This window comes from Pezoporus flaviventris, unplaced genomic scaffold, assembly GCF_033815535.1.
Source record: "Pezoporus flaviventris isolate CSIRO_AGI_PZ_B2104156 unplaced genomic scaffold, CSIRO_AGI_Pfla_v1 ptg000031l, whole genome shotgun sequence".
Classification (NCBI taxonomy): Eukaryota; Metazoa; Chordata; class Aves; order Psittaciformes; family Psittacidae; genus Pezoporus; species Pezoporus flaviventris.
The window spans coordinates 66422454-66566632 of record NW_026892579.1 but is presented as its reverse complement, the minus strand read 5'-3'; the positions used below and the strand labels follow the sequence as shown (position 1 = coordinate 66566632).

The 144179-nt window shown below is 40.3% G+C and overlaps 2 protein-coding genes and 1 long non-coding RNA gene across 8 annotated transcripts; 2 read left to right on the top strand and 1 right to left on the bottom strand.

Moving 5' to 3' along the window:
- Nucleotides 1-39691: 39691 nt before the first annotated feature.
- On the top strand, nt 39692-41545 carry LOC133273517 (uncharacterized). Its single transcript, XR_009744861.1, has 3 exons — nt 39692-40084; nt 40652-40757; nt 41480-41545. It is a non-coding gene; the product is annotated as an uncharacterized LOC133273517 (long non-coding RNA).
- A 2071-nt stretch (nt 41546-43616) lies between these two features.
- Nucleotides 43617-113302, top strand: VRK2 (VRK serine/threonine kinase 2). 5 transcript variants are annotated; one of them, XM_061461642.1, is made up of 15 exons: nt 43617-43733; nt 43971-44111; nt 54922-54977; nt 55483-55552; nt 56366-56453; nt 56594-56702; nt 57657-57749; nt 67172-67304; nt 77691-77811; nt 80345-80403; nt 82111-82292; nt 86217-86402; nt 86719-86883; nt 87599-87690; nt 89696-89902. In XM_061461642.1, coding segments are annotated over exons 2-15 (1491 nt in total). In that variant the 5' UTR covers nt 43617-43733; nt 43971-43975; the 3' UTR covers nt 89697-89902. The 5 variants fall into 5 exon arrangements, with proteins under 5 accessions (XP_061317626.1, XP_061317625.1, XP_061317627.1 ...); XM_061461641.1 differs by having other exon boundaries at nt 87596-87690; XM_061461643.1 differs by lacking the exons at nt 87599-87690; nt 89696-89902 and adding an exon at nt 112770-113302.
- On the bottom strand, nt 89900-119907 carry FANCL (FA complementation group L). Of its 2 annotated transcripts, none has more exons than XM_061461644.1 (14): nt 119743-119907; nt 116252-116310; nt 115318-115378; nt 114297-114353; nt 112533-112630; nt 106696-106792; nt 101823-101891; nt 94762-94912; nt 92712-92795; nt 92122-92167; nt 91950-92031; nt 91103-91219; nt 90471-90542; nt 89900-90034 (listed from the first exon to the last, which is right to left on the bottom strand). In XM_061461644.1, the coding sequence occupies exons 1-14, from the start codon at nt 119833-119835 to the stop codon at nt 89999-90001; spliced, it is 1122 nt and encodes a 373-aa protein (XP_061317628.1). In that variant the 5' UTR covers nt 119836-119907; the 3' UTR covers nt 89900-89998. The 2 variants fall into 2 exon arrangements, with proteins under 2 accessions (XP_061317628.1, XP_061317630.1); XM_061461646.1 differs by having other exon boundaries at nt 116252-116305; nt 119743-119900.
- Nucleotides 119908-144179: the final 24272 nt, after the last annotated feature.

The following is a 144179-nucleotide window of genomic DNA, read 5'->3' as shown; positions in this document are numbered from 1 at the left end:
TCACCTTCCTCACAGGGAAGAATTTCTTCCTTCTTATATATAACCGGAACCTCCCATGTTTAAGTTTGAACCCATTCCCCCTTGTTCTGTTGCTACAGCATCCTTATAGATGAATCCTTGTATTAAAAAAAAAAAACCCACATCATTTTTCCTTTCTATTTCATCAAATAGAAGAAAAGCAATTAAGAAACATTCATATAGGACTTTAGTATCTAGTAACCTGTTATTGACACAGGGTATTACCAATTGCTGCAGGAAGAGGAGCAGTCACACGTCTACCATAAGAAGCATGTGTGGTTGCTCCCCAGCTTGCATTAGGTAATATCTGGCACATGCTTTGAAGCAGGAAGATTTATTTCCCTACAAAAAAAAATTCTCCTCCTGTCTTTAAATATTTGCCATTAGAAATCTGGGTAGTCTTGTTATATTTATATAAATGTCACTCCTTGGGCTTCACTGATATCTTCTGGTAATTAATTATTTATTCTAAGAGTGTATTGCATATTCATTTTACATCCTTTCAGTTTCATTGTACCTTCCTTTTGCTTCTATTGGAAACACTGAAAAGCAGAAGGGAGTAATCCCAAGTCCTAATAGAAGTAGTGTTAACTCAGCAGCCCTGAACAAGCTTGTGGTTCCATACAGTGGGGTGTGTATTTTATCCTTATTTACTATTTGTATGGCTGCAGCATGCAGGGAAACACAGAACTGAATCAGGGCTATGTTACTCTGAGGACCCTGGAAAGAGACCGTCACCTCTCTAAAGGCCTTATGTAAAGGACAACATAACATAGAGAAGGCTTGCAGAGTGCCCAGATCTCCTGCCATGTCTACTTCCCAACTTCCAATGGCCAGTTCCTGTTGCTGTGTGAATTTATATTTTGAGCCTCACACCTCTCCCTGCAGATGCAGAACTCTTTTGATCCGGTGAGGCAACAGGGCAGCAGTAAGTCAACTCATTTTCCTGTAAACTGGTGTACAAGGAAGCCTGAAGGCAGAGCAATGAAGGATGAGCTCCCAACAAGACTCCTTTGGTCCCTTCTTTCTTTCACAAGAGCCCACTGAAAGCACAAAGGCTGCTGATAGTGCCATGCCAAAACAGCTTTATTACTATGTGCAGTATGGAGGGCTGCACCGCACCTTTTCCACAGGCAGGCTCTGCCCACTCAGGCTTGGGTGCTGAGGAGAAGAAAGAGGGTTGTGTTTGCAATACCTTGTCCTGTTTCATCCAGCAAAACACATGAATTGCTACCTCCTCCAACCAGCTCTGCATAACTTGGCAGTTTTCTGCCTTCCTGGCAGCAAGCAAAGGCTTGTGCGAGGCTACATCCTCCCTAAGCAAAACCTTAATCTGGTTTCAGTCAGTTACTTTTTTTTTCCTGGCAGCAGATACAAGGCCACACAGTCAAATAATGAACTTGTCTTTCATAGGGATATAGTTTATTAATGACAAAACCACTAATCCATTAATCAATTTAAAACAAGTTGGGAAATGAAAAAAAAAGCTTCAGTCTCCTTTAGTAAGAGGATCACATGCATCTTAAAAGGGGGCCATTATCTCCATGGGTTTCTCAGCTGAAGTTAAAAATCTAAAAATGATTTTCATTCATTCCTCATTAATATGCAAAATTATTCAAATTAGATAGTAATTAACCATCTACTCAGTAGAAAACCTTTCATGATAATTTATGATAAACTCAGTAGCAGCTTTGATTGAGATTGATTTTTGGTGTTGAGAAGCTAGCATGAATACAAAAAAGCACCTGAAAAAATGTTTTGAAACACCTAAGTTACTGCTCTGCTAATGACATGGTAACCAGGTTTCAAAGGGAGGCCTATAGGCAAGATCCTAATGCTGACTGAAACAGGCAAAACATCCTTTGGAGTTTGTCCTACATTTCATCTTAAAGCTCAGCTTTCTTCACATCTCCCAGCCTAATTCATTTAGAATGTTACATGTTTAGCACTGTTTAATTCAGCAAACGGGTATATTGGAACTGGGGCTTTGCTCGTGAGGCTTTCAAGATAAAGCTGTTTTGTAAAATCAAATACATTCAAGACAAACTGTTGTTTTACAACACAGCGTTGCTGGGAATATCACTAGGATTTGTAAACAGACTCCAGATCTATTTTTGCAGATGGTGACAAGAGCTCAGAGGGTTATGGGGTTAATATCATGGGTACATTGCACTATGGAAGATACAGTTTTGTTCTTGGCAAAGATGAGCTTTAGGACTGGGGGACACTCTAAACACTGGGGATTGCTGCTCAAGAGTGCTACTCTCTTGAGGTGGGAAAACCAGAGGGAAAGAAGCATTGACATTGTGCTGCTGAAGTAGCATCAAGGGGAGAAAACCCCCTGTTCAAATACCTATTGCTCCTGGTGGGAATTGCTGGGAGCACCCATGGCAAAGAGGCAGGACTATGGAGGAAAGGGAAAACTAATATTCTTAAAGGCTTTTCCTCTGAACTTGATCACAGAACTAATGCAAGCAGCAACCAATGGTCTCATAGTATAAGGTATATACTGCATATTCTAAGGATTTTGTGTAATTTATAAAAATACCAACAGCAACAGGAGAAACAGGAACCTTAAAGCCAAACCTCTTGAACTATGCCATCACTGGGGGGAGAAAAGGAGGAGGGGAAGACACCAAGTTTTGGTTATAAACTCTTTGACTGTCCCCAGGGTTTAGCACCAGCTCAGATCCAGGGCTGAAGGGCTGAAATCCAGGGTGAAATCAAGGCTATGCATAAGCTGCACTTCACCACAGGTACATCTTTTTCAGTTCTTAAACCAAGACTCAGAATAAACACGTATATGTCTAATAAGCATGTAACCAGCAGCAAAAGACTAGAGCATGATAGCTTTGAACAGGTCTCCATTCCTGGACAATGGCATCAGCATTCACATACATTACATCGTGGCCGAGTTTTATTTACTGCCCCACTGCAACCCACAAAATCCTTTTCCTCATCAGAGTGCTATATAAATGTCCTGGTTAGTAAATAATCCCCAACTGTACTTCTTGGCCCTGTGTTATGTCTTACACTGAAATGTATTTGCCATCTCTTGACCTAGTACCTAGACAAGGCAAAGGCTTTTGAATCTGCCTGCATTGTTCCTCATTATTTACCCTGCCTCCGATTGCTTCCAGATGGTACTTTTACAATGACTCTATTCATTCCTCCCTAGAAAGCCCAGAGGGTGGCAATGGACAACCTGCCCCAAGAGCCCTCCTTTCTGCAGGCAGAGAAGGGACCACATTCATCCACAGTCATGACATGAGAATGTTTTCAGAGAGTAATAAAAAACTCTGCCAAGAAGTTCCTGATGATGCCCAAGTTCACATTTCTTCTTCCCAGGACATGGTAGGAATCATCTCGGGATTGGTACAGTGCTCACAGGAGATTGAAACTGAAATTCCTGCTCAAGTGACATGTCACAGATGGGCCTCAAAGAAAGGCCATATTAGGGAAGAAAACATCAGCTCCCAGCTGGCACATTTAACTACTGCATCAGAGAGCAGGGAATCACACAGGGAGTGATGATGGACAAGTTCAGAGGGACTGATACAATTAACAGTGGTTTCTGGGACAGCAGAGACTAAAATGGCAAGAAATTTCTCCCAAACTTCCACATACATTGCTTTTCAATGATCTGGTTTTCCTGCTTTTTGAGATTGAAATAAATTGAAGGGAGCCATGTCTTTGAAAAAAGCAATCCTCTAAGCACTTATAAACCTTTTCTTTTATACCTTCTATTGGAATATCTCAGGGAAGTTTGTAAGTATGAACCTCAAGCGGTGAAGTGCGGTGGGGAAACAGCAGCAAAGGACAGGTTTGGTACGTGCCCGAAGGTCACGTAGGAAGTTTGTGTCACAAGTAGAAACAGTTACTTCACATTAACCTGGAGCGCTAAATCGCTAGGTTTTCTCTGTGAGAACAGATGGCAGTGAGAAGTTTGGCTGAGTGAGTGCAGGGTTGGAACCAGATGATCTTTAAGGTCCCCTGCAACCCAAACCAGTCTGATTCTATGATACAAGCTCTGATAAGCATGTGCTGTTCAGGCAGCTCACAGGTTTGCAAGAGCAAATAACATCAGGCTTTAACATAGCCCACTTTTTAACTTGACAGATACCGGCTGGCAGTGACTCCTGAAAAAGTCCAACTGGAAATCAAGTGGCATCTCTCCGACCACTTCACACCCCTTGAAGGAGAACAAAGCAGCTGGGAAGCCACCTTTTCAAGCCAGCAAGTTAAAGCTCTTTTGTTGCAGTAAGAATCCAGTTCAGAAAGGTTTTGCCTCCTCAGGAGTGCTGGAGCAACCCTTTACAACCACATGTGACACAAATCCTGGTGCCAAGTTTGCAGTTTCAAAGAGGATTCAAAACAAGATGGGATAATGTATGGCCCAGCTCTAAAATGGGACAGCAGGGAGACCGCAGTAGCTACACCAGGCAATATTCAATCTATTTACTCATCTTCAGCGGGGTGAACCTCCAGCTTTGCCCTTGTAGCATTAAGTTCAATTTCTTTTTGCTGCTTGTGGATATGTGAAACAGTTAACATCCTTGTTTCAATAACATAGAATCCTGAAGGAGGAAAAATTTAGGACCTAAGGAACCCGGCTTTTTTCCCCCTCCCTTATTATAAAGTCATTTCTCAAATCACCTTTCTGACACATTTGTCCATATTGATTAGCTGCTTTTAGAATGACATTGTCTGACCTGTCTAAATCCATCAATTGCTCTCCCGCTGATTCTTAATTCCCAGGCTACTTTAGCTTCTAATGGCATGCTATGAATATTATTCATAAAGTCTTTTTGCTGAAAAGATCAATACCCATGTACATCTTAAGTTTGCATTCTGGGTGTTGTTCAAGTAGCCCTTTAACTGCCCACAGACTCCTCTCTTTTCCTTTTATCACTGTAGACTGTAAATGTTTCATTAGTAGCATTTAGAGTGTACATACTTGATATTATATCCCCAGGAGTTTCAAGTGAGTTATTAGGAACTTGTTCAGCATTAGGATTAATGCATATTCCCAGTAGTTTTCATTGCATTTCCATTCTGTGTGCCACAAACTCTACTGTTAAATATGTTTTGTCCACTTAGAAACTGTTTGGTAGGAAAGGCATGCCTTAATTGTTCCCTAGACATTGGGTAATGCTCTTCTGATGGGCCTAAGGTTGAACTAATAGGCAAGTAAGATGCAGTTTAGCTTCAGCAGGTTTTAAAGTACTAATGAGGCACAATATAATGAAGTTATGAACTTGTCAAGATGGGCAAATCATAGAAAAAGTTGAAACAACCTTTATATTTTTTTGTCTTTAAGAATAATGCATGCAGTGGATTACCCCAGTGCTGAGAGGATATATTCAAGTTCAATATTTTCTAGATTAAATGAGCAGGTATTTGCCTTACAAAACCTGGTTCTGCCTAAGAAAATCACCTGTGTTTTACAAAAAAATTGTTATTAAAATAAGTTTCAGGAAAGAGTTTTCAAAACTAGTCCCTGAGTTGAGCAAAGAACAAAATGAATCTGCTTGAGCACTAATCGCAGTGTTCAAGACCAGGTTGGATGAGGACTTGGGTGATATGGTTTAGTGAGAGGTGTCCCTGCCCATGGCAGGGGGGTTGGAACTTGATGATCTTAAGGTCCTTTCCAACCCTAACTATTTTATGATTCTATGATTCTATAATATGGTTGTAAAATACAGAGCCTTCAGTTTGCAGAATGCATGTTGGACATCCTGGATTCCAAGCTGCTGTTTAAGCAACTGCTTGTCTATATTGCAAGCTGGGAAGTTTTAGAAGCTTGGAAGCACAAATAGTGACTAGTCACCATTTTAACTTTATGGCATTTTCCTGGAAGCCCTTCTCAGAACAAAAATGCAAATTCCTAGGTATTTTAGTAACTACAGGATTGATTGGAACTTCATTGGATTTTAACTACTGCATGCCAGGCTGTTGTGTTTAGTGACATGAAATATTTCATTTTCATTTTACAACATAAAAGTCTAAAGAGTCCTGCTGCTGAGATGTATCAATCAAATCAGAGGTTCCGATGGAAGATTATCTTGTTGCTGGGATGAGAGTGAAAATGATGCTTTAGTTCACAGTCAATCGGTACTGAATGTCTCTGCAGTCAATAACAGACTTCTGCATATACTTTTGCAGAGCCATTACTTCAGGGTTCATAAAGTGGAACACAGCACTTCTGGCAACGCTGGAGGAAGTTTTTTTAAGGACATAAAAATGTTGCTTACATTGAAAAGTAGAAGTCAAACTTGTTTTTAGAAGGATCACTGTAAGACAAGCATTTCAAACAATTAAAGCCCAAGTGTTTCATGGATAGTGATATATCACAGATGCTTGAAGAATGGTTATAATGTGTCAAATCCTTTCTTTTATGAAGACCACTAGAAAGCTGCACCAGTGGGATGGGTAGCTTGGCACTGTAGGCTAAGCAATAGGAATTTCTTGGTGTTTATGTGATCACCTCTCTGGCCACGGAACACAAGATTATTGTGGATAAGTGGAATGAAATCTCTACACTGGAAAAGCTCAAACTGTTTAAAGCTGAGAGATGAAAAAAGAAGTTTAATTCATTAGTAAGCATCTTGGCTTATATTAGGCTTACACCTTAAGCAGTCTTTCTTTTACACAGTTAACTTAGCTCACCACATACAAGGACTTTCAGTTGCATGCTTTACAAATCTAGTGCAAGACACTACACCAAATGGATAGTACATGCCTCAAGTGCTCTTACTGGTAACTCAGCAGAGCTGTGGAGCACAGGTATCATGAGAGCACTCCAGCACCATGTTAAATCTCCTCAGCTGGGGACCCTGTTACATATTCAAATGAAAACTTGCTGCTGTAATTATAGAAAAAACAGAAGTTTGGGCATGGTTGGGTTGGGTTTTTTTCTGTGTTTTTCTTATAGTAAAAAGAATAAAAAGATGACTGAACTCCTTAAATGTTCGAAGAAGAAAGTATAAGCTGCAGGTAAAAACAAAATTGGGGATGGGGAGGGAGGAATTCCAAGAGAAATGCTAAGGCTCCAGGCTTTACTGCACGTTCATTTCCCATGACTTGGCATGGGAATGAGCCCATACCAACAGGCTACAATCAGTCAACTAACCAAAATTTGGCTTTTTGCACCTCTTGGTGCCAGAATCCTTCAATTCTGTGCTCTAGCCTGACTAAAGGCTTAATTTCATAGGAGTGCAGGATCTCCTTGAGTCTGTGACTCTCCCAGTACAGGAGAAAATGGCAGGCTCAGCAGTCTGCATTCCTGAATAAAACCAATGTGCTTTATCACTGTACTGGAGCACACTGGGGATAGGCAGCTGTTTGCACCTGGAAGCCACAGAAAGCATTTCTGCACATGCTTTTGATGCTTCTCCTGGCCTGGTGCCACTCTTCTCCCTTCCTGCTTACAGCTAGGCCATGGAAGAGGTGCTCAGCTTCCACAAACCAGCCCCCTGAGACTGGTCTGCATAAAGGCATCAGGGGATAAAGCCCAGTAAGTGAAAGTTTGCAAACCTTTGGTGGTATGATTTGCTTCTCAGTTTTCCTTAACAAATTGCCCTCCTTTAAGGGATACCTGAATCAGAAACCTGGAGAGGCACAAATGAACTTCCAGGACTGGACCCTGAATGTTACTCTTCAGAAGATTTCCCTTGGTCTCTTACATGTACCACCAGCACATCAAACGTTTCCCTCCCGTGCACACACATACCTTGTTACTTTGCTTTTGCTGACCCTTCACAAGATGACCTCCTTTGCAGCTTCTCATTCTCATGAGGCAGTTTGAAAGTGCTGCTGTACTGTGCTTAACCCTGACCTGAAGGACAAAGAATCACTGTGCTGTGAGGAACACTACAGCTTTTGTGGTGGTTAACATTTACTTAGTCCTTACTGCTAACCTTGTGTTTTCTGCCCACCATATCATGGAGCTTTTCCAGGCTCAAGTAGGAAGTAGCAGGGGGGAAAACGAGAGAAATCCAAATAAAGCAATTGTTCTGAAGGCTTGCTGCAATAATTTATGGTGCTTCCTTAGCAAATGACTGTCAGGCTTTGTTTAATATTATTTCATAGTAATATCTTTTTTCTTCTAAGCAAGGTAGGAAATACTGACCATGCTGTCATATAATTACAGCAGAAAAACAAACGTATGGCATTGTGCCCCTACTATGCCTCCTCTGGCTGCCCAGCCTGCAGCTCAGCATGCAAGGCTACAAGCCACTGACAGTAGAAGAAATGGTTTTACTTATTAATTGAGAAGCTCCAGGTTACAGAAATGCCACTCAGACTTGCTGTGCTCCCATATAAATAATTGATGATTTTATAGCTCAGCATAGTTACTATGAGAGCACGTAATGCTCAGTGGATCAGGCATTTGTCAATACTTAACACTGTCTATATGTAATCCAGTGGAAGCCAGACAAGATTTGTTCAGGTAGTTCCATCCTTTACTCACTATTTGATAAGATCATAGGCTGAGTGTAGTTGTGGGAACTACTAGTTGAAACAAAAAGCACCTACAGAACATAACACCTCACATTTTGCTGGATCATCTTACTCCAGCATGGACAGTAGCTTTCTTGGAAGCCTCTGAAAGTCAGTGTGTGCCCTTTCTAACAGTAAGCACCTTGTCTCATCATCCTAAAGGTTAATCAGGCACGTTTAGAAGTCTTAGTCCTCCAGATTCTATGCAGTGTCACCTGGTCAATCCAACCCACTGATCACCACAGTCCATATTTCATCTGCACTGAGGATCTAGGAATCAGAGAACCTGGCAGAAGCACAACTAGAGAACACACTGCAATAATCCTTCCTGATAAGGATATCTTGGGTTTAGCCTGATTAATGTAGGAATAATGTGCCTCAGCATAAGACCTTCCTGGATCTCTTCTTCAAGATGTTGCAACTCAAGCAGGAAGATAGCTCTCAAATGCACCAACAGTCCTCCTTGTGAAGTATAGATGCATGCACACAGATGCAACAAAAGACAATGACCACATGCTGACCTCCACATGCTAAAGAGAACTTCAGTGTCCCCAAGCATCATCAGTGAAATAGCTGTCTCCCCTCAACACAGCAAATGTTACTGTAGCACCTCCTGCAGTGGATTTCTCTCCTAATGTCTCTTCCATGTCCTATTCTCTCATAACACATCCAGTCCAACAGGTAAGACAAGCTCCCAAAGCTGATGAAAAGGAGCTGACAAAAGCACTCAAGCCAAACTTAAATTTTCTCCCACATCGATGCCTGTGATTTAGTGACACTGAGTAACAATAAAAGCAAACTCTAGAAGTGAGTAAACAAAAGCCAGTTCCTGCATATGCTGGTGCTTAAGGGAAAGGCTTGGAAACTGCAGCTTCCACAAAGTCCTCACCAGTGCCTGAGCATGAAAGCCTTTTTTTTCTTATGCATAAGGACTGCCTCAGGATTGGTTTTGAGCTGTGAGTTTAAGTGCTCCCAGTTTTCTAAAAGAAATTACATGGTTAAAAAATGGTAAGAACTTTTTACCATATTCTGTGGTAAAAAGAGTTATGTGCCCTGTGGATCAACTTTTCTTTTCTCCTACGTGTGAGAATTGCTAACTTGATAGCGTGGAAGTCTGCATCCCCCACAAGACACACCTAGTGAGTAAATGAAACAGCAAGTTATCTCTTCCCACTGCTGTACTGTCGTGTTTCAAGCCTCTTTTGGAAGGACAACCACAAAGAATTAGAATATAAATCCTTTCTAATGCCCATTCCATCCTTGGTCTATCTGCTATCACTGCTAAGCAGAGTGCCAATTAGTGTCACTTGTAATGGTGGTTTCTGTACTAGGAACATTCTTCAACTGGGAATTGGACTAAAAGACCATCGTCTCGTTTCACACTGGCAACCAAAACAGTCAGCAAGCAGTAATAACTTTTGGTCACTGCTAACCCAGACCTCATCAAACCAGTGACCTTGAAATGAAAAGGTCTGTGTCCCACTCCCCTTCCTCCCATATCTCAAGTGGAATGGCAATGCCAAGAGTTCTTAGGATTGAAAGGAATCCAAGTGTAATGGATATGTCACTGAACCTCGAGCCCTAAACTGGAAGCCAATGAGATCTATTCTTTATCCTTCTTTTAAGGGAAGATTAAAGAAAACCCCAACCCCCCCCCAGACCCAAAGATCCCATTTCCAGCCATGGACTATGTACTGTGCATTACCCACAATGCTCATAACTGCTGACCTCTGGACACATCTCACGACCAGCTGATAACCTCCAACATTCTCTTATTGCCACCACTTCTGCAATAGTCTGATTTAGATGTAGAACACCGCGCAGTTTTGGACTCAGTCCACTGTAACTGACCACTTGAATTACTAGGTCCTTATTTGAGTTATTAGTTGAGATTAATTGAAGAGGTTTGTTACTGAGCCAATGCTGCTCTGTTACCCCTGTGCAGCTTGAGCCAAGCAGTAAAGGTTGTTTGAATAACAGAGATTAAATTTTGGTTCACTAGCCTTTATTTCTACTTTAAAAAGTTATAAAGACTGCATTAACTGGGTTATAATACACACGGCGATCTCTATTTTGCACTCTTTCTAGCTATTTTTCCTGTTGTACAACAGCTGCTGTCTTTTCACTTTCAGAAAAGCAAGACCCAGAATTTCAAGTGAGATCTGTGTCTAACTAAATATATATATACACATATATGTGCTAGAGAAATTACAGCACAAATACCTACATATCCTGTCAGTTTTAACTGCATTACTCTAAAGCTCTGAAAATAAATATGTGAGCATTCTACTTTTAGTCCATGATATTTAAGATTACTAAGGTTGGTTTTGCATCACGAGGACTTCCCCCCCCCCCCCCCCGTGTTAAAACCATAACTGTAAATGTGTTTTCTCCTGCCCAAGTCCTCCTTTATAAGGCATGTGAGGAAGGGCAATGTGGATTGTCATGAACGGAGCAATCATCATCACATTAGAAACAAAAGAATCAGACAGAACAAAGCTTTTTTTTTTTAAGATTCTAAATCACACACAAAACATTTGTTCTGCTCCAGCTCTTTGTGAACTAATTGGCTCTCCTGGAGGGACAGGTAATTGTACTTGACTACACAAGCTGTCCTGAAGCTCCCTTGGAAAGCTCCAGTAAGCTTCCAGTGTTAGCAGCCATCAAGGATTTCACAGGTCAGGCATTGGATCAATACAGCTAAAAGCAGCAGGGACTGTAATGTCGACAGCAGGTTTCAGAAAGCGCTGCAAGTGCCAGTTTGTTCCCCTTCATGCAGAAGCTCAAGACAGCTTAATTAACCCTTGGAAAATACAATTTATCCAGAGGCTCTGCAGGTCTGTACGAGGCCTTATTGGTGAACTGATAGCAGAGGTACTGTAGCTGGCAGCTCTGAATTCCCATTTCCCCCTTTAATGCTGCTTGGGTTAGGATGCAAACGACACATGATTTTAGGTGGATGTGTTTGCCTTGTCCCGAGATCATGCTACAGGAGGCCACAGAGGTGGCTGGTTTGTTAGAACTCACTGTGATTCCAGCAGGAGCCTGGCCCAGCAGGGGCATTGATCACTCACTTCTTGGGTTGTGCGTGTGTGTGTATGTGTGTGTGCATGTGTGTGTGTGTGAGAGAGAAAAAGAGAGAGGGGAAAACAGTCATCTCCCACAGGTCTAAATGCTTCTTTGCCCTCTTGTAAAGATGTTCGCTTGTTAGTTGTCTATTTTTACTGTCTTTTAACACCACATGGCCATGAAAAGTACAGACAAGGTAATTTTCCACATCCCAAAACACCTACATTTTAGGAGACAAAGAATTTGCCAGGGGTGACAGACCAGTAAGAAGTTAGCTTGTCGGATGTGAGATTCAAATTTGTGTCTCCAGTGTCAGGCCAATAGGCCAAAGGGTTTTTCCTTCCACAGCTCTTTTCAAGCTAAGGAAATCTTTTAAGATGACATGCATAGAACAACTAAGAGGGAAAAAAAATGACTCAAGTTACTGAGGCTTAGCAGTTTAACATAGAAATCTGAATTCAGTTCAATTATTTAAAATATGAACTACTTACACTGCCACCAGTTATATTTCTAATTTGTATATTTTCAATTAAATCATGTAAATGTCTCTTGTGCAGTTTATATTTACTTCCTTTAGTGAATGAAAACATGCTGTTTTCCTTCCAGAACAATGCTTTCACTGGAATAAGCAAGGTGGATACACACTACTTTCTTTGCACTGGTTTGTTACTGTTTCTGATGGTAAGACTCTGAATGAGTAGAATGAAGTAGATAAAATCAAGTTACAAAGAACTGTTATACGGGTGCATACAGATATCATCATATGAACTCACACATAGATGTGAAGACTTGAGGCATTCACTATGCAACTTTGAATCTATCCTTAATAATCATTACAGGCATAAGAGTTTGTGATGAAATAACAAAAAGTGCTGAAAAATAAGAAACCAGGATGGTAAAAGAAGGCAAATGCAGCCAGACAACACCTGTGATTCTTGTATTAACACACTCAGAAAACCAGCACACAAAGAGCACTTGATAGAATTATTTAATACATCTATGTCACAGTCACCCTTAGCCAAGCAAGTAGATATTAATTTTTCAGGATAGCTTGTAGGAAACAGTCTGCCAGGGGTAGTGAAAGATGCTGCTTGAAGGTCTGCAAGCAAAGGGTAATGATAGATACTTGACACATTTCAACCTGGTATATTGCTACCTGCTGGGAAGCCAGAAGGTTCCGGGGTAGACCCACACACTCCTTTGACAGTTGTATTAATGACAAGCAAGAAAATAAAACAGGACTTGAATGACAAATGTGGAAGGGAGAAAGGACTGGACTGTGCCCAACATCGGTGTGCAAATACAGAAGATGTGTGTGGATGAAGAAATTGGACTTGCTCCGGTAAAATCTTGTTTCACATGAGCAAAACTATCTTAAACACAAGTACACAGCATTTTCCATGAGGAGAGGCCTTTGCAGATGAATTGGCAACAAAGAAAAGACATAAGTAGCTGACAGAAAAGAAGTTTTATGGCCACTTACACCAACTGTAAGTCTGTCTGGATTTGAGAAAACAGCCTACTGTTTTAAAGTCTTTACTTACAGTTTGGACTACAACCAGAACATGATTCAAAAGACCACAGAATCCAGCTGGTTATCTAAGATTTGTGAGATCAAGAGGGATAAAAGCAGCATTGTTAAACATGTTGTCCCAGTTCTTAGCAAAGCTCAAAGCTGGACTGAAGAAAACACAAGATATTAGACAGTACTAAGGCAAAGATTTATAATTATAGCTGGAATATCAGTTAAATAAGTCAACTTTGACTCCAGAGTACAAATGCATGTCCATGGAAAGATGAGATACACAGGTATGAAATAAAGAGATAAATTCTCTTTTTACCTCTGCTACTGATCCCCTTGCTGTCTCTGTGTTTCCTGTCACTCTATCCACAACTTTAGTTTTGGTTCTAATGTTTCGGATTGGTTTTCATGCTTGCTTTGTGGGTTTTTTTCATATTTACCCTGTAAGGTAAAGGACTTGATCTCTAGTGGAACCACTTGGTGCTACCAGAGCACGCAGCAACATCTGACTTACTGGGGTGTGTGTGAGAACAACCACAAAATTTGTAGTTAATGCTAAAATATGCTCTTGTGCTTAACAAATCAAGTATTTGTAACATGCCACCTTCTTGAGAGGCATGCTTATTGTAGCCATAAGACAAGGGGTGATAGGCTGAAACGGAAACAGGGGAAGTTCAGGTTAGGTATAAGGAAGAAGTTCTTTACTGTGAGGGTGCTGAGGCGCTGGAACAGGTTGCCCAGAGAAGTGGTAAATGCTCTACCCCTGGCAGTGCTCAAGGCCAGGCTGGACAGAGCCTTGGGCCACATGGTCTAGTGTGAGGCATCCCTGCCCACGGCATTGGGTTGGAACTGAATGATCTTAAGGTCCTTCCCAGCCCTAACTGTTCTATGATTCTATGCTAGTGTCCGTGCTGGTTACACTGCTTGCTTTCATCTGACACTGCTTGCAATCAACTTTGAAAAACCAAACCAAACCAAAGCCACCACTTGGTACAAACATTTCCTTCAGGAAATACCAACAGTTTCTGAAGACACACACCAAAGTGCATTTTAGCATTTTATCCCAGAATACAGCAGGTAAAGATCCTTAAGGAGAGCTCTGCTCTGACATGTTTTAAGCAGTGTTATTCATTAGCATTGAAGAGCACAACCTAAATCTGCTGGAGCGCAAAAATTTCATTTTAATATCATCAACAAAGAGCTTTTACATACCCACAATACAGTTTAGAAGCAAAACCCTCCTGTTTAATTATGAGGCAGTGCAGGCTCTCCAAGGCTGAGTACCTATTTCTGTCTACAGATCAACACGAAGTGTTCTAAAATCCACATAATTGCTCAAGTTGCCTTGAAATTTGGTGTGCCTCATGGCACACCAAGGCAAGGTTACAGTCATCAGCTTAGGGTCACATTTGCCTGTGCTTCTCAAGATACGGTGTGAAAAAACCCTAGCTTTTCCTAAGCGATGAAATTATGGTAAACTGCTGTTATTTTCCTGCATATCCACAGTGGATCAAACCAGAGCTTTACACAATGTTCCAAGTGTTAGCATTCAACATTTGGCACCCTGAATAGGTAAGCATTTAAATGCCTGATCCTAAGAGATTATAGAACATATTAGGATTCTCAAATCAAGAATGGCTTCTACCTTACTGACCAGCCTTAAAATGAGGTGGGTGGTACAAGGGGATGTATAATAGTAACTCACTCTATACCTAGAGGCAGTTTGCTTTTAATCCTCAGAAGGAATTGTGAAAGCCAGCTGAGCAGATATTAGGAATGCAGAGACCATTGAAAAAGACGTATTTTGTTATTGGGGTCAATGCAGTTCAAACATTTCTGAAAAAGAAAGCAAGTTACATCTATGGATTCTTGCTTTGGAGGACAGGGGAACTAATGAACAGTGAGGAGACAAGGAAGAGCATTTGAAGGGCAGTGGGGAGCCAGAGAGGAAGGTCACCAGACTCTGCAAAGAACTTGAAGACACCAGGGAGGAAGGGGGTGAGCAATTCTCATGCTCATTTTCACCCATTTTATGTGTATTTCAGGAGGTTCAGAGGCTCCTTCACAATCACATCAGGTCCTGGGAAACCCTGTTCCTCTGGGAAGAAAGGATGGGTCTCCAGAAGTATGTCCTGTCCACACGCAAGGAACAGAAAACCAGGACACTAAAAATAAGCTACCTGCCACCTCACTGTAGAGTTGGGATGAGGGAATGGACCAGCCCTCACTGGTCACTTGGACAAAGGCCCAGGTAACAAGGCCACAGAGGTGGGGGAATAAGAAGTCATCAGCGTACAAAGAAAAGGAATCTTATGACCTTATTTCTGGCTTAATGAGACAGAAGAAAGAGCCTGGAAATGTTGACCAGTGAGGCTCTATGTTTTTAGGAAAATTATAGAAGACAGACTCAGCCATTAGTTTTATGCTACATATTTAAAATTCGTGTAGCCATCCCATAATTAAAAAAAAAAAAAGCCCAAATGTTGGGCAATGTGTCATATTTGTGATTTCTCTGTTAGTAAGCAGGAAATTCTGATTACATAAAGCATCTGCTTGCTGATGGTGTTGTGAGGAAAATATGGCATGAGCTGATGACCATACGCTTAGTGATTTCCCTGCAATGATTTGTTGAGGGGCTGCCTCAGCTCAGGGCATGTGGTGTCAGCCTTATAAGGAGAAACTGAAGTTGAGCTTTAATGCTGTTTAAGCTCAAAAAGTCAAACTCATGCATGTCCCTACATATATAAAGCTATATGCTTCGATCACACTTCAAATCTATTTGTTTTGACTCAGAGCTTTGATTGTGACAGTCTTAAGGAGTCCTGTATAGTCCAGTATCACTGGCTCCTCCCTTTCCACTTTAACATGCCTATACATCTTTGGCATGTTAAATTTGGGGGTTAATGTTGCCACAAAAAAGCAGAATTTGTATAATCTTATATCTGTGGAATGGGACATCTGTGTATGTGCTATGGTTGTGTATTAGTCAGTAAGGTGTTCTGAATAGAAATTCTCTCAATAAAATATGGTTTAAAATATCCCCAAACTGTTATTGTAGTCAGGCTGAATTGATTTCAAAGATCCAGGTGAAAAAGAGTACTTGAAGAGAAAATACCACAACAAGAGATTTCCAAGAGGAAATGTGGGTAGCACCAGAAATGGGTCATTTGAGGTTGTGCTGGTATAAAACTCAGTCTAAAGCTCTTGACAGTGGTATAACTTCTTGCAAGTATGACTTTTTCTGTCATTGCTTTAGAGAACAGACAGATTTTGAAAACCAGTATATAACATCCTGGATTGAATCTAATTAGAATCCCAGACTGGTTTGTGTTGGAAGAGACCTTAAAGCTCATCCAGTTCCAACCCCCTGCCACGGGCAGGGACACCTGCCACTAGAGCAGCTTGCTCCAAGCCCCTGCGTCCAACCTGGCCTTGAACACTGCCAGGGATGGGGCAACCACAGCTTCTCTGGGCACCCTGTGCCAGCGCCTCAGCACCCTCACAGGGAAGAGCTTCTGCCTAAGAGCTCATCTCGGTCTCCCCTCTGGCAGGTTAAAGCCATTCTGCTTGTCCTTAATTTTTAATATTTCATCATATATTTCCCAAATGCATCACACAAAAATAATGCAAAATACAAGCTTATAAAGCCATAACTTAATTCTTCCTCAGTTTTGTCTTTCTTAAATTCACTTCTAAACTTTCATCCACATAAGGCCAAATGATTCTGGAAAGCTAAAAGGCACCAGGTAAAGCTTGTAAAGCTTACAAAAACTGCTCTATGAAGGAAAGATAGAATCAACAAGAGGTAGGAGGAGCCTTTTGTAAGGCTGCAGTACAAGAAACTTTTTGTTAGATCTCCTGTAAGAATGCCACAGCAGAGCTGCTGGCCCATCTGCTGCTGAAACACATACGCCTCCTGGCACCATATCTAACAGTGTCAGACTCACAAAATTGCTGGATTAGGGTTTCCTGGAGGTGCTCAGCCAGGACATGAAACCTTTTCATCAGCCAAGATCTGAGCCTTGAGAAGTAAAAGAGGAAATGCAGTTATAGCATATCAAAGTTGCCTAAAAAAGCCCAACTCCAAGCTATTGTCTTCTTTCAGAATGTGCCCAGTGTACTCTGAAACACATATTGTCCCCTTCTGACCACATTACAAGGAAGCTGGTTGCTAGTTTTGTCCTTCTTGTAGTTTGACATACATATGCCTGTTACAGCATTCAGGCATTTGAGTCTGCAGGTATGTGCCATTCATTATATACAAGAAAAATGTTTACAGAAGCCAGAGAGACAGCACTGCAGAGGCCTGTCTTGTGAACACGAGCACAAATCATGCCCCTGTAGCAGCAGCCAGCTCAAACCACAGATGTCCAGAGCATATTGCTGAGAACATGCTGGAGGTCAGAGCTGCTGCTCCAGGTTGGTGTATAGGGAGTGAGAAGGGGAAGCAGCTGGCATGAAGACATTCAATACTAACCTAAGCGGCAGACAGAAGTGTACCTGACACTCCTGAGTGAGCAGCATGCTGCCCATCATAAGGAAAGTCAGCTTCTCATCATTATACACACTTAACAGGGAGTTGAATTTACTATGCAAAACAATAGCTATACTTTTCTCCATTCCCAAACAGATCATAATAGAATTAGATTGAGCAAGACGGCCCAGCAACTGGGGAAAAACATTAGGTGTCATCAGAAAAGACCAGCAAAGCAGCAGTTTCAGACTCCATGCCTAAACACTCCGGGAGAACTAATTCGCTTTTCAAATGTAGCCAAGATCTGTTCAGTCACATTCCTGAGCAGTGTAAGGGTTAATGATTTTCCTGATAGCAAAGGCTCTTCCTGTAAGTAGTAATGTAATAGCAGAGGGATGGATTCAGGGACTTGAGAAATACACACTATTCAAATGCACAGGGTCAATATGGTGAAACAGATCTTTGCCATTATCCTAGCAACGCTGTTCATAAAAGCAAGATCTAAATGGTGGGAACACAGAAGAGGCACACTACTGTGTAGCCACACAGGTGATAATCTATGCATTTATATCAGCACTGACGCAATACATAAATATTAATTAAATATTGAAAATACTGAAGACTATTACATCTCTTACTGTACATAAAGTTTTCACCAGGCACCTCTTCAGTTCAACTGGGTGGCTCATGGCAGTCTCTTTCAGAAGGGTGAAGGAAGGAAGAATAATAATGGGATAATCAATAGTCAGCCCCTAACATGATGGTTAAAGTCCCAGATACTGATCCATTACTGTACAGACACAACAGCTCACAAAGCAAGAAGTCTTCACTAACCATAGAAATCTGTTGCTCTGGGTAACTACCCAAAGGTGAAGTTACTCCCAGTTTTCTCTTTAGAGGTGTTGTGGCTCCATTCTCTGATATTTTTAAGGGCCACCCCTCTGAAAGCAATCGTGGGAAACAAGCATATAGAAGAGGGGTTTTTGCCTCACTAGAAAGAACATAAGGACCATATGGTTAGAAAGGGACAGGCTTCAGTTTCTTTGTCAGCATGAGGACTGTGCACACTACAGCACAGAATAAAAGCTTCTGAAAACTGTGGGAGAAAATGGTTAGTGTAAGCCATTAACTCTGTAATTTTCTACATGTGCTGGGCAAGTATCCTGTGAAATAGCAGGACTCTCTCTGCGGTTACAGGGACTATAAAGCAACCCTCAACAACTGTTTAGATAGGAACTTGTTTTAAATCCTGAAAGCCTGGAACCACTTTATTTAGTCAGCAGTGGGGCAAAAGATGATTTAGAAATAGCTTCCTGGTGTGTCTGGAAATACATCTGTATTTCATCATATAATGGAACAAACATGGCATAGTTCAAATACAGGAATCAGTTATATAGATGATGTGTTCATTATAGGTACAAATTAGGAAGCTCCTTTGGGAAGATCAGCCTATTCTGAAGGTCACTGTAAGGTTAGATTTATTCCAAAGCAGCTTCTTTCTACAGAGCCTGGAACTAACACACTTTTACATGCTCAGCTTTTGTTCAGCTGAGGTTTTATTTGTGTTTTCTTTTTAACTTCAGAGAAGCCCCAAACACTGGCATACTCATTGCTGTCTTTACAGCATTTCAAAACTTCATGCTGCATTGTCATACCACTTGCCACTGCTGTCACTCTCTTTCTGCTGCTGATGCAAGGCTCCTGACTGCATACACTGAGCCCTGTTTCCCCTGCAGCTCTACTCCAGTAACAGATGATGCTTTGCATTTCTGAGCAGAGGAGCAGCATAGCTGTCCCCTAGACTTCTCACCCCAGTTGGATCTCACATCTCAATGAAAGCGGCATTACAGCTGGACAGGAGTGCTGAAAGGATTTTCTGCCAAGAAGTGAAAGGAGTGTGCAGTGGTCTAGAAAAGAAGAGCTGAGGGATAAGGTTGGTCTTTTCCAAGAAGAGTGGAGTGCAATGGGAAGGGAAAAGCAAGGGAAAAGGAAAGGGATCAATAGGAAGAACAGGGTGAAAACACTAACAGAAAGACAGTCAAGGAAGCAAAAGTCTCACAATTATAAATGTCTAAAGTGTAGATGAGGCCCTCAGCGATATGCTTTAGTGGTGGTCTTAGCAGTCTTGGAGTAATGGCTGGACTCAATCTTAAAAGTCTTTTCCAACTCTGCTGATTCTATACATTTATGTATACATATACACATCTATTTTGATCTTTGATACTGATTTCCTGTGGGACCTTAAAAAAGGTGTGAGTTTTTCATTTGCATCTGTAAAGTGAAGATACAGACACTTCCACCCCACGAGAAAGTGGCAGTAGCTCCAGCTACTTGGAAGGAAATACTGCTACTTATACAGGCTATAGCTACAACAGAACTACTAATGGGTTTGTATTAAAAACAGGCAGTGAAAATAATCAGTGCAAACTCTTAAGTAGTTTATTGGGGTAAACCAGGCTGAGGAACAATACACAAAATTCTATCTTTTCTTCTCCAAGCCAAAAATTCAAGACTCTTATGAGTTTATTCCAGTTAGAAGGCAGAACTGGCAGTGGAGCTGTGTATCCCCTTCCAAGCAATTCTGTTCATCTGTAAAGAGCATACGAAGCTCTATTTCCCTGAAGGTGCCAAGGCTTAACAAGAAGCACTTTTTCTACTCAAATTCCAAGACCCCTTCTCAGCCAGTTCCTAAGTCTGTACTCATCCCCCTAGGATCTTTCTGTGACCAAAACGCTTAGCCTTGTTTTTCTTCTCTCTCCTATGCTCAGGAATGCAGATACACGCACTTAGTTAATTCCACTTAGAATCATAGAGAAGTTAGGATTGGAAAGACCCTTAAGATCATCTAGCTCAAATCCCCCTGCCATGGCAGATGTATCAGTCCCTGGAAATACATCTTAGTGCTGTTTGTCCTCACTTTTGTCTTCTTTTGACAGATTAAAATATAGAGTGGCACATTTGGATCAAAACTAAAACTAGTTTTACCCCTTCTGAAGCTTAGTTCTTAGAATCATAGAATGGTTTGAGTTGGAAATGACCTTAAGATCATCCAGTTCCAATCCCCTGCCATGGGCAGGGACACCTCACACTAGACCATTTCACCCAAGGCCCTGTGCAACCTGGCCTTGATCACTGCCAGAGATGGAGCATTTACCACTTCTCTGGGCAACCTGTTTCGGCACCTCACCACCCTCACAGTAAAGAACTTTCCTGTTGTATTTAACCTGAACTTCCCCTGTTTCAGTTTTAACCTATCACCCCTTGTCCTATCACTACAGTCCCTGATGAAGAGTCCCTCTCCAGCATCCCTGTAGGCCCCGTTCAGACACTGGAAGCTGCTCTGAAGTCTCTATGCAACTTTTCTCCAGGCTGAACAGCCCCAACTTTCTCACAGCCTTTTTCATACCAAAGGTGTTCCAGCCCCTGATCATCCTCGTGGCCTCCTCTGGACTTGCTCCAACAACAGACTGCTTTGTACTTACCAGATGGTAGGGCAATGCACCACCTGCAGCTGTTTGTGCATGGTATTAGCCTCAAAAATGAGCAAAATATGTCAAATCAGTTGTGTCACATCAAGGACCTTTTTTGTTCTTTCATTGTTGCCCTCTGATACTTGAAGTATCTCAAAGGCCTGAGTTTCTTGGGGTATTGTGAGTCAATAAAAATTCCAGCTCATTCTAAAAGACTGCAAACTTTGCAATTAAAAAGAAAAGCTGGAAAACACAAACTCCTAGAAACCCAGAAGATAAACTTGACAAATTTGTACTCAATCAATTCTAGTCAATGCTGAAATTTTGCAGAGGTGGGTGTACAAGTTTGAACACTTGAAACTGACAATTCTGCAGCTTTAAAAACTGAATTTTCAAGTTACATAGAATTCACGTGACAGATGAGACACAGCCACTTCCCAGCAAAAGCAAATCCATGTATGCAGCAGCTGCGTCAGAAAGCTTCAGTGATTTTTATCTCTTCCTTTTTGAATTGAAAATTTCACAATGTTATCACTAGTCCATAGGATAGGTAAAAAGCCTTACAACGGGGTCCTTATAGACAATCTTATTTAGACTAGAAAATATACATAATACATAAATATACCTTCAGCCTACACTTTTGTCAGGACTGGAATGACTGCCTGTCATGTGAAATATTAATAAGTGCTAAAGGGTAAGTTGCTTTCAGAAATTAACATTACTTTAAAGCAAAAAACCTCAACCAAACCAACACCACCACAACCCCCTAAAAAAAATTACAGAATCATAGAATCATAAAACGGTTTGGGTTGGAAGGAACCTTAAGCTCATCCAGTTCCAACCCCCTGCCATAGGCAGGGACACCTTCCACTAGAGCAGGTTGCTCCATGCCCCATCCAACCTAGCCTTGAACAGTCAGGGATGGGGCACAGCTTCTCTGGGTACGCTGTGCCAGTGCTTCAGCACCCTCACAGGGAAGAACTTGTGCTTTATATCTTATCTGAACTTCCCCTGTTTCAATTTGAAACCATCAGCCCTTGTCTTATCATTCTAGTCCCCAGCGAGGAGTCCTCCCCTGCAGCACCCTTGGAGCCTTCCAATACCTGAGGGGGGGCTACAAGAGGGGAATACACACAAACTTAAGATTTAAAATAAAAGGAGATGTTCCGAGTACCTGCTGGAATTTGGAAATCCAGTAGATTTCTGAATAGGAAGTTGTTTGTATTTTTATCAAATCACAAACATCTTGTGAACATTTTAAGTCAAAACTTAAATGGTTAAAAAAGCCTCGTATCACTAAGTGAAGGTTTCTGCCAGTTACTTTCTGGGAAATCAGTCAAATCAATGGCTCACTTTACAGATGCACAACTCTGCCTCATTTAAACTCAGGGTTTAAACCATTTAAACTCAGGGTTTAAAATACTGCGTTGGGATGGATAGCAAAAAACTGGCTGCAATCACCTGCTAAAGCCAGCAGAAAAATACAGAAATTTGGATGCAATCTGTAGCTGCCATTAGACACAAGAGACTGAAAACCCTGCAATCTTGTAGAGCCTCAAAGAAAATCAGACTGAGAATATCCCCATCGCAGGGAAGATAATCCTGTTGAAAGAATTGTGTCTGGGACTCAGATGAGGTTCCTTCTAAATTCATCTGAACAGCCAAATACTGTAAGGGGAAGGGATATATAGACCATATTTTGTGATGTTTATGTATCATGACAAAGGTCTTCTTGACAGAATTGTTTGGAAGGATCTCCTGAAAGACTGGGATAAATACCAAATCAGCAAAAAGGAATTTTTGGGGCCACACATATAGGAGATGACTGTAGAAGAGAACAGATACTAGTAAGAACAAAGCAGTCCGTTGAGTCTGGCAATGTAATCTATTAGGAAAACATGACTGAGCATACGGAGCAAATGTTCCCCATAATGTGCTATAACATCGCATCCTGCCAAACATACTTTAAGCAACAGGGCTTCCAAGAAGACTTCTAAAGTTCTAGTTGTTATGGGTTTTGCATAAAATCTTACAAAAACTTTTCAAACATAATGGGTTTAAACTTAAACAGCGAAAGTTCAGGTTAGATAGAAGGAAGAAGTTCTTCACTGTGAGGGTGGTAAGGCACAGGGTGCCAAAAGAAGTGGTAAATGCTCCATCCCTGGCAGTGTTCAAGGCCAGGTTGGACAGAGCCTTGGGTGACATGGTTTAGTGTGAGGTGCCCCTGCCCATAGAAGGGGGGGTTGGAACTAGAAGTTCTTAAGGTCCTTTCCAACCCAAACCATTCTATGATTCACCTTTATATCTGAAGAACTCTAAACATTTCCAGTAAGACAAAAAAAGATGAAACACAATGAATGGCTTTTCAACACCTTAACTCAAATAGGATCACAAAGTTTTCTGTCCAAATATCAGCATGCTAGAAATGGTATTTTTGGGAAAAGCACCCTATTCAGTCTATGGATGAGTGCCACATAACTAGCTTAATCTTTTCTTCCTGTGCTGACCTAATTAAACATATCATCTTTGAATCCAATTTCCATTTTCACATGAGAATTGCATGAAGATAGGCTGAGAAAGTTGGGGCTACTCAGCCTGGAGAAGGCTGCGTGGAGACCTCAAAGCTGCCTTCCAGTATCTGAAGGGGGCCTATAAGGATGCTGGGGAGGGACTCTTCATTAGGGACTGTACTGACAGGACAAGGGGTAACGGGTTAAAACTTAAACAGGGGAAGTTTAGATTGGATATAAGGAAGAATGAGTTGACAAGGAAGTTGTGAATGCTCCATCCCTGGCAGTGTTAAGGCTAGGCTGGACAGAGCCTTGGGTGACATGGTTTAGTGTGAGGTGTCTCTGCCCATGGCAGGGGGGTTGGAACTGCATTATCTTAAGGTCCTTTCCAACTCTATCTATTCTATGATTCTATTCTGTGATTCTATGATTCTATCCTAAGCCTCTTGTGTTTCCACAGAACACAAAGAGTTTTCCAATTGACTTCACAGAGCTGGGATTTTGCTTCAAGGAAGTGGAGAGAAGTAAAAGAAAATAGCGCAGTATTTAGGCTTCTAATACACATTGTGAGTACACAACATAAAAAGATTCAAAGGAACTGAAGTAATTTAGCCATTAGATAGTTAATAAGACTTTTCAGATTCTTGAAAGCCTTCTGTAAGTAAAAATTGTGCAGAAGGCAGTTACCTTCCCTTTATTTAATAAGCTAAATTTTCATGCCACAGACCAAAGAGGACTTTCTGATGTGGTAGAGGCCTTGATTAAATTCAAATTATTCTAGATATTCTGTTCTATGTTACAGTTGACTCAGTGGATTTGTTCAGAATAACAGAAAAAGAACAAACCATTAATAATTATATTCCTTAAACAATTTTAACAAGGGGTAAAAAAATAGAGGAGAAAGCAAAATAGTTGAAAAGGCTTTTCGCTTGATTGAAAAAAATAATTGAAATTACTCTGTACATATCTGTGAAAAGTTGTGTTTGTAGTGGGGTGAAAAATTATAAGGAAAAGGATTTTTACTGTGATGGTGGTGAGGAAGCTGGGAATGCTCCATCCCTGGTGGTGTTCAAGGCCAGGTTGGACAGAGCCTTGGGTGACATGGTTTAGTGGGAGGTGTCCCTGCCCATGGCAGGGGGGTTGGAACTGGGTGATCTTAAGGTCTTTTCCAACCCTAACTGTTCCATGATTCTGTGATTATATATCTGTCACACAGGATGCATTTTAATTATATGAATTAAAATATAAAAATATGGTATCCAATTAAGTTTTAAATACATTCTTTGTATTCTGGAAATCCACTATGATGTCACTGCCTTCATGGGCTACCAACAGCACTGTAGAGCAATTCACTAACACTACACAAATGCACTTTCATACAGGCTTGCTAATGTGCTGCTTTCCTCGGAAGTCAGTGGTTTAATTACACAGCACCACAACAACCACCACAAACAAATTAACAAAACCCCTACACAGATACAGATGTTTTGTGAAATAAAACCCTCCAAGTTCTGAATGTGTGTTATGCACCTTGCACTGGCATCTGCCAAAGAGATGCACATTCCACAAAAACCTTAATACTGACAGAGGTGAGTTTGATTCCCTTTAGTGCCTCAGGCTTCTGCCAAATAGCCATTAATTACATCAGACTAATTGCCCATTGTACCTCACCAAAGCAAAGACCTGAGGTTTGTTTGGATTCCATTTAAACTTCAGAGCAACTTCAATGCTGTGATCACCCCAGTAAAAGCACCTGCTTTGACTCTATTTTCAACTGCTTCACTTTTCAAAGCAGCACATGCTCTTTAACAGGCTTTTTTCCCCCTCCCTTTTATGATAGTGCATAGTCTCGAGCTTGGTGCAGAGAAGAGACTCACACTTGTAAGTTAGTAGTTTGATGCATAAACTACAAAGCTTGTGCTTTCTTTGCAAAACTGCAAAATCCTCAAATGACCTCGTATGTAAGCATCATAAATCACCTGGGACAGTCCATCATGTACAAGCTCACAGCATATCATAAGAGTGAAAAACAAAGCCAAACTTGAAAGCATGTTGCATGCCTTAACAGTAACCAGATAAACAGAAGAATAATGCATTGAACTTTAATACTTTTCCACACTTGTGTAAGTTTCTGTTTCTTCTGCTTGTGTTCCTTCACTCATTCAAATGTCAGCATGAAAATCCCACTTATGAACACAGCCCTGTAAGCATTTACTGTGCATTTCAAACAACCTTTCTGATATTCATTTTACAAGCAATTAATGAAAAACCACTCTGAGCTATAAAGAGGAAATTATGCCAGGTTCTGACAGAGGTTTTGCATGCAGATGTGCTGCAGTTATTACAATGGTTTCACTGTAAAGCTAAAAAGAGGAGCTGCAAATAACATGTTAATTTGTTGCACCTTAAAAATGCATTTTGGGGAACCGTCAAGAAAATCAATGAAGAAACTCATTCCAGACATCGAGAACAAAGTTCCTTGAAGTTCCCAACATTCCTGCCCTATAGAATGAAAATTGAAGTTCTTTTCTTATTTTCTTTTACTTCTCTTTTTACAGTCTCTTTAACCCTGGAATGTAAAACATCTACTACCCTTTTCCACTTACTACACTTGGATGTTCTTTGCCTTCTAGATTTCGCTATAGAATCAGATCCTGGAGGAGTACCACCAGAACCTTTCAGCAGAGGCTGAGCCTGAGTCTTTGTATCAGTGATTATTGCTTGCAATAGTCTCATTAAACTGTTTTGTCCCCAGCTACAGAGTTCAACAGGGAGATGGTTTATATGCCTTCTCCGTTTAGAAATTACCTCTGTCAAATCCACAAACATCCTTCTTTCCTTAAATATTGTTTTTAAAAAAGCTATATTATACCAGCAATTCTTATTTTGCCATAAAAAAAGAAAAAACAAAGCAAATAATCCCTTCTATAACAACAAAAATTTAAAACTCACGTTACCCTTGATTTTTTTCCGAATGGCCTCATACAAAACATCCCAGAGTATCTGATAAAAAGAACACACCTTTTAAAACTTAATCTTGCTTAAGTTCTACCTTTTCTAACTGAAAATTCTATTGGCTTTTTCATCAACCTGCCTCTCACAGTTGCATTACAGCGATGCTCAGCATCAGCAGCAGTGGGTCATCCAGGGCAGTGTGGGGCTGTGGAGGATAAACCTGAGCTGAAGAAGCAAATTCCTCTGAGGGCTGCAGTGACTCCCTCATGAAGCTCATCAGGAATCACAAGCAGTGCTGCATTTAGGCTCTCTGCACTAAGCAGCAGGTTGCTCATGACAGTAACTGCTCACTAAAGGAGATGAGCTAAAACATGGGAGCAGGAAGGTTTACACAGGGCAAGGTAACTTCTCTGCCATGGACTGACACCAAGATTTTGCTCAGTGTTAGGAAGACCCTCTGGAGAGGCCATTCTCCAAGCAGATCAAAGGTGATATGGGCAGTTACCAAGCATACACTTATTTAATCAGGAAGCCTGTAGAAGAACACTGATGAGATTAAAGCCTCTTATTAGACAAATACAAAAGCATCACAGAATTGAGGAGTCAAGAAACAGAGTAATGCCCAAACTGTTTGGAATTATCTTACTTTTCCTTTCACCAAAAAATAAACCCCTAATAGTACAGAACTGGGGACAAGAAATATCCTCCATGAACTAGAAATGAACCTCACTCCCTTGTGCATTTAGCTATTAGAAAAGAGTTTTAAAAGTCACAGTGAAACTCCAATACAGAGTCAAGAACAAAGCACTTGAGAGCTAGAGAATTACAACATCTCTGATAGCTTGAGGGAAACTTTGAGAACCTGGAAACAAACTATTCTGAAAATGAAGCAATTCCAATTCCTCTAATTGTAGGGAACAAGTGCCTTCTGTAGGGCAGTAAACCAGCCTGAACTGATTTCTATTGGGATTACAAACTTATGTTAAACTACTGCACAGAATTGCTATGAAACCAGAAACAATGCTTATATCCAATTAACAATATGCTAAAACATCACTGGATGATAGCATCTATTTTCAAGTTAGGAGCAACTATACAGAGGTGGGGAACAGAGCTTCCTTTTAATAACAGGAGTGGCAACCAGGGTTACAACTATGCAGTAGGCACACCTTTGCCTGACAGTGCATACAGCTGAAAGGCCTAGAGATTTCAGATGTGAAGACTGTAACAGCCACTGTGATCATCTGTTCAAATGATCACAAGCTATAAAACTTGACCTCACAATTTCTCCACCCAACCTAGGTAATGGGGCTAAACCTGTGCTCTGTCATAACTTGGTAGGATAGAAGAACTGATAGAGATTTAATCTGAAAGGATACTGTTATAGCATGTAAGCAAGAAATCTCACAAGACACCTACCCATACTTCCTCTCTTCCATACTTTATAATTTGCAGTCAGTACACAAGGCAAACCAAAAAGGTTTCTAGACATTTTAGAGTAAATCCAGTTTTGGGAAGCTGAGGTATGGATTTTCTTCCTCTGCCAACACTGTGACTTGATCATTAACTTAATCTTATAACAGTTGGCTGGGAGCTTTTGGCTTCATGCCATCAAGTCTCTTTTAAAATAATCTGGCCATTTTCCATGGAGAAAAGGAATCTATTTGTCAATATGCATTGTGTGTAACCATACATCTGAAAACATCTCTACTTGGTAACTGGCTACTTTTCCCTTCTGGAAGAAGAAGGTGGGCCTGTGGCCAAATACATATCACATGGACAATGCAATGAGAAGCTGTACTATATGCTTTAAAATCTGTGATTCCAGGAATGATAAAGAAGACTCAGCAGCAAAGCAGATGTTTTGAGGCCCGGATTGGTGTTGGATTAAAGCTGATGGCAAGGATTCTATGAAGGCCTTTTTGTTGAGGTGCTCCTCATACATGTGTTCTGACCATACTGTGCAGCACATATACCCACCCTGTAACATTAGTACACAGTGGGCTTATCTTCTGTATGGGTGACATTTACCTTGGCTGCATTATTGCTTTCTTTATACGCCTTGTGAACAAATTTACAAAGACCTTCTTTATAGATATTCTGCCACCTATTAGAATACTGAATAAAACTCCCTTTTCTCTACATGTATTGTCTGTCCTTAGGATTCAGGTGCCCTTCACTCCTTAAGAGTAGGGTCAGGTTTTTGATAAAGAAAGTGCAAGACTTCCTTAATCCAAACAGGATGTTCTCTATATGGCGATAACTGCTGCTGGTTTGCATATGGCTCTTGTAGTGTTTATAATGGCCATATAAGAATGCAAATACAATTCAAAATAACTTTATAAAGCTGTGCTGCTTACAACTGTTGTATAGCTAAAACTATACTTCCTCCTTATAGTGTTCAATTCCAATCTCTTCCAGAAATTTAGCCACATGCCTACCAAGACCTCTTGCCAAAATTGCTGGGATATCAGTTTCTAGTACTGTTTCCACAATCATTAACTCCATTAGGTGCTGAACTGAGCCACACTGATGGAATAGATACAACAGATAAGACCTGGAGTATTGTGTGCAGTTCTGGTGTCCTCAGCATAAAAAGGACATGGAACTGTTGGAACAAGTCCAGGGAAGGGCCATGAGGATGATCAGGGGACTGGAGCACCTCCCATATGAAGACAGGCTGAGGAAGCTGGGGCTGTTCAGCCTGGAGAAGAGAAGGCTGCGTGCAGACCTCATAGCAGCCTTCAGATACTGGAAGGCTGCTATAGGGATGCTGGAGAGGGACCGTTCATTAGAGACTGCAGTGATAGGACAAGGGGGAACGGGTTCAAACTTAAACAGGGGAAGTTTAGATTGGATATAAGAAGGAAATTCTTTCCTGTTAGGGTGGTGAGGCCCTGGAATAGGTTGCCCAGGGAGGTTGTGAATGCTCCATCCCTGGCAGTGCTCAAGGTCAGGTTGGACGAGGCCTTGGGTGATATGATTTAGCGTAAGGTGTCCCTGCCCATGGCAGTAGGGGGGCTGGAACTAGATGATCTTAAGGTCCTTTCCAACCCTAACGATTCTGTGATTCTATGATTCTACGATTCTATTGACTTACTGTGTATGTACACAGGCAGTGGTGTAGCAGAGGAGAATGGAAGGTGTGGGCTTTTTTCCCCCAGCTCCAGCCCCAGAGACAGGAAGAGAGCCATGTGTATGTCTTTTCCCACTTAAAAAGTGATAGGACAAAAGGAAATAGCCTCAAGATGTGCTACAGAGGCTTAGATAGGATATTAGGAAAAATTACTTCACTGAAAGGCTTGTCAAGCACTGGAACAGGCTGCCCAGGGAAGTGGATGAATCACCCGCCTAGAGTTATTCAAAAGACATGTAGATGTGGCACTTACAGAGAAGGGTTAGTGGTGGACTTAGCAGTGTTAGGTTTATGGTTGGACTTGATGATCTTAAGTGCCTTTTCCAACCTAAATGATTCTACCATTCTATTCTACATGAACAAAGAGACAGACTGGGTTAAATTATTAGATCTTTATGTCCTCTTAAGTTGTTGTTGACATTTACTCAGAGGAGGCAACAGAACAGAGAAGAGAGCTATAAGCAAAGGCAAGGAGATTGTCTGGGGTTCGGTGCCTGTGTAAGCAAAGTTAGTGTATGCTTTCAACAGTTATGCTAAACAGTTGTTCCATTATTTATGTAAAAAGTAGTAACACATTAAGATTTGGATTCTTAGAAGGAATCTTTTTTTTTTCCTTTCCTAAAGACATGCCTCTGTATTCCTGCAAGTAATGTTTATATCCTTAAGGAATTTCATCAAATGCCTCCTCATAGCAATTTACTCTCCCTAAAGCCTCAATCTGATGAGCCACTCAAGTACAGTAGGTCACTGCAATGATGTAATGACAATGTCAGGGATAGACACTAATACAAGGCAGTAAGGCAGATTTATCTTATAGAAGTAGAAAAACTGTAGTCATCTCAGCTGAATTTCTGGTTATTTCAGTTACAGTGCTTTATTTTAGAGTTGCTTTTATCCTCTTGATGTCATTTTCCAAGTGGGGCTTAACACAGTTTGCAAACAAATTCCCTGTGAAACTAAAGCATTCTAAGATGGTCTAAACAACTGCTTTCCAGACCTGCCTGCCCCAGATTTCAGGAGCAGTCTTCTTCCTGCCCAAGCCACTCCAGAACACTGGCTGGGAGGGGGATGGCACAAAGCCTTGACCCTCTGCTGGCTGCTCATGATCCTGCTAAAGGGAGAGTCTTGTAATCTACATATTAGTGATGAGCCTCTTCTGATTTATGCCTAATGCTGTAAAAACTACCATGACCCCTCCTTGGCTCCCTTCCTGCCAGCTTTTTCTCCATTCTCATCTAATCTTTTTATCTTTGGGAATGTTCCTGCCACTTGGACTCTAACAGAGCAAAATCCTCTCCAAGTACTCAACTCCCCTTGGACCCCTGTAGCTTCACCACCTCTATTTCTACCATGTTTGCTATGAGAAAGATCCTAACAAAAGCCTGTGGATGCCACTATAATATACAGCTGTTATTAGTGCAGATGAAAGCAATCAGAAAAAATGCAAATTGTAATAAAACTGCCAGACATGCAGTAACAAACTACTACAGCTTTCAAATGACAGGGAAGCTCTGGCTCTGAGCAATTTCACTTCAAAGATTGATATAACTTCGGAATTGGTCCTGCTTTGTGTATTAGCATGGGACCAGGTGACCTCAAGAGGTCCTTTTTGGTCTAAGTTACGATTTTTGTGAAATTATATTTACCAAAGTGAAATATAGTCTCAAACTTTTACACAATATTAATTTACACCTTCAAACTGTAACTTGTATATATGGTACAATTAATTCCACAAGCGACCCAAAAGCCTTCGTTAGATGTAATACATGACGAGAATTTATGTATCACCCAAGGAATCAAATTCTCAATAAAGAAATTAATATGGTACATAACACCATAATGCACAACGAGAAATTGGATATTTTGTGCAGAAGCTTTCTATTACTACAGTCCTTTAACCATCAAGTTTAACTTGCAAACTCTCCTGTCTAAATGTGGTTGTTTAGCAGTAATGCTGGAGACCTGGACCTGTACTTGCTTCACCTTTTCTTCTAAACTATGGATGCACCTCCGTTTGTTTTCATGGAATCACTGAGGTTGGAAAAGACTTAAGATCATCAAGTCCAACCATTACCCCAGGACTACCAAGACCACCACTAAAGCAGAAAGTTTTAGTTCAGATCCTGGTTGTCTCCCCTTGTCATGCATTGGTTTGCGTTACGGAACAGTTGTGCAGAATGAGACTTGACCCTTTTTAGAGTGAATAAAGCTGTGCACATTTTGGAGTGAATGAGACTATAGCTAGAAAGTTATTTACTGGTGAGTTCTAGGATACTGATGCTGTTGAGCTGAGCTGCCTTTTTCCACTGTGCACATCAAACATTACTAAAAACTAATCCTGTGATACACATAAAAGGTAAGTAAATATGATTCATATATTACCAGTGATGGTAATGGCCTACCCAGCTAATACCACAGCATTGGCAGAGTGACTATTAGAAGGCCAGCAGCACCCTGAATTCCTGCTCTCCTCCATTGTTAGGCATTGAGATGGAACTGGAATGTCAGTAAGTGAGAACTATTGCAAGCTACTGCTCAGTGGGCCAAAAGTCCTTTTAATGCCCCAGCACAGAAGGAACAGTTTACGGCTTTCGTACAACCTTTGACACCCTATTTGCAACTTTGAGGGATGACTGCTGTAAATTGTCCTAATGCCCATCCTCTGGCTTGCTCACGAATTCATAGTTTCACTGCTGTGTCTATATAATACCTTAAATATTGGTGATATAGTCTCCGTTCAGCAGTTAAAGCAAGTATGGTGTGTGCTGTAGTAAAACAAACAGCTGTACCCTACACAGAACAGTTCAAACCTCCAAATGAAATACTGAAATGAATCTCTACAGTACATCTAGCTTTATTGCACAGAGAGATGAGTCCATGAAGACTATATACACAGAAGCATTATTTTTTGATGGAAGTATAGTACTTAGGTTTTAGAAAAGCAGTGCTGACTGGTTTTCCTGTGCTCAACTTGTAAGTACCATGTACCCAGCTGTCCGTTTTACACAGCTTTGCGTATCATTCTATGTATTATTTATACTTGGAAAAGACAGAGCCTCACAGGAGTCAGAACTTTGTTATGTATCAGTTATGTAGCAAGCCATTGATATGGTTGTGTCAAAGATTTTTTGTTTATTAGTCTTATGATCCACAGACAAAAAAAGAAATTAAAAGCCCCACAAATATGAAGTTTCAATTCAGAAACACTTGTGACAGTTCCTCCCAAATATATTATAGTTCTATACTGATTTAATGGCCTGCTACTTTTAAAGTGACTGCTTTTCAGATAGCTGCACATAGTTGCTTTTATTATTACAATGTATGTCAAGTGTAGAAGTACAGAATTAGTGTACTTACATTAGAGAAAATTAAGGCAGAATGCCCATCTTTTTAACTCTATGTTCCTATAATAGACACTCATTCTTCATCTTTTTCCTTTCAAATGTAAGAAAGCTTGAAAGACTTAAACTAGGTTTAGTTTAATAAGAGAAAATAAGGAGCCTGCCACACAGAAAATGACTAGATTATGCTCAGTTTAGGGGTTCCACTTTTCTCTTGCCTCAGGCTTTTGGGACATTAAGGCCACCTTATAAATCCTGGTCAGCGCTTTTTTTCTAAAGAGCAGAAATGAGAGTTTATTAGCATCACAGTGGTTGCCTCAATAATGACAAAACAGTTGCTCATTAGATTCATATTAGATTCATTTGCAATAGCAATACATCTATTCATACTCGATTGCAGAACAACAGATATGATTTGACACCTGCTGTAGTACAGAATTCATTAGAAAGTAATAATACAAATAGGAACTCAATGGATGGACTTAGTCTTCTGTCTCTGATGGGTCTAAAATCTGTCATTTAATGTTGAATTTATATAGGATAAATACCACAGCAGGCAATCAGGGTCTTCAAATCATACGTACTCCAATAAAATATCACACACAGAAGCAGATATGCAAAGAGCAGACATACAAGTAAGCAAATAAACAGTACCAGATGCAGTATTTTTTGCACAGCGGTAACATACGTGGACCATTTCTGTTGATATCACTCATATAAATGTAGTTACTAATCTTTAAAATTGTAGAAAAATGTAAAAAGTTAAGTTTTTCATCAATATTAAGTCAACAAGTAAACAGGCCTGATTTTCCCTTGAAAACATCTGGGACAAACCAAGCCCAAGAGGTTACTTAGCTGCTGTTGTCTTAATTTACTCAAATAGTAAAACAGTATTGTATTGCTATACTTTGGAAGCACCGATCTAGTGATAGTGCTTAAATGACCTAAAATCTCTACTTTTTCCCAAAAATTCCATGGGGAAAAAGACCCCAAATTACATCAAAACTCAAAAGTTCTTGCCTTTTTTCCTGTACCAGGGATGAAAGTATACCCAATAGGCCTTCACATCATGAAGCAGAGAAAGAGAGGAATGGGCCGATTCCAAAATATAGCCTTGCATATCCTAAAATAATTCACTTTATATCATCCTCAGCCTCACTATTACCTTTCACTATATTTCTGATGCTATTTCTCAAGGTACAAACCAAATATCCCCTTGCTGTCTTCTGCCCAGCTCCTCATTATCCGTGGTGGTGTTCAAGGCCAGGTTGGACAAAGCCTTGGCTGACATGGTTTAGCATTAGGTGTCCCTGCTCATGGCAGGTGGGTTGGAACTAGATGCTTTTAAGGTCCTTTTCAACCCTAACTATTCTACGACAGCTATGATAATTCATCAATTCAGTTAAATAATTCCTACCACTTACTGTTTATGTAAAGGGATTTCTGTGTGTTCCTACTACCTCAGCACAAATAATATGAAAAACTATATCACTTTGCTTAATCTATCCCTGGAAAGAAATTTCTTCACAACTTCTTTTCAAATCCATTTCTTACAAGAGGCGCTTTCCAACAGAAGAGGTCCTCTTTCAGTTCAATCCACAGTCATAATTTAGCTCTGCTTTCCACTGCAGAACTGAATATAGTCATTGCTCTCTGCATGCACTGGATAGCATTCATGATTTCACGCTCAAGGAGCATATAGGACAGTAGAGATGAATTCTCAATGAAACACTTCCAAATAAGTCTTCTGAATCTCATAATGAAAGTACCGATACAACCTAGAATCAGGCCTGACTTTTGGACTCCTTAAGTCACATTATCAGCTCATGGCCATTCTGTGATTCTCTTTTTCTTTCAAACCAGCACTCTAAAAGAAGCATAGCCTCAAATGTTGCATTATGAAATACTGTTGTTTCTCTTGCACCGATACTCCAATGCCTCACAACTTCATGTTCGGCAGCAAATTGTGTAAGGACACTTCTGTTTTGGTTTTGCTGCTCATGAAGTAAGTAATACTCAATGTTGTGGTTTAAGCCATTAAATAGGTGCTGAAGTTGATCCTTAGGAAACCAGTAACCTCTTTGTCATTCACTGTTTCCCCATTCAGTTTATTACTTGCTCATTTCACCAGTTTCACACTTTTTACACTTACATTCTCCAGCTTAATTAATAATTTCCTATACAATTCTGCATAAAATGCCTGGAAGCCCAAATAAATTGGTTCTATCATACTTCTCTTGTCCAGTAAATCGTTACCTTAAACATAGATACAAGTTAGTTTGGCATGACACAAAGCAATACTGCATTTTATCTCAGTTTCCATTTATCATCATGGACTCTTCTTCCAAAATCAAAGTTCTAAAGGTACAAACTGTTGAAGTCAGGCCACCAGATATTTGGTTGCTCAAATCACTTTCTTTACTTAATTGGAATTATTTTCTGCATGGCAATATGCCATACTAGACATTTCTTCCCCTTGCTGTCTGTAAACTATGGAAGTTGTCATCTTTCCTCTTGACTTAAGTCACCTGACACAAAGCACTCAAAACATGCACTAAAAAGAAAGACCACATATAAAGCTGTTCATAAAAGGCATACAAATATACCTCCTGAGAAGCACAACTTTCTCAGGACCACTATGCAGCATTATTTAAAGGTTATTTCAATGTGAGCTCTCTTCTCCCTGTGTTTTACAGAGCAGACTTGATAGAAAATTCATACACAATCACTCTATGAGGAATACTTAAAGCCACCAGATCTGCCTTGGTTCAGCCACCAGTAGAACAGCAGTTCTAAGCCTGGATTTTCAAGAGTTACCATAAATGTAAAAAAAAAGGGGGAAAAAACCCATCAAATTATCCCATCAGTCTTCTTTCACAAGTGTGATTCTCCTCATGGAATTGACTATGACTATCAGGTAATGACAGCACCTTGCTTTCTTGGGCATGCTGGAAAAGCAACACATATCTATCTTATTAGATACATTACACAACCTATTTGCCACTTCACTACTGTTATTAATTTTAAAAACAAAAAAAAAAACCAAACCCTAAAACAAAGCAAAACATCACATTTAAAGGAGTCTGAACAGTCATTTGAAATAACAGCTTCCTTATTTCTCCTAGAAAAGAAGGCATTGGTACCTTGCCTCTTTCCTTCTGGATGGGATCTGAGAAATAACAATGCAAATATATTAATATTGCATGGTCAGGGCTACTTTCTATTAATATGCCATTAATAGAATGACCTTTGCACTACATTTAAAGATCATGAAAATCAATATTTATTCTGAGGTCAGGGAAAAAAGAAATCAATCTTGCAGTGAAATGTGTCATATTTAACATATCCTATCATCGTAATTAACTTTATACATAAAAAGTAGCATTGACAGGTGAATAATTAATGTTATAACAGATGAGTTTCCTTTCTCAAACAACTTTATGTGGATAATCTCAGAAATGGAAAGCCCTTCTCCCCAGATGCTTTGCCAGATTCATTCCTCTCCATTTCTCTAAACCTTTTCACAACACTGCTCTATAGGGGAGGAAAAGTCACTGTTTCCTGTAAATCAAGAACACTAGTGAGATCCTACTAATATTCCTGTAATTTCTTCATTTCCATTTCTAGATATCCTTTGAAAAGGCCTGGTGTCTAAGCGTTAACCACCATAGAAGCTTAGCAACCTTCCCCCTGCTCTTATGCCTAGGATAAAATGTACAATACCGCCAGTGGAGGCAAACTTCTTATTTTCTTTGCAAGGCTGTAATAACCAACTTCACAGAAATCTTGTGTTCTGTATGTGCTTGGTTTTGGAGGGGAAAAGCCTACATTAGAAAAGAAAGCTTGAAACAACAACAGAAACAATGACAAACACAAACATACATTGGAGCTGACTATATGGACCATTTCTAATGCATCACCTGTCCTACAAGAAGGTAGAGCTAATGTTCACCATCAGGTAATAGCCATGGCAATTGCACATACACAGTAGCTCTCACCTGAGAATACCAGCACCTTAAAACAAGCCACCCAGACTGCTTCACATAGATTAAATGCAACAAATAGGAAATAATTTGTATATGGTCAGTCTGTAGCAAAGCCAGGATTCTGATTCCAGGAATTACTCCCATAAAGAATATAATTCCTGATCCCTTTCTGTGCTCTAACCACTAGACATTCTGCTCTCCCTGTAAATTCAATCCATTCCCACAGCAACAATAAACTTACATTATATCTTTGTGCTTTTCTGAAAGTAAATAAACATGAGTAAGAAAACACTTTCTCATAAACAACTGCTTCCTTAAAGGTATGAGCAATAAAACCTCTGACATACAAGAGATAAGGAAGACACCCTCCAGCTATAGTGGAAGGAGCTGGGAGTAACATCTCATCCCAATAGCCATTAAAATGATGCAAGAGCAGGAACACATTAGGAGAGAGGAATCCTAACTGGGCAGATGGATTCTGCACCTCATTCAAAAACCAAACATAATTTCTTCCCCGTTTCAGGAGTTTTGGTGCTTTTCTCACTGGAAAGTTTAACCTCAGGGTATTAATCCCCCCTATTAATCAGTTCTGTGTGGAGAGCTGATTACAAATTTCCACAGTATTGGCAGCAAGGTGAGTGTTAAGAGACTGGATGGAAAAGTTACAGTTGTAAAACAGCCCCTCTAAGTGTGGAGTCATTCATTCATGCAGGCTGCTTGGCATTAAAGCAAATACCACCTACTGCCATTGTCATTTCCTGTACTTTAATAGAGCTCTTCAAATAATTCGTTTGCAGTATATTTAACATGAAAGCTCCAAGATCTCCAATTTATTGTATTGTCTTTCAAGAGATAACTAATTTCTTGCCTGCCTTTTAAAAGTCTCAGCTGTTTTCTTCTGCTCTGTTTAACACATAAAAGCCTTTAATACTTTAAACTTACTGTGAGATGCAAAATACGAGAACTGTCTACATGGAAAACCTTAATCAGTCAGAAAGTTGGTAAATTATGTCTTCATGCCATCCATATTGAATGTCCATTACTCCTGGACATAGCACATTAACTGACTCATTAGCTATTTCAAACCATATGGACTTAGGTTTGGGTGGGTTGCTCTGATAATATCCTGAGGTGAGCTTCCTAATTATTGTAATTATGTGATCTCAATCACGGGGCCAGTCACACAAAATAGAGTCAAGGGTCTTTAAAATGGGTGTCAATGCACCCAGACAATGACTGAGTTGAGCAACATGCCCTCTGGATGTTGGAGATCCCTTGGTACTGCAAGAAATAATTACTTCAAAAGTTCTATGAAAGTGACAGGGAGCACAGTGACTTAGCACAGCAAGCATGAGACTCCACACAGATGCACCAACACAAATAGATTCCTCAGCAGAAGCTGGGAAGCAGCTCTGAAACTTGATGCCTTGTTGTCAATGGTCTTAATACAGAGATGTTACAGCTGTTGGGTAAACTTAGACATGATATTTTAAGCAACAAGGAGTTCTAGAGGGGTGGGGGGAAATAAATGTGGAAGTGTTAAAATGACAGTGTTAAATACCACAAAAGCATCACAATGCAGCAGTGAGCAAAGAAATGAGTTGCTCACCTACTGCAGCAAATTTAAGGTTCTTTTTGTTACATGATACTGCAAGATTTCATATAATTGAGTAAAACCTTCTATCCTCAAGCTTAGGTTTGAGTAAGAAGAAGAAGAAAGGATTGAAATAAATGGAAAATGCACCAAGTATTTAATATATAGTGTTTCAAAACAAAGCCAAAACCAAATACAGCCTCAGGCCTGAAATAAAAATAGTTTGCTATGTTTTTAAACACCTAAAGAAAGCACTCACCCCCTGAGAATCCTACCACACTTTTTAAATGCAACCCATGGTAATACAACATAACTTTTTGTCACCTTCTAGACCTTATTCTAGAAAGACAATTAGAAATAGGGTGCTGCTTCTGAATCACAGGTGTGGATAGAACTTGCAAAGTTTAAACTTTACAGATTCACTTATAACTTTCAAAGTGCCTTTGGGGCACCTACAAATCCAGAAAGCCAGATATTAAATAGCACCAGGCACCTGAATACATAACAAGATAGCAGAACCTTTTATTGAAATGCTACTTAGGTATATAACTTTGAACCATTGTATGAACTAAAGTTATCTACACACAGATCTTCACTCCAAAACTAGATCCCTGTATTTGCCTTGCAGAAAGCACAGCTCAGGGCATTAACAAATACACAGATTAGCCTAAAAAGTATTGCACCACCATTATCTTTATCAGGAATACAACAGCAACCATACCTGTATCAACTCTGCAGAGAAGCTCACATTTCCTCAGCCATCATGTATTGTTGTAATATCAGTATAATAGTAAATATATACCAAGCAAAGCAAATGAATAAGCCCCTGAAGATGTCAGGAGCACTAAAACATCCAGATAGAGGTCTTTCCACCACTTCTAATATATACCTCTGACTAATAAGAAAATGCCTACCTGAGATGCATGAAGGATAGATGCTTCATGAGAAGGGCCTGTGGCCCTCAGCTGTTTGAAGCAATGAGCTCTGAGGAAGTGCAATAACAGTAATTTGTTAGCATTTCCAGTCGGATGCAGGAATGATTTGTGTATTTTTACTCTTATTATATACACACCTCTCTCCTATGATTCTTGAATTTGGCAGTAATGGTGGCTATACCACCTTAAAGGAAAATTACTTCCACCATAATTAGTCTTTTCTGAAAACAAACCAAAACCAAACAAACCCAAATACCAAATAAAAGCCCACACCCCTACCTGTCATTATTTTGGCCATTCACTCCCCCTTAAATCACAACAGCTAACTGCTAATTTGAAGCAACTGTGAAGAGGCAATAGAGGCTTTAACCTGACTAAATGAAGCTCATGTTTGTTGGGAGAGTTGCTAACCAGCTGACAGTAAGCAGGAGAAAAAGAAACCAACCCTATCTCCAGTTCAGCCCAGAAGCCCAAGAGGTTTCCTCAGTCCCACCCACAAAGCATAGGGATGTGTTATATATAGGGCCAAAGGACCTAGTACCAAGCTCTAGTCTGATTAGAGCTTTTCTCAGGTAAAGTTTTTGGTCTTTATTGATTTTTAAGTAGGTCCATGTGTTGATTCCTCGTTCAGCGTTGTCTAGAACAGAGTTGTATGAAATACATTCTAGACACTTGTATATATTTCTGTCAGCCTTATTAATAAATATCTGATTTTAAGTGACAGATGAACTCATCCTTCAGAAGGAGTCTGATATATGCAGGAAGCTTCTCTTTCTAATAAATTGGTTTTTGCTTATTAGTCTGAGTAGTATTATTAGTCCTTATCACATTCCTGTACACTTGTCTGAGGGATTTTTAACTCTTGCAATAAACAATAAAAGTTTTTAAGCCTTCAATTTTATGTAAATGCTTTTTTAAATAAAAATAAGCCAAATTCCCAAACAAATGTCAACAAACTGATAATTATTTTCTGTGACTTGCAGAATATATATTTTAAACCTTTTTATGCTACATGACATTGTTAAGTTGTACAAGCTGTGAAAGAGCCACGTGATATTAAAGGGAACTAAGACTTCAGATACCTTTGCTTTTGAGTAGAGTTCAAGCTGTAGAGTTGTTGTTTCTTTTTTTTTTTTTAGGAAAGGAAAGCTTTAGTTGAAAATTGAAGACCTTAAACCTCAGCTGCCTATGGATGTATCAGTCTTGCATGGGTAAAAAGGGTGTTGTGTAGCCTGACTTCAAAGAGTAATAGATTATGCTACTATACTCATTAACAGTTAAATAGAGCCTGGTGTATTGGTTTCTACTTTTAGTTTTGCTATTAGCTTGAAATGAGTATTTTTGAAATAGCCTTTTCTGATGACTTCATTATGCATCAGAACTTGTTTTCTTTTTGTGATCTTATCCTTGCTCAGGAATAAAAAGCAGTAAGTAAGTTTAAAACAACTTACATTTCTGAATTGTGAAGTTTTGTAATGAACACCAACCTTTCATTAAATCAATGTATTCTACTAACTTCCTGATGTTAAAAGTATTCTCAATGGTTTTGGGGGAATGAAATGTAAATGAACTGCAGGCCTTGTGTACTCAGAAAAAAAATAGGAATATCTAATCAATTTTGTTTCTTTAGGAACATGTACCTTTTTATTCATCCATACTTAATGTGTGGGGGAAAAAAAAAAACACACCACAATTTCTACACATTTTTGTCTCTTAATTTGTAGGTGTTTTCTCCTGGATCCCCAAAAAAGGAGCCTTAAACTACGTAACAATGTAGGTCTCTGCTAGCAACCTAATGCTATCACTGGTGTCTGCTGAATGTCTAGAAGACAGATGCAAACCTCACCAGATTTGTTTCACTTCCTTATCCTGATGTACTTCTACAGGCAGGGTAAGATAGCTCAGAAGCAGTAAGCTCTCTAATGCATCCTTTTCGGTTTAATCATGTGAATCCCTTTTTGCAACAGTTGAGCAGAAAAGCTTTCTCCTTCAACACAAGCAAGTTCTCTGGTTCCCAGGTAACTATTTGAAGACAATTTTCTTTGAGAAGACTTTTTGCGTGTGGCAGAAGAGTGGCTGTCATCCCAAGTGAGACACCCTGACAGCATTGCCCAAGTGCTCTCTGTGAATAAAGGTGCTAGCTCTCTCCAGAGAATGGTAATGGTTTCTTTGACGCAGCACTAGGCATCTCGGGTTGTTTGGGTGGTTTTTGCAGGGGAAACACAACAAAAAACCCCGACACACAAACAAAACTATCCCAACACTACACTCCTACAGCCTGTTTTGACAGCTGTTCCAAAGAGGAGAAAAACCCTACAAAAAGTTTTATGGCATAAAGCAAATGAATCTTGACTTTTTTATGGATGAGTTTTCTACTGGCAATTCTTTAGCTGGTCCTTTCAGTAATGCTAAAACAACAAAGCCTGCAAGACTGATGAAGCAGAAAAGGTTGTTATGTTAAGGCCTACTCTACTGATGGCATTATGTACTTTCAGTCACAATCTGTGTTAATATTAACTGTAGTGATAAAACAAGGAGTAATTCTTTTAAGCTTAAGCAGGGAAAGTTTGGGTTAGCTATAAGGAGGAAGTTCTTTACTGTGAGGGTGATGAGGAACTGAAACAGGGTGCCCAGAAAAGCTATTGCAGCCCCATCCCTGGTAGTGTTCAAGGCCAGGCTGGACAGGGCTTGGAGCAACCTCCTCTAGAAGAAGGTGGCCCTGCCCGTTGCAGGGGTTTGGAACTAGATCTTAAGATCCTTTCCAACCCAAACTATTTTGTGATTCTACGATTTTAAGTTTACTTGGAAATTGTGGTTGCTGAAGAAGTTCTGGACTTCCATTGTTTGTGAAATTTATTTATGTATAAGGACAAGAAGTCACTGCTGGGAAGATGTGGTGGTCCCCAGGGAGCTCTAACTAGGTGTAGTGTGCTGGCTGGGTGAGTGGACCCTGTTAATAAATCAGAGATCACACAAGATGGTGGCTTGTGATCAGAGGTATGCTCTATGTGCTTGGGGAGCTAAAGGGCGCTGAGGGTTTGTTGTTGGTTCTAATTTTCAGCTCATAAGCTAATGGCAGTGATATGACTGCCCCACCACCCCTGGTTCAGCTCCATCTGTACTTCTGTGCAGCAACGGCTGTCATTTGGCCTTTGCTCTTCTCACTGCACTCTGGGGCAGCACCAGCCTCTGCCATGTCACCCAGTGTGAACGCGAGAGGTGCTGCATGATGGCTTTGGGGTAAGTTTGGAAATCAAAGAACCAACAAGGTTGGAAAAGACCTTCAGAATCATGAAGTCCAATCTTTGCCCCAGCCCTGCCAAGGCCACCACTAACCCATGGCACTGAGGGCCTCGTCTACACGGTGTGTGAACATTTGCAGGGATGGTGGCTCCAGCACTGCCCTGGGAAAGTGTTTGTATGTGTAGGATTGATCCTTGAGCTATGCCAGGAAGATCCTGAGGCCAAAGTGAGGTGGCCTGACTGAGGGGTGGTACCATGATGGCTCTATGACTTCATTACAGCTCCTGAAGTCCTTGCTGTGTCATGAAACCACAGGGTTCACACTTAAAATGGGAGATTCAGGTTAGACCTTAGAAGCTCTTCCCTGTGAGGGTGCTGAGGCGCTGGCACAGGGTGCCCAGAGAAGCTGTGGCTGCCCCATCCCTGGCAGTGTTCAAGGCCAGGTTGGACACAGGGGCTTGGAGCAAGCTGCTCCAGGGGAAGGTGTCCCTGCCTGTGGCAGGGGTTGGAGCTGGAGGAGCTTTGAGTTCCTTTCCCAAGCTACAACCTGACTTTTGTACTTTATTTTAACCCCGGGCACGGAACACCCCGATCACACACACCTATATGCACCAAAACAGTTTAAAAAGGAAAAAAACAACCCAAATAGATGAGTTCCTCACTCGCCAGCGCACCTTTAGAAGCGGGACAGCCGAAGGGATGGGAAATCGCCGCTGTTCATCGACCTCCTCCATGTCCCGCCGCCGCCTCAGCGGGCAGCGCCACACGGCCGGGAGGCGGGAAACGGCGCGCGCCTCCCCCAGGGCGGGCTCCGCGCTGCTGAGGGGAGCCGGGCGGCGGAGCGAGGCCCGAGCCGGGGCTCCAGCGGGAGGACGGCCGCTCACCGCCTCCGCTGCCTCCTGCACCCGCCCCGCGGGAAGTTCCCGGCTGGGAAGTTTGCGGCCGGCGGCGGAGGGAGCCCGAGGGGCTCCTGTGGAGGTGCGGGGGGGGGGGGGGGGGAGCGGGCGGCGGGGCCCAGCGCTCACTGCCCTGTCCCGGCGGAGCGGACGCCGCAGTGGGTGAGCAGCCCCGGCTTCCGCTCCGCTGAAAGGCCCGGGACGGGGAAAAGCGGCCCTGAGGGGGAGCGAGCTGGGCCCGCTGGGCAAAGGACTTTGAGGGATGTTGTTTCTTCTGATCAAAGTCAGCTTTTGATTTCGTTTTTTCCTCTCTCTCAAGGTGCGATGCCGCCAAAGGATCGCGGCAAAGGCAAGCTGCCGGTTCCTCTCCCCAGAGACATGATCCTGAAAGACACCGAAGGGAAAGTGTGGCGGCTGGGCAGCCAGATCGGCCAGGGAGGATTTGGCTTGATCTACTTAGGTAAAATAGTGGCGGTAGTTAAGAGGGTAACTTGTAAACAGTCTTTGCAACTTCTTAACAAAAATCAGAATGGTCTTTAAAAGTTACATGCTTGTGGTCAGCTGTGTTGAAGTGTGGTTTTCTGACGTTTGCAACACCCTGTTGGGCGTCTGTCTTGGTCTAATGCTGTTGATGGTGCAGCGTGTTCTCCATGCCCAGTTTGCTGGCTCCTTGTGCGCTTTGCTGTGGAGCTCAGGTGGGGTAGGCAAGGTGCTGCTGCTGCTGTCAAAGACCACGAAGAGTGTTGCCAAGTGAGGCTCCAGCTAATGGTGATGCTTTCCTTAGCTGCTGCTTTGGACTGGTGCCAGTTCTGTGCTCTGGAGCACTCCTTGGGTTTCCGCTTACTGGAAATGTTCTCTTCTGGCCAAGACTACATTAGTTTCCATCCAGGACGCGCAGCAGTTAGCTGGGTGTTGCCTCTGAAATAAAACTTTTCACCAGAGGTGGAAAAGCTGTTCTTCATTTGCTCTGTCCTAGCTAGCTTTCTGTGTTTCCTTCAGAAGAAGCTGTTGCATTTCATTCAGGCGGTGTTTTATGAGGAATGAATGGTTCTGAAAGGCAGTTTGTAAAGCATTTTGGGTCACTGGAGAGCATATAATGTATGTTACTATTGCTGGTCTCTATGAAACAGCAAATCCTGTTTGCAAGGCAATATTAAATTTGGGATTTTTTGGGGAGGGGGGTGTGTTTTGTTTGTTTTTCCCCACGGCAAACACGTACAGGCAAAGTGGTCCGCAGTGGCTGTTAGGAACTAAACTGAACTTGTATAAGACAGCAGTAAAGAGTTATCTAGAAGTAGTTTAGTACATCGCTTCTGGAGCCAAACATGATCTGTGTAAGTTAGAGATATGTTATCTCTCTATTTAGAGTATTAACGTTTAAATCTTCATGAGCAAGTCACTCCTATACATAAATCAACTTCCCTTTATGCATAAACCAGCTAAATCTTCTTGTTTTACGATTTTTCTTTTTGTGTGGTTGCCGTGGAAAATAGTTTTGATTGTTTCCTACTCCTGTTTTTTTTTTCAGTTGGTTTCTTAATGATGTTTCCTTCATATTGAGTGATTTGTTGGAAAATGATTTGTTCAAACACTGTTACGAAGCATGAGCTTTCCACTTAGTGTGATTTCCAGATCTTTATAATGAGACAAGTATTCATTAGAACAGGCATCATGTGCCATGTGCATTATCAATTGTCTTTAGTAACTCCTTTCAAATATGCTGAGCTGTGCTGGATTTAATGTGGTTTCATGGAGGTGAAGGAGTTGTCCATCAGGAGTTGTCAGCATCAGGCACCTACAGTAGAGAGAAAAAGTGTGCTCTTTCTGTAGAAGGGTTAGCATGTTTGCTCTTTTGGTATTTGCAGACATAAATGTAGCACGTGGGTGCCACTGGTCTCTTGGTGACAGATTGATTGTGACCTTTGTTACATCTGCCTGGCTATCTCATGGTGCTCATCTGCTTTCAGCTGTTCAGGAACATTTTATATTGCACTGAAGTGTTTTTCCTTTCCTTTTTTTGTTTTTTTTTTGTTTTTTTTTTTCCCCCTCCTCATGTCCATTATGGTTAATCACAAAGAACTGAATGGCAACTGAAGACTCATATTTTATTTCATGGTGCCATAGTCCCATATGTGTTCAGATGTTGCTTCTCTAAAGTGGTTGCCCAGTTGTGCTGTTCTTCCAGCTATTTGTGTGTGACTGTAAACTACAGGAGGGTGGGTAATTTTACTTGTGCAGTTGGACTTAGTTCATCTAGACTTCAGATTTGAGTGGAGAAACTTTCTGGGAGGGGAAAAAGGCGTAAACTTGCACTTCATCCTACTGAATGCACGTGTAGATGAAGCAAAAAGATTTCAGTAACAACCTAAATGTCACTGCTTCTACTTTCCTGCCAAGTAAACACAGTCATTGAAAAACCTGGAGAAAAGGTTTGCAAATAGTTTGGTAAAACAGAAATGAATGAGTAAATGGCAACAGTTGGTGGGTATGGCCCTACACCTACACTCAAATAAAGTGGAAGGTTTGTTTTACTTTGGACTAGATTTGGTGTGGTCTGATCTGGACTAGATTCGGTGGGATTCCTCAAAAAGTGCGTGTTTGAGGCTGTCTGAGGAAACTGGTTTGCATCTTTATGTTGCTGTTAGTAGTTGGAGTGCATCTGATGAGTTCCTGTAGTGGAGTTTCTGGTTTGGCTTCCTATGGAATTCATATCATTGACACATTCCTAACTGCTCAACAGACTGAACCAGAAGCTTCAACTAATAGTTATAGAGGAGCCAAAGGTTAGGGCAGTGTTAGAATTTTTAGATTCTTTTCTTTTTGATATATCTGATAGCTTGTTGTGACCTTTCCTGAACCATCTAGTTGATTCTGTGATTCTATAATCAGTGGATTATGTTCAACAGATGCTGTGCATAGAGCATGTATGAGATGTTACCATAAGAAAATAGAGCTTAGCGTGAGCTAAGAAATGATGTTAAGGTGTCTCTGGATATTGCCATTCAAGGATAAATGACTGGAAGATGGAACTTGCAGAAGGACCCTACAGAGAGGAAGAACAGAGGGAATGCAGTGCAGCAAGCAAGGTTGTAGTGGGTGTAGCTCTCCAGTGTAAGACAAAAAATGTTGTGTTTATGAATCACTTAGAATATAGCTTTGTCATTTTCTGTTGCAGTCAAACCACACCGGCCCTTGTGGGTGTACAGCACATGGGATCTGGACAGTCTCATGCAAATCTGATTAGTTTTCTGCTGATCACACAGACTGCTGAGGTGATTTCACATTGTGGTGTTTGTTGAGCTTGGCTCCCACTGAACTGAGGTGTAAAGCAGTCAGTGATTAGTTGGGAATGAGAATACAACCTAGGAGCCTTGGTGTTACTATTCTGTGGGGTTTTTTTTTTGTAAGTGGCAGCATGGCTGAAGAAATGCAGCTGCCACTTTTGTAATGGTATTTGCATTCATTTAATCTCTTCTTTCAGAAGGGGTAGTGAATGATACATGATACATGAATGATAACTGAAGGCTCAGTTCTCTGCATAGCTCATCCTACAGTTAAAAGGAGATATGGGCTAGATTTAGCCCCAGATATTGACACTGGAGCTTTCTCACTTTGTCCACCTCTTTATCTCTGATACATTATGTATTATGTAAATATCATTCAGTAGCATTTTTTTTTTTTACACTTGATCATATGAAAGAGTTCAGCTATCTTTGAGAGTCAAGGGGAATGAAGTAGATGACAAAACTTTTGAGACTAAGATATGGATGCTTGGTGCTGAGAGGCACCTTCTTCCTCTGTGCTGTTCAGACTAGTTTTTAGTGCATATGTGCATATACAACAAGATGTGAGAGGACCACTAAACTTTTCAGTGAGATGCTAACCCAGAAAGAGCAGTAGAGAGGTGGGAAAGACAAGGGGGTGGAGACAGGTTCGACTGCCTTCCAGATATGAACAGTACAGCCCATTTATAAAAGTAAAGGTTAACTTTGCTGGCTATATCTTTTAATAAGTCTTTTTACAGTAGTGGTGTAAAGATTTTGATGTGCATTGTTATAGCTTAATTTCCCATTAAGGCTACTCCATACTCCATAAATCTCTATTATAATAATATAATCATGCTCTTGAGAAATTTTACATTATCTCTGCAAAATCTGTTTACAAGGGATGCATTCCATGGAAGGTTCTATTCACTAAATCAAAGCTGCTGAAAGGCATTTACTGGCCCTGAGTCCTCGAATGCAAGTAGTTTCTTTGGGAGCGGGGCTTCCAAATTTCTAATCACATACCTGAAAGTCACTGCTATCTGCAAGTTCAGTCCTGCCTAACTTAACATTTTCCTTGGTTTTCTGATTTATTCTTTCTCTTTTCCATCCGTGCCATCTTGTCTATTTCTTTATTGACTCATTTATTGCCTTGGATTCCCTTTTTGCATTTTGATCTTGACCAGAGCAAATCCAGCAGCTGAAGGCTTACAAATACTGATTCTTCCCAATGCTCCTGAAAAGAACAGTTTCCTCTGCTGCCAGAAGCAATAGAAGCTGCCTAATGATGTTCTCTCAAACACTGGTTTTGCCATAACAAGGGCAAGATGGATCATAAGCAGAAATTAGCTATGCCTCTTTTTGTTAGAAGGTTTATCTCTGTTACTGGTGCTCAGTTTCTGTCAGGCACCTCAGACAGAACTGTTAGCTCTTTGATAGAGCAAATTGAAGAGCAACTGGGGAAGAACATGGCATATTGGTGGTCTCATGACTGGTTTGTAGCCCTGTAGAGAACAGTGGCAGTACACTGGAAAATGAAGCAAGAGTTGAGGAGGGTGATACTGAGATCCTTACATTTCCTCATTTATCTTCCTGATCCCAGTCAGTAATTAACACCAGTCTTTATATAAATCATTCTCTAATCCTGCTGCAAGCACTCTATTAACGCACAATTTGGACTGAAAATTCAAATGCAGAAAGGTCACACAATGTTTTGTTAAAATTCCAGTGTTACAGTGAAATGTGCTGCACACAGCACTCACTACCTGCCTACAGGCTTCTTTCTCATGGAAGCTGATGGTTCTGCAAAATATTATTTTTTTACATTTATATACATATGTTTTGTTAGATGGGGTCTTTTACAATAGAACTTATTCCATGGTAAAAGTGTTTTTATTGTATTTAGCAATTTTAGTGTGTTAAGCACTAAGTGGTAGATGAACATTAACAGTTTTGAAACCATTGTTTGAGCTGCTTTGCAGCAGGTATTCAGGTGATGCTGTCTGTCTGCTATTTTTGCATGTGTTGTTAGAATATGGGAAGCTCAGGAAAGTATGTATTGATAAAGTCATAATCAAATTCAGCCCTACTTGGAGATCAGTCACCACTGCAGCCAGCACACTGGCATTTTCTTCCCCCTCCCCATGATTTTCCAGAAGAGGCAAAGAATATCCACTTGAGCAGCAACCAGTGATTAAATGGGTGAATATTGCCTTTTAATACTAGCAGCAAAGGGAGATCTGCTGTGGGCAGGGAAGAAGCCTGGCTGTGGCTTGTTCTGCTGTAAAGTTTGGACCATAGTATACCCTGCTGTGGATGTTCTGAGGCCTGGTGTTCTGGGGACCAGGCTGAGGTGTGAAATAAACTTTGTTTCTGTTACAGAAAGAGTAATTTCCATGGATAGTTTGTATAGCTGTGAGCAGGGGTGTGCATCTGTCAAGGGGGAGAAGCCTTGATGGGAGCACATTCTGTCATCGTCATGCTGATCATTCATAGGGTCATACAATAGTTAGGGGTTGGAGAGGACCTTAAGATCATCTAGTTCCACCCCCTGGTTTACATTAGGCATTGTTTTAGTAATTGGTTCTAGAGAAACTTCAGCAGTGGGTTAAATTAACTTCACTGAAAATATTTACAACAGTGCAGCAATTTACAAAAATGCAGTAAAAATGACACCAAAAGATATATGTTCAGCAGGATTTTTATAAACTCAGTGGAGACAAGAATATTAATAGCAAGCCCCTGTAATTAATAGCAATATCAGATAATTGTCTGGTTAGGGTTGGATTTTTCTTAACCTTCAGATGTTAGAATGCATTTCAGCAAAGGTTTCATTGTACCTGCAGGTGTGAAGCTTAGTGTGAAAATAAATTCATTGTTAGACAAACACCACTTCAGGAAAAAGGCTTTATATCTTGTTACTAATATAAAACTGTATAAATATAGATACAGCAAGCAGATGATCTAATTGTTCACCTTGTCTGTAGGCAACCAAATCATATACTTAGCCTGATTTTGTTACTTAGTGGTTACTTAGAGCTGACCACATGGTGCAGGATCAGCCTGCACCATTTGTTAAAGAGGAAATACTCCTTACTTCAACTAGCTCTTGCTGATGGCTGCTTCCCCTTGAATCTTCCCTTTTCTTCTTTGTTTTTGGTCCTCTGTAGGCTAGAAGTCCTAATTTGGAAAGCAGAACTCATTTTGACACAGTAGTCTATAGCCTGTTACAAAGTCTGCAGAGATCATTACCATTATATTTGAGTGTTCTGCCACATAATGTGTTGGTTTGTTTTGTTTGTTTCATATGTATGGACCTGTGATTTGGGAGCCATTGTCATGCTCTTCGTTAGTCCACCACACTAGTCCACAAGTCAGACTAGTGGATGGGCTGGAGCAGAATCTTGCCAGATTGCAGTTTGTACATCAAGTTTGAAATATTAGAGGGCTGGAAGGCCAGGTCGGATGGGGCTTGGAGCAACCTGATCTGGTGGAAGGTGTCCCTGCCCATAGCAGGGAGTTGGAACTGGATGGGCTTTAAGATCCCTTCCAACCCCAGTCATTCTAGGATTCCCGGACTCCCATTTGAGAGTGCTGTAAGAGCAGATCATGGATACCTTTTTTTTTGCCTGGGGTTAAAGGATGTGTCATACCTATTCCAGCTTAAAGTTAGTAATTCTGAAAGTCAAACAGTGGCTTCCATTGCAGTGGAATACAAAACTTTGGCTCTACTGAGTCATGATTAAGGGTTCATTGGAAGATGAGTAAGAAATGTAGTGAAATTTCCTGCCAGTACTGATTGTCCTTAACCTGGGAGGTATTTGCAGTTGTCTGCAAAACAGTTCAGCAGTTGAGCACAATTTTCTACCAAAGCCAGTTTAGTTAGGGTTGATGGCAGGTGGTTTCACAAGCGTGGTACACGGGTACATATAATTTGTGTAAATAACCCCCTATATTCATAAAACTACATAGAAGAAGAATCTATACAAAAACCATGTCATGTAAACACTGCTCAGGAAAGAGTTTGTCCAGGAAATGATAATGCACGATAAAGTAACAATATAAGCAGAGAAGTGGGTGTTCCTTGGGCTACATTAAAAACGGACTGCAAACGCCCTTCAAGCACTGAATATTTCAGTTCTTGGGAAACACTGGATATTGTGAAGGCAGAGGGGAGAAAGTGATGTCCTTCGTTCTCCTTAGTACCAGTACTTCCCAGTACTGGTATTTCCCTCCATAGGCAGGAAATATTCAAAGTCATGTGTTAAATAGTAGATACGACATGTGTACATTTTGATTTTGGTAACTATATTCCTGCAGCTTGGATTGGTTTTTATTGTTAGATGCTTTGAGCAACACTTCCCCCGCCCCTGTTTGTTAGCCATTGAATTGAACAGCTCTTGGCTTGACTTAAACAGGGTCAGAATTTTCCCAGCTTTTTAACAGGTAGCCTGTAACTTCCAAGTGTGGTATTTTTGAGGTTAGTTTTTATTCCTGCAAAAAACTCAAGTGCCCATATAACTCTTTGGGATCAGTTAACCAATGAAACAAAGCAAAAACCCAGCTAGCAACCGAAGAACTTCTGAAACCAATTTTACACGTTTTCTAAACAAATATATCTTCAAAATAGCCAGCAGTGGCAAAGACACCAGCTGCGGACAGGAGCAGGGATGTTTTTCCAAACTGCCAAATCAATGCTGCTTTCTTTTCCACTGTGTAAACTTTGTCAACAAAACTGTTTCTGGGAGAGCCATTGAAAATATTTCACCATATTCCAAGTGTGACTGCCACAAATGAACTGCTAAAAGTGCAACAAGCACGTTTGAACTGGCAAATAGAATTGGCACTGTTCTTTGTCAAACTGCATGTAATTGTGCTGTGTGGTTGTAGGAAACCAGCTCATCCAGAAACACCCTTTTGTTACCATGTCTTATTAACATTTAGAAATCTCCATTAATTAAAGTTGTGGCAACAAAACAAATGGAACTTACCATTAAAGTGGATGATGAGACTGTAACTACTGTGCCTGGGTGAAACTAGGGAATTCTGGACATTGGTTAATTTGGGGTGAGTTATTTGCTGTGTTGTGTAGGCACAACAGTTGGAAATGATAGCAAAGAATGTGAATCTCACTGCACAGCTTCATTTCGGAGTGCATGTTAAATTTGTATGCTTTTCACTGGCGTGGTAGCTGTGACTGGAATGAAGGGGAGGAAGGGAAAACAGAGCTGTCCTTTGCCCTTTGCAAGTGTTTGGTGAGACTCATCTTGGCATGAGATAGAAACAGCTACAGTCCCCTACACAGGTTCATCTTGCACCAGTGTTCCCAGTTAACAATTATGTAGACAATGGTTTTGATTGTGTGCATACATCAACAGCACCACCCACAAACCCCCACTCCCAGATATAAGGAGATTGTGCATATCTAGTTGATCAAAACAATGTGAACTGTAAACTGGGAACTCTTACACTTGTTATGCTATTTCAAGATATCCTTTGCAAACATAATGTTGCCATATAGTGCTCCTGGTACTCTATACATGTACTTATATACCATCAGAGACCTCCTGCCTATCAGCATTGCTCTCCTGCAGGGTCTCTGCTTACTGTCCTGCAGTCTAGCATTAAACTGCTTGTAATATTATAAATAGCCATGTGCTACCACACAGAACGAGGCTAGCACATGGCTAATTACGAGTATACAGTAATTAACTATGAGCTAAACTCGCAGGAGAGTATGTGGTGGTGGTCTATGAGGTATGTAATCAGACTGTTTGTTAAACCTTGGGAGCCTTTCCAGTCTGTTAAGTAACTATACATAGTAATGAGACAATTTTTTAAAAACCATTTATGTTTATTTATGGACACAAAAAAATTAGTCTGTCTTATTTCTGAGCTGCACTAAAATGTTGCTGCCTGAATGGTTAATTAAAATGATGCAACACAAGGTACACATGCAGCTCCTGCTTAGCTGTATGTATGAGACTAATTGTCTCAGCCTCATCTGTGTGAAGTTTAGAGTGTTATTCATTGTGAATGTTACACCTTGTTTCATGGATGTGCAGTAAACCCAATAATACAATTTCTCCTTTTGTGGATTTGAATGTCATGCTACTCATTTTGAGGAGCATCTGTTCCTGAATCTTGTTGGGCTTTGCCTGACTTTTCTCCCTTTTCACATTGTTAACAACTGCCAGTTAGTTTTGGTTGTATTTTTCTTCAGGATGTTCTTTCAGTGTGACTCCAAAACCCATCCACGCTGGCACAGTGGAAGAACCATGGGGGTCAGGCCCTTTTGCTGGGCTACCTCCCGTTAATTGCTCTTCTTCATTACCCTGACAGCTGTTTCTGTCTGTTCCAGATTACCATGATTGAGGCCTCTCTTTAGAAAATGTCAGGATGTCTACAGGGAAGTTAGATCAGACTCTTTCAAATACATTTAAATTTGATTCTTCTCTATACCTATCAAACCTTGTTAAGTAATTTGATATTAAAATACATTTTTCTTATACACAGGTTCTTTTCTGATCTGTGTCACGGAGCATATCTAATTGTTTGGGTAATGTGATGTTGTTGAATACCATGAAAACACATGGGATATATTCCTTTAAAGTAATGTCTTCGGTTATTAACACATAGTCTGCATGTGTCAGAGACTCAAGCACTTGTGTCTCAATTCCCAGTTCAGTACAATAATATGGTAAGAATGAAGTTTACCAAAACCTCCTTCCTGGTTGTATGATAGTTTTAAATTGTCTTTTGAGTATGACCACTTCTTGTTCCAGTCCGCGGACAGTTCACACCTTCCAGAGCTACTGTTTTAGGATATGTTCATTTTATCTTAATGCGTTACTAGTATAGAAGCATTCATGCAGGGGAGTGTCAAGCAGAAGGCAGTGGGGACCCTGTGGGTGTTTGGGGTGTATATGCTGCCAGATTCAACCCAATTGCCGAATAGAATTAAAGGAAGATGGCAGCTGAAGGGGGCTGTTCAAAATATTTTTGTGCCCTGACCACCAAAAAATATAAGCTTTGATGGTTTGGTGAGATCCAAGTTTACTTCATTTTTATTACATGGATAAAAGGAGTCTATTTTTGTGTGTGCTGATAGTTGAAGTGTTTCACACCTGGGCTGTTGTTGGTATTTGATCATTACAAGAAGTTTGAAAGGGACATTTATTTCCTAGGAACTGTATTCTTTTTTAGTTTTCTTTTCAGTGATGATTCTAAAAGATGATTTAATCTCATTAAATTTTAATCCCAGTGTAGCTCCATGTAGCTTCAGTAGTATCAGAGAGAACTGATAGTTCTCTCAGGGTCAGAAAAAAATAGGATTGCATTGTCTGTGCAGAGAGGTTCTGTCTCCTGGGCTGTAATTGGCACATGTGGTCAATTATTGTTTTGAAATCCGTACTTGCAGTTAGAGGCACAATCCCTTGTCTCCCCTTTAGGCAGGTGGTGGCTGTGCTATCCCTAACTTAGGCCAGTGTCTAAATAATGTCAGAATAGAAATCATGGTTCTAGGGCCAAACTAATTTGTAACAGAGGAAAGCAGACAATCCTCTCTAAAGGCATAATGTAGGTCACAACTTTTAAGTGGTGTCTTTGTCACGACAGTGAATTGGCAGCAACCCAATACAGAGGTTATCCAATTGACTGGAATGACTTCAACATAGTGTGTTATAATGGAATACCTCATTGTGGTGCAAAGGTGTAGTGGGCACATCCTGCTTACTCCTTAATTAGCATCTAGGAAGAGAGTTCTGAAAATGTGGGTTAAAATTGCCTCAGTACTTGTTGATTAAAGCTTCCACGTGTGTGTGGGATTTGTTTTGGTTCTCTTTGAACTTTGCAAACCTCTAGCTTTTAAAAGCAGGAATTCAGAGAAAATGTTGGGTATCTTTGTCATGTATTTTGTTGGTCACCTTATGCATTGTTAGCTTGGTTTTTATTTGTAATCGTATTTTGCTTCACACAACTTGATCCCTTCTCTTTCTCATTTTGCAGCTTCCCCTCATACTCGTGTTCCTGTAGAAGATGATGCAGTGCATGTAATTAAAGTGGTAATGTGTAGATCTCATTACTAAATTATTAACTTGTGCACACAGTTCTTTCTCTTTATTGTCTGTCCTTATTGTCAGCATTGGGTCTGTACTGAGTGCTTGTGCTTTTTGTTTTTTATATCTTGAATTACTTTCCCTGCTTGGGGATGTTTTTGGCATTTCTATGACTCACAATGTTTCCTTGAGTTGATTCCTTCCTTTCCTTGGTTACTGCCCTCAACAGTTTAGTAAGGAAAATCAGGTTATGAACTTGAACACACCTCATTTACAGGATTTTTGAAAAAAGTGTCTTAAATCATTCCTGAATCTGAGTTGTTTAAGAAAATGTGTGGCCAAACAACTTATTAAAATGACATCTCATATGGCATGAAGTATGGGAGGTGGGGGGGGGGGCTGGGGGGGAGGGGTTTCATTCTCTTGAATTTCTCTTGAATTTCTCTTTTCTTGAGAAACCATTGCCTTTCTAATGTGTTTTATGATACTGAATTTGCTTATTTCTCAATAGGAATATCTTGAAAATGGCCCCTTATTTTCTGAACTGAAATTTTACCAGAGGGCTGCAAAACAAGAGCAGAGTAAGTAATATATCAGTTCTGATTCTGATAGATTTAAGAGCAAGTTTGGGTTTAACTGCTTCTAGTAAGAACTGTTGTTGATAGTGAACTCATTTCGTATCCACTGACCTAATACTGTTGGTGCTGCAATAATTTTAGATTGCTGTTATGTTTCTTTGCTAGGATGTTATCTTTCTCCTTTCTGATCAGAAGGGAGAGTAAAAGTGTGCCAAATGCATTCTGTGCTCACTTCAGAGTTCACAATGAATGGACTCAAGAGAGAGGCCAGCCTTAGAACAGAGGTAGTACATGGACTAATTGCTGAGTGTATTTCTGCTAGTAACAATTTCCATGTGCACAGCTAAGAGTGTGCGTAATCATCGCAGGATTTAGTGGTAATCAAGGCACTTGATTCTGCACACACTTAAACATGGATTTGATTGATTCACGGGAAATGTCCTAAAGACTTTAGATGACTTCGCTTGCTGGTAGACATAAGCACTTCTGATACCTTGAATCATTCTGTATTGAACGAAGCAGATTTTCTGAAGGAATTATTTCTCCAGCTATTGATAATTGTTTATCTGCCTTCTAAGAGAACCAAGTACCACACTGATAGAACAAAAACTGCTTCTTGTTTTGCAAAATGCAGAGAACTTTAAAGTTATGGGCTGACTTGTTTGCTACACTAACTACAAAATCATTACTTGTTTCATTGTTTCATTCGATGTCTTGGCTTGATAGCTAAAACAAAACCAGCAAGAAAACCTCACTCCAAACCTGAAATTCTCCAGTTTTCTTTAACCCAATGTTTTTTCTTTATTATCATTACAGTAAGAAAATGGACGAATCTCAAAAAAATAAGATGTTTAGGAATTCCAGTGTTTTGGGGATCAGGCTTGGCTGAGTACAAGGGAAAAAGGTAATAAAAGATGAACTGTAATTAAGCCTCAAATTCATTGAAGATCCATTTTCAAGAAAATGGAGATAAGTCCTTTCAATTTGACACAAACTTGCAGTACTGCCTTGAAGGATTCCTTCCTCTTACATCTTTCCTGGTAGCTATAGGTTCATGGTTATGGAGAGACTGGGGCAAGACCTTCAGCGAATCTTTGAAGGTTGTGGAAGCAGATTTAAGAAGGAGACTGTTCTGCAACTTGGGGCACGAATGGTATGTACAGAGAGAGGCAAAATTGCTGTGTCTTGAACTTGCTGAGTTCAATTGGAAAATTATCTTTCCAATATTGTTCCTTTAGGTGGCTCTTGAGTTCAGAAAGAAATATGTAAATGCTATGTATGTTCTTGGTTTTAATCTGAGTATAAGGATAAGCTTTTACAGAAAGAGTGTCTTAGCACTGGAACATGCTTCCCAGAGGCTGTTAAATGTCCCTCCTTGGGGACTCTCAAACCTGACTATCTAAATCTCTTTTACAGCCTGATCTAACTTACATTAGACCTGCTTGAAGCAGGGGATTTAAGCTGGACACCTCCAAAGTTTCCTTTTAACCTGAATAATAATAATTATTATTAAAAAAAGTGAAAGGCTTTTGTAGCCACATGGTTGACAAACTTGTAACACTCTCTCTACCTTCCAAACACGAGGACTAGAATGTTCTTTTCATGAGTTTCCAAGTGCAAACATGATTTGAATAACAATTGGAGCTATTTTGTACCTCAGTAAAGAGGTGAAAGAGGATGGTGATGATGCAGGGGGATGGTGACATGAAATGCAGGTAACAGAATAACTGTCAGGATCAAATATATTTTAAACCTTAAGGTTTAGAGTATGTTCTTTTTGAGAGCTTTGTGTTCCCAAAATTTCCTTCAGTGTTTATAAAGTACTAGATTCATTCTTGCTTTGTGACCATAAGCTAGTGCTTGTAGTTACAGAGGGATACCTCATGGCAAAGCACAGCCTATTTTTGATTTGCCATACACCTATGTGTCTGGTGGGAACAGACCCTGTGGACAGAGTGGGTAGTCCTTGTGCTCTAACACAAAAACAGTTAGCCAGCTCAGTCTTTGTAGCCTAGATTTCCATGTGTGAGAAATATTTGGTGGTGGGGTTAGGGACAGAGTGGAGAAGATGATGATGTTTTCTTTTCTGTTCTAAATCCTTTCCTAGTTGGATACTTTAGAATATATACATGAAAATGAGTATGTTCATGGTGATATTAAAGCAGCAAATCTACTTTTGGGCTACGCCAATCCACACGAGGTAAATATGTTTACTTATCTACACTGTTCCTCTAATGTGTTCATAACAGTTTGATAGTTTTAAGTCATGTATATTCAGCATCACCAATTCACATATTAAAAGAAATTTATGCATGAACACTCACAACCTCTTACAACAAATCTGAGAGGGGTTCTGTGGTGTTTAAGGTCTGAGAAACAAGCAGAACAGACCTCTGCTTTGTGCTCTGCTGACTGGGGTGCTGGTATGTATGGGTCAGCTAAACAAGAGGGTAAGCCAAAGATCTAATTGCTGTTCTAGGTTGTGCCAGTTTGAGTATATTAGCAAAGTTTAAGGATGTGACTCTTTGTATTGTCATTCTTGGGAAGGTCTACCTGGCTAATATTGTCATATGTTTCCATGCTTGCGAACTCTTATGTCCTGCTTGTTGTAATAGATATTACAATGGATATTACAACACCTGGCCTGGTGGTGTTCAAGGCCAGGTTGGACAAAGCTTTGGGTGATATGGTTTAGTGTGAGGTGTCCCTGCCCATGGCAGGGGAGTTGGAACCGGATGATCTTAAGTCCTTTCCAAACCTAACTATTCTATGATTCTGTATAACAGGTAAATAGGATTACAGTTGCTGCTCTCTAACACTCTAAAGCCTAAAGCCAGCCTAGAAATTGAATTATTTTGGTGAAACGTTTTGAAACAAATCTTTTGATCCTGTCATATTCCACACACTCTTACCATGTCTTTTTGTTTTTTTATTCCTGTATTAATAAAATCTAAGTTTGCTTTTTTTCTTGGGAAAAATATCATTTAGGAAGAAAGGATGTCTCTAACTTCACTTAAATATAATGAGCCGTAAGCAATACTTCTGTTCTTTCAGTATTTGTGTTTTCTGCTGCAGTGATTAAGAAACAGATCTTGCAAAACAGCTCCTGCCATTGGGGGTTGAACGATTAACTATAGCTGCTTTTTTACAAGTTTCAAGTTAGATGTTGAAGTCAAAATTAACTTTCCAGCTTTCTAAACCCCATAGTTTGAAAACTATGATGGCTGTTTAAAACAACCAGGGTCTTAAAAAGTAGTAGCAGCCAGTACATAATCTCAGTTTATGGTGTTTTCCAGCCTACTGAATCCAAAGGAGGTGGCTGTTTAGAGGCAAAATGATCTGCTACCCAGACCCATTAACATACTCAAATGACTTTTTTTGTCTTAGCTATTGTATATTTTTATGACAGCAAGATATGCTGCTGTTTTTCATATTGAAGTCATTTTGGAAGTGTCCATTTACAGTAATCATAAAATTTTAAGACATGTAGCTGACTTTGATCTGCTGCTTTTGTATTAGCCACATTGTGGGGTGATATTCTGATTTGCTTCTTATCTTTTCTGCATGAAGATTGTGCTATACTAGTATTTTGTTTTCATGAATTCACTGACAGAAATACCTTAAAAATAAGGTACTTGTGAGCTGCTGGACAGAGGTTTTTGGTGGAAACTTGTTACATTAAATAAATAAATACTTATTGCATTTTAAGTACTGCCTAGCCCAACATATACAAAGTATATGTTACTGCTGAGAGGTTTTGTGTAGAATTTTGTTTCAGTACAATTTCTTTTCCATTGAAATTATTCTATGAAACATTTTAAGAAGTTCACATTCTAATTCAGAAGAGCTCGCAGGAGAGAATTTCTAATATTTGCTTGAGTTTGTAAGGTGTGAATTAAATTTTCATTTCTGTGTGCTTAAGAAAACTCAGAGCTGTTCAGCTGTTATTCAGATAAAGCTCCCAGTCATGTGCCCCAGAAATTCTGCAAGTGGCCAAAGGTCTGCTGTTTTCACTGAAGCTATGGCAACTATACAATGCCAGTCTACAGTTATGTAGAGAGTGATGATTCTAAATGCATTTTAAGGTAATGTGCACTATATTTAGCTTACACAGCAGGGCAGATGGCTTAATGGGACTGTTTCTGGTCAAATAAATTCTTTTACAGACACAGCTTTGACAATACCTTGAAACACATATGCTCTGCGGCTTGTGGGGCATGAAAAGAAGGACTAACCTCACCAACACCAGAGAAAAAACTTTCAAACTGGCAGACCTACATAAGCCACTAATTGAATATCCCTCCTCTGGAATTGCTGGCTTTCATGTCCTTCTGCCCCATACTTCAGTGAATGCTCTTTATCTGGATTAGGAGCAGTACTAGACAATATTCTCACATGGATTCAGGTATTCAGAACAGCACATGTCTACTTGCACAGATCATTTTTTCACTTGTCATGTCCTGACTATTTGCATGTGCCATTAATTTGCATGTGATTTTGCCATGGAAGTTGCTGTTTCCTATTCCAAACCTGTCCAGTTCCTATGTAAGACTTCATGATGTTGTGACAGCCTTTTCTACAAATCAAGATGTCTTTATAACTTGCGGGTGAGCTGAATGTATTATCTGTTTTTACCAGAATAGTATCAGTGGAGCATTACTACCAATTAAATATGACAACAATATGGAATACAATGTCTTGTATCTTTCAAACTGTTGTCAGAGATGCTGTATTTTAAGTTGGCAATCTTGTACTACCCTTAGACACTTCAGATAAAACCTCAGACACTGTTACTGCTACCAAATGCCTGTAAAGTGGTTTGTCCAACCTTCTCTCTCTGCTAAAATTGTGCATAGCTAGATTGCCTTGGTCTTGTTTTATTACAACAATGGAACTGGGAGGTAACATGATCAACCTAATCTCTTAAATATAGAGTGAGAGCATCCAGCCAGTGGCAAACTCAAACTCAGGAATATAATTTGAGGGACGTATAGCTCCAGCAGCAGTTGGCATAATAAAGCTGTCTGACCTAACTATTTATATGGTGAGGTCTTTTAAGTAATTTTATGTTAGTGGATTGTCTTTAGGTTCTAGGATTTTAAGAGAAAAGAAATTGGAATTGTTCTTTAATTCCAGAAATTTGCTTTTAAAAGAAACCCATAACTAATCTCTTTAAGATATATATATTCAAAATGTATTTCCATATTCTGTTTTGGTGAAGAGAGAGAAATCTGCTCCAAAAACCATGTGTACCTTTGTCATTTAGTGACTGTTCATGTGCACTGTGATGTGTGAATTTGTTTCTGACTTCCTGCAGTTCCCAAAAAGATCATTTTTCCATGTTAGACTTTCTGCTGCTACTTTCTGTCTTTCTTTAAATTAACCTGGTAAATTTACACCACAGCCAATAACTACCATAGCTCCCTTTTTGAAAGAATGTGTGAAATCCATACTGCTTTCCCCTATCTTCTGTGGCAAAGCAAAGAAACAAATAAAGGTCCTGTCACTCGCTGACCTCCGAATGATGTTTAGAAATGGTTTTAAGATCAGAATCAACTGACCTCAAAGAGCAGCTTGCTGCAGATCTATTCAGCAGAAGGGAGAGAGGCCATTCAGTGAGTTACAGGTCAAAAGATCAATTCTGTAGTCAATATGTTTCTGAACATGGACCCAGCACAATGACTGACAGAGCAGGAGTGATGTACTGAGGGAAGTGCGCAGCCCATGAATCTTGGAGATGCCTGAAAGAAAACTTGAAGCCATCAGACCTCTAAATTACAGAAGAAGCAAAGCACTGTCTCAGTATTACAGCGAGTTAAAGATAATTTGGTGTGTAGCAGCAGCTGTTTGTATGATCAGAGTAAGCAACATCGATACAGGCTCTAAAAGGGAAATTCAAATCCATTAAACTCATTTAAATTGTGGTACTATTAGAAGGGACAAACTGTCACCAGAGAAGCTCTTGAAATCAGAATTTTTAATACATCAAATTAGGCTTGGAAATATGTCCCTTCAAAACAATTGCCTTGTTGTATTTTCCTTTTCTTCCCCTATGGAATATATGGGCAGACGTACTGAAGGCTCCAGTCTGCACCAGACATTGCTTACTTGGATTTCTAAGCTGTACATTTAAATTGCATTTGCACCTCAGTTCTAGTTTTGATTTTAAACGTTTCTTCAACAAGATAGTTACAGAATAAAGCTCCCAGACTTGATTACCATAGATAGCCCTAACTGAAAAGTAAAAAAGAATACAAAAATGTTAACTTTCAAGAGCAGCTTTCAGTGGACTGGCATAGAAGATACAGAGCTCACACACTGATCATAGGGGGAAAACATGCATGAAAATAATTCCAACTTTAAGCTGTTTTTCATTGTGAGATGAATCATTGTGATTCCTGCTCTTTAGTCCAGTATGACAGATATGACAGATTTGCTAAAGGGAAGATGAATTGAGAAAAAAGAAAATCTTCTGCTCTCCTTCACATGTTTTTAGGAAGGATACAGTGTGCAGAGACACCACACAGAAACAGCTGAGGTGTAGCTCATGGCTACAACCCTGGTCGGAGATGCAGCTTCACAATCAGATGGCCTTAATGTTCTTTCATCAATCCAACCGCTACATTTGGATAGAACAGTTTACAGTCATCTAACTTCTTTTGTTAGTAATGCCCCAAATAAGTTGGAGTTCAGTTGATCCTAGCATCAGGACTTGCCATGTCACAGAAGATTTCTTTGCCACTTCCCTTTGTTTAACCTGCTCTCCTCCTTGACTGCTGTTTTGTGGAAGATGCTATTTCTGTCCCAAAGACTATAGTTCAGACTTCCTCTCCCAGGATAGACTTCAGTCTGCCTTTACCCTTTTTATAGTGCAGTGTCCAACTGAAGCTGACAGCAGTACGGCCATTAGCAACCAATCTGCCTCTTGTTAGTAGGTATCTACTTAATTATTTACAGCACATTACATAAGCTGAGTAATGGAACCACTGGAAAGCAAATGTACAAAAAAAATCACTGTATTGTTATCTTTTCAGCAATAAGTCTCCTGCTATGTGTGCTTCGAGAATGCCATGAGAATCCCAAGTGCCAGGCTTATGGCTTCCCAGATCAGTGGAGTTTATAGATATATCAAAACATATGCAATTTGCAAGAGTTTTATAAATTTAGCAGATTTTTAGCACTTCAGATGTAAAACACCATGAGGGAGTCCTGCCCAGGAAGGACAAGGGGACGCTGAATCTATGGCTGGGTGCTCATGCACATCAATAATTACTCGTGCCTGTGTGGCTGTTTGCATGGAATTAAGTGTGAAGACTTTAGAAATCTGGCTCCTGATCTGTAATAAAATCTATTAATAACAGACTGTGCTAAGCACAGCTGAGTCTAGTGCAAGCTGGGACGTGTAAAACAGAGAAACTTGAACAAAAACAGGAGTTAAAATAAGTCACTGTGTGGGAAGGAGTGTGCAGGGTAACACAGCTAAACCCAGCTGTTCCAGGCTTATGTCACTGTTGCACCTTCGTCATCCATGTTACCACTTCTTGTTTCAAGTGTCTTGTTTATCTGACTCTGCATATGTTTTGTCCCGTTTTTTTGTTCTTGTTTTGTTGTTCCTAAAAAAAGGCAAGCAGATGAAAAATATTTGTTATTGAAACACATACTAACACTGACTTAATTTTCTCTATATACTCTAATATTAATCTTCTTTTCCCCTCCCCATACCCTTAAAAAACCTGCAACAGTGAGGCCTTGGGTGATATGGTTTAGTGGGAGGTGTCCCTGCCCATGGCAGGGGGGGTGGAACTGGATGATCTTAAGGTCCTTTCCAACCCTAACTGTTCTATGATTCTATGAGCAGCCTACAATTTCATTACCACCTCGACCCCCATGTTCTGAGCAAATTTGGAAGGACATGCTATGTTACATTATCAAAAAGTGACAACTAGCTATAAAGAACTATATATCTCTTTAATGATGAAAGGGTTATAATGAGAATTGATGAAATGAAATTAATGGTAATTTAAAAGAACGTAGTTGTTCTGATAATGGTTGTGGCAAGGTTGTAACAGTGCTTTGCTGGTTTTGTACAGGCTGAGGGGGATTGATTTTTGTTGGTGGCCAAGAAGCTTTGCCTTGAGAGGTTTGTGGCACAGATCTGATGTGAAAGTTATGGAAGTGATAAATGGCTCAACTAGAAGGAAGCTGGGCAATGACTCTCATGACCAACTTCTGGAGCAAACTGCGGTGCTGTCATAGATGGTGTTACAGTCATGTATGAGTGGCTTTAAGGGGAAATTACTTCTTGGTTTTCAGATCTTGCCACCACCAGCCAAGGCAAGATAACCTAAAGCTACTTCACACTTTTAGAGGGTTTTTTCAGTATGAATTTAAAACTGCTCTGCTGATGCTACTACTGAGAGTATTTAAAGCAAATCTCTCGCTTAAAAATAGATTAAGAGTACACAGTAACTGTGATTTATCTGTAGGATAACTGGTAGCTCTTTTACATAGTTCAAGTTTGACTCACAAATGTTTGTGGCTACTTTCTAGATGCCCTGCTATTTAGTTTGAAAGACCCCAAGGCTGGGCTGCCATATGGGAGTGTCTATCACATAAACTAGCATTCCCAGGCAGACACAACCAGAGAGCTGGCAGAGATGCTTTGGTTGTATTGGTTTTTCTAACAGACACAGCCTGAATTTGTGAAAGTTGAAATCCGCTCTATTTCATCTTATTGTATCTGGTCAACTGTACCTGTTGGAAATCTGAAGTCAAGCAAAACCCAAGATGTACCACTTAGCCTGGGAGGGATGCACCTTCTAGCCTGCTCTTTCCTTCCCAGCCCACAAAGGATGCTGAAGTCTCTCAAAACTTGATATTAGGGTAGTTTAAATTAGTTCTCTGATGCTGACTGTGGGCTTGATTACAACAGGTAACAGAGCATCAGGAATATACAGGAGAAAGGATGCAGGAGAAAATCAAATCGGTCAACTCGACAAAGTTTATGCCTTGTCCCAGATTTTCTAAACATGCCTATGGTCTTTAATCTTGTATCACAGTTTGCATAGTCTGTCAGGTGAAAAACATCATCTGCAATCTTAAAAGCCATCACCCTGCAGGAAGCTAGTTCTGCATCCCAGCTTACACGCTCCAAATAAGCACAGATCCTGCAGCAGAAACAGTAAAACCAAGAGACCAGCCGTCCCAGGATTTGAAGCTGCCTCGAGCACAAACAGGAATCAGTAGTTCAACAGAATGTGCTCCAAAATAATGTGTTAAGTTTTCTTGAGGGTTTTTTTGTTCATTTGTTTGTTTCCTACCACGAGTGATATAATTCAATTACAAAGGAGTGCCATAAGAGTTTATTTGAGACTTGTAGGACAAACTGTTCTTTAGCTAAAGAGGGAACAAAACTAAGGTTCAGATAAGAAGTTTTGCTTTCTAATATAATGTGATTTAGTAGAAATGATCTCTGTGTGCCTTCTGATGATGTAGCTTTTGCCCCAGAGATCACTTCCACTGGCAAAACAATAACAATCTGTAGCATTTACTTTTTTCCCAACTGAAAGTACCATACTTGGATATTTATTAAAAAAAGCAATTACCTAATGTGAGAAGTGGTCAATGTAGGGGGCAAAAGCCAGGGGGGAGTGTGAGAATGACAGAGGGAGAAAATAACCTATGGAATATTGGGGAGTGGACAGACTGTGATTAAATTCCAGCTGCTTTCAACAAGTTACTGCTTGTCAGCGGCGCTGCAGTAATTGCCCATGTGCATGTATTAAGTCCACCCCGCTGGAGGGTATAGCATCAACGTAATGGTTAATCTCAACTTCATAGACTGGAATGATCTAAATTATGTGAGTGGCAGAACTGCCATAGCTGCAGGACTGCCTACACTATGTCTGCAGAGAAATAGAGGTGTAGGGGCCAGATGGGGTGTTTGGGATTGTCTTCACTGGCAGCAGCAGAACTGTCCTGGTTTTGTCTGGGATAAAGCAAATTTTCATCCTCGTAGCTGGTCAAATGCTGTGTTCTGGGTTTAGGATGACAGTAATGTTGATAACACACTGATGTTTTAGCTTTTGCTGAGCAGTGCTTACCCTGGGTCAAGGACTTTTCATTTTCCCATGCTCTGCCGGTGAGGAGAGGCACAGGAAGCCAGGAGGGAGCACAGCCAGGACACCTGACCCACACTAACCAAAGGGTTATTCCAGAGCTTGGAATGGCAGGCTCAGTATAGAAACGGCAGCAAGTCGGCTGGGAGCCCCTGATCACTGCTTAGGCTGGTCATCAGTCAGTGGGTGGTGGGTGATTGTATTGTGCATTACTTGATTGTCCTCAGTTTTATTGCTCCTTTTTTTTTCCCCATTGTTATTACTGATTATAGTGTTTTGCTTTACTTCCATTATTCACATCTTTCACAGTTAATTCCCAAGAACATGCAAGTGCATATCCAAGATACGTTTTTCAGAACTGAGGGGTTTCCTCCCCCAGCTTATTTAGGTAGTGAAGCATCTTGAGGAATAAAAATTACCTATGCCAGGATGGAAAGGTAAATCCTAGAATCACAGAATGGTTTGAGATAGAATGGACCTTAAAGCTCATCCAGTTCCAACCCCTGCAACGGGCGGGGACACCTTCCACTGGAGCAGCTTGCTCCAAGCCCCTGTGTCCAACCTGGCCTTGAACACTGCCAGGGATGGGGCAACCACAGCCTCTCTGGGTGGGCACCCTGTGCCACCGCCTCAGCACCCTCACAGGGAAGATTTCTTCCCTAGTATCTAACCTAAATCTCCCCCTTTTAGTTTAAAGCCATGTGGCAGAATGTATAAACATGCTGCAGTATACACAGTGGGAGCCCTAAGTTTTAACTTTACACTGATTTAGCTCCATAGATTTCCTTCAGAGTAACTTTGAGTGAAGTCTGGCTCTGTAGCTTTTTTAAAACTTATTAAAAATGATTAATTAAGATTGCTCTTTGGGGTGGAGGGTATAGTTTGTTATGCTTTATCTTATCCTTTATATTTAAATAGTTGCTGTCAGTACAAAGTTATTGACAGTGACACGCAAAAAGAGGAGGCTGCTGTCAGGCTAAAGCTCAATAGCCCTGTGGCCATGGTCCCTGTCAGTGCTGGGGCCCTGTGTGTAGCAGTGCTAGGGGAAGTTGCTGCCTCTCCGTTCCTCTGGCTTTCAAGTGTCACTGCTGTTCTGAAGTCGCACAGTCTCAGCTGATGGGAAGTGTGAACTGGGGTGTGTATGTGCCTTGAAGTAAGGAGGGGAAGGGGTCCCATAAGCAATGTGAGGGTATATAAAAGGCATATTGCACTTTATGATGTCTAGATGCCCACCTGGAGAGGAGAGAGCTTATGAACAAAATAAAAAGACTGAAATTCAGCTCGACTCTGAAATAAGATAAGAGTATAGTAGTGGAAGGATTTAAATGGGGAGGGCAGCTGTTATAGCCCCCAGATGTACATATTTTATTCTGAGGCACCATTTGGTTTAATAAAATTTAGATCTAAGGCTGTCCTTAACCTATCAGTTTCTTAAGACTTAATTATAAAGGTTATACTTTCAAAGGACAAAAGCATTATTCATTTGTCTGTTCATGTCTTCCAGGTTTATCTTGCAGATTATGGACTTTCCTACAGATATTGTCCCAATGGGAACCACAAACAGTATCAGGAAAATCCTAGGAAGGGCCATAATGGGACAATAGAGTTTACCAGCGTAGATGCCCACAAGGGAGTAGGTAGGTTTCCTTTTTTTATTCCAGAGGAGTGATTACAGAATGAGTAATCAGGCTGTGTGAGCTGATGTATACAGTACAAGCAGTCCTGGGGATTGCTCAGGGTTGATCAGACCCTTGTGTGGTGACCTCTTCCTGTACCTGGGAATGCTTCTCCAGGGCTGCTGGGGGAAGGGGAGCAGTGTAAGTACAATTGAAAGGCTGCAGGATGCATGGTACTGGGAGGTGGACAAAAATGCCCCAAGAAGAGCTTGCCATTAAACCTAATTGGTTCATATTGGGAGTACTGGTTTGGGTTTGCTATGTGCTGTAAAGACAGAGACATTCGCTAATGCTGCACTGTCAAGGAAAAATGCTCCGAGCCTGCACTGTCCTTTAGGGAGAGCTGTGTCTGAGTGTCACCATCTGTGTTATGAGAGGATATTTCACAATGACATTCCTTCTGCGAGGAGAAAAACCTGGTTTGAAGCCATAAAGTGTTAACTTTTTGAAATCTTTTTCCAGTAGCCTTTCATATATCTTACTTATTTAAACTCACTTTGATGGTATTGGAAACACATTTGCAGGTAAATTACATACATAGTCCTTTTATTGGATATTGATTGGACTGCCTTGCATTCCAAGGCAGACTTAATTCAACAATTCCCTAATTAGTTAAAGTCATAACCTATGTCTTGTATTCATTTACCATTAATTAAACCTTAGCTGTTTATTACACTGCAGTCCAAATCCAATAGCAGACCCATAGAGCCATGGAAAAGGGAATGGGAGGTCAATATCGAAAATATATATGGTGCAAAGTCCCACTGATGGCTGCATTGTTCACAATCAATATGGTCAATGCAACACAACTTTCTTAGTTGCTATGTCAGCAAGACAAAAAGTCAATTCTAATGTTATGCTAGTGAAAAAAATGGTGATTATTGAAAAACTTTGACTCTTGCTATGAAATGGTGTTTTTGTTAACTTTTCTTCTCCCTGTTCCCCACCTCCTTACCCCAAAGATCTCCTGAAACAAAAGGAATGAGTTTGTGCTGCCAGCTTGGCCAGGATCATAATGTCACAAGTGATAACTGTAGAAATTTGTGCTTGTTAATAGCTGCTGAACTGTTACCTTAAACTAATACTTTCTAACGAGTTTTAGTTGGCACAAACAACTGTGTATTATTGCTTTTTCTATTAAAAGGACCATTGACCATGTAATGTAGAGGGTCTTGATAATTTGCTGGTGCTGTTAAAACCTGCAATCGTTTAACTCTGGTCATTAGGAAAAATGAAATAAGACTGTCAAGTATTTGTTGCCGAGACAATTGCACAATTTCACCTGCTACAAAATATTTTGTGGTGGAGAGGGACCGTTTACAAGGGCATGTAGTGATAAAACAGGGGGAATGGCTTTAAACTGACAGAGGGGAGATTGAGATGGGACTTCAGGAAGAAGCTCTTCCCTGTGAGGGTGCTGAGGCACTGGCACAGGGTGCCCAGAGAAGCTGTGGCTGCCCCATCCCTGGCAGTGTTCAAGGCCAGGTTGGACAGGGCTTGGAGCAAGCTGCTCTTGTGGAAGGTGTCCCTGCCCATGGTTGGTCCCTCCCAACCCAAACAATTCCATGAAGAGGACATCTGTTTCGGACTCTTTGTGCCTCCCAAGCACGCATTTCCTGGATTTCCTGGAGGTGTGACTCTGGCTGGTTTCTGTGGTAGTGTGGGCGACATGGCTGTGTTATCAGTATTTGCTGTGGATGCTGTTTGACCAATAGGTGGAAGCTGGAATATTTGGGATTTGGCAGCTGGATACTTGTAGCTGCTAGAGGGCAGGTGTCTGTTGATGGGTATGTGATTACAGGACAGATGGTTCCTTTAATTTCAAAGAGCAGGGAGATGGGTGACAAAAGGTGTGTACATGCAAGTGTGAGTGAAGTTGTTGTCTTTTGTAATCTGTGGGTTAGAATACACCCTCAAATAGCTAAAACCATGATGGAATTGGTGGAAAGTGTAAGATTCCAGAAAATAAAATATTCAGAAAATGGCTTGAAAGGAGCTAATCCTTATCTTACACAGGAAATTTTTTTGCTTGTTAATAGCTGCAAACAGAAGATCTGCAGATTTGTGTGATGCTCCTGCTGGAAGAGCCTGCAGAACATCATGTGGTATCTGGCATGTCGCAGAGAATCCAAACTATTCACACTGAATACTTCAGCTTTGCCCTTGTAACAGCCTGAATCCATTAAGGTCAAATTACCTGTTCCCATTTACAGCAGGTCTCTCAGCATCCCAGGGCAGATTGCGCAGGTCCAGATGGCAGAACACAGGGACTGGTTTCCCTCGTCTCATCTCTTGTCGGGAAGTTTAGAGTTGCAGAGATGTTTCAGGATTCTAAACCACGTCCAGCAGCTGCGACAAGGGGTTCATGGGTCAACAACCTCCTGTACTCCTGACTTGGGATTGAGTCTCAGCACAGTCTCAGCTACCAAGTGAGGTGGGGTGCTCTTCTCAAAGTGTTTAAAGCCTGGCAAATTGAAGTGCATAGACAGCCTTCATCCTGGTGTTACCCAGTTTTTCAGAGTGGAGTATTCTTATATTTCAATGTAGTTGTAATTTTTAAATGTAATTTTCTATAAATGAGATCCTCTCTAGAGGGCATTTCCTGAATGTACGTAGTAACATAAATATCTCAAGCCTCAAAACCCCTGAAGAGCTCCAGTTGCTGTATTGAGCTAGACAAATGAGAACATTTTGACTTGCTCATGAAGTAGCTACCTGAATGCAGCAATTTGAGGTACACGCTGAAACCTAAAAGAAAATTATGAATTTGTTGCTTTCAAAAGTGCCTCTTGGCAATGCTTGAAGCTGATAACCTCCTTGCATAAAGCCAATCAAATGCAACCACTTCCCACTAATTTAAATCAGCCCTGGTGTTTCCCTAGCTGAATTGGGAGTTTAACTCAGCTGCATGTCTATTTATTCCCCAAGCTCTCCAGGGAGTTCATCAGGTGTAGAGGATATGCAGTCCTGTGAGATCCAGACAGTTTCTTGCCAGCACCCACTGCATGGTAGCACTTTTGGGTGGCAGTAGTCCACGTTTTTCTAGCAGTCTCTGGTAAGGGCTGCATTGAATGTGCCATTCCTGTGGTGACTGATGGTAAATTGCTGTCTCCAAACAAGTCACTTTAGTGTGTGTTGGTGTGTACTGATGGTGTTGGCAACCTTGACTTTGTGCTGCAGCTGAAGAGGAATTCCCCTGAGCTGGGAAAGGCTGGGAGCAGCTGCCCTGCCTCATGTCTCAGCTCTTCATGCTGGTTTTGGCTTCAGTTTTGCAGGGCTCTGCACAGTGAGTGTGGGCTCCACAGGCTGGCTCCTCTGTACCATTGTCTGGGGGCTTCAAGACTTGTGGAAGTACAAGTATTCATTGCAACCTCAGTTACATCCCTATGTCTACAGCTCACTTTGAACCAAGTCAGGCCCGAGCTGGGCTCTGCCACAGGATTTGCCCCACACCACCAGCATTCCTGTATTTGGTGGCTAGATATCATTGCAACCAACATGTGAGGATTTCAAATTGAAAACCTTTTTATTTTGCTGCGAATTCTGTATGGCCCAACTGCACTGTGAGTTTTAGTGCAGTATTTGAGTGTATTCATCATATTCATTTGAAATGACCATACTGTATAAACAATCTTACATTTTTGTTTCTTGATTGATACTTAAAGAGAATTAAATGTACACTGGGTACAGATATAAAAAATTGTTACATAGTTAGTGTTAAAAAGTAATATTTGGATCAATGCCTCCTATGGATTTTTGTAGATTTTCTACTCAGTGAGGCATGCAGTCAATACCTAATTTCTCTGGAGATATACTGCGCTTAACATATTGAGGTTTTTTTAAATACTCCAGTCCTGTGCATTGAGTGTGTAAGACCAGTTTTAATTTGCTATCATTGATGAACATAAGAGTATGAACTGTCTATGTTGAATTCCCTCCAGCATATATTTGTGTTTGCCATCGATTGCAAGATGACTCTCTTCTTTCTTTTCACGACGTCTCACAGTAACTCTTAGCACTTGTGCTACCTCTCACATTGGGTAGATGGATCTGCCCAAATCCTTGCAGAACTTATGCCTATATAAGTTACTATATCTTATATAGTAAAAGCTGCTTAAGACAGTAGTGGTGACTTGGTAAACTTAAGGGTAATTAGAATGTCTGATCACGTTTGCCTCTATTAGGACCACCGGTTGTCATTTCTTCAGACCTGGTGAATACATTTTGTGGGAGCTGATTTCATTGAGCAAAAGTGTATTTTCGTCTCCTGTGTTGGGGAAGGCAGTTGCAGCTGTATCTGATGCCATAGTTCAGCCAGTTCTTCATGCTCCTCACACTGGGTTAGTGCAGCACACACTCCTTGAGGTTCATCCAAATGCTTGTACACTGTGTTTGAACAGGGCAATGAGGCATCAGGCTGATGGTGGGGAAAACTCTGCAGTGCTTGTTCTTGTTTTCCCCACTGGTCTGACAGAACTGTTGCTGTTTGATGTGAAAAACATAGCTTGATGCTTGTCCATTTCTCCTTTTCTTTTACGTGCAGGGGTTGACTAGAATATATTGGGAGTTCATTTTGTGAGGAAGGATGTGCAAGAATATAAACACCTATGCCTGGAAACATATTCCTTCTAAGCCTGCGTGGCTTCCAGAGAACAGAGCTCTAAATGGCTCTGGATCAAGAGGTTTATTTGGCATCTGTCCATGTATAGTTTGGATTCAGAGGGAGCCTGCTGGATTTTTCTGTTGGTCAAATGAATTATTGATTTGCTGCAGTTTGGTGTGTGCTTCCCAAAGACTGTGTGCAGGACAAACTGTAAATCCTAAAAATAAAAGGAAAATATCATTGGTCTTGCAAAAAAACCACGGGTAGAACTTTGCAGTGTGAAGTAAATACACAGATATTTCAATTTCTGAGTGTGGCATCAGAAATGTGTGCCCAGCAAAAGAGGGAGCACGAGGTCATTGTAAGGGAAAGAAGAGCCAGGCTTTAGCAGGGAGATGATTTAATAGGCTCCTATACCCACCAGTGTAGGCTTACTCTGTCCTGCCAGAATGTCTAGAAGCAGCAAAAATAAGATGCTGACCATCACAGCTTCTAGCACAACTGAGGAGTGTGGCTGGGAATTGACTGTTTGAATTTGCCTCTCACTCTCTCCACCAGGAATTCAGAAAGCTTGGGAATCTCACAGCTGCTTGCCAGCCCCAGCCTGTCAGCCCCTTACCTTTGTGATTTCTTTTCTGCCACACAGACATGAAAGAAGAGTAAAACTTCCTGTCCCCTCTCTCCTGCCACATGTTCTCCTTACTGCAAGCTTGGAACCTTTTGCTTCCGACCAGGTACCTGCATCTCTTGCCACCACCGTTTTATCTCCCATCTATATGTCACGGTGAAGTTCCCTTGCATCTCCCAACCTTCCCTCTACATAACCTTCTCACCAAATCAGGATCTCAGCCCTCTTCCTTTCAGCATCCCATTCCACTAATCCTGATGGTTGTTCACTCTCTGTCCATGTTGAGAGGAGAATTCTGCTGCTGGCTGCACTCTTCTGTTGTGGCTGCAGCAGAGCAAATGCAAGATCAAGGAGGCTCTGCAGTTAGATTTGCTGGTCAGTGGATGTGTGTAACTGCTTGGTTGGAGGTTGCTGGGCATGTGTCTGCACATTAGGCTGTTGTGATTGTCCAGGAAAGCTCTGCTATTTTGGGGAGGCTCGGGGGTCACAGTTTGGGAACTTGTGGCTTGCAAGACCTGCTGAGGTCTCTGTGTGCCCATGAGCTTGCTCAAGGCAGGACAGCAGCAGTAGTGTTGCAGCTTTTGTGGCTCTTGAAACGAGTTATCCAGCTCCTGTGCTGACACTGCCTCCTGCATCTGACAGGCCAGTGCTGATGTGCAGGCTGGTTTTGAGCTTTGATGCTGTCTGAGATGAGTGACCCCTCAGGACTGTGAGGCTGATATTGTCACCAGGGCACCTCTGTGACCACCAAGGCATGGTCAGTGCTAGGGAGCCATGGTTGTATCCTCCATGTGAACCCCTGCAGGAACTCCTGCCCACCAGCTGTGTGACCAATTGAGTGTACATCTATGGGACTCAAGTTTAGGAGGGAGACCACAGCTGGCACAGGAGAAGTGACTCATTGCCACATCCCAGACTGGGTTCTCTGGGAGAGATGTTGTCCACTTGTGGTGACACCATGTTTGCACTGGATTTTCCTTTCAGCATTCCGTGGTGTTGGTTATTGTCAGTGAGTACTCCAGCAGCGTGCCAAGCTAATGGTGCAGAACTGTACATGAGGGGAGGAGAGGTTGTTCCCATCCCCTGCTGGCAGTTGCCCTGCCTGAGAAGGGATAACACTGCACAGAATGGCATCCAAGCACTAAAATGAATCATAAATTTAACTATATTTATCTAACCTTTTCCCTGTTTCCAGTCACTCTATTCAATTAGCCACTCTCCTGCTGCAGTGAACTCCTCAGACTGACCAGTTCCTTGGGGAAACGGTACTTCATTAGCTTTTTTGGTCTTCTCCTTTTTCTTTCCCCTAATACAGACACTGATTTTTGATAGTTTTGTATTTGGGAAGCAGTACTTCATTAGCTTTTTTGGTCTTCTCCTTTTTCTTTCCCCTAATACAGACACTGATTTTTGATAGTTTTGTATTTGGGAAGCAGTACTTCATTAGCTTTTTTGGTCTTCTCCTTTTTCTTTCCCCTAATACAGACACTGATTTTTGATAGTCTTGTATTTGTCTGTTTTTATAAGAACCTCAACCTTGAGTAAAGAAATTATATCACTTTCAGTTCATTTGTTAAAACATTGTGGTGATGCATTTTTAACATAATGGTATTTCTCCATGGTCATGTTAACACTCCTTTCCTTTATGGGCTTTTGGATTAATGGCTATGGGTATGAGTTATATTTGTTTGTGCATTAACATGAATTTGTATGCTGTAATGCCAGGGAGAACTGGAGGCTCCACTGCATGTAGATGCAATATGAGCAACTGAAATGATCCTTTTTATGAAAAGCTTCCAATCTAAAGCAACACTAATGGTGAAATTATAATGTAACAGTGCTAATTAAAAATAATAGAAGAACATTTCATCTGTCACTCGTTAGAGCCTTACAAAAAGCTTGAGAAAGTTAGTTTAATAAGGGCTGGAAAGGAAAACTCCAATTTTCACATGGGTTTCAGATGAGTTTTTGGGAGCAGGGTACTTTTGAGAGCACATTGTGGTCGGGGTGATATCATTCTTCATCTCTAGTAACATGAATCCAAATTAAGGCTCAGAGAGCTGCCAAATCCACTATATGGAGATACATAATATATTTTCTTCTCAGGATGAATTGCTTCAGTTATGGGGTTCTGAGTTACCACTGATCCCCATTCCTGCACCTTGAGTGTATGGTTGTGATATATATAAAACTAGTTATGGCCCAACTCTGATTTCATTGACGTGGTTGTTAATTCATTAACTTCAGTGGAGCTGTTCCTGATTTATCTTGGCAGGAGTGAGGGCAGAATCAGGCCTTAAATCTTCAAATTAAAAAATTAAACTATAAAAATATTGTGGAATAAAATATCACCAATGTGCTCCCATTAAATAGGATTAAATATGAGACTAAAATAATAATAAAGAAATTCCCGGTGAATAGAAAAGCAGAAATCAAAAATCTATTAAAAAAGAAAGAAAAAAAACCCCAAGGTTTTAACCCACAGCAAAGGAAGAGAATTTGATTTAAATAAGTTCTATTTTGAGTGTTTATTCTTCTAGTGGTGACAAGTTATAAAGCAGAATCGTTTCGTTTTTGTATGGCTATCACATGTAAAATGAAACCAGACTGACTTCCCTCACTTAATGTTTATCAGAAGTTCTGTACCCTCCAATTGTATTAGCAGATCTCTTTCTGCAAGTGAACTTACAGTTGAAACCTATGTGTTAGTGCTGTATTTGGGGTGAAAATTGAATGTTTCTATTGTTCATAGATAATATTAATTCCTTAGATATCAGTTAGTTGAATACTTCTATAATAAGGATCTAAATGATTTCAAAACTTGAGGAAGTAGCATCTCTATCAGCAAGCTGACAAAGAAGCAGAGAGAAAGACTATGCTCGTACAGTCAAATAATCAAACACTGACATTTTCATGTGGTTCTGTCTATGAAAACCACATGTGAACGTCTCTGTGTAGTAACACTTGCAGTGACCTGGGAGATAAAGTGACACTGGATTTCTCCATCTCTCTGTAAAACATTTCCCCTTTTGTTTTTTAGTGATGTATGGCTTAGTTACATGTACCTTTTATTTCTTTTTCACCAGCTGACTACTGTGGCTTTAGGAAGGTATTAGTAAAGTCTTAGCTGTGCACATCTCCCTGTTTCCAGTGGGTTTGGGCTGGTGTTAGTCAGGAAATGGCTAGAAGGACTGCACGGGAGTGAGGAGGTAAATTAGTCCCATCCAAACTATTGACTGTGAAGGAAACTTTACTCTCTGGGGACTGTTTAGTCAGAAAATGAAGTATCTTGGGTGAGCTTCTGAAAAATAATGGACTTAGCATCAGTTACAGATTCCTATCAGTTAGCACCTCAGTGGGTAAAAAGGTGGTCCACTCTCTTGGACTTCAAAAGGTCACTTTCTATAGCCTGTTCTGCACAAGCAGGTACCAGAAAAGCCTTGTATGAAAAAAAAATGCTGGCTGATAGGGTTATAATCTGGAATTGCCATGATGGAAAAGGGAGTTGTGAACACATGTGTATGAATGGAATTGTTCCACAGTTAACAGGAGATTTATGGCTGAAGAAATCACTACAGAACAGCAAGAGGTAGAGATTGTGTTTTTATTTTAATACGAGAGCCAAGTCTTGCATTAGGATGTTGCTGAATCTAGTGCAGAAAACAGATGACACCCAAGGGACAGTGCAGCATTCTGTTAGATTGAAGGGCCTTTAATAATCCCATCGTCTAATAGCAGTTAAGATAGAGAATGTAGAAGAACTAATCTGCTTTTACAATAATGTGTGTACGGTAACAAGCAGCAGTTATAATGTGTTGGCCCTGTAGCTTTTAGCAGATGACTTCTTAAATTAAAAGATAAGTTTGCTGAGTGACTTTCTGGAATGTATTTAATGAAGGCCCATAAAATATGATATCTGTTTACAGCTGGATTAACAGCACTGTGCTCAACTACTAGTCTTTACACTAGACAAAAAGTACTGAAAGAATCTGAAATCTTCTTTCCTTCCTGGAAAGTGCAAATCCAGTTTGGAAAAGCATAAATTGAACTTCTGCCTCTGTCTGGTTTTAATCACAATGAACGGCCTCTGGTTTGGCATATTCCATGTGGTCTTGACTTGCACACTACAGGCTGCAAGTCAGATGTGTACAAAGAAATAGAGCAGCAATCCTGCTTGCTCAGGTCTTTCAAGTTGGTTTCCTGTGAATAGCAGCAAGAAATAGCAATTCTTTTGGTATCACTTTTTTCTCCTCTTTCTCTTGGAGAAGTTAATCAATAGATTAACTCGGTGACCTGGTTTTCTGCACAGATGATGATTGTGGATGGGGTTAATTTTGGATCGAATGATATCTACTGTATATCTGTTCTGTAGTTAGTGTTATCTGTTTGGGGTGTGCAAAATGAGAGTAAGTTGTTCTTGAAACCAGTTCCTTTTTGGAAGTGTAGTAGTAAGTTTACACAGGACTTGCTAAACAGCAAGTGTCCTTTAGCTTGTGCTCCGACTCTAAACCGTTCGTGGTGCTTGTAAGCAGACTACTCTGGTGTGTAAATGTACACTAGATGGCAGTTTTGTCATATCTTCCAAGTTCAAATAGCTCTGTAGGAGAACAGGAAAGGCCATCAGTGTTTAGTCTGCACTCACAGGGTCCCTGCATGACCAATGTGGACCCCATGGACTTCCTGGAACATGTGTTAGCAATTTAGCAGCAGACATTTATTTCTTTGTTTTACTGCTTGGCTCTTTGAGAAAGTGTTGGTACTCAGTTATGGGCTGTCTGGATCATGTCAGAGGCCATGGGGATCAAGTCCATGTGACAGGCCAGACCGAGGAAGGATGAAGTTGGAGGAGGTGAGGAAACTGACCCTTACTTCAACAGCAACAAGTCACTGCCTGTCTGTGGCCTGTGGCCAAATGCCGGGGCGGTTTAGGTCTAATACAGCTGAATAAACAAAACACTTTGCCCATTTGGCTTTTCATATTTCATCAACACAAGTTCAATCAAAAGACTTTTCTATTTCCTAAGAAGAGGTTCATATTCTTCATCTTTTGGGGTTTCTTTTCTGTTATTTTTTTTTTATTTTCCTTTCCTCCCCCCGCCCTTTCCCATCCCTTTAGCCCCATCCAGACGAGGTGACCTTGAAATCCTTGGCTACTGCATGCTGCAATGGTTGTGTGGGAAGCTGCCCTGGGAACAGAACCTGAAGGACCCTGTGGCTGTCCAGGCTGCCAAAACAAGGTAAAACTAAACAGCACACACATGTACACATATGTGCATATACACACACATCACCCTAGAACCCTGCAGCAGCAGCATCACTTAACAGGACAGGTCAGGAAAAGACACCTTTACATGCTGAACAATATACAAAAGCTAAAACAATATCCCTTAGTTCAGAGAGATGTTAGAAGCAGTTAAAAATGTGACCTCTGTGTGTGTTATACCCTCTTCCACATGTTCCTGTGTGCACTGCTATGGAGAGATGATAAATTCAAATGCACAGCACACACTCATTTTGTCTGCTGTGTATTTTATAATGCTCTTTTTTTAAAGCAAACATTTGTGAATCAGTGCAGGCCTTACTGCACATCCAGAGGGTGGTTGTGTGTTCCCATTGAACTTCGTGAGTGCTTTGTAGAGACTATAGCACAGGCATCGCTTGGAAGTTTTTCCACATGTGCATCCAATTTATTTAACTTTCTGTATGATACTATTTTTCAGCTGTTTTTAAGTAGGTTTTTCATGTTACATAAGCCTACTGCCATTACAATTAAATGCCAAAATGCTAGAGAACTCGATTAAAATCTTTCCCTTGTCCCAGCATGACTTACTTAGAGCTTACTAAAGCAACGGAGTGTAGTAGTTTTTCTTTTCTCTGCTTTCACAGTTGGGACTCGAGAGAGTTAATTGCATGTGGTACAGTGCAGCCTGTAGAAGGCAACAGAAGAGTAGTTACCCGTAAATGTAACATCACAACTGGAGAAGGCAGCAAACTTTTAAGTAGGGCAAGTCACAACAGAGGTACACAATAGGGATAGCTGAGCCACAGAAATCAATCTGCAAATTCAGTGTGGCACTGGCTCTCAGCAGAGAGAAAGGTTAGCCTGCAGACGGTGGATAATACAGATTGCATCTGTAAATGTTGACATCGCATGTTATGTTTAATATTTCTCCTTTAGAAGTTCTGATCATTACCCAACCCCCTGCAAGGTAACACTTACACAATTCAATGTTAAATCAATTTAATCAATCAAGCTGTTTTGCTAATTCTTCCCTTGTGGTTAACCCTTAAGCTCCTATTCTTTTCAGGATGCTGGGCAAACAAATGATTCCAGGAGGTGTACAGAAAATGATAGAGATTCTGTTTGTCAGAAATACCCTGTTAATCTAATGAATTATGGGTTTGGTATTAGGTCATTTGCCCAGGCCATCCCCTTTTATTTATCATCATTTTTAATGCCAATGCTGTTTCTAAAGGCCAGAAGTAGATACCTGGATATATATGTGTGTGTATCCAGTTGCTCCGAAGTTAGTAAGTACATTAAGGATCACATCTGAGTTGCTTCTGAGCATGCCACACCTTTGCTGTGGAGTCTGTGTGATGGTAAGGAAAAGGAGCTGGGCCTGGAAGATGGGATGCAGTGAAAGGCAGGAGCCAGGGCAGAGCCTCCAACTGCTGTTCACCAGTTATCTCCTCATCACTTCACTGCAAGTTCTTAGTCTCCTCCATGTACTGCTGGGGCAATGAGGAAATGCTGCCAAAGCTTTGGGCATTGCTCAGGGGGTATTTAAGGTCTGCTGGTATATTTGAATGCAGAAATGTTTGTGCTATGCAATAATTAGAGGAGAGGCTCTGTTTGAATGGAAATTCAGGCTAGGTTACAGGAAAACATTTAAATGCTTCATTTCCCCAAAATAGAACTCTCTGTTGCTGATACTAAACAACAGATCACTGAAGGGAAAGTTATTACCCAGTGTACCCCTACTTCATGCATTAGAGGATGCACCCTGTTACTTATTGGTGGAGCTTTATGGCTCCTTTAAACAAACAGAGGGATCCTTTAATAGGTGATAATTTCACTTCCTCAGAGCAAGGGGGCTTGTTCAGGTGCCCAGAGGCCTAGGAGATGCTTCTGGTTCATGCTTACACAAAGACGAGAGCTGCTGTTACTTCATTTGCTTTTAGGGTGTGATTGATTCTTAGCACCATCCTTCTTGGCTATTGCTGTTCCTGGGTAGATAGGAAGTACACCAGTGGCATTGCCCTTTGGTTTATGAAGTTCATGGAGCTTGAGGTCAGTTAACATCCCTCTCCCCTTTCAGCCCTGTCAGGCCTGTTTGTAATTTTGACAGCCATCACCCATGAGCTGCGTGGCAGAAAGGACCTGATGCCAAATGACTTGTAGGCAGAGCAGTACTGCCTCTTAAATTCCAAAATACAGACATTAATCACTGAGCTGAAATCAGAACAAGCCATTTCAGCTCCAAGGATGCTGCTTTATCTGTCTAGAAAGCTTAAAAGAGCTGCAAAGAAAAACTTCATGTTAAAGTGCAGACTGTAAGCCCATCTTGGTGAAATCAGCAGTCTCCAAAGAGTTAAAACTATAGCTGGTAAAAGGAGATTTTTGTTTTAAAAGCAGCCCTGTGAATCATTAGCTATCCCGGAGGTCCACTCTGTTTGGAATTGAGACTTGCTGTCTTCCTAAATCCCAAATGAAGAATCACCTGCTCCAAAACCACATTAAATTGTTGCACTCTCCTGTTGTTTCAGGCTTATGGATGAGCTCCCAGATTCAGTGATGGAATGGGATTCTTCTGGAAGCAGCTGTCGTAAGTGTACTTGCACTATGTACCACATAGCTCTTTAGCCTGTTACAGAAAATACTTCAGTGTCTTACTCTGTTTGGGGGATGAAGATTAAGTAGAGTAAAAGTAACACAAAGTTAACAAAGTCTTCACTTACATCAATTGCAAAGGTTTGAACCTTAAAGCCTGAGTTGGTGCAGTATGGCAAACTGTTGTGTGCAAGCGGAAGGCATCCTTGAACCAACCTCTTCCCATCAAGCCTGTGTACGCCACTCTTACCCATACCTAGCCAAGAGAAGGATTCAGCCTGCACTGGCTGTATTTAGCTTACTGATAGGAGATGCTTGGAATGTGTCACAGGAAGTCTTTTTCTGCTGCTTTCCTGCATTATCCCATAAACAAGCACTAAGGAGATGAAACAGGCATTGAGGGCTGTGTTTTCAACCCTAGTGTGAGGTCGTATAAAAAAGCTTCATCAGTCTCATCTGTGGTGCGTGCCATAGAGTGACATAAGGGACCTCAGCCATGTGTAATTCAAGGTGTGAGGGAGCAGTGCCTATCTTAGAAACAGAAGTAGCTGTTGGTATGGAAATAGTAAGCAACTGTCTACAAAAGGTTTATTGCTCAGTATTCAGAGTGAAAAAGCAAGTGAATGGATGGTTTGTCTTGTTCTTCCTTCACTGAAGTATTTCAGGGAAAAACCTAAATTTCCTTCAAAAGTCAATGTCCCTTTGGGATTTATTCACTTATTTTGTCAACATTATTCTCATCAGGAATTATTGGAACACATCATCTATTACATAAACTATATCCATGATGTGCATACGTATTTAACAAATTTTTACTTCTGGGATTTACCAGATGCTAATATCTGGTGTTGTTCTCGAATCTTAGGATACATGTGGGTCTTCAACTGAAAGAAAAGTTTGATTCTTCCCTGTACATTTCTCCTGCCAGCATTATTTCTGCCCATTCATAGAATCATAGAATCCCAGGCCGGTTTGGGTTGGGAAGGGCCTTAAGATCATTCAGTTCCAACCTGCTGCTATGGGCAGGGACACCTCACACTAGACCATGTTACCCAAGGCTCTGTCCAACCTGGCCTTGAACACTGCCAGGGAGGGAGTGTTCATCACTTCTTTGGGCAACCTTTGCCAGCACCTCAGCAGTCTCACAGTAGAGAACTCCTTTATATCTAACCTGAATGGCCTCCCTGTCTAGAACCATTTGGTAATGACAGCAAAATAATGCTGCTGCTTTAGGATGCAATCTCAAACCCAAGTATTAGAAGTAAAAACCAACACCCGTTTTTTTTCCAAAGCATTTGAAGTACAATATCTATGCAGATTAAAAGTGCTGTTGACAGTAGTTAATATTTAAAGGGGTATTACAACCTATCAAATATAAAATGCTTCTATTTTACACACAACTATCAATATTGATAAAGTATTTTGATTAATTTTTATCCTTGGATAACTTTTGGTGCTACATGAATTAATACATGACAAGATGCGGCCCTTAAGGGTTTCTTTGTTTATCCGTAAGGGTTACCTTGTTTACCCAAGTCTTCTTTTCCTTTCGCATCCAAACATGATCAGATATTGTCAGGCCTGTGTCCTGAGTAGTGTCATCTCATTTCCAGTGTCGGATTTGCATCCATTTTGGCATGAAATTCTTTCTGAAGTTCTAAGTCCACACCAAGTGAACTGTACATTAAAATATGCTCCACAGGTGAACTCTCCAAATTCTTGGCATGTGTTTGTGGCTTAGCGTATGATGAGAAGCCAAAGTATGAAGTGCTCAAGAAAATCCTGCTGGATGGACTGGAGTCAAGTGGAATTCTCTATGATGGCCCTCTGGAATTTTCCGCTCCAGCGTGCACACGGAATCACACTGCTCCTAAAGTGTCCAAAGTAAGGCAGGCAGTTCTGGGATTATTTCTGACATCTCCTGTTTGATTGTTGCCTTTTCTTTTGCAGGAGAGGAAATAGTTTAAGATCTCAAAATGAGACTGACACAGCAGTTCTTTTGCCTTAAATACACCATGTTTGTTAATTCCTGTTTCCCCTGGCTCTGCTAAAATCTGGGATGTCAGCCCTTAAGGAGGAAGAACTGTCATGAGCCCTTTTGACCTACAGCCTCTGGCTTCAAAGCGGTAGGTCTGTGGAGAATGATTTACTTTCAGGATAATGGGGAAGTCAAGGACTTTGTTCGCTAACATCTCGAAGATGAGCCCGAATGCCACGTTTTTCCTTCGCTCCAGATTAAAAGCAAAGTTACCTTTATTAGTGAAAGCATTTAATTCATTTTCTCCCTTTCAAACCGTTCTTTGTCATTTGCCTTCACCCTCCTGCAGCCACTGATGGGGAGGAGGCATTATCCTAGGGTTTAACTGTGCGATTGGTATGCAGCACTATGTGATGCGCTGGCACTGAATTGGGAAGTGGCAGCTATCGTGTTCTATTTTCCTCTTGTGCTTTTAAGTCTGAAACTATGTGGTTAATAAAGCTGTGCTTTAATAAAGGGAGATGGAGGTAATTAACAATCTTACTGGACTTGCCATGAAATGTCAGTCCCGTCATACCTCTGCCTGGAAACCCCCTGTATGCAAGAGCCCTGCTCCTGTCTCAGCTATGTGGGCAATAAGGCAGGGTCAGGGTCCTGCTCATTCCTAATATTTCTGGTGAACTTTGGACCATCACAAGTGTACGTGAGCCAAGAATGCAGGATGCAAACTAATGTGACTGATCGGCTGCAAGATGAATGGTGATTCAAGTATCAGTGCACAGATGGTTCTGATTTGCTGAGTTTTGTAGCTGCTGCAACTGAAGACATAAAATATCCTTCTAGTCATAAATTAGCTCTTTGGAAGCAAAACCTTGGCACCAGAGCTTTACAACCTTCAATTAGTAGGGAAAGAAGTATTTGAATGACTGTGGTATTGACATCTGTAGGCCTGCATAGTAATCATTCCTAATAGAAGAGAATATCTGTTTGAGGGGGTTTTGCATGGCTAATTAACCACCAGTGAGAATATGTAATTTTTTCATGATCTCCTGATTGTCACCTTTCTCTCATGATACAATTACATTTTATTGTAGCAAGTGCCTCACAAACCAATTGTCAGCACTATTTACGTATGATGGGAGGCAGAACAAAAGTTCATGTTTAATAAAAAGCCACTGGGTTTTGATCTTGGTAATTACACAGACTTATTTTAGCAATTTTATTGACTTTTCTGGGTTTATCACTTGGAGGTTTACTTTTAACAAGCCCAAACGCTGTTTCAGGGACATTATGTCTCTTGTTATGCTGGTGACCACTCTGTCCTCACTGATTTGAGAAGCTTTAAATAAAGTTTGCACTGTTTTCTGAACACAACTGAGGGATCAGCCAGCAGTGACCCCATCCCCAGCTGATCCTCCCGGATCTCTGCATCACAGGAGGCTTTGATTTCTTAGTCAGATACCGAATAGTCAATCTATTTTCCTCTTATTGCCTGCCCTAAGACGTGGCTGTGCTGGCAGAAAAGATGATCCTGACCTTCCAGCCTGTAAAAGCTGCTGTAGCTCTTGCTATTTGCAGGTGCACAACCCCACTGTGAAACCTGTGCATGAGGGGTGTCAGCGATCAACGCTCTTGCGCTGTAGGACTAAGCGGAATTGGTTTTGATGGCCAAGAACAAGATCAGAGTGTGTCTGCATATTACTAAATCCTGGCACCTGTCATCACTGCTTCAGAGGAATGTTTAATGCTGAGTGTCTTGATCCTCAGTACAGTAGCGCTGCTCCAGCCATCACCTATTTTTCACTTGAGTGTGTTTCTTCAGCCAGTTCTGCCGCTTATGTGTACGCGTTTCCTGTAACATCCACTGCAGAACAGCTGCAGAGAGATCTCTAGGGTTATTCCAAGGACTTCAGGAGTACTTAAATACAAGTAGGGAGAGGAGAGAACTGAACTTTGTCTAAATTTACTGCTGTCTGCAGAAAATCCTGTTTTTCAGGCTGTCGAGGATAGCCAAGGCCTGGTGCACTCCGGTGCTACAGCCCTGACAAAGTGTTCGATGACAGGCAGGCACTTCCCACTGCATCTCTTCTCAGCACTGTCTGTAGTTATCCTTGGTCTGACGCTTTTCATCTCTGCGTTCCCTTTCCACCTCTCCTTTTAGTCACCAAACACTTCTCCCATTAAAGAGGCAACCTCAGAATAGTGGGAGCCACTACAAACAATCCCGTCTCCTCACTTCTTGCTTACGAGCAGAATCTGCCTCCAGATGACCTGTCAGAGCCACTTGTACCAGTGTGGTACACAGGGAAGAGGTGATTTGGGGTTAATTCCCTTCTGAACACCAGTAAACACCCGTAAATACCAATAAGGGGATCTTGTAGCACAAGCTGCTTGAAGGAGGCATGAATAGGAATTGCTACAGAACATGAGTTTTCAGATGCAGCTCCCTGCATATAACACATGAATCTAATCTCAAGGTGACATAAAAAGGGTAGCAGCGCCTACGTCCTGGCTCTTTGTTCCAATCACACACCAAACATAGGTGATAAAATATTAATTGCATTAATTATCAAACTTGTTTTCCCCAGTCTTTGGCACTGGATAAATATTTTCAGCATTTTCACCTGCAGTGGAAGCATTGGCATTAGGGCCAGCTGAAGTGTGGTGAGGCCAGCTGAGGCCTTGCTGCAGTTTGTAGATCTGATAGTGAAAATTAATGGCTTTTCAGTTATATTAGTATGGAATATGGCAAGTTTTAAGGATAAACCAGATATATTTTCACTAGTGCCACAAGCCCTGCTTTGAAAGTGATGCTGTTACTTGGGGTATGTATGTACATTGTGAAGACACCAGAGCTGTCAGCAAGATGAGCTGTTCTGGCTCGATGCACTGACACAAGCAGCTTGGGTGCCTGCATTCAGGTAAGGGTCAGTGTGGCACTGAGACTCCCCTGGGCATCTCCATTTCTGAGGTCAGCTGCAGTGTTATGTCCTGAGGTAGCCCAAAACTAGCTTGAGTTGTTCAGCTACACCTTCACGTCACTGAACATGAGCGATTTTCACAGAGCAGAGCTCTGGTTTATGTTCTTAAAAGGTGCTTTGGATTAAGCAATACAAGAAGTGCCCACTGGCACTTCTATTTGTGCAGGTTCTATCTCCTGCATGTATTTAATTTGCAGTACAGAAAAGCAGCTCATTATTTCAAGGGCTGTATTTGGATCCAGCTGCTGCAGAGGCCCATATGCAAACGTTACAGTTAGAGGGCTGTTGGTGTGCCAGAAGTACCAAAGGCATGTGGCATACAGCCTCTGTTTTGGCTATGTTTGTCTTCCAAGGCACAAAAGCCAAAACCAGGCATCATTTGATACTTACTGCTTCGAGCAGCACTGGAAAAAGCTTGTGTTAACTCAAGCAACTATTCACTGTGTGCTCCTCACTTACATCTTTGGGAATATAACCCTTCACTCTGAAATTAGATTACCAGAGTCAGAACACTTCGTGGTTACCTTGCTTTTGGGGCTTTGGCCACTCAGTTCATGAAATGCCTCCAGCTCTACTTGTCAATGAGCCAGTGACCTCCTGGCTTCATCCCCAGTGAAGGTTGCTAGTGAATGGCCTGAAATCCATACCTGAAGTTTATTTTAGAGCATCCTTTCCAAGTTTCAACTTTGTGCAGTTCAAAGGAGGCATTTATTGATAATGAAAAATGCTGAAAACAGTTCTTTTGAGAGATGAAAGCTTTCTCTTGTTCTGTGTTCTCAGTACTGAAGGTGGAATGCTTTCCCTTTTGAAACACTTTTTCACTGTACAAACCTGTTTACTGTCCATCAGCAGGTTCGCTTACCAAAGCCTAAGCCAAAACCAGTTCAGCAGAAGCAAAAGAAGATGGAAGGTGAGGAATGTGAGGAATACGTCTGCCAAAACAGAGCTTGTGCTGGGGCAACAAACAAACACCCCCATGATGAAGAAAAGCCAAGTAGATTAAACAGGAGGCTTCACCAAACAAAGCCTCAGCAGGTGAGGATTTGGGCACTGCAGTGCTTTGTGGCATCTGGAGCTTGGCTGCTCCTTTAGCTTCATGTCTACCTTTTGGGGTGGGCAAGGAAGAGGAGTGCTTGAAGAGCCAAGTGCTCTGTCCTAGGCTCCAGAAAGTGGCAACCGCTTCCTGGCTCCTGTTAGTCCAAACATAAAACTGAGTTCCTTGTAAGCACAATGACTAAGTGCAATCAGAGTACTACTTACACCTGACGGGTCCAGGTAGCAGGATGGTACCTGTGGTAGTGTTGAACATTACTCAGTCCAGCATACTGAACTACTGTGTGTGCCTCAACAGGGTCCCTTCCTGAAGCCTTCCCTGGAACCAGTGCCACAGAAGCAAAACAAGGTGAAAGAGGAAGAACTCAACGGGCTGAGCAGGCCCCGTGCTCGGGTGACCCGCCAGCACTTCCAGCCTGAGGAAAGGCCACTCACGATTTGGGAGCCCAACCGGGCACAGAAGGTGAGGGTTTGGTGGCCCCTGACAACAGGCACGGCACCCTGAATGCGAGGAGTTTCAGACAGCACTAACCTCACACCACCCAAACTGAGCCCAAACTCAATGTGTACAAAGGAGACGTTGGCCACAAACACTCAAAGTTTGGGTACAGTTGCTTGGTCCTGCTGTTAGGAAACTAACATTCCAGTTTCTCTGTAGTTCGCTTGTAAAGTGCTGCAGTGTGGGTCATGTGTTAGAAGTGTTGGGAAATGAGTCTCCCTTTGTTTCCTTGGTAGAATCTTTCTTACTGCAGTAGTTTCCTTTTCTTCATAGTGGAAAACTTCATAGCACTCTTTAAGTAAGTAAGTTCTTAAATTCTCACTTCTTAATCTGAAGATTTTAGCAGTTAACTAACTCACCTCATATATTACTGGTAATTTACCACATAAAAGGAAGGGCTGAATGGATGTGTTCAGTCTTACTCTGCAGCTGTACATGAAAAAGTTGACGAAAGAAGTTAATCAAGGTTTAGTAAAACTAATGCAGAACTAAGCACATGTTGGTAATCACCCTGTGCTGTTTCTGTGGAGTTAAATGTGTGTTGTAACAAAGGGATGCTCCTCTGGGGTTCTTTCAGATAGAAAAATAGCTTGTGAAATACAGCCGATTGCTGATAAGCACAAAACCGCACCTTTAAAGAGAGCTTTATGATTAATGCACGATTCTTTGCTTCAAGCAGTTTGCTGGTCACTGCCTGGAGACTCCAGTACAAGCTGGGAGAGGGAAGCAGGAAAAGCACAGCAGTACCCGAGAGCATCAGGCAGTCAAGTGGTGAGCAGAGCGGGGTCTGGAGATGTGCTGACAGCAAGGTAGTCAGAGACCTGACACAGCAGTGACTCAAAGTAACACGTACAGCTTTGCAGTAGATGTTCCAGTGCTACTTAGGACTATAGTCCTAAGAAAGAAGTAGATATGGAAAAGGAGCCAGATCTAGGTTTCCAAGCATGACATAGGGAGGAAAAAGAGCTGGTGTAACGTCCCCTGTTCAGTGCAATAGCAAGCATAAAGTAAGTATGGGTTGTAGATCTTGACTCCAGTGAGTAACCTGGGGCTTTGGGTTTCCCCCAGAGGGTTTGGTATTTATATTGTATTTGTGGCTTTATTTAGTCTTTATAAAGGAAAAGCTTCTGTTCCAATCTGATTAATAATGCTGCATCTATGTAGTCATTCTGGGGTACTCACTGAATATTGTCAGTAAGATGGGAGAGTTAAAATGGATGTTGGGTAACAGTTAAGATATTCAAATGGGGAAGGCAAAAAGGCAGGATTGCACTAGTTTGTTTTGCAGACTCCTCTCCCTTCCTTTCATAATTGAGGAGGTTGGTAAAGCAGCGCTATATAGACAGTGTAGAGAACTGAGGTTGGGAAAAAAGGGTCATCTACAAAGCAGGGAAAAATGCACTGGTCCATGCAGGAGCTGGAGGGTGAAGCTAACAAGGGTCCTGCAGAGAGCAATGCCACACACCTCGGCCAGGCAGCTGTGGAGCAGGTAACTGCAGGCACCATGCTCTGACTCGGGCACCAAGATGGAATGGTGGCCCTGGTGCAACTGAAGGTGTGAACAGAGAGCGTGGAGGGGAAGTTCTCTTCCTCCGTGGTGTATCTCTGGGGGAAGAACAGGCAAATGCCACATAGCTGGGGCTGCTGGAAAGCAGCTATAGTCTAGGTATAAATTAAAACAGGAAACACTGCTATGCTGAAAGGGGAACACCTGACTGAGAGGAGGAGGACAAGAAGGGTAGGACACTTGTGAGAGATGAACTGGGAAAGACAAAATGAGGAAGACAGGTAATACCTATTATAATGATATATCGTTATAATAAACATCTATTAATTAAAACAATATGGAAACAACAAAAAGCAGAGAAGACAAATAACCTATGAGCTGCCTTCACGGTGGATGTCCTAGTGTCTTTCTATCAGATGGGGCCCATATTTAGTTAAAAGAAAAGAAACAGATGTCTGTCAGTAATCTGAAAGAGGAATAAAACAGGAAGACAGGAAATTTTATTTTCTCCTATTGCTGAGGTTGAAATTAAGGGCTGTATTGCTAAAAAAATCACCTATTGAGAATGGGAAAGGAAACCAAAGCTGAAAGTTTTGCTGAAGGACAGTGGAAAAAATGGCTAAGTCTGGGATGCGTGAGAGACAGATTCCTTTCTGATGGATTTCCTTTCCTCCCAGAAAGGAGATTTAAAAGGGTAAGCTAAGGATGACATTGCTCCTGGAGACCTAAAATCCCCCAGCCACCCCCCCAGCCAACTAGAACTGACCCCACATAAATACTACAGAGTCATGCTGTCTGTATAAATCACAAGTTTGGCTTCACCATGAAAGGCAAAACCTGCACAAATTAAAACAGCAAATCAGACTTCAGACTCAGGTTGAGGGTTTCCAGGCTAAAGCTTTATTAGCAGGAACACTAATAAAAAGTGTAGTTTTATACATTACATATTTAAACACTGTAAAGACTTAAATATTGACAGTTTTGGGAACAAGTTAAAGATAGAGAAGAATTTCAGCTGTTGAATTCAGTAAAATATAGAGGATGGCTCTGGAGACTTCAGTATAGAAATGGCTCTGGAGAAGATGTTTAATCATACCTAATGTTATACACTTAATATACAGTATACTTGTACCTAGAAATGCCAGAGCTGAGGCTTTGTAAGACTGGTATTGCTTCCTTTAGGATAACTGGATGTCCTCTTTGGCATCCTTGTTTTTCCGATTCACATCTCAATATTAAATTTAATGATTACTATTTTTTCCCCTGCAGAAATACCCTGCAAGAGAACTGCCCCCATTCACCCCCCAAGCACTGTTCTCAGAGCCCAGAAAGGAACACCATCGACTCTTAACTGTGCATCACCCACTGCCATGGCAAGAAACTGGTTCTGACTTCACTCGTCCTTCGCTTCCTACTGTATTTAGGCTTGCATTTACTGACAGAACGTACCATTACACTACAGCAGTACTTGTACTCCTGCTGCTGATAGTACTTTCCTTGTATTTTCTTTGATGGCACCATCTCGGGGGCTTCAGTGCACGTGTGGTGGTGTTCCCATCACACAGTTTCTTCTCAGAGTTTCTTCATTGAAGATTTCAACGTCAGTGGCTTGAAAAAGATGTTTAAGTGACGCTGTCAATACAGATCCTTCCCAGGCAAGTCCCGCACTCCAGAGTTACACATGCACTAAACCATGTGTACAAGGCTCGTCTCTGTCACAAGCGGTGGGATTTCTTTTTGCTTTATTTGTGAAACTGGACCTTTGCTGCAGCAATACTAGAAATGTATCGTGAAATACAACAGGGCGTGAGACTGAATTACTGACACCGCTGTGTTGGTAACTTGTGCTGTTTCAGCAAACCTTTGGGTAAATCCCGATGCGTTAAATGTGTGGGAATTTACTTTTCCTCTCTTTATTCTACGGTATAAAGGGAAGATCATAGCCACAAATTCCATTTTAGAAAAGACTTTGTTACTGGTTTTGCCTGTACCTGAGCTACCACTCATGGTTTAGTTCAATCACTCATTTTTTGGTTTTCCTTACCTTATTACAATATGGACATTCACCAAAGATGACATTAAAGCTCTGTCTGCTCGAAGGAAGACCTTGTAGCCACTGCAACACAATTAAGTGGATTAAAATTCACATTTGTTTCATATCAAATTTAAGAACTACCTATTACTGGGGATTTCTCCCAAACAGAGTTCAAGGTGTGTGTCAAGGCAGAGTCCATGTGAGCACAAAGTGAGGCAGGTTCCCCTTCACAGACAGCTTATGCCTGATGTGTGGGGTTACAAGATGAGAGGGGCTTTGGACAAGGGATGTAGGGACAGGACAAGGGGAATGGCTTGAACCTGCCAGAGGCGAGACTGAGATGAGCTCTTAGGCAGAAGCTCTTCCCTGTGAGGGTGCTGAGGCGCTGGCCCAGGGTGCCCAGAGAAGCTGTGGCTGCCCCATCCCTGGCAGTGTTCAAGGCCAGGTTGGACACAGGGTCTTGGAGCAAGCTGCTCTAGTGGAAGGGGTCCCTGCCCACACCACTCTGGCTCTATGACTCAAAGAGGCTGTGGTGGTTGTAACACTCCTTCAAGGACTTTGCTGCTTCTGAAATTTGAGTGGGCAACACTTGTTTTCCAGAGTCTGACAGGCAATGAACAAAGTCTGTCCTGTTACTGTACCTCATACAGACAAGCCTGGTGGAAGGGTTGTCCACAGCGGGGGTCATCACACACCTGATCTGGAGTAGTGCCGTTGAGGCGATAGGCGTAGCAGATGCCACAGTCCTTGGCAAAATCCTTACAACACAACATGGTTTAGCTTACAGGCCCACCCAAAGGAAGAAACAGAGCTGGTAACACAGCCAACACGTTCATCTGTTGGTCTCTGCTTTTGCAAGTTTTGCTTTCAATCAGTATGTTTATAACCTCATGGCATAAACTGAGACTATTGAAGCCTTGTGCATCTGAAGCCAGGTTGTATTTTATCCCCTCACTGAATTACATCTACTTTGACAGGCATTTTCATACTCTGTTGTTTCTTTTTCCTCAAACACAATGATTTGTCATTACATGTGAGCATCAGGCATAACCCTCAGTCAGATATTAATGTCAGAATTCCACAAGTGGAAGCGAAGCTGATAATCCAGTGTTGCAGTGCTATTTGGATGGCCTCTTGTCCCCCCTGAGCAGCTCCACCTCATTAGAACTTAAGTCATCAGCATCCATAACAGAATGTTTGGGTTTGCCACATCTCATTAGCTACTCTGGAACTTCCTCCTTCCCTTTTAATAGCGAAGCCTGTTATTAATGGCCTCACTGCTAGGAAGGCCACAGGGAAGTGAGCACCTCTAATCAGGGGTTAACAAGCTCTGACAATTGTTGCTTGAAGTCCAGAAGTCCTTATGACAATATATTAATGCCATTACCTCTCCTCTAAGTCTCTTCTTTTTGCTGGCAGTTGTAAAGTGACCATTTAACTGTTACTTATTCAGGAATAACGACTGAGCATTACCAAAAAGCAACTTACACTTTTCTCTAACACAGCACGAGAGGGGAAATCGATTTCTAAGAGGCCTTTCAAGTTTTGCAATAAACTGATTTCTGGATCCCTGCAGGTAGGATCGAGAGAGAGAAAAGTCAACACGAGGAAGGGCAAATTCCATTTCAGTTTCAAAGCTGTGCTCTTTAAAGGTACTTACCACAAGTGCATGTTGTCGTTCAGCTTGGTTCTCAAGGGGTTAACCGCTGCAATACAACACATAACTCATTACATACCTTTAGCATCCCCCCTCAGATACCAGCACTGGAGAAGAAAGCATGGGCTGGGGTTTAATCGCTTAAACTACGTAAGTCAGTGACTGCTTTTAGTTTGGGGAATTCATTGCACTATCATTTTAAATATCACACTGCTGAAGATAGGGTTGCATTACCTTTAAAAGTGGCAAAAAGCTGTGGGACACAGAGTAAAAGACTGAAGTATTTTCAAACACTATTAGGACATATGCAGTGCTATTCCAATATAAACATGATGGGTAATCTGTAGGACACAGGGAAACACAGTGCCAGGAAAGCACTGGAAAACCAGCATCACTCGCAGAGCAAACCAGCGTGCTGTGGATTTAGGTTGTTGAACCCCCAGCATCCACTGTGTAAAACCCTCCTCCACACCCATTCAGCTTAACCCCCGGCTCTGGGTAAGTACAGTTTACGCCAGGAGTCTGCCACAGTGCGTGCTCAGGAGAGATGTGATTCTGGAAGAGAAACTAGCAGTGCAGGTCTGTGCTCTTACCGTGATCTGCCCCGAGGAAGTAGCACTCAGGGAGCATGGCTGGGTGCCGAGGATCCACCTCCACACTCACAGAGACGTTGTTCCCTACAGAGAGCACACGAGTCACTGGGGGCTTTGCTTGGCAGGCAGGTGTTTGTGTCAAAATAGGAACATAACCTTTCTTTAGGAGCAGTTTTAAATGGGTTCATTTCATGGGTTCAAACTGAAGCAGGGGAAGTTCAGGTTGGACATAAGGCAGAAGCTCTTCCCTGTGAGGGTGCTGAGGCGCTGGCACAGGGTGCCCAGAGAAGCTGTGGCTGCCCCATCCCTGGCAGTGCTCAAGGCCAGGTTGGACACAGGGGCTTGGAGCAAGCTGCTCTAGTGGAAGGTGTCCCTGCCCGTGGCAGGGGGTTCAAAGTGCATAAGCTTTAAGGTTCCTTCAACCCAAACCAGTCTGGGATTCTATGATTGTTTTAATCCAGACTCATTTTCGTTACGCTAAATGATAACAGTTGGTAGGTATCTCTATTAACTGTACAAAGTATCAGTCTCTATAGGAAATATTTACATTTCAATGGGCTGTAATTAAAAATAGCAACTGACTAAAAAAAAACCCCACCAGTCTTGAATTTCTTTAAGTCTTAACCTTAACACTTCAACTTATTTCTGACTGATCAAACTCAAGCCAGATGAGAATCCAGTTGAAATCTTAGTAGAGATGTAATTATTATTAATTCCTCGTTATCTTTTACAGTCAAAAAGAGAAGCCTAAAACCAATTTTAAGCAGTAGAAGTCAGTCCCCTCTGCAGCACACACACTCAGTGATGCAGATCAGTGATGCAGTGATGCACTCACTGATGGAGTGAACAATGGCTTACGCCTGAAGTGGCTAATGTCCTTCTTGCACAAGGTGCGCCCTCACCCTCGGAAGGGCTGTGTATTCCTAAAGGGTAAACAGCCCAAAAATGGTCTGGATCCAGGTTAAAAACCTTGCGGCAAATTCTTCTCTAAATAAAACCAGGTGAAGTCCAATGTGTTTTCATAATTAAGAGGTACATGAGGCTTCCCCTCCCTGAAGACACTGGAATGAATGAAATCCAGTCCTAACCAAAGACTGTGACTGTTGACAAAGGGCTCCCAGTCCATAGTGCCCTCCCCTGATCTCCTCTGAGGTGCCTCCTGAGGCTTTTCCTTAGTCCGTGTCAAGATACAATGGAACCAAGACAAAGCCAGGCACAGAAAAGCGGTGTCCAACCCACAGCTGCTGAACCTTTCCTTGCCTGTCCCTTCCCTCTGTCCCTGGGGATGGAGCAGCTTCAGCATCCCGTTGGCTCCATTCCTTCCTCACAACTCAGGTCTGTTTCGGCCCATTGTGTGTTCTCACATTTCTCCAATATCCTCTTGATGTTTTGGATTTAAGCTAAAAATCAGAACTCTTCTTTCAAAAGTAACATTTCCCTCCCTTCTCTACCCTCTGACAGCAGCAAGCTTCGCCCCTGCCATTAGAAGCTTCCTTATCCCATAGATACTCAGACCTTAAATGCCAGTCATCAGCATATGAATCGAACAGTTCACAGTGTAAGCCTCCAATCTCCTCTCTTCTCTTCCTTCTTTGTCCTTTCCACCTGCCTCTTTTAACCCCCTTTTCTCCCTTTTGACTGCACTTTGACACTCCTTTCCCTCTTCCAGGACAGGATCAATCTAAAGCAATGGTCTGTGAATGAGATAAGGGCTTCACCTAAGCTGATCTTTCTTACAAATACAGGTTTTTCTAGAGTTCTCCTGCACAGCCTCAGTTTCTGACAGGTCCATGTTTATCATTCACAAACACACACAGTTTTCCTGGAGAAATGTAGGTTCTCTGTAGCACCATAAAGCTGTAATTGGCATCCTAAACCAGGTTGGCCATTCTGTGGCAGGGTCTTTTAATACACAAAAGAAGACAGTGGTGTCTTGCCAGTTTTAAGAGCTTCCTTGCATTTTCCTAACTCCCAGAAACACCATCTGTTCAGATCAGTAAAGCAAACAGCACCCCTCAAATCCATCACATTCCTTTAAATCTTTCCATACCTATAGCGATTCTTCTTGTTGTAGCACCCCGCGTGGGATTTTCTGGCTCAAGCACCCATGTCTTCCCATCTATTTCATCCATGGCATCCCAGAATTCTTTCACTGATTCCAATGCTGCCAGGAACTGATTATAAATGTCCAGTAAGGAGCTCTAAGAAAAGAAGTTAAAACTAATTTCATAGGGTTCTCACCCACAGTCATACCTATAATGGGTATGGATCTAGGTGATCTTTAAGTCCCTCCCCATCCAAACCATTCTGTGATTCTACATCCATGAAAACCAAACTGCAGGTGATTTAAGAAGCATTAAGATCAAGTGTGTGTCCTTCTATATTGTGGTAGCATAAAACTTGGAACCTCACAGGTTTTCCAATAGAAACAACACTGTGTTCCGAGTCCAAACACGTACTCCTGGTGGTTGTAATGTGTTGTGATACACGTACACCATACCTTGAACTGACAGTGGTTTATACTCCTCAGAAAACTGGTAACTATCGAATTGCATTGTAACTTGTAACAAACTACAGTAAAATGAAAGTAAAAATCCTCATTGTCTACTATTAAACATCTCACATTCAGCACCTTCTCTCTCTGCTTCAGGTGAGCAACACGGTGGTGGTACCCCATAAATACACAGAAATACCCACATAACTAAAGTAGCTGATTCGGTTTTTGGATTCTGAAATGCAGCTTAGCAGTGTCATAATTAGCTCAAAATTAAGCAGTACAGAAACACGTACTTAATGTTAGGTTTTAAACCATGTAAATGGGGTAAGAGAAGGAGAAACTGTCTCCTAATCAGAGGATTACACTTGAGGGATTTCAGTATTTGAGAGTGGATTAGATGGAATCAGATCTCTCATTGTACAGGGCAACACAGAGAACAGCAATGCCAAAGAGGTGTCCTGGTGACCACTGAGCACAGAAGCAGTGACTGTTCCTACAGGGAAGGGCTGCTGCAAGTAGAGCAAACACCTTGCCAAAGGCAAGGACCACAGGGTACAAACCTGATTCCAGGGAACCGAAGGGAGATGAAGACCACAAAAGGAGGAGAAGGAAGGGGAGTTCTGCTTGAGTAACACCCCTATGGGTTTGAGTCCACTGTGGAATCAATGGAGGAACTGGGAAGTGCCACAGGCAGAGCAGCAACAGAATGAGGAGCCATGGGCTGTGGCTCTGTGGGGAGAGGTGAAGCTATGACAGGAGAAAAGGCAGCAGGGAAGGGAGACCAAGGAGGGGGGAAGCGTTCTGGGGACAAACACTTCCCCAGTAACTTGTTTTCTTCTATTGTTCGGTATTGAGGAACTCAAGAGTAGAAAAAGAGGAATTGTTTGGGAGCACCAATGGGTGTTTTGAAATGGTTTACACAGAATACAAGTGAGCAAATGAATACATGAGTAAAATAGCAGGAAGGATGGGAGAGAACCGAGAGGATCTCAGCAATGTGGAGAAAGACACAGCAAAGTAAGCTTTGAAAGCAAAAAGAGGTAGCAAGGGCCAGATTTCAGGTATTCTTCTCCCAGTTTTCAGGTATTTTTTAGCCAGATTTCAGGTGGGTTGTTTTTTTTTTTACCAGATTTCAGGTATTCTTTTCCCAGTTTTCAGGTATTTTTTAGCCAGATTTCAGGTATTTTTTAGCCTGGAAAGCAGTTGTTGGGGTCAAAACCAAAAAGCAAATTAAGTAGGTCATGAAGAGGTATTTGTCTCTAAATAACACAAAACACAGAACAGCTTCCTTTACTCACTAGTGACGATGTCCTTCCTTTCTCACCTGGACAAACAGCAGTGAATTATAGGAACATTCTCCAATGAGGAACTGTGATTTTTGTATGGAACAAGGTTTTAGGCTTTGTGCACACATTTTAGAAGGAAACAGCGTAGCTTGGAAATAAAATGCTCCTTTTTTTTTGCCCTGCTGTTATTAGAGTATATGAAAGTAGGGAAGCACCTAAACAGGAGAGTGTGAACACTGCCAATCTCCAACTGTAACGCTTATTATCTTTAAAAGCATTTTGTTACTTTTATAATACCTGAAGTGATATCGTAGTGTCAGTCACTTAACCACATCTTAGGGTATAATATCTTCATCTTAAGTACTATTATTTCCAGTATTTTAATAATTTTCACACAGTCCTGAAATGTGATCTTTTGTGCTCTGATGACACTTAAATTAATAGCATAATTTTCTGGTCCTTGCAACAGTTGCTTTCCATTTTGATTTTGTACATTTTTCTCTATCACATCCAGATAAATCCTCTAATAATAATTTTTATCTTTATCTTCTGGGAATTCAAAGGGTTTCACTAGAAAAAGGAAACATCAAGGGATTAGAACCCACAGATAAATTTTAAAATCCAATTAATTTTAATACTAATTGTAATTTTTCAATGATGTTCCTTAAAAAGGTAGTTAAATCTCTTCTTTTTTCTTAATGCGCTGTTCATTTGATCTTATTTGCATGCTTCATTGATGTTGCCAGCTGTCTCCTGCTATATACATCAATGCATCTATAGCTATTTAAATACACTGCATGCTTGTCATGCAAACCATGAAAACTCTAACATTCCTTTTTATTTGATTAACCGACTGATTTTTGGTCATTGCCCAATGCTTCTAGAAAAGACTATCAGGGTTTTTGCTTTGTCTACAATGCACCAACACGGTTGTCAGGAACGGTGTCAAACACCACAAACTCCTTGTTCCCCAGTCACCTTTGTACAACTGGATAAGAATTTGTAGGAAATATGTCAAATGGTGATTGGAAAATAAGGCATTCATCAGCCAGGATATTGTCAGGGGCTTCCCTGGCTCTACAGAGCACGAGCAAACCCAGACCTCGGCATCTGCTGGATTTCCATGCTCATCGGGTAAAACATCCCCTAGAGAAAAAGGACATTGTGGAGTTTTGTCTTTCACAACAACTTAAAACTAAATGAAGATGCTACCCAGGGGAGGCAACGGAGATGCTGCGAGGGCTGGAGCAGCTCTGCTCTGGAGCCAGGCTGAGAGAGATGGGCTGGGGCAGCCTGGAGAAGAGAAGGCTCCTGAAGGGGAGACCTGAGAGCAGCTCCAGTGCCTGAAGGGGCTGCAGGAAACCTGGAGAGGGGCTTGGGACAAGGGATGTAGGGACAGGCCAAGGGGAATGGCTTGAACCTGCCAGAGGGGAGACTGAGCTGAGCTCTTAGGCAGAAGCTCTTCCCTGTGAGGGTGCTGAGGCGCTGGCACAGGGTGCCCAGAGAAGCTGTGGCTGCCCCATCCCTGGCAGTGTTCAAGGCCAGGTTGGACACAGGGGCTTGGAGCAAGCTGCTCTAGTGGAAGGTGTCCCTGCCCGTGGCAGGGGATTGGAACTGCTGGGATACACAGCACTCCTTTAGTCAGTGACAATCAGATGTTCTGGACCTATCTGTTTGAGGGGAACCTACCTTCTACCTTGTAGTTTTGCAGCATTTCTGTTTCATTTCTATCCTCTGCATTCTCACCTCTATCTCATCACCGGTAGCTTCTCATGCCAGTTCTTTCCTGCTTTAAGTTCATTCCAATTCAAACACTTTCCCAAGCTCAACCCTATTGCCCAGGCACAGTTTTCTTCAATTAAAGGAATGAGAAGTGGGGAAAATAATCACTGTACTCTTGGTTCTTATCTCTAGAGCCATAGGAGATGGGAAGAATAAGGAGAAAGACTTGAGTCTGCACCTGCCATACATAAAGCCCATGAAGCCTCTCAGTAGCTTTTAAGAAGTGCTATATGCCTATATGGCCATGCTGCCCAGTTTTAAACACCTGCTCCAACTCCTGGATGAACTAGACTTGAATCAAATGGCACTAAATAAGTTCTAATTCAGGTAAATACAGCACAATTGATTCAAGTTTATATTTTTATTAAAAGATAGAAATGTGGTCTTTATTCTGAGGGGTTTTTGCTAAAAATTCTTCCTAACACAAAATTTGCTTACCCAAAATGAAAGCAGTTAAAGCATAATGGAAAAGGGAAAACAGCCTCAACTGCAGGTGCTGGTACCCCGTTGCCCTTAGAAACTCATAGATAGAATGTAATTTAATAAAGTGAACAGTTCCTGCATGGAGAAGGGGTCACCTAAATAATGGATGATTCTTTAGATTTGTTTGGGAGCTGTTTCTTTCCCACCAACAGTAGTTTAACAATCCCTGAGGCACAACAGTCCGAAACCTGTCTAACGCCTCGTCAACCACCTCCATTTTCTGTATTTGCCTGTGAAGCTCCTTTGCTAAGAAAAAGCACAATTATGATGCATTTTACTGTGCTTTCATCAAGATAACCGAAGAATAACCCCATTCACATCACTGCACCTCGGGATCTTGTATCCCGGTTTCAGCGCTGGCTGGCTGCGTGACCTCATTAGTCATTAATCCCCACTCTCATGACCTTCATGTAGCCAACCAGGTGGGCAGTGGTCAGTATAGAAAGAACACCCTGATGCGAGGGCAGCAGAATATAGATGCACTGAGGCTGCAGAACCCCGCTTAGTGAGGCTGAAACGTGGAGGCAGCACATTTGTCTGGTTATTTAGAAAAAGAATATAACTGAAATAAGTAGATGTTCTTGCACTTGTCATTGAGAAGCACTCTGCATTTATCTGGCACTTAAAACAGTAGCAGCAGCATCATTGCCCTTGGTGCTGATTTCTTACTACTCTAAAATGTCTCCTCTGAGCCAGAATACACTGGCTGTTGCTGCTCATGCTGTGAGACACCTGCACTGGCTACTAGGCTTGTCATGACGCACAAAACCCTACCATCTTCAGCTTGACATTGTGCAAGTTATAATTATTCATCCAAATGAATATGTCAGAGCAGCAGCAGCAGACCTCTCATCAGAGCAAAAGAAAAATACATCAAAACATTATCAACCCAGCAGGAAGACAGGGACCATAAGGAAAATTACCCATTTTTAATATGGATGCCATAATGCCACGTCTATTATTACACAGAGGGAAAGGGGAAAAAAAAAGGGAGGAAAAAAACCCAACCACCCAACAACCCCTCAAGTTTAAAGTCCACGAGCACTGAAAAGACCCTGAAATAGGCAACAGCACACATGAGGAAGTGGGGAAAAACAAGAGGAAATCGATTACTTGAAATCTATTTCTATTTTCTTCCATAGGAGTTTATATTCTAATAGTGCAATTGCATCATTTTAGTTAAGCCTTGTCAGTTTTTACATTGCATACCAATAAATATTAAAGGCTAAGACTTAACAGTATCAAAAGTTCATGTTATTTTACTAGATAAGAAGTATAGTATGTTCTTTTTCCAGTTTGGGAACCTGAATTTTAAGCACTTAAGCTACAAGGGGTGTTCCAGCATTCTCTAAGCTTAACCCTCCCTTTACCGTGGTGTAAGGACTGCTTCCTGCAATGACTTCAATGCATTTTGAAAGTAACCCCAATTTACACAATGCTTAACACCCATTTTGATCCAGAAGGTTTAGGTTTGTGTCACCTACACTGATAAGGTTGATTTCCCCAAAAGAGCAGGCAACAAAAGCATTTCTATGAGCACAAAGCACAGGCTGCTGGTATTTGGTTCAGTTTTGTAACGGGCTGTCTGCAGCCAGAATTAGGACCTCTTGATTCCAAAGCAGGGTCTTCAGTCACATACAGACATCTATTGTTTACAAATAACCCATAGATAATTCAACTGTATAAAGACTTGAAGCATTAGAAAGCCATATTTGTAACATCAGGTTTTTACTTGTAGTGTCAATATTAATACACTCATTCCCATCTTTATCCTGTCAAAAAAGGCTGCTTTGTACCATGTTTTTCAAGAACACTTCATTAAAACATAAGGGCAGTTAGTAGCTCTCAACATACTAACAGTAAACACAGCAGAAAGGGCTGTCAAGGATATTTGAAACGTTGTTAATTTGAGGCAGCACAAGTTGCAAGGCTGTAAAGTTAATAAAATACTATTAAAAGTATGGATGGAGATTGAGGTTAGGAACAGTACTTGAAATCCTGCTTCTGGTATATGGAATCCAGTATAATGTAAGGGACAAACAGTATCTGTTTATATTGTTCCAAACTGTGCCAGAGAATCAAACCCTACTATTATATGGGAAACTAATTATACATTTATTTTATATATATATATATTTAGGGTTTATGTATATATATATATATATACACACACACTTCATTTGCAGTGGCCACTGTTGCAGTTAAAGCTCTCAGAGGATGTCAGAACCTTAATCGTTGCAGCCAATTATATGCCTTCCCTAAAATCCTTCTGCTGCAACCTTTTCCCATGTTCCCTACTAAATCTATGTAGATTTAGTGCCATCAAGACAGGCTTTATGGATGGGTAGGAATCCTCGCGAGAGTCAGAGTTATGAAACACAATCATTTAGGTAAAATCTATTTTCCTGAATGAAATGAAATTAAACATCAACTATTTTCTAGAGATAATTCAAATTAACTTACATCTAAGTGGTCACATTTAAATCCATTTAATCAAGTACACATGCTCTATTAAGGGGAAAAGATACATGAAATAATGCAAGAGAGACTAAGACAGTGGCCCTTGGTTCTTTATATTAATAGTATCTGTTAAACTACGAGATCAGGATTCTATTAAGTACTTCCCTGTTGTTCTTTTGATTTTAACTGGAAAAGTTTTATCGCATTATGAATACTATATGGGATAAATTGTGGGACTGCCTTTTTTTAATGTCGCTCAACTTTAGAGGGTGTTTCTCATGCCTGTATTTCCCCAATTTCATTCCCAAAGAGATTTGAGCCATATGAACAGCTTAAGAAAACTCCAGCCAGTATAAGCATAAAGCATACAGCATGCAAGATGTATCTATATGGCAAGGAAAATATTGAGACCACTCTCATAAGGAATAAGGGGTGCAGTAATATTACATTCACATAAGCATGTATAAAAGGAAAATGCACACGGGGGGGGGGGGGGGGGGGGGGAAGCTGGAGTTAAATAATAAAATCCAACCCCTCATTACCACCAACACATTGTGTAGATATCTCAGTTATTAAAAAGAGATGGGGAGTACAGCAGTTTACCTGGGGCATCCAAGAAATAGCAAATGGAACTGGAAAATCCACAAGGCAATCCGGTGGTTCTGTTGGATACTGAGGGAGGGAAAGAACGTTTAGAATCAGCCCGGTACACTGATGCCAAATGTGGTAACAAAATACGAGCACTTCAAGCACCTTGAGAACTTGGCTTTTAGAGGAAACAGCATGGCAAGCATTTTCAGGAATAGTTATGAATGTTCACTGTAATTTAAAGAAGAAATCTAGATGTGAACAGGTTTTATACATCAGTTTGTAGTAAGGGCAGGAGAATCGCAGTTTGCTGTGCTCAGTGTGCTCAGAGACATTAAAACAATTTGAGACAAAAACATCAGATATTCAAAATTTCTCCTCATGTACCTGTACTGGAAAGTTAATAAATAACATACCACCTTTTCATGAGTCAAGAATGAAGTTTCATTTCAACTAGAATATCTGCTCTAGTTGGCAACATTTCTTGGCTTGAAACTGAAAGGCATCAAAGCAAGTACGTAACTATTTAGAAAGAGATGAATGAACATATAGCCCAAATTAAAAGAACTTGCTGCCCCCTCCCCCCCAAATTAAAAGGCATCAGTGAGGAAGATTAAAAATAGCTGTATTAAAAAATCCAAAGCTATAAAAGGTTTGCTAACTCCAAAAATAACCATACACTACACCAGTAAATCATAGAAGCATAGAAACATAGAATGGTTTGGGTTGGAAAGGACCTTAAGATCATCCAGTTCCAACCCCCCTGCCATGGGCAGGGACACCTCACACTAAACCATGGCACCCAAGGCTCTGTCCAACCTGGCCTTGAACACCGCCAGGGATGGAGCATTCACAACCTCCCTGGGCAACCCATTCCAGTGCCTCACCACCCTAACAGTAAAGAACTTCTTCCTTATATCCAATCTACATCTTATATACAAATCTAAATTCTACCAATGATTTACACAGCAGGTTTATAGAAACTGTATTGGGGTTTATATCGTGTTAGTACAAGAAAATGTTACAGAGAATCTTATCTGGGGAGACATGAAAAGAAGTCACAGCTTCCTGTCAGAATTAAAGAGTTAAGGCAAAGAGGTGAAGTTCAGCTGTGCTGCTTCCCATAATCATTCTCCATCCAAAGTAAACGTGTAGACATAGATATTTATCTTATTTATCAGGTACATGGCAATCAATTGATCCTAAGTTTTTAAATGTCTTTATCTTATGTAAAAAGTAATTCTGCAGTAATGTAGAATGATGTAATTCTAGAGGAATTTGTTTCTAATTGCTCTCTATGGCACAGAGCAAAAAATAGACAAGCTTCTCGAGGGCATCCATCCTTCATTGCTTTGATTTTAATAACAACCTAGTGAATTTATGGATTCACTAGGTTGTTATATAATAATATATAATATCTATAATATATGTATTATATACTATATTATATATAATTAGATATAATATCTATAACAAATATGGATATTTAAGTTGCTTTTTAATTTGCCTTCCTTTGTGGTTTGCATTCGGCATCTCCTCTCTGAAGACACATCCTAAAACCTCAATATCCTGTGCCTTTCTCTTTCATCATACCTGTGGCAGACAAGTTAACAGTGACAGAGCAAGAGAAGTGAAACAAGTGATTTGGAGGGGGGGCAGTTACAGCTTGCAGATGTACAGACACCAAAGCTGTTTCTCCTACTGCAGTGTTACTGTAAGCACTGGTTTTGTATTGTAGGCATTATTTTGCATGAAATAGTTTGATACTTGCATAGAAATACACTTGTTTTCAATGTATAAAAGTAAGTCTAGAACAAACAATTTTTCCATAGGATTAGGTTTAGGGCTACCTCATTTAAATCCCAGTGGCACGAGACAATTATGTGGTTACTTTCCAGGGGAATTCATTTTATGCAGTCTATTGTAGGGTGCCTTTGAACAAGTGCTTGCAAACAGCTTCTGCTAACTTTGTATTACTTTAAAAACAACCCAAACCAAAAAACCTACAGTCCCTTTTCCCCTGCATTTTCAGTCACATTTTCTTCAAGAGCACAGTATTGGGCTGTGCACCAGGTAAGTGCCAAGAACTATGCAATGATTCTGTACATATGTACATGATGGTTTTCATCCTTGCAGTGTGAAATCCTATGTAAGTAAGGTGAGTGATTCCTCAGGAGATTATAGTGTTTTAAAATACTATACCAGAACATATCAGCACCATCCTATTGCCTACAGTTACAGTCAAATGTATACGTTGGCAATCATCCTACTCTTTAGAACTTAAGCAATTATGAGACCAAATGTTTATATTGTATTTTTGAGCATGCAGCTAACTTTATCTAGAAAAAGGATTTCCATAACCCAAATCATTCAGACAAATATCAGAGCATCCTGAGGACTACGTGGCATGCAAATTCTTGCAATGGTCTATTTGAATGCTTGGGATCTGAAATGAAACCTGAGAAATAAAGGCCACACTTTTGAAGTTGCATGCTTTGTTTTCAGAAATCTTCTCCAGTCATGTATGTAAATTGAGAACAGATGAAGGTTTCTGGACCAAATAAGTCAGAAAACTAGTTCACAAAATGTAATCTGAGCATTAAACAATATAGCCTCTTATAAGACTTAACCTTAATCACTTATACAAGTCAAAATTGGGAAGGAGATGATTTGGTTAGCCTACCTAGCTATGACCATTCTCAGGTCTTCCAGGTTTAATTATGACCCCAAGTTTCCTAGACACTTCACAAACAGTTTACAGAGAGCAAGGGTTTTGAAAGGATAGTTCCTAACACAAAGCACCTTCAGACATGGAGAGCAGGTGGAAAGAGCGCCAATGCACACAGGAAAAGTCCTCAAAACACACCCAAACTGCTAAGAATGATGGCAAAGGAATATTATGGGGATTATCTCAATACACATGATAAGCTTATGAAAAAGAATTTCCTAAATCACTTCATTGAAGAGTTTCTTCCCCAAAACATTGTTGACAGGCTTAGAAACTCATTTACCTGCATGGCATTCATGAGGGCAAGGCTGAACAAACCCATCTGCCAGAACACAGGCAGGAGCCAGCCATAGATGCTGGGGAGGAAAGGTTTAGCTCACATACAAACCTTAATCAAAGCAGCAGCATTACAAAAATAGATGCATTTTGGGGTGTAGTTTTACTAAAGAAAGTTCTTAAAAGAAATCCCTTCAAAAAAACCCCACTTCAGTGAAGTCTTTTCAAATGTTTTAGATACATATATGAAAGAAAATCAAATCCCCATGTCACCCAAACCACATTTCACACAGGAATTTTCTCTTGTGACAAGTTTAAATGCCAGACATGGTTTAAAAAGGACAAGCAATTGATCCTTCATCATAACAACTGCTTGGAAAAAAAACAAAAGGAAAGGAAAAAGATTGATGACTGCTTGTTACAACAGACACGTTGGATAATCTGGTCTCTTTATTACACCATAACCTTAGATGGTGTTTTCTTCTGCTATTAGAAGTCTCAGATTCAGATATTTCTTTATTATAAGGAAAACACACAAGTTTTCACAAGCCCAGAAGGTTATAATCTCTGTTCTCTATTCTCTATGATAAATTATGGCTAAACTGAACCAGACAGTGCTTAAGTGTAACAGTGTTTGACCACAGCTGCTGCTTGGTACAAATGGCTAATGCACTGTATTTTTCCTACAGTTTTATACTTCCAAATAGTTGAAATACTTTCCTTGCATCACCATAAAAATCAAGACAAAACTTAGGGGCACCAGGCTGCACTTAATTGCTTGTGTCATACTAAGTCTGTGATAGCAGCTCCATTATAAATCACGACAACAGAGTCTGGTCACTCTCCTCGCATGCTAAATAAGCCATAATTGTACTTCCCGATATATCTTTTCCATCAATGTATTTAATGGAAAATTAATTGTGCATCCATTAGTCTGTGCATGTAGGACAGTTATACTCTTTTTAATATCCACTTTAGCAACCTTAATTCCTAACCAGCCCTTTTTCCATGGGCTTTTTCCCCTCTAAGGTAAAGTTAACTTGTTTTATGATAAACTCAAAACTCCAGGTATTTAAAGGAATATGGGATGTCTGTAGAGGTGAAATTTAACCTTCAGTCCACTCCTCATGCCTTCAAGATTATTAGTCCAAACAATAGTTCAAGGATAGTCCAAACAACAATATTTAGACATTTCTGGATCCATTTTTGTCCCCTAGACTGATTTTCTGAAGACAACAGCTATTACCACCCAATTGTCACCATCCCTGGGTATTCGTAGTTCCTGGATAATCATGAAATGAGAAATTCTGGAAATGAGAAGTTCTATGAAGAAACACTGCAATTTGAGTTCAGCTTTAAGTACGAGGAAGAACTAAATGCCATGGATTTGCTTCGCAAGCTATCACAATCAGACAATAGTATAGACTAAAATGAAGTAACTTTTTTTAACATAAGAAGCTCACTTCTGTAGTTAGTTTTTCATACATCTTTACATCTATAGCTTTAACAGTAAGGCTTCCTAAACAAGCAACCCACCATCCTCTCTTTCTTGTTATATGTATGGTCTCTGGATGGAGCGATAATGAATCAAAGCCTCCCAGGAGGCTTTGTCTGTAACCCAGTAAAATAACTGCAATATCATAAAGTGCTTTGATGCATAAAGTGTGATGCACAGTTTCATATGGAAAGATTCTTACATATAACCATAATGCAATATTAATTTTAAATATAGTCTGAAAACTCTATTTTCTATTAACACCCGCCCCCCCAGTTAACTTGCAGAACAGCCACACTAACAAACCAACTCCGTAAAACCCTTTCAAATTAAGAAACATCCATTTATCACAAGGAAGCCTTAAGATATTTTCTCCCCCATAAACTCACCTTTGCATTGAACTTTAGAGTGATGATATGCTGTCGACCACAAGAGTCTTCAGCTTTCAGCTTGATTGTGGTGAGACCAGTATCCATGTATGCAACTCTGAAAGAGAAAAGAAAACTCCATACAGCATTGTGAAGTCCAGTTTGAAACGTCTGCATTACTCTTATTAGTCTGTTACAAATATTAATCAGAGGAAGCCCTGTATGCCAACCATTTCTGCTGTTCTGGATTTACTGCTGTTAATACACCAGTCAACTGCTTAATGCAGTCATATATCTTTGGGTTATTTACAATGTGTGTCAAGGCTCATGCTGTGGTCAGTGAGCACTGTGTTTCAGTTTTCCATCACCGGAACCTTTGACACCCACAGCATGTTCCTGTCAGCCTCTACTTATGTACACATTAAACTTCCTGTCAAATCTTTGATCCATTTCTGCAGTTTCTTTACTGTATGAGACTTTTATGCCCTTGATTTGCTTTTCTCTTCAATGAAGTTCTCTTTTATTATCAATACTATTATTGTAGAAAATTCAGTGGATATTACCTCATATCCTAGAATTGATTTCCTGCAGAAAATAATACCCAAACAGGTACAAAATGAGTTATTTATGATGATTTGCCTCTGCTTCGTGAGAGTTTTACACAGTATACATGCACCTAACCAAGTAGCAAGTACACATTAAATGTAAGTTTTAAAACTTCTGACATAATCACAGACTCTTTGCTCGAAGATGTCACTGATTTGCGCTTCCCACAACAATAAAGGTGAATACAACTGTAAAACACATTGTTCTCTAGAAATGGGTTCAACTGAATAGCTTCAACAACTACCAAAAAGGTTCAAACTTCTCCATCTATTTCCCAGTGAACTGGGCCCGTGGATAATCTGGCATTTTTACCATGTTGTTCTTGTTGAAAGATAAAAAGCAGCCCAAGACTATTGTACAACTTATCACCTCTGACTGATGGAAAGGCCTTAGCAGAGTTCAAAGAAAGCATCTGCTTGCTGGCCTAAGTAACATTTATTTTTTCAAATCATTACATACTAGTCCAGACACTTGAGCCAGCGTGCTGGGAAAAACAGTTCTCTTTCCAGTGGAAACGGCAGTGGAGTTACAGAAGCCTGTACACGAAAAAGCAGGCATACAGCAAAGGGTGTGCATGTAGGAAGGAAGGGGAAAGAAAATGATCTCCATAAATGATACAGCCTCAAATATGAATGGACTTAAAAATACAGACGGAAAAAGCAGTGCTTGTAGTGAGTAGGGAAAGAGATCTATTATCCCATGTTTAACTTTAATGCAATATTAAATAGTCCTGGTAGTACTTTGACGCTCCTTTTCTCCACAACAGTTGAAAGAAATAAGGCTTTATAAAAGTGTAATTCAACTGCAGCCAATTAAACCTGATTTATTTAGAAAGAATTAGAGCATTCTGCCTCTAACTGGAAGAAAATCATTGTTCCTGCTTTGTTCCAACTTCACCTTAAAATTACATCACAAAGTTTTACAAAGATAAGAAACCTATATCTCACCTCTCCAACTATTGTTGCCTAGAGTGGGGAAATCCTAAACCAGCAGCTAAGGCACAGAATGGTTACTGTGATAAAACACATAGCAGTATCCAAACCAAAGTACAGCCGGCACCTGCGTCAGTGCACTATAAGGTTAAATGGCAAAAGAGAATGGAAAAAATAAAGGGATGCTGTCAAGGCGTTTAGGATTTAAAATGATCTGTTCCAACAATCATAATGTCTGGACCACCTCACTCTGGAGATGCCAGAAAGGTGTGGATTATTTTAGTTTAAAAATAATGTTTGCATTTCCTTATTCTATATTGGCTGGGAGGAAACAAGATTAAAATATTATGTGGATTTCTTAAATACTGATGGACATACATAACTTTAAATTTACTTCTGAAATCCTAAAGGGTTTAGTACTTTTACAGTTACTTTCACAACCTAACAGTCTCTAAAAGAAACACACATGCATGCGTGCACCTAGCTACAGATTTTAAAATAGAAATATATGCACACCCTTATAATAAAAATATAGTGACAATATGATTATGTTCAACCATATTTGGAAAGAATCTTCACCTTCAGTTTTACTGACAGTGTAAATTAGACAAAGTTTAAGAAGAAAAAAGGTAAGCATTTGGAAAAGATGCAGAGAGCACCGATAATGGCTCCCCATTGAGTTACCTATAGAGGGATACATCATAAAGTGGTTTTTCAAGTTCTGTCCCTTAATCGATTTTTAACATATGTAAAGTGTCTTTTCGAACCAGTTTCAAATATGATTTTCACTGAGCTTGGAAATAAGTGGAAAAAACGTAGATCATCACAGCTATTAAGCACCACTACAACCTGAACCCACCTCCAACTCTTCTTTTATTTCATTGACATCAACGACTGGTTGTTAGTAGGAGATAACTATACAAGCTAAACAAGACAACACCTTTTAAGTATTATTCATCACAAACCATCTACTTAGAGGCTTTCTAGTAAGATATCCCCTTTCAAACTTTGTCCCAAACAGGAACACTATGGGGCCTGTAAGGATGCTGGCGAGGGCCTCTTCATTAGGGACTGTAGTGATAGGACAAGGGGCAACAGGTTAAAACTTTAAAGATTGGATGGAAGGAGGAAGCTCTTTCCTGTGAGGGTGGTGAGGCACTGGAATGGGTTGCCCAAGGAAGTTGTGAATGCTCCATCCCTGGCGGTGTTCAAGGCCAGGTTGGAGGAAGCATTGGGTGACATGGTTTAGTGTGAGGTGTCCCTGCCCATGGCAAGGGGGTTGGAACTGGATGATCTTAAGGTCCTTTCCAACCCTAACTGTTCTATGATTCTATGAATAAAAACACTGTGACAAGGGGCATACAAGGTTAAAGAATGCTCAGAATGAAAATTTGTAGCCAGCCTTCCTTCTTCCCAACAAAATGTAACAACAGTAAACTAACTCTGGGATATGAAGGAGGATTCAGTTTTCCATTTAGGTTAGAAAAAAGGAACTCGGTAGCTTTGTGCCTACCTGTTCTATATAACACCACTACTATTCTTTGGATAAGAAGGGATAAAAGGGGCAGTTCCGTTAGAGTGGAGAAAGTTGGACAGTGCTGCAAAAGTCAGAGGAACTACTTCATATGATTGCCTAATCAAATAAGGAATTGTTTGCATAGGTGGTATTTCAGTTATAGATACCTTCATTCCTCTGTAGGCTCCATCGTTTTATCACACAAAAAACCAGAATGACCATAAAGATGGAAAGCCTCCGTTAAATATCTGAAGTACTGTAATTCAGCATAACACACGAATGATTGAGAGCAGATGACAATGCATCCCCTTGGAAACGGGGAAGGAAAGAAAAGAAGATACTTACATGAACAACCTTAGCAAGTATCAAGCAAAACCACATTGAGACTTGAGAGATCATGACTCACACCATGGCCTTAGGAGGTATTAGCAACCTTCATGAATCCATACGAGGGTGACAGGAGTCCTACAAATCTTTGAAAGTCCATAATTTACCTCCCCAAGATACTGTCACTGAATCAACCAGCGAGGTTATGAGATAGTATTAGAAGAGCCTTTCCTATAGCTTAGTACTACTACACGTGTACTCTCTCCCACCTCAGCTGATTAGGTTTGTGCTGGTATTTTTCCATGTTCTTAAAATGAAGGAAGTATCCTTTGGACTCCTCAGCTTGTAGGACAGCACTTAGTGTTGGAAATCTGGTACAATTTTATAACCTGCTAAACTGTGACTGTTGTGTACAAGTAGTTGAATAGGAAAGCGTATTCACCCTCTCCCACACCTAACTTAGGTCAAAGAATCAAGTTCTCTATGATACAGAGAAAGTGATTATATCTAATCACAGCAGCCTGCCCATTTGCAATCCTCATTACTGTTTGTACTTTCAGTGGCTTAGGATGGAAGAGGTGCAAGATCATTGCAGATAATGCCTTCAATTTGTTTCTGAGAAACTTCACATATTCCTTAGATAAAAGCCATTAGAACACACTAACTTTGTGCCATACCTGGAAGCTTCTGAACTCGCTTCAGAGGTAAAGGAAGCATAGTTTATTGTTTTGATTTATCTTCAAACAAAAGATCCTTCTGCTTTTCAGTTGGATTTGGATGCAGTCAGCTTCCAGCATGACCCAAAACTCACTAGGAAATAGTAAATCTAGGGTCCACAACAAGCCAGTTCTTTTCTAAGAAAAAACCTGATAAATAAAGCTGGAGGCTTCTCAAGGTGTGAGCAGGGATGGATCCTTACTGCCAGTACCAAATGCAGGCTTAATTTTGTGCTGAAAGACCATACCAGGATGTTTTCAACTAACATGCAAATACACATTGCCTGCAACTCAGAATCAATCTTGATTATGAGACCTTCTTAGCAGCTCATTATATTGTTTAAAGCACTCTAAAATCAGAGGTCTAACTTACCAATGCACTTTGAATTGCCTCTCTAAGTTCTTTTCCTTCCAACTCATAATAAACCAGGTATGATACCCTATGTACAGCCCAGCCCTTCAGTTAACAACTTCCCAACCAAAAAACCCTGAAGAGGTACCTTATCAAGGTGTATCTTTACTGAATTACATGACTCAACTTGATAAAAGCACAGCACAATTTGTGTGTCTACACAAAGACCCTCTTTGCTAGAAACCAGGTCAAATTCTGCCCTAGAAGTGTGCCAACAAACCACTGGATGTTTTGTATATGCAGTGACTCGGAAGAAATGTCAGTTTTGAGAAGCTACTCAAATGTGTTTTCAAAGTGTATTTTTAGTATATTTAGCTATATTTATATAGAAAAACAAAAATGTAGTACATTTCATATATTTATATTTTTAAAGTATATTTATTGTCTTTAATTATATACTGTGTTTGTTTTGCTGGCATGGGATTTCTGAAGGGTTTGGGTTTTAGTTGGGGTGAAAAGACTCACTTCCAGCTCTCCTTCTCCCAGAAGATGAACTGAACTGTCTCTTCTTCCACACTCAGTTTATAGCACAGCATACACATGAAACAACATTCTTAGGTGCACCAAGCCTCCAGCCTCAGGTGACACAGTTACACAGTTTATACTCCCTTTGTGCAGTAACCAACATTTTCCCACTTCTCCCCCAACCACGGTCTACTTTGGAGACTAAGGAGTGCTTTTCAATAGCCCTTATCTCCATTTGAATGCATCTGGGTAGCAAAATATATATATATACACGAGTTTCTCTCTGCAGGTGTCACAAATTGCTGGCTTTACAGCTTTCCAAATTCTTCCCTCACCCATTTTTTTCCCCTAGATCTACCTTTTTATGGATTAACTACCTTATTCCTTTGTATAAGGAGATCATTGCAGTACGGAGAGCAAGACAGAACTGTTTCTTTAAGAACAATTATTCTAGTTCTAAAAAATGCGTGAACTGTTTTCATAAAAGCATAAAAGTACATGAAGATGAACCATAGCATATGGGAACAGTCAAAAAGAAAAGCTGTACAAAGTAGGAAAAAGAATGAAGAAAAAGGAGAGCTATAACTGCTGTATTAAATACAGTTACTATGCTAATAGTTTATAGGTCAAAGAAGAACTTATTTCTTGGTAGTAGCATCTCACCTTTCAGCTTTGTTATTTCAGACTTGAAAATACGCCTTCAGTTGATACAGGTTTGTCTGGTTTTTTTTTTAAGTAAAAACAAAGCAGCAGAGATTTGAAAGCAAAGCCAGTTTCTGAACAGGATAAATTAAGAGAACAAGCACAGTGATGCGTTCAACTCACACATACAAAAAAAGAACCGATATTCTAAAGATGTCTGTTAAGAAAGAAAACGAACATACTTATTCCAACCCAGTATTTCAAGATCTCTGACAAGACAGGAGTAGTATTCTGGCGGCCGTGGTATATGCAGGTCTTGTGTATTCTTTAACGCAATTTCCTGTTTAAAAAACATTTAAAACATCATTAAGAGAGATTTCAATATTTTTGCATCTATTTAGCCATGTGATTTTTGCAATCCATTCAAAAATATTAAGCTTATGTAAAATTAACTGTACACTGCATTTGTTTTGTTATAGCCTCCAGCTAAAGCAGACAAAGAAGCTGTTTGGTAAATTACTTCAGATACTGGTAATGAAAACATCTGCAATTTAAAAAAACAACCCCACAGATGTTGACAACTTGGTCTTCAGATGCAAATATCAAATGTGTCTCTTTTTCAGCTAATAAATTTGAAGTCAAGCATCTCGACTGAAAGAACATTTCAAAAGAAGGTTCTATTAAGCCCACAGCTGTCTCCTGGGCCCCGCAGCCACAAAAGATGATACATGTATGAAATCCCTCATATTATTTTTAAGTAGCTATATACAACTTTATGTAGCAATAAAAAATATAAATCAAAAAATCAGTTTCTCAGTTTTAATATCATAGGAACCCAGAGAGTAAGTTTTGGTACAGACACTCATCAAGTATGTCGTAATGCCTCAAGAAGAGGTTTTTATCAAAGAGGTAAAGCCACGTTATAGAGGAAAACCTAAACCAGATGTTCCACATTTCTATTGTGCTACTTGGTCTTTAAAGGTTTATTTCAGTTGAAATCATGCTTACAGGAATTAATGAAACAGATAATAAAATTATTAATAATTGAAAATAAAGGAAATTTAAATGAAAGAAAGAATAAATAAAATGAATCATAAAATCAGTATAACAGCCATTTCTGCCCAGTTCTCCTGAGGTGTCTGTTGTTTTTACTCTCTGCACTGAGGATCACTACTTTATTATTTTGAATTAATTATACTTTGTCTACATTCTCATCTTCTGAGGGCTTGTGTATCCAGGCACAGATTAGGGACTAACTATTGGAAAATATTTCAAAACAGCCACTCAGTCCTGTTCCAAGCACCTTTGCCTGGTTTAGTGTAATCCTGCTTGGCAGGGATTGAACCAATACTGAGAAGAGGCATTTCCAGTGTAAAGCACTAGTGTAATACCAGGAGGGTATTTTGCTGTTGTTTTGAAGAATGCTTACTGTGTTTCATATCTAATTAAGTAAGTTGTATGCAAGTAATCTTTGCCAAGAACGCTCCGAGAGTAATGTTCCACTAATGGACAAGAAATGGTCAGTTAACCATAGACTTTGCTACTCTTCAATCCCACATTAGAAAAAAGTAATAATAAATAATAATAAGCCTCTGAACTACAAAAAAAAAGCTTTCTGCATTTATTGGTCAAGCTGTTGCACAGGTGAAAGCACCTTCAGCAGTCCAGTGACTGTATAATCATTTGTATGATTACCAGCTTTTTTTGCCACCAGGACAATATCAGGAATTCCAAGAAAATCATTGCAAAAAGGATGGCTCTATCCTGAAATCCCCTGCTGCGATTCTAATTTTCCCGTGACACTCAAATTTGCAGAAGGTCACTTAACATTCTAAAGGATATTTACACAAATATTACATGAACATCGTACATACAAAATTACCTTTTCTTAAAAATAAAACCCAACACAAAAATCCATCTATCAAACAGTAAGCTGTAAAAAACTGAAAGTGAAAACCAAAGCTTTGAGAACATCCCATCTCCCACATACATATTCTGTCACTTACCAAAATAGTTTTCAGTTCCACCATAAAGCTGCTGAGATCTGGACAGCTGTGCAGCCTCTGAAGGGAACACAGCGTGAGTTCTTCAACTCATAACTTTCAGTGGTAAACAATTTCAGTCTAATTCTTTTTGTAGCGTTGTCAAACTGACTCTTATAAAAAGCCCCAACTTTATATCACATGTTTAAATATTTCAATTACAGAACAAATGTCCCAGAGTACAGGAAACTTTCCTGAAAAAGTGAAAATCACTGCTGGTGAAAATGAACCATCACCTTTGTCACATGACACATCTGTATAGTTTATAAAGACATTATATATTTATAAAGACATTTATGAAGACTTCAGTCTTCACCAATGAGAACAGAAGCTTTAAAATCAGTCAAAAATGTTTCACAGTTGGTTACATTTTCTTTAGTCTCCAGACCCATTTGCTTTTAGATGCTGTACAAGACTGAGGATCCCTGTTTATCTTCAGAAGCTGTGCCCTTTCCTCAGCTCTGTATCTTTAGTTACTCCCAACTCATAGCCCCTGATCTACAAAGGGGTGCACAGTCCATGAGATAGAGAGTCTCAGCTAGCACTCCTGGCAAAGATGCCTTCTTAGAAAGTTTCTTCTAGATAGAGGGGTTTAATTTAGACTCTGACTACGACAGTTTGTACTACACCAGCAATAGTTAATGTGAATTCTTTTTGCACTATGAACACAAAAATAGATAAAAAATGAAAACCAAAATCTGTTTCTGAGAGATTAAAGACAAATTCCAGTAAAATGTCAGCAGCCATTTATTTTTAAAATGTCCTATCTCAATCTTAAAAAAAAAAAAAAAAAAGCTTGAATAAAGCTAAGTATTTACTACATTCTGTTCATCTGTCCTTAAACTGACCTGCAAATCCTTAAATACACAAGAATAAATCTTGGCTGTACAATGAAAGGAGAGTTCTTTAGCAGTTTTAGAATAGGTTTGTGAATATAAGCTTTTCAAGTATGCACTTAACAAAAATGGGTATAAAAGTTCTATACCTGCTTTAAAATATGCTGATATTGATTCAGTATCTTCTTTAGGTGCCAGCTACACTCTAGCCTAGACAAACAGTATGTTGTGTAAGTTTTAAATTCACAGTAAACGATTTTTATAAGAGATCAGAAAGTCTGCTACACAGCAATATAAAATAACAAAGGAAGTAAATAACACTCCAGAATTTCTTTGAGTTTCACATTCAAAGTTATTTAAAACTTTCAAATGTCACTATCCCAAAGCGCATTAAAAATTAAGCATTTACCTACAAAAGCCTGTTCTTCGCTGAAAACAACATAATTCTTGCAAGCTAGTATGACTTCATAAAATACACCTATGTATAAAAATTACAACCTGAAAATGTCAAAGTTACCTATAATGTGCTTTTAAGTATCTGACCTAGAATGTAATAAAGCTCTCGAATACCACATCTGTTCACATTCAGAGCAGGCTTGCCCAAGAAGAACTATGGACTGTTGAAGTGTGCATACAACACACACACATCTCCATGTATTGCTGTGATAAACACAGTGATAAAAACAGAGCTTTTAAATAAAAGTTCACCAAGTCCATAATTGCTTAAATTTACAACTTTGCACTGAATTTTCTGTTTTCCAAATGGTGACACACAAATAATCTGACTTAAATGAACATTTTTCCTCCCTTTCTATATAAATACACCCAATTAATTGCAACAGGTTTCAAAGTTAATTAACAGGTTTTAATTAAAGAAAATATTTTGATATAAGCAATGTTTATTGTCAAGATTTTACTAACACTGAAGAATATTCTTGCAAGGTTAACTAGAAATCAGTAAGAATTAATTACTGACATTGATATGGGAAAAAAGAATAATTCATATGCATATCCATCATTGCTTTTATCAGAATAAACTTCTGTTATATACATTTACAAATTGCTTTCATAAAACTGTCTTACCTTGCATTTTTCAGTTGACAATCCATTGGTAACAGTATCCTAATGTGGAAGTCTCTACCCTTGAAAATAATCATTTAGTTAATAGGAAGGTCAGGAAAACTATAAAAAAGTAGACACTTGTAGTAAATATTCCCCATAAGATCAGCTACTAAGAAAATAAGTTTGTCTTATGTGACTTTCAGGAATATTATTCAGGATTTCTTTATTCAGGAAAAAAAATACTAGCATGAGTGACAGGTAGAAATAAAACTGATTTTAATTTTGAAGTTGAAGCAGTCTTGACCTCTAACTCTGAGTATCTAGTAAAAGCTTTTCAGTGCATCACCTTTCATAAAGCAAAAATAACACCTTTCAGAAGAAAAATAAACATCATCTAAACCTGGGCAAAACCAAGTAATATAATTTAATCCAAGTTATGCTGAAGCACATAAAAGTCTGTCTTCAACTCGAATAAAAGTCAAAGCAGACTTTTACCATAAAAGTACTTCACTGAAAGGAACCTGGGCACTGATCCACAACACAATCCTGCAAGTCTTTAGAAACTGGAAACAAAAACAGTCCCGAATACACGGATCTAATCATTTTTTCTTTTTAATGCAATTCACCCACTTGTATTTTCAGTAATTGTCCCTATTTGTGATACTCCTACTTTCTTATGAGATGATCAAAATAAAACTGAAATAAGGAAGGTTTGCTAGCAGGTTTAACTCCTCCTTGATGCAAGGAGGGCAGTTAACTCCTCTCAAAACTTTTATTCCAGACTCTCTTCCAGCTAAGCATACCCTGAATTATATCCACAAATTCTGAGATTTCTTCAGCAGGAAGTGAAGAACAAACCCAGATTTCCTCCTGTGATTAGATGACTGACAGAGTGGATGCTTTATCTCAATTTCAGAAAGGATTTTATTTGTGTTTCCCACAATGTCCTCACAGACAAACTGAAGAAAGATGAACTAGATGAGGTGACAGTGAGGTGGGCTGAAAACTTTCTGAAGAGCTGGGCTCAAAGGATTGTGATCAGCAGGACAAAGTCCAGTGGGAAGTCCCTGACTGATGGTGCTCACCAGGGGTCAGTCCTGGGCCCAACACTGTGTCATTAGTGACTCTCAGTCAGCAAGTTGGCAGAGGATAGAACACTGTGAGGAATGGTTGGTAGACTATGTGACTGTGCTACCAGTTAGAAGAACCTCAACAGCATGAGGAAATGGGCCGACAGGAGCCTCATGAACTTAAGAAAGTGGAAAGTCCTGCACCAGGAGAGAATTCACACCATGCAACAGCACATGCTGGTGGCTGATCAGCTAGAGAGCATCACTGCAGAAAAGGACCAGGTGGTCCTCGTGGACCTGAAGTGAGCCTGAGCCAACAGCATGCTTGCAGCAAAGATGGCCAACTGCCACAGGTGAGCATTTCCAATAGGTCGAGTGAGGTGATCCTTCATACCTGGTTAGGGTAGGTGAGGCACACCTGAGGTGCTGGGTCCCCAGTACAGGAGAGGCATGGGCATACTGGAGTTAAACCTGTGAGGAGCTATGAGGGTGATTAAGAACTTGAAGCACGTGACATACAAGGAGAGCCTGCTTAGACTGGAGAAAAGAAGGCACAGAGGGTAACTTGCCAGGGCGTACAAATACCTGCTGGGGATGGGGCTTTGAGCAACCTGCCCATGGTAGGTCATTCCTAATCATTCCAAAACAAGATTCTATGACTAAAGAAGGTGCAGATTTCAAGCGACACATACTAGCAAGGTTACAGGCAATGGATACAGGTTGAAATACAAGATATTTCACCTAAATGCAATTAGAAAAAAACTCAGTAACAGTGAGGGTGATCAAACACTGGAACATTCAAGACATTAGCAGTATCCATGCTTGGAGGCATTCAAAACACAGCGGGACACTATCTTGAGCAACCTGCTCCAGCTAGAAGACCTCCAGAGGTTTCTTTCAACCTCAGTGTTCCTGCGATGATCACAAGTAAAACCAAGACCATAGAACCATAGAATAGTTAGGGTTGGAAAGGACTTTAAGATATCTGTTTCTGAGCTGAATATAGCCCATTGGCACATCAAGTACTTCCAATCTCCTCCAAAGCTTAAGTGCATAACCTCAGACTTGGCTATGCTATGGCCTCAGCCCTAATAAAAAAAAAAGTAAATCAGATCTAAGAACAGACGCTCACACTCACATCCCAAGCTTCCCATTAAATCCAGGACGCATTCTAGCACACAGCAGTTCAGAAGTCACATCTGTTGGAGTCATACAAACATAAGAACACACTTCCAAATGTCTTGTGAAAGCTGGATGCAAGAGTCACAAAATCATTAGGGTTGGAAGGGACCTCTGGAGATCACCTAGTCCAACCCACCTGCCAAGGCAGGCCACCCAGAGCAGGTTAAACAGGAAACCTTCCTGTATTTTGACTGCAAAAACGATGCTTTTGGAAATGCAAGTTTGACACAGACCATGCTGTCTGACTTTACAGGAGGAAAATCCCTGCTATTTCTAAATAAAAATACACCTGCAAAGAACTGTTTCTGTGGTCTGTCTGCACATGCATGTGTGATATATTAACAAGCCACGCCTGCAGCATCACTGCATAGTGCCTCTGATGGCAGAGTTGTCTTTAGAGCATCCACTCTCAATGCATCCCAGGTGCTGTTCTCCCCACACTGTAACTTACTACACCCTGAGTGAGATGATGCAGCTACTTAAGCTTTAACCTCAGAAACACAGGAAGTGAAAAGAAAATACACACAATTAGACACTTGCTTCATAGAATCACAGAACAGTTAGGGTTGGAGAGGACCTTAAGATCAGCGAGTCCTAACCCCCCAGCCATGGGCAGGGACACCTCACACTAAACCATGTCACCGAAGGCTCTGTCCAACCTGGCCTTGAACACTGCCAGGGATGGAACATTCACAACCTCCCTGGGCAACCCATTCCAGTGCCTCACCACCCTAACAGGAAAGAATTTCCTCCTTATATCCAGTCGAAACTTCCCCTGTTCCAGTTTTAACCCATTCTCCCATGTCCTGTCATTACAGTCCCTAATGAAGAGTGCCTCCCCAGCATCCCTATAGGCCCCCTTCAGACACTGGGAGGCTGCTATGAGGTCTCCACGCAGCTTTATCCTAGGCCTAGAGTGTAGACACACTGAACCTGCCCCCAAACCACATACGCCGGCACAACAAACCCGGCCCACAGGCCATCAGCCTGCCCGCGCTGCCACAACACCAGCAGCTGGGCGGGCATAGACAGCGAGAACCCGGAGGACCGCGGCACGGGCGCCTTGGCACAGCACCGTCAGCACACAGCAAGGGCCCGTGCGCTGCCGAAGTGCCCCGTTTCCTGCCTCACAACCCCGGCGGCCCCGCCCCCGGCAGGGAAGCTGCCAGCCGGGGACGAGGCGGGAAACGCTCCTCCCTCACACAGACCCGGTCCCGCAGGGAGGGAGAGCTGAGGCCGAGCGAGCACCGCCGGCGGTACCTGCGCGGTGACGAAGCCCTCATAGACGGTCCGCTCGCGGTTCTGTGGAAGCAGCAGCGGGCACTGCCGGAGCAGAGCGGCCGAACCCGCCATGACCGCTCCGCTCCTGCCCGGCTCCTTCCCGCCCGCCACCGCCGTTCGAATCCGACGCGCCTCTGGCTGAGGCCCCGCCCTCCGTCGGCGCACGCGCCTGAGGGGACGGGCGGGCGCGTGCCGGCCGTTACCTGAGGCGGGGGAAGCGGGCGCCATGGAGGAGTGAGGATAACGTCGGGCGAGGCTCTTAACGCGAAGCCAAGGCAAGGGGGTAACTTCTGGCTTGGTCAGAGCATTGGTTTGGGTTCTAGGAATATCAGAGTTCTTCCCTGTGAGGGTGCTGAGGCGCTGGCACAGGGTGCCCAGAGAAGCTGTGGCTGCCCCATTCCTGGCAGTGTTCAAGGCCAGGCTGGACACAGGGGCTTGGAGCAAGCTGCTCTAGTGGAAGGGGTCCCTGCCCGTGGCAGGAGGTTGCAATGGATGAGCTTTAAGGTCCTTTCCCACCCCAACCAGTCCATGAATTGTACTGTGTTTTCTGCTGCAACACATTTAGAGCAGTAAGAGCTCTTCTGCCTTCTCACTAAAGTGTTGGATGAAAAAACTTCCTCTCTTTCCTGGGTGGGCTGCGTTTGGGAAAGCCTGAGGGGACCTAAAGAAAACATTGGGGCTTATACGTGTTTCACGAGGACTTACGACTCTGCATAACTTTGTGGCTCGGCATCACATAAAGCACAGTAAGATGCAGCTTCTGCCTAAATAAACAAGTTTAAGAAAGAAAAAAGGTCTTACAAAGTGGTAGGTGATTTACCAAAGTCACCTACTTGGGCTGTTGCATTAGCTTTGGAGGAGTAGCCTCAGAGAAACCCGGAGGCTGCTTCCCTTGGGCACAAATGCAGTCTCATTTGCATGCAGTGTATTGCTGAAGGTTCTAGAAGGTCATATATTTGCAGGTCATCTGGTAAGGCCTCCACTGTCGGTTGTGGTGTGAATGGCTGAAGTGGCTAAATGTATACAACTTTTACAGTTATTTATCTCTTGGAATAGAGGAGGTTGTTCCTCCCAGCACCTGTTGAGTTGTTTATATCTTTAAACCAGTGCTTCTTGCTGTGGAACTGAGTGCAAAAGGCTCAGGAAAATATAGACAAAGCAGTATCAGCAGGAGCACGGCTGTTCCAGGCCAGGAAACTGGGAAGCAGCTGCAAGTTGAAGGCAGTTGGAGAACTACTGTTTCTGCTGGCAGCAGCTCAGTACCTGTGGGAGAAGACATGACTTGATAGGGAAGCAAAAAACCCCAATGAAATGTTTTAACCTGCAGTTATGTCTTGTTTCCTTAGCTTGGGGCACCTGTACATGGGGACTGCATGGAAATAGGAGTCAAAAGGGCTCAAACCCTTTGCAATTTTATATTGGCTATTAGAAATACAGCTGCTATATGAGGGAATGAACATGAAGCTTTGCTCATTTGAGCTAGGTGTTAGTCTCTTATGTTCTCTGCTTGTTTTGCGTGCTGCCAAAGTTCCTCTGTCCTACATCTAAATCCTGCTGGTGGTTCGCCCAAGCACCTGGCATACAATGCACTAGCAAGAGTCAATAGGAAGGTGAAGGAGTCCTAAGATTTGCCACTTCATCATAGGAATACATGCTAAAAAACCCCAATATATCCTCAGTGCTGGCTAACAAGGGTTGTTTGGGGTTTGTTGTTTTTTGTTGTTGTTGTTTTTACAGCTCATAGGTATCACTGATGATTTCCAGACTTAAATTTTCAGTGTACCTGAGAAGGACATGTTCTAGCAGTGGAGGTCTTTGCAAGAATGTTGCTCTCATCACATTTTTGTCCTCCAGAGAACTTCGGACAATGCAAGACTCAGTTACCAGTTCAAGAAATATTTTCTAAATAGGTGCACAAAAGGGGCTTAAATACCACTATATTTAACTCATGGACATGGCTTGCTCCCCTCAAGCTGTTGGTGTGCATTTCAATACCCAGCAGGGCTCATCTGGAGCAGTTAATCAATCCTTCATAGTAAACTGTGTCCTTTGTATCTATTAATTTCATTTTGCTCAAAACATTTATTGAGCTGTTTTCTCTCAATATGCATTACACTCAAAATTACTGAATTGTGAAATATCTCTGTACTTTACCAACTACAGAGATTATTTCTTAATTGCATCAAATGCAAAACTCAAGACAGTTTTTCTTCTTCTTTTAGCCATGTTTCTCTTACTCTCTGACTTTAAAATAAATGTGAAATCACTTTAGCCAAGTGCCCTTATGGAGTAATTTATCTAAATAAAAATACTGCAATATCAGAACCATAAAATATTTTAGTACTGAGGCCCAGAGAACATCAGTCACTATGTTACACCGTATGCACTGCACACTTGTAAGCTTTGTATAAAAAATCATTTAACTGAAACCTGTTACTTTGATCTGGCACACAGACTTCAGCATCTTTAAGACATGACAATAACAAAGTAAAAGCAAGGAGGTTTGATAGATACACTTGTTAAGGGAAAGGAGTTTGATCTGATTTGATCTTTCAGCCACAGGCCAACTTAATTGCAATCATGGTTTGCCAGAAAAATCATAATGGAGTTTCTTATTAATTATCTGTCCATTCAGATATCACATTCAACCAGCTAAGTAATAAAAAAATCATAAGTGACAAAACAGTTTGCAGACCTAGCACCGGAAAGCAACAGATGTTAGTAAAATTATCCCATGAGCAGTCAGAGAGCAAGTACAGTCACAGAAAACAATTCACATGAACCCACTCAGTTACCTAACCCCCCCTACATTATTGAAATAATGTAGCTTTCTTAAGAGCTTGATTTTTAAGTATACTTAAGGATATTATGAAAGGCAAGAAAATAAGTGTGTTATTCCCCAACATTAGTATCTCCAACAAAGCAATCAATTTAAAACCATGCAAAATTGCTAATATTGTTATTGCTGTCCTTCTTCATAACTGTGTCATTTTATTCATCTCGCCCCCAAGAAATGACCTTTTCTGTGCATATCCCGCCTTTTTTCCACAAATCCCCCGAGTGACAGAATCTCATCCTAATCCTATTTCCATTTAGATGTTAGAGAAAAGCACTGTAGACCTTCGAGGGAATAAGTAATCAAAATGGGAAGATAATAATATGTTTATGAAATCTGGATTTTATAATAGCAAATTGAAAAATTGCATTAGTATTTCAAGCCACTGAAGGTCAATGTTACTGAGAGTTCAGAGCCATCGATCAAGTGTTTTTAAATGTTCGTAGTTAAGATTATTTTTAATACAGAACATCTCTGTTTCAGAGAGCACCTCTTCAGAGGTGATTTGCCATCTACCTAGCAACCACAAAATCTGGTGCTAAAAGCAGATGTTTCTAATGGAAAGCCACACTAGGAAAAATCTACTACGTATTTTAGCTGTCTTTTAAGCAGACCTAAAAACACAGAACAACTTCACAGGCCTCACAAAATGCACCATACACCACAGTTTAAGAATTCGAGCCCTAATGACGGCTTAAAGGTAAAAGCATATGAAATTCAATATTGCAAAAGAATACTTTGAGTTAATATGCAGTTGTACCTTTTTTTACTAAAGGTAAATTTGCTTGCTTGCGCCTAAAAGCTACATTTAAGGAGTACATTCTGAAAGCCAGTGAAACTTAACTGAGGTCCTAGACAAAAAAGTAACATTTAAACCTCCTCAAGGGTTTCTCTGTCTTGAGCTTCAATTTTCCACTGTTTGAAAGACAGCTTAGACACACTAGCAGCCATTGGGATTAGATGGAGTTTTCTGTGACTAAACCTAGAGGCCATATTTGTCATCTGGAGAAGGTTTTACTGTACTGTTGCTCTGACTGAATGGCTCACTGTTGTTCTGTGACAGTCATTCTCTTCCCTTCACCTTCCTCCTGTTCCTGCAACCCTTCCTTTGTTTTACCAAAGAGCTTTTGCTACAAAATACTTCTAGTGATTTTCATAGAGTTGTTTTACACTGTACTTTTACTTCTGGCTATTTTCAAACCATTTTGTGTCATTAACAATTCACAAAATTAGATGGAGACTCTGGGTGTCTCATAATACCTCACTACAAAGCAGCGCAGCTGTTAACAGAAGTGTCTGAAGCAGCAAATGTGTCTGGTTTGATGATTTGGAATGCAGTTGTTCTTCTGTATTGAAGAACTTTCGTATTAGAAAGCACATGCTGGTACTGAAATCAAGAACACTGATTGATCTATTAACAGCATAAAATGATTAAGTAAGCATTGGATATTTTAAAATGTCTTGGGTGTAGAGGGTCTCAAAGCTCCTGTTCATCTCTGTATGTACAGGCAAAATCTTGGCACTCTTTTTGGCAGGTGACCTGGTGAAATGACTGATGTATTAACATTAATACATTCACATAAATTAACTTTTGCACATAAAACCCACGGAGGCTTTGAGCCCAATTACATCTGTCTGAATTGTACAAATACTCCCTTTGCGGTCAGTGGCAACTCAAGAAGATGAGGCCAATCCATATGTTATATTGATTCTAAATGCACAAGAATATGCAGTTAATCCCTTTCAAACCTTGCAGAGTACAAACTCTTGGAGATCTTCCAAGTAGCCAGACGAAATTTGCCTTTCAGAACCAGGGAATGTATGTTGTTAGAGATTCCAGACAATGCTGGGCCAAAATCTGGCTTTGCTTTTACTAGTGTAAAATGAGACTATTTCAGTGGATGTGTACACCAATATGAAAGTGATTCTTATCTCACAAGGTAGAGTACAATGCTAACATCTTCCTTCCTCTTAATTCCTAAGAAAATGAAAGTGAAGATAACAAGCAAGTGAAAATACTGTTTTGTTCCAGCTAGAATTTTTATAGCATACAAACCATTTGTCAGTTACTTCATGATAGCTTTTCAGGTCTCTTGTGTGCTCCTAGTAGGCTTTATCTGGAGATAATTCAGATACCAGAGTCATGACTGACAGTATAAATCTTCCCAGGTAGGTTGAAAACTATTCAAAATTGCAGACACCTGTGGTCTGTGCTTGCATGTGAATGGAATCTCCTGTACACACAGGACTTGTAGCACCTGTGACAGTCATTACAGATGTGAAAAATGTTTCTATGAAGTTAAAGTTAGCACCTTTAGATGTGTTCACACTGATTTTTTTTTGTCCATCAGCCAGCCCCTGAACCTGAGTATTCTGAACTTACAGCATTTTACTTGGGTGTTGGTACTGCCTTCTTGTATGATTTCTAAATGCTGCAAGAATTCAAAACCATTTCTCAAGCATAGCTCAGAGTGCACAGTCTAACTCCCAATATCCGGTTCAGAATCCTCAGTTTTCACGGCATAGTTGGATCATGCAAGTAACTGAAGTAGAAATGCACTTGCTTAATAAATAAGTGCTGTATTTGCATGGTGTTAAAGTATATGCTTATGACTGGCTAAGTTCCAGCCTTCATGCCTTTGTAAGTCGATATTGTCTAGCAAAACAAAATAAAATGCCTGTATTATCCAAAGTGAGGAAAATCATTTAGACAGAGCCATAGCACTGAGCATTATTTTCTCTACATTTTCATTGTTTCCTTGCCACATTTTAGAAAGGTTATATAATAAAAATTCTGAAGCAAACTCAAATATGTTTTCATGGGCTTCATGGTGACATAAGCATGTGAAACAAGAAAGAACTACATTTGTATGCATATTTAATGATAAAATTACTCCATATTCCCAGGTTGGTAGGAGGTACAGAGTATACTCACGGCAAACGCTAATTTTCAAACACTAAGGTCAGAAAGGTGAGTCATTGCTGCCTAGTACATTAAGAATGTCTGACTTAACTCTTGATCCATTTAAAAGAATTACCTCAAAACTCACAGCAAAACCAGACATTATTCAAGGGTAGCAGTCGATAAACTGGGGCAAATCTGGGGCAAATCCACTTTTTGTCTTACAAAGATGAATTGTTGGTCTGTCTAAACTTAAAGTTGTATGTGCTCAGTGGCTTTAAAACCTCATTGTCTCTGCACATGCACTTTATGAGGAAAGCTGATTTGTCTAGGTTAGTTTTCAAGCCAGTAGTTGCAACTCTGGTGATTTTACTCTAAGCTAAAAAGTTTGTTATAGCACTTTATTACATTTAGCTTCATACCAGTTTTAAGTAAATGCGTCAGAGGAGCACAGACTATAAAAGTAGTGAATGCTGTGCAGAAATTAGAAAGAAAAAAGAAAAATACATAATATATGATATAAAAAGAAACAGATAACAAAAATTAAAAGGATTTTACGAGAGGGAAAACAATTTCATTTTATTGTAAAGCTCTAAATGAATAAAATAAAGTCTTTGAATGTGAAGATGATTAAAAAGACAAAATCATTAGCTAAAGATATTTACAAGTTTAGACTTTCATTTTGATTGTAATTTTAATTAGCTGGACACTGGGGGGGATGAAAATGAAAGCCTACATCATCTACTTACTCTTTAAATTGCATTCCACCTTAATTTTCTGCTCTTCAGTTCTTAATTTTCTCTATTTTTGTTCTAACTAATCCGGTTATCAGAATAAAGCGATTTTCTCTCAGCCAGGTTTAGCATTCAGTGTTTGAACCAAAAGTTCACCCCACTGCTTCAATTTTTATTCTTTCAATAGCAGAAACTCTCCAGGAAACTTTTCCAGTCTTTTGTCTGTACAGCAGGGTGCTTTATGTACACATGACAGTTATGTAGCTAATAACAAAAGATTCTATTTTAAAAATAATTATGTTCCATTTACACAGTTTCCCAAGGAATTTACTCATAAAATGCAGGATGCACCAAAAGATTAAATGCCATTTTCCTGTTCATTAAAGCCATTTTTCTAAATGTAACTGAGTTATTTGCCTTTTTGTCTTGAAGGAACCACATGCCCAAGAAGCAGTTAGAGTCAGTTTATTCTTAAACAAAAGATCTAATTACATTTAGGCTGTGTCTGCAGCATGCAGTTAACTTGCAGATTTGTACCCCAATGTCAGGCCATGGACAGATACTACTTTTATGAATAGCTGCACTGGTTGGAGATGCTGAAGAAATTGTTGACCTGACTGATCCTTCTATGCCAAGAAGTGCTTCTTCAGCTGCTCAGTCCAAGTGAGGGAGCACAGTACATCCTCCTGCTTCTAGCAAAGCCATCCAGGTTGATTTAAATATTTGATGAAGGCTATTGAAGCATATTATGTTGCTTTTTCCAGAAAATCTGGAAGCAGAAACCCAGAGCCAGGGTGGCTGTCTTGCTTATGAGGGTGAACTGTGGAAAAGGAGTTAAAAGGATTATCAACACATAAGGGCTTTCATCTGCACTGAAAATGGAAGATGTGATATAAAAGGGAGCAAGCCTGTATCTAAGCCCTTAACCAGCCAGGTTCGCTGTTTTGGGCTAAAAATGTCTACACGAGAATTGAAGTTATCTCTTAAAGGTCAGCAGAAAAGTTAGTGTCATCTCAGTAAGTCCTTGCTCCTTTCCAAATAGCTTCTTTTAGGAACAGTTCAGTCCTAAGAGATGTCTTTTATGCCATTCTTACATTACATGATTAGTTTTAGCTGGCTAAAAAACAGCAATTGGAGTTTGATCTTGACAAGTTCATTTTATCTTATTGTTTTATAAAGCACTTCATTCACAGGCCTTCTTGCCCTAACTTCCCACTTCAGGAAAGAATGCAGGCCTTTTTGTAAGAGAATTTCCACTGAGTGTATAAACAATCTTCAGCAAAGCCTACAAACACCTTTTTGTACTTCTCTTTTTAGTGTCATTTTAGTTCAGATCAGTATTGTGCTTTTGAAGGGAATCTGATTATCCTGATGGTCTGTGCTTTGATTCACATCAAGATGTGGTATTGAAGCACATGAACTGAATTCCTTTTGGATTAAACTGAAGTGGAAAATGCTGGAATGTATCTAATGCACTCCAGCTGCAAATGGACATTCAGTCAATTGAACCCAACTACAGCTTTTTTTAAATTAAAAATTTGACATGGACATCACACCCTCTTCTGCTTTAAGTTAGCAATCTTTCTGGTCTAGAAATGTTGCAGATGCAAAATCAAGGATAATCTACTTCAAATTCAGCACCACCTAATTTTCTAAAAGATAACTAAAAAGAGGACATTCATCATGTAGTCGCTGTCTCCCAACTAATTCTAATAGGTTCAGAACTCTGTCGAGATACTGTGTCTGTCCCTTGGGCAGAGCTGCCAATTGCAAATGTTATATTTAAAACTAAAGGTCCAATTACAGGAACAATTTATGATCTCAGTCGAGCCAGTATAAATCTTATATAGTTCATTGACTTTAACCTGACTGCAGGAGCTTCATTCCAGATTTGTTCATGTGTAATGAAACTGAGTACTATGGCTCCAATTATGACTTGCCTAAGAATTAACTAATAATATAAGTTGCAATACAGAGTGCTTCCACCTTTGAAACAAGGTTTCATAATTACCACTCCTGAGTCAAAAAACATATATTCAGTCCAATGGTGCTTCAAGGACTGAAGTGCTTTAAAGATTCTGCTTAAGAAAGTAAGAGGTAGGCATTTTGAGACATGAAGACTCCAGTGGCAACCCCAGGAAAAAAGAACTGGTCACTTGCTGTAAGATATAAGTACAAAAAGGGTTTTCTTTATCCAGAGTAACTGGCAAGGTTGGCTTTCTTTCTCTGTGCACGCTGTAGAAGTCTTAAGAATGTTTATGGGTTTCAGTTTGCAAGGTTTGGTGGAATTCTCCAAAGGGGAGGTATGCTGTGAAGAATCTGCAAGGGCCACATATCTGCAGGCTGATTTTCAACATCCATATTGAAAGCAGAGATACTGCCCTAGAGTTTCAGTACTTCTATCTTATTCTTAGTGGCTCTGCCCATATGCTGACTTGATTGTTGTCAAGCAATATCTGCATAGTAAGAACCCAACCTTCTCAAAAGCAATTCAAAGCACTTAAAATTGGGCTTTTGCTCTGGATTGGTTCCCAGAGGAACCTGTCTATTTGCAATGACCAATGCAGTTTAGTGGAGCAAATCTCCATAGACAAAATTCAGATTTTTTTTTTTTTCAGTACATTCCCTTATTCCTACAGAAACATTAGTTTTCCATGTGCATCATTAAATATGTAGTACATATCTGTATACAAGATATTTTTTTTTTAAAACACATAAGAAGAAAATAGAATCTCGTTTTTGCTCACTCTGCAGAATGTGGGTTAAAACCCAAGTAGCCTCATGCAAATGCCATTATGCGCACAGCTACTGAATAAGCAAGCACCAGTACTGCCCAGTTACTGTTGCAACCAGAATTTAAAACATGTTTTCAAGTTTGATTTTTCCTGTTTCCCCGTACTATAAGGACTAGCAGACATATGTCAAAGGGAAAACACAGAATCATAGAGTAGTTAGGGTTGGAAAGGACCTTAAGATCATCCAGGTCCAACCCCCCTGCCATGGGCAGGGACACATCACACTAAACCATGTCACCCAAGGCTCTGTCCAGCCTGGCCTTGAACACCACCAAGGATGTTGCAGTGGAACTCTTTTTTTTGTGCTTTCACTGTCAATCTGGTCCTTTTTTTCTCTGATAACTACTTATGAATTGGTATAGAAGAAAGGAGCAGATAGTCTCATAGGTAGCTTGCTTACAGTAAATACTCCTCTTGAAGTAAGCATGACCATTCAACCCACACATTTGAGAAAGAAGAGTCATTGAGAAAAATATTTACACATTTAACATAAATATGTATTTTGGAGCTGTCCTGCTCAGTTATGGTTTTAAGTAGGTGCTATGCTCAGGGAAGCTTTGATCCAGAATTCCCTGAAATACAGATATCCCACTTTACCGTATGGAGTTTTATTTTCATCAAATTAACAAGAAGGAAATTAACTGGATAAATGCTTAAACCCAGTTAGTCAGCTACAGAACAGCCACAGACAGTTGATTTTGAGAGTCTCTGACTTAAAGTACACTGGAAAACAGGACTAACTGCAGACAGTAAGTGCTTGATCCAACACAGCAAGTACATAGGGACTGACAGAGAGTTAGAATTTAGGTGTCTAACAACACCGCATACCTTACATTAGATGCATAACAGAACAAGTTTCAGTCAAAACTGGAAGTCACAGTCTTGACACTATCAGAATTTTCTTATCTAAGAATACTGAAGAACACAACCTAGCAACGTTTTTTGAGCTTCTGAGTGTCTGCTGGCCCTGGTTTTAAGTCTGTATGTTTGAATGCTTGGAATTAGTTTCAGGTGCAGTAATCACAGAAAGAAAACATGTGCAGGAGAAGTTACTTTTTAAAGAAACAACAAAACTGAAACAGGTTTAGAGAATTATACATCAAATTACATTTTTAAGAGTGGCTATTAAAATGTTGATGAAAGAATATAAGATGATGAGTCAGGGACACTAAAAGACCAAATGTATGGGTTCTACAAGATATTACACTAAGTACTAAGAATTTCACTTTATAACCCAATGTGATTAAATAGCATATTGCTGAAAATGCAGATGTTATACTACTATAGTAAAAAATAAAAGAAGTGCCTTTGAAAGATGTTTCTAATTAAGTCATGAAAGACCACAAAGAAAATAGGGAGAGGCTTTACTAAGAGTGCAGTCATAGAAGAACTAGGATTTGAGGCTGAGCTTTGAAGTTTCCTTGTTCAAACTGCATGGCCTTGAAGCTATTGAAAGCTTGAAAGATTTTTTTCTGGTGAAACTGGGTAATGTCTTGTTATGTTGTACTACTCAGAAATATGTGTGAGTTGTTTGTAAGGAAGAATTATTTTTAATGAAAATCTGTTTTCAGATTGACCTTGGACTTGCATTTTGAAGGCAGCTAAAGACAAGGCAGCATTCACAGCAGTGAGGATTCCTGCTAGCTATAGAACATTCAAATCTTGGTTATGCATGTTTTAAAATGGCAGTGATAGTTAGAAAAAGCAAAATAATTCATCTGTTTTTCAAAACAGAGGTGTTAGTACGAAAACAATCATTTGTGTATGGGTTGGTTTTATTTCTAAATAATCCCGATTTCATAGGCATTAGACAAGAGACTGTTTCTGAATTAAAAGAAGTGTGAGCATTCTGTTATGTTGCATAGGGTTAGAAGCACACGTCCCTAAATAATAAAATAGTCCCTATCACAGTTGAGATTGTGGACCTTGCTTCATCTCAAAATATTCCAGTACTTGGCAGGATAATGTCTCATGTATTCTGAAGGCTTTTCTTCGGCCATTCAACCTGCTGTCATTATGTATTGCTTGACGGAAGTACTTAGCCATAAGAATTTATGAGTATGTTCACATATGGAAACAAGCCCATCAGTATATGCCAGGCCCCTTGTTTAGGGATATTCCAGTCATTCACTTAAATCCATTTTTACAGGGTCAAGTCTGGCTTTTTGTTGCTATTTTCTTCTACATAACCAGATTCTTCCAGGCTGACCAGGAAGTGTGTTTCTGCTCAGTCTAATGTTCTTTCTTCTTTATAGAAATTAAGCATTCTGCTTGGGAGCTAATCTTCATCACTTTCCAGCAGGTCAGTAGTATTTACTTGATTCCATGCTGTCCACACCCTTCAAAATCTGTGACAAGACATTCCTAAAAATCAGGTGCTGATGGAATTGTGAAAATCTTCTGAAAAGGCTTGAAGGAACAAATCCTTTATAGAGTTAGAATTGCCAGGCTCCTTGGCTGACATCCCAGACTGAAAGCTCTCTTACATTTTGATGTCTGGATGTGACCTCTTCACCAGCTCTTTCAGGGAACTACGTTAGGTCCCCTACTAGGTTGGATTGCCTTACTCATGGCTTTATCTCTAAAGTTCTCGTAACTTGTTTTGTTATTTTAGCACAGTGACCATACTATTAACCCAGTCAGTAATGTCTGAATTAACTCCAAATGATTCAGCCATCTGGTGAAGTTCAGTTTGTATTCTGTCTCTGAAAGTTAATTGGGTTTTATGTGGCACATCTACTTCAGAAAGCACACTGGGGCCTATAGCAATGTGATATGTATTTAATGTATGCCAGTTCATTAAAAACTTCATCAGATTCGTTAACTGTAGTTTGTACATTCATTTCAGTGGACAAATTTGTTTAATCATATACATTTGTAGTTGGCTGTTATAGCTGAGCATGTTTCCTCTTCCACTGCTTATAACTTTAGCCAGTGGCATCTCCTGTGCAGAAAGAACCGTTTGGCTTAGTGTTTTAATTGCTCTCTAATGAATCATATTTAGTACTTTAGCATTTGAGCATTGGGTGGCTGTTAGGTTTTTTGCATATGTTGTTACGCTATTATATTTTACACAATTTGCAAAACTCCTGCATGTTGCCTTTATTTCTGGTGTCATAAACTATTACTGAGAAAGTCTGCGTTTGAACATTTATGCAGAACCAGAGTAATTAACTCAATCTCTTCATGACCATCTAGTCTTTGTTCTCTTGAGTGCGTATGCCCAGGCATGCAGTTTGGTTTTGCAAATATTACATTTTGTCTGGACAAAAACCAGTTTTGCAGCATGGAAGCTCTCGTGGTATAACTAATATCCAGCCAAAGCTGAGAGTTTTGGAGATGTGACTAGATACCATGGCTACTCTTTAAAAAGCCCAGCTGCTGAGGGCAGCTTAAATCAATAGTGGCTCTTAGCAGAGCCTTGGAAGCACAAAGTCTGTGATCTCTATACTAATAGTAAAACAGAAGGAGAAGTTTTTTCCTTAAAGCAGTGACTTTCATGGTAGAGTCATAGAATGGTTAGGTTTGGAAAGAACCTTAAGATCACCCAGTTCCAACCTGAGCAGGGACACCTTCTACTAGACCATGTTGCTCAAGGCTCTGTCCAGCCTGGCCTTGAACGCTGCCAGGGATGGAGCATTTATTTCTTCTTTGGGCAACCTATGCCAGTGCCTCACCACCCAGAATAATCTCAGGATTCAACAAAGGCTGATTCCTTATTTTTGATCATTTAAAGGTTGCAAACATTATATTCAGTCTTCCCTCATGTCTCTTCATCCTGGTGAAGTTAATTTTCTTTGGATTTTTTTAATTGTTTAGTATTGAATTTTGTTGAAACAGATTTTTTTTACTCAGATACATTTCAGTTATTTTTCTCAAACTTGCTGTTTCATTTAGAAATATTTTTGTTATTAACGTAAATATTCACTGGTTTTGTAACATCCAAATTACATGACACAGTTAAGTATGTAAAATTATAACTAGTTATAGCAAGGTATTCCAAACAGTTACATGGAAACTGAAATGTATGTTTTTTGAAAATATTTTACAAGAATATTTGTTTTATACTTAGCTAGCCTGTGTTCATCTTAAATTGTTTTGTAATACTTTCTTCCTAGAGATACCACTTTTCATTGAGAGAAGAACATCAGTGATCATTCTCACAAACCTCCTCCAGATTTTTTTAATAAAGAAGGAATAACATTTTTCTAGGAAAATAAACAAAGCTGTAAAGGGTATCATGTTCCACGCCATGTTGAACAGAGCCTTGGGTGACATGGTCTAGTGTGAGGCATCCCTGCCTGTGGCCGGGGATTGGAACTAGATGGTCTTAAGTTCCTTTCCAGCCTAAAGCACTCTATGATTCGATGATTCCTCACAATACTTAAAAGCTTCAGTTTAGAAAAAGACTGAATTCAATTCAAATTCAGTTAAAATCTCTGAATTCAATTGTTTTAGTCCAGACTTTTGAATGTTAGTTGGCTATTCACAGCTAAAACATTCTGCACTGTCATGTGCATGTTTGAAATATCACTTTGTGGTCTCTCCATGCTGCTTATTGTAAAAGGACATGTTTCTGTACCAATAACTTTTGAGGAGAGATAAGTGTTCGATTTTTTTTCCTGAATTGTTCAGCAATTTCCAGCTGTTTCTGGTTGCCATGCAATGTCATATACAATGCAATATACATAGATTTTGAAACCCTCTGAGCCTATGACAAGCAGCATACAATGTAGATAATTTCTCTCCCTTCTGTCTTATTTTTTTCACAGTTCTTCTTCCAGGAAAATTTGGAAGTGCTTCACCTGCTTCTGGGGTTGCGAAGTTCCTTCCAGCATGAGGAAAAGTGGTAAGTTCCTTTGCTTTACTTTTGTCAAGATCCCATTTATTTCTGACACTATATAATTAGAACAAGTGGTGGTTAAAAATTCTCCCCGAAACTCAAGTTTTCTGCTCCCATTCAAAAGTATAAATCAAGGTCATGATAGGCTGTGCTCCTCTCACGTCAGCATGTACTGACTCTATTGGATCCTCCACAAAATTGTGGAGTTGATGCACCTAAAGAAGGCATTTCTTCCATGACATTGTGAGTTTTCCTCCTTTTAAAGACAAATGAAAACAGAAATCCCAGCCATTTAAACAGAAATTCAGTGGAACAATTAAATGTGTTCAACATATGGCATCCAACCAGCTGATATTTTAAATCTATGGTAAATGTCAAGAACATTTTAACTGTCCTCCCTGCATTACCTCACTTGGATCATTCACCTTTCAGAGGACTAGTAAACTTTAATTTGCTTTAGCAGCTTGGAATGGATTTTTATTGTTTCTTACCACAGCCTTTCAACTCTAGTAATTTGAAAGTTAAATATGAACTGCAAAACTCAATCAATCCTGTAGTATTCTTTTAATATCAATTTTTATATAATTAGCCCCCAAACTGTGTTCAATTACTGACAATTATTCTCATGCACTTTGAGGGACAACACTAATTTCACACTTAGCAGCATTTTAAAAGGAAGGTGATTCAAAGGCTGTATAAAAAAGTTCCTCTCTCAAGAGCTCTACAGCTTTGTTGCAGACTTTATGAGAAAAATAGGATTCCACTGTGGTACAATACTAGAATTCAGATTTCACAAAACCACGTGTGTATGTGATTCTGTTTGGCAGGTAGCTGTGTTATATTCCTATAATACCAACTAAGCCTATTATGAGCTTGGATGTGTTCTTTTTAAACCAATAAAATTATGGAGAAATCCACAGAAATTGATGCACCAGGTTAAGACTGATGATTAAAGTAATGTAATCAGGATCTCTTGCATCCAGATTCCTTTCTTTTACACTGTCTTACAGATATTAGAAGCATCCCTCTTACAGCTGGTACAAGGTGCCTTCCTTCAGTTTATAAAATCATGTTTTCTCACCTTCAGCTCATTCTTTCTCCCTATCCTATAACAATAGAGGTGGAAAGGATTGGTGATGGTGCTATGGTAATGATATACAGGTTCTGTTCCACTGGGGTCATTGGAACGATCAGTCACTTTGTAGGGACAAATTATTTTTGTTATATCTATTTTGTTGCTGTGCTCTCTGATGGATCTTGTGGCAACTGGAAATTCTATTTATTTATGTGCATATTTTTAAAAGGTTGTCAGTGGAGCCCAGAGCATTGACTGGGAGCTCCTGTTACAGAGTAGTAAATATCCAAATAAAGGAATGAATCAAGTGACACCTTTCTCAAAGGCGAGTTACAAGATGGAGCTAACAGGGATATTGATAAGTAGTGGTCTTCAGAAGATCTTCTAAATTATCTAGTTTGTGCTATGAAGTTTAAGTAGAGGAGACGGAAACAGAAGAGTTATTGTCAAAACAGCATGCAGACACATAACAGCAAAAATAACAGCCTTTTGTTGGCAAATGACAGCCACTCTTAGCTCTAGTGTATATCTCTGTGATATGAAGGGAAGTTATATGATAAACAAAACTGTATGCATTGCAACTTCCAAAACCCACTGGATGGCTGAAGAATAAAGACCAGTATCTAATATCCTGCAAAGGGTAGATACAAGGTTATCTTGTTTTAAATGTAAATTTGGGGTAGAGTCCTACAGGCACCATGAAGTTTAGTGGGTTTGTTGTTACAGTACCATTCCTTATAGTAGACTCTAATTTCAAGTGAAATGCTGGCTTAAACCTCTATAATCATGATTTTAAGGTAGATCAGAGCCAGCCTACAGTACTCACTGTGATAACCAGTTGTAAGTTTTTGCAGTATCTTGTGTTGTCTTGGTTTATATATTTTCCAGAAGGCTGAGCTCTATCTTATTTCCCCTTTATGGCTTACCAGTGCTATTATAAGTCGCCAGGAAAAAAGCCAAAACTTTATAAAATTGTAAAAGTCAACTACAGATCGTGCCAGGGACTGCTTGGGTAACATAAGTGATAAGATGAGAATGAAATAATAAAAGGAAGTCCTAAATCATGTTCAGTCAGCAGCACTGGGAAAGAGAAGACCTAACTTGGAGGAAAGAGGTGACCAAAATGCAGTGGAGTAACAAATAAACTGTGACTCATAGACAAAGTAGGATCTGTCTTTGGGGAAAAAGAGGAGCCATGCATGTATAAACCCCATCTTTGAAGGTATATTAAAATGCAGACTAATCCAAACCCACTGAAGGTAATAATTTTTTTTTGCTGCTGACTTGGAAGGCTTTGGATAATGATTATGCGGGTGACAGAAACAGCCTCAGAAGCTTTTGCAGGCTAAGGAAAGGTTTGATTTCTACAGTATTCTGCCATTTGTATAGGTATAGTATTGAAAACAATCTCAATGCTTAACAATCTGCAGCTTCAGAGCAGTAGTTATCCTCCCTGAAGTAAATGTCTATTAGAGTCAGGGCAAAAAGTATTGATAAAAAACGCTGCAATGCCTCTGACAAGAGCTTTTACAGTTTATCAGGCAAGTAATATACATTGTAAAATTAGGATGCTCTAATCTAGCTAATTGCAGTGGGTTTTAACACTGTAGATCCAAACTGTTACATGAATAATGTCTTTTAAAAGAAATGTTTAGATAAAAATATGTTTAGATAACCATATTATGTATTTACACATGAGATCTCTTAAGTATATTTTTTACTGGATCACACAGCCTCAACAAACATTATAAACTTGAAAAACTGAAATAGCAAAAGATGAAATTCAGGGAATAGAAGAGGTCTGGTTAAAACATCAGGGCACAGAATCTCATAGTGAAGACTGAAGTTGTATTGTGAACTCACCTGCTTTTGTTTACCTATCGCAGTGTTCTTGGTATATATCAAAACAATATGTACAGCAATACCCAGGCACAACAGAGCAAGTTAATAATGGAGCTTCAGTCTTAACTGTGAATTCCCTTGCATGACTTGGTATATTGCTGATATAGAGAGGGTTTTGTGGCTTAATACATAGCAGCACACAGAGTGTCAGCTGGAAATCCATTTCGTGGTGGTGGAACAATATACAGAATACAATAAACCCATTCCCACCTTCCCATTCCTTTCTTACAGTAGGAAGCCAACATTTAGAAACCCATAGCAAACAAACACCTGCTAAGCATAAATCACAAGCAGGAACACCGCACTGGACAAGTTCAGAGAGATACGATGGGAGAAAAATCCATGAAAAACCTTAATAGTCATTAGGAAAACCTAACATTTATTTCCACACACTGACAGGTGGCCAGTGAATTGACTTCAGAACAACCATAAAGAGAGAAGTGGTTATTATGCTACTAAAACTTAAACAGCAGAGCTTTTTAATAAGCTGCACTGTGTTAGGATTACACTGAGGGAGCCCAAGCAGGAAAAAGCAATAATCACATCTAGCAATAACAAGAGGATCAACTAATATCCATCATAATTTCTCCCTGTTTTGCTTCTCCCTATTAGTATGACATATAGGAGAAGCAGAAGCACCGTAACAAGATACTGAGCAGAACAGGTGCAGAAACAAAAGCATCTTCCATTTAGAGAGTCAGCATTTTTCTTTGGGAAAACTACTTTGCACCGTGCAGGTTGGAGCTTAGGTTGCCCATTGTTTATACCCATTGGGTGATGTGTGCACTATTTTATCTCTTCCTGCAGAGTTTGGTTGTGACATACATAACACATATGCCCATAAAGTTACCCAGAAATGCACTGAGAAGGTTCAATATATGTCATAGCAAGCATATTTCTTTGTTAATTCCATAAAGACAGTGTGGAAGAGCCAAGTCTCCTACAATTTTTGTGTCCACAGTGGGAAGAAAACAGCACATTGCATGCTATCGTTACCACAGAATTATAGTGCACTGTGTACTCTTTTACTCTTGCCAGAGAATGATAGTGGAAACGGCATTGCCCCATTACTAATGCTTAATGTATGACCAATCAGAAGCTGAAAATCATATGACCAGTGGCAGCTTATGGCATCCCATCAGTTAGTAAATTGGATGCAGTTTGTCAGATGGACACAATATCCCTCCACTGTAGGTGGTCTCTGTTTCATTAGGTTTCAGATTGATGGTGGTGAACAATAATCCAAAAGTGTGCAATAGGTACATCAACCTCATTTTTCATTAACAGTGCTTCCCAAACATATTGGAAGCAGGTACAAAACATAGATTTTGTTTGGCTTACTTTGATCCATGCAGAGCCTATTGGGTATCTGACTTCGCTGCTGGAGGCTTATGGTTTCGGTTAGCAGAACCTGGTGCAGCAACTGGATGAGGTGTTTTTGAGATAATCTAGTCATTTAGGTACGATGCACAAATAGTGGGTGGCAAAGCTGCTAATTTTGTTTTTTATGAAGTAATATGCAACCAACGTTCTATTTACATACCAGGCATTGGAGTTACAGAGCGTCCTTCTAAATTACGTGGTAAATACAGGAGTGGGAGTGATTATTTTTTCTGTATTTCCCAAGAGATTAACAGAAATGTTGGTGCATTTTTGCTGCTTCTAAAAGAAATGAAAAGACTGAAAGTCTTTCCCAGGGTCACTGAAATGACATATAAAACAGCTACTGGTGTATCTTACACATCTTTGGCTTTGAAGGATCTGTTTTACTTCACAGTGAAATAAAGTAGTATACGATGTTGCTCGAATACAGGCTAATTGAAAAGGCATTTTTAAAGCAGGGGACTTTGGATCCCTGCAAATAATACAATATTTATAAAGGTGGCAGAAAACTGATATTAGACACTGCAGCAGATGAGTAACAACTGCTATCATCTGAACTGATAGGGTATCACATGCTTTCACTCTCTTTGATACACTTTTCTGGTTTGCATATTGAAAAAGCAAGCATATGCATTATTAGCAAGTTAAAGAAGCTTGCTTTGAAAAATAAAATGAAAGCTTTAAGTATTATGAAGTAAATAATCAATTTTCTCTTAGTTTTTAATGTTAAGATGAATGGATCTTACCACGTAGAAGTATATATACTGTTAATCATGTGACATCAAGCTATACATGTAGTCAAGACAGGCAATATGGTTTACTATTTAGATGCATTTCTTATCTCAATTTTACACAAAATTTCCATCCACAATATTTCATTGTCTCGTTCTGAGAAATGCATGTCTAGGTCCTGAAGATTTAAAGAAACCTCTCTGAACAGCATGAACCTGAGCACTGTTCTGTACAGAGCCAAGGGAGGGGGATGTCCATGTATTTGGCATGATTTATATGGAATATATTGACGCAGGCTCTCACATCATGCCGTTTTTTCCAACACCATTTCTTATCATTGTTTAAGAATGTCTTTTCACTTTTATGCTTTTCTGTAGTTATCTAACATAACTGGGCAACTTTACTTCTGAAGTTCTAAAACGTGTCCATTGCCCTGGTTTTTCAGCCTTGGGCGTCTCTCTTTAACAGACCACTTTCATGATGATAATACATTGATATTCTACTTTAATTAGTGTCATGAAAGGGAAAAAGACCTTCAGATGTCAATGGCTTGCAAAAGTTGTTGGAGCATCTTCTTAAGTCAAATCTGAAGGACTGGCCTTCACTCATTTTTTTCTTCCTTTCACATGATCCTATTACAGGAGTTTTTTTGTAAACTGGTGTTATAAACGATTATTTTTAGTTAAGAGGAGCACCAGGAAAGATTAAAAAATGGATATAAAGACATTTTGGTTCTTGATCTTCTTTCTTCTCATCTCAACCTTTAGAAAGTCTTGCTGGAAGAACACAAGGAACAGCAGGAAGGTTTCTAACAGATCTTTGAGACCTCCTTGCAGTCAGATCCCAGGGGAGCTAGAACAGTGTTCCTCTGTGGTTCAAAAACTCTTTGGGCCAGAAAAGGGGCCTTTATCTGCTGACATTTCAAACATATTCAATCAAATATTGATCTAGAAAATCAGCCACTTTTTCTCTAGCAAAGAAATTAAATTAGTGCTACCTACTGAAGATCTACAAATGGTTCTCCTGAAGATAATGACAGTACCCTAGGCTATTCCTAGGATCAAAAGTTTTTATGGACACCAAACTGATTTAATATTTTCTGTAATGCATGGAGAAAAAAGGGTGAAAGATCTGCTTGCCAATAGTAATGTGCTGGAGATTATCTCATGTGGCGAGGCCTTGTATCAAGGAGCCAGGTAGGTTTTTCAAATCCATCTCATCTTCAGAATCAAAGGAACAGAATGTAGCCCATTTCACCTTACACAAAGATTTTCATCACCAGAGACATCTGATACCTCTTATTTAAGTTGGCTCTGGTAGCACATGCTCCTCTAACTCATAAACATTTCCTGTCTGTTATGTTCTGCTTTCAAGATGTACCTTACGTTGCTTTGGAAGAAGTGAAAAGTCTCTTCTTCATGCTCTAAACACTAACATATCGTAAAACATGTCTAATGTGCAATAATGGGATAAAGATTCCTTCAAAAATATGTTAAGTACCCTTGTTGAAACGTTTTCAGCATTTGTATTATGAAAAAAGGAAGTCTTTCAACACAGCATAAGGGTTCAATTAGTACTCTATCCTGTGAATTTACTGGAAATAATAATGAAGCAGTAGTTTTTATTAAAGCTTTTCTCACATTCTCACCCATAAAATCATGTCTTGAGAATTCACCTATACTGAGATAAAGAACTGAATCAGTATTACTGGTTGAATCAATTACTGTCTGAATCAGTAAACGGTAGATTTTTCACTTCTCTTGCCTCTTCACGAGGGAGAGGTGCATAGATTTGATAGTGTTTTGAAATTGAATTTATATTCATACTGAACCTGTATAATTGGACTAAATGTATGTACAAAGAAGTGGCACTAGGAATAAATTCTGTGAATGTATTGAGAGTTTCCTAAGTTTTGAAGGACTTTGAAACGAGTTAGTTAAGTAGTTTGGAAATTCCAGGCTTCTCCACAGACTGAACTACTCTCATCTGTTGTTTGCTTTGGCTGGTTTTGGATTCTGTTTGACTTGTTGATTTGTTCCTGTGTTTGAACTGTCTATTAGTAGTTACGGCTATCATTAAATAATTTAAAATAATAGTCATTAAATATTCTGTACACATTTACACAGAATTTTTAGGTGGGAAGGGACCTCTTGGATTATCTAGTCCAAGCCCCTGGCTCAAGTAGTCAGCTGGAGCTGGTTGCCTAGGCCTGTTTCCGGTCAAGTTTTGAGCATCTCCACAAATGGACTCCACAGCCTCTCTGGGCAACCTGTTCTAGTGTGTGACTGCCCTTACAGTAAAAAAGATTTCTTATGTTCAGACTGAATTTTATGCTTTTTAATTTGTCCCTCTCTCTTTTTTAATTTTCCTGGCACCACTGAGAAGTCTTGCTCCTTATTCTTCATTCCTTCTGATGAGGTATTCGTGAACGTTGATAAGATTCCCCATTATCCTTCTTTCTTCCAGGCTGCAGTTCTCTGAGCCTTTCCTTATATGAAGTGATGACCTTGAGTCATCAGCCCACCACCAAAAATTGAGTTTACGTATCTTGAAACTGTTTGCACAATGCAATATAAAGTTCCAAAGAACTTAGAACCAAAAAAAATTGACATGTGCCATCCTTTCACTAGAATTTTTCCAACAGGGATCTTGTATGCAACAGGTACTCCAACAAAGTGGTAGGGACTCCTTGTAAAAGGACTCCTTTGTGTCAGAGTAGTTCTACTCTGCATCTTGAGCTCTCAGGTGTTCAGAAAGCCCTGGAAGTCTAATGCATGGAAAAGAATTCTGTAACATGGGCTACATGCAGATTATATAATTACCAGAGACACGTGTTAATCCTGTGTAAAATAAACTGCAACCTATGTTAGTGGGAAAATAATAATAGAGTTTCCTTTTCAAGGAACTGCAGAGCATCAAGACATGGAGTTAAATACTAATATAACTTGAGAGGATTGCTTTACAATTTTAGGAAAGCATCAGTGAAAATTCTGTAGGGCCCAGCCGCCTCTCTACTAAATCCTTAGCAAACTCAATAAACTTCAGCAAGATATCTCAGGGAAGTCAGTAGATCTGTCCTCTGTTATTCATTCCCTTTTCCACTTTCCAAAACTTTGTTGGGCTTCAGAAAGGTGCGTTTGTTTCAGACAGGGGAAGGCCCTAATGTTGCTATTAATTTCACTTTACTTGCTTACAGTTTGGTTACTTCCAGAGTAGTAGTATGGCCCCTTCTTTGGCTTAACTGATAAGTTGGTCTCAAGGGGCAGAAAACCAAGGAAATCTGCTATTTAGTTAGAAATACGGAGAAATTTTTATGTTAGAACTAACAACTGCAAATCCTTCCTTGCAGGAACAAGAAACAGCCTCTCAGTGCTGGTAATGATTTTGCTTGCCAGACTATCCTAGGGAGCAATTATGTGTCAGGTGGGAAAACAGGTTGCTTGTTTGCTTCTGAAAATGGGCTAAAAGAGGCTCCGAGTGTGCCGAGTGTCCTCTCAAACAGAAATGACAAATATGGGGAGTCACACGTCCTGAAGGAATGCAATTAACCCCTTCAGACTAATATTCTATAGGCATGTTGTGTCTTAGACCAACACACCCTAGAATTAGTATAGTATAAATGATATTTTTAGATGTATGATTTGGTAAGCAAAATTGGATTTCCTGTATACAACAGGCCATTCACATACCAATTTATCTATTAGAACCCATTGAGAATATGTCATAAAAACATGGATAAAGGTGAACTGCTTAAGCATTTAAGTGTGGGCTTTCAGACCCTCACAAAATGTGAAGACATTCAGTAGCCACAAAGGTGGAGACAAAACTAGAAATGCTTCCCCCCCGCAAGCTTCTCATAGCTAGCAGTCAAAAAGATTTCACTTAAGTTTTGTCATGACTCAGTCTAACTAGGAGATACAAGAAGGAGGAAGAAATGAATTCTCAGTTTTCACCATAGCAGAACCTGACATCCAAGTTCAGGCTGTTCTGCTGCAGAGTGGCAGAGTTGAATACATTTTTTAATGAACAGGAAAAAAGGGATGAGCATTGAGGTGATAAAATTTGCAGGTGACACAAAATTATTCAGGTTAATCAAGTCCAGAGAGGGTAATAGAAACTTCAGGAGAAAATAAACAAGTTCAGTGAATGATCAGTCTGATGGCAGATTAAATTCAGTGTTGAGGTATGCAAATTAATGTACTTTAGAAGGATTTTTTAAAATCTATTTTTACACTTTAGTGAGTTATAAATTAATTGTATCAAAGGAAAAGGACCTATATGGTGTTGTCAAGAGTGCAGTAAAGTCTGCTGCTTGGCATGCAGCTATAGCAGAAAGTTTGGTACAGGAAGCAAGAATAACATGAAAAACTCTTTAAATGTTGTTAAATCAGTTGTCTTCTGCATTTCAAACACCATAGACAATCTTGGTCACCAACTGCAAAATGAGAAGCAGCTCAGTTCTGTCCAGCAAGAGTGACAGAAGCTGAGGAGAAAAGACTGAAACAACTGGCATCACCAGCTTCACAGAAGGGCTTCATGGTAGCTGTGATAAAAAGCTATGACATAATGTCTTGATAAGGGTAGTTAGGATCTTGTCATGTATGATAAGAACACTCGTTGAAACTTAAAGCAGAAGATGCACTTCCCACACAGTGTGGAGCTTGTCTCTGTGGGCCGTTAGTCTGGCAAATGTCAAACAGAGATTGGACATGTATATGAACACAGAGATCTTAAACTCTGGAGTTAAATTTTTTAGTGTGTGCTTTGCTTAGCAAAGCTAGTTCTGCAGGAATTGCTTCTATCTATTATATATAAACTGTTTAGTCATAATTTTCCTCAAAAGTATGTCTTCAGGATGATAATTTCTCATTAAGAACATCTGTAGTAAGATAAATAAGAGAAAAATTGAGAGATAGAGTGATAAAGAGGATAAGAACTGTTATGTAAATAGAACCTAAATGCAGGTAATGTACTTCTAGTATGGGTCAGCTGTGCTTTAATTGTGAGCTGAATTTAGTGGAATTAGGAGACTGCAAACAGGCAACACAGATTGCTAAAGAGCTGTCCTTGAGTTAATTTGGGAGCATAGACTCAGAATCAACTAGGCTGGAAAACATACTTGTACTTTTGAAAAGTGCTCATAGTATTTCTTTAAGGAGAGTTCCCACTAGTTTGTTTAAGGTTGATTGCTATTGAAATTGAATCCACAGAAGC

Bases quoted from the DNA above. Each gene is read 5' to 3' on its own strand.
- VRK2 (XM_061461639.1), top strand. From the start codon at position 43,976: ATGCCGCCAAAGGATCGCGGCAAAGGCAAGCTGCCGGTTCCTCTCCCC. The intron at 55,553-56,365 runs GTAAGTAATATA...TTATCATTACAG, and splicing joins GGCTGCAAAACAAGAGCAGA to TAAGAAAATGGACGAATCTC. The intron at 86,403-86,718 runs GTGAGGATTTGG...GTGCCTCAACAG, and splicing joins ACCAAACAAAGCCTCAGCAG to GGTCCCTTCCTGAAGCCTTC.
- FANCL (XM_061461644.1), bottom strand. From the start codon at position 119,835: ATGGCGGGTTCGGCCGCTCTGCTCCGGCAGTGCCCGCTGCTGCTTCCA. The intron at 115,379-116,251 runs GTAAGACAGTTT...CTGTTTGTCTAG, and splicing joins TGTCAACTGAAAAATGCAAG to GCTAGAGTGTAGCTGGCACC. The intron at 90,035-90,470 runs GTAAGGAAAACC...ATCTTTTTCAAG, and splicing joins AATGTCCATATTGTAATAAG to CCACTGACGTTGAAATCTTC.